The following is a 144179-nucleotide window of genomic DNA, read 5'->3' on the forward strand; positions in this document are numbered from 1 at the left end:
GTCATGCTACCATGGCTATAGAGTTTCTGGACTGGCTGGCTGGCACCCAGTCAGCTTATAGCTTGGGCAGAATAAGCCCAAATCTATTCACATCCCTCTGTGAAAATGCGTTGAATGCATTGGAAGTGATGTGTCTCCACTCGCATCCCCATAATAAAACATCAAATTTAAAGAAAATGTTCTTGTGGTATTTGACTTTGATTTCACTGTCTCTCTAACAATTTTGCTCCAGCATGGAAGATTAGGAAAAGTGGGAATTAAGAAGCAGGAGTTACAGTGATTTGGTGTACTGCATCTACTTTTGAGAATGTGGGTCTTATCTCTAAATGGGGAGAAATATTTCTTTCTTTGAAGCATCCATTTCCAATTGCCATGAGCAGAGTGACTGTTCACCAAACAACCATAAGAGCTTAAAAATGAAGATTGGAGAACTGCTGTAACACACTAAATAGATCTTCTGGTACTCTGTAGGATCACAGTAAGGCCCTGATCATTTTGTGGTCTACCCATTCATCAGCAGCCTGCACCCTGCAGTTAGGTATCTTGTCCATGTAAGGAAATATACAGGTATAGCACCTTTCAGAAGCAAATTAGTTTTTAGATGGGAAGGTAAAGATGACAAACTTTACCTGGAAAAGAGGAGGGTCAGGTCCCAGGAGAGCATTATGTATTTCCCCTGGCTGTTCCTGGCAGAAAGGTTGAATGTGCCATTTGAATAATTTGTTGGCTTCAGGAAACAGCTGATGTGAGGATATTTCTGCTGCAGTGAATTTGGTCACAAAGGAGAGGAACTTCAGGTCTTTACACACCAAGTTGAGCAACTTTTCTATTTCTCCTTAGGGGATGTCAAAGAGTTTTTCATCTGAATGATTTGTTTTTGATCCTAGAGTGCTTCAGTCTAGTCGGTTGATTTCAGGATTCAGGAGAGAAGGGAAAAACACTCTTTTAATGTTTCTGCTATTCCTTATACTTTTTCCATAGACATCCCCATTTCTGAATACAGGATACTGGGACAGGCATACCTTTACTGCTGTTTCTGTGTTCTTGTGTGCTTTTCAAGTCAAACTTCAGATGAACTATTTCAAAGGCCTTTTTTTTCTTGTTCATGAATTTTATGCACCTGAATTTGAAGGAGAACAAGATTCTATTTTAATCTTATTTATCTTACTCTTGAGTTTCTCTGGGTTGGTAACGTGTCAAAGGAAAGTTGTTTAGAAGATATCATTTTACAATTCAGTTGTGAGCATATTCATATAAAGTCACATTCTGCCCTTGTTTACACTCTGCAGCTCCAGTGATTTCACTGGGAATTTCATAGAGGAAATAAGGTCAGCTTCATCTCAAGTCCAATCCTACTGAACTTACTCAGGGAAAAAGCTCATGGATTTCCTACCACTAATACACAATGCAATAGAAGAAAACATATGCTCTTCTAAGTGACCATGGTAACTGGTACTTGGGTTTCCTAGGTGATTTTTTGGCAAGTGGCCAAAGGAGGAAACTGTAACAAAATAGGATACCAAACAGCAGAAAGCATTGACATTCCTGGCTATGAAGCAGGCTGTACTGAAGAGTCTGAAGTGACAAGCTGTAGAAACAATTATTTCAAACTCCTCACTTTAAAATTATAGTTAAGTGTGAAACACAAAGCAAGGCAAAGTTAAATAAATCTATGGTCCCAATTTCCTTCTGACATTAGTGAGCGTGATACGTTTCTTTTACTCTGTCTAGTGAATGATACCGATCTTATCCAATTAATATCTTAAGGCTTATATAAGCTAGTTTTGATAGAAAATAAAAGGCCAAAATGACACAGAGAATGAAAAAAGAAGTTGCTTAAAACTGACTTGTAGCTTGAAGTTAAGAAATTCTCACACACTGTAAATATACATATTTATACTTTAAATGCTTCATTGTAGTAAATAATGCTAAGTGTTTTTGTATTTCGGATTTTTCAAGGGATGTAAGATATGTTAAAAAAAGAACCAATCTCTCTTTCAAGTGCACTAGAGACACTGCAGAACGCATCAGTATTCCTTCTGGAGCTCCCAATCAGCACACACAGGAACCCCTCCTACCACATCTTTGAGGGGGTTTCAAGGTTCTCCTTAACAAAATCATTCCCTCCTGGAGCAAAAGTGAAATACAATGATAGATAATGTGGCAGAGTAGAGACAGAAGAACTGGGGGCAAAAAACTGCATTCCCTTTTGCAGAATAGAGGAAGAAGAATTCACACAATGATGTAGACATACGTTCTCTTCCAGCTCTCTGCAGCATTAAAAACTGACTGTCACAGAATGCTCTCCCACATCGTGAACTGTGGAGTCTACAAAAGTCTGCAGAGAACTGATGTGTACAGTAAGTACATGACCACAAACATGTACAGACATAGCATCTATCTAACAGTGGAACAACTCAGCAACAAGAATGTTACTGATCATTAGATTATGGATTGCTGTAAATTATGAAGACCAGCCACAGCAGCAGAACCACCCATGCTGACAGAAAAAAGAGTCTGATCCAGCAATAGCAGAAAGCTGTTTCCTTTCTACTGGAAGAGAAGGAGCCAAAGGAGTTTGAAGCCTCTCACTACAAAAAGACCACCTGCTGAACCTGTTGTGAGGAACTGCTGAGTATCAAAAACATAAACATTAATCAAACTGTTGCTAAGTGTTTACTTGTGCCTTTATATGCATGCTTTCAAGTATAAGTAAAGCTTTATAAAGCTTGATTGCCAGGTTTTTCAGTAAAGCCAGAAGGTCCTATTCTATCCCTGCAGGATACAGTTGTTCACAAGTTATTTTAAGATCCTGTTTCGTGGCCACAGGATAAAACCAAATTAGCCTTGAAAGTGCTGTGAAGTATTTTGAAATTAACTCTTCACGTATCTAATTGTGGAGTTGATTTCAGAATTCTTCTTTCTCCCTCCCTCTTCAACTTTTAATGGAAAATCTGTGCTGGCAACTGATAGGGGAGATGTACAGTAGCAGTAACTGAAAGTACTTTGTTACCACAAACACAGAGCCTTTCTGAAAGCACAGGGAGTGAATATTTGCTTATCGCTCAGGAAATGCAGTAAAAAAAAAGAACAATAGCTGCAGTGTGGGACACATCAGCCAGCATAATAAGAGGAGATGGTGGAGGGGAGAGGGGATGTAGCCTGCAACACCCAGGGAGTTTTACTGTATCATAATACCCCTTTCCGACCTTAGCATTTATAAATTCTCATATGCATATTTATCACAAAATAAGTTCTCTTTATATTCCTCTAGGAATATAGATCTCATTGTTAACATCGTGCAATGCAAACACTCAGTTATATGCTATGGCTGTATGTACTCTTCTTCTACGGCTGTGTGTACTCCTCTCCTTTACTTTCCCATCCAGATCGTGCCTGGACCTGGTAATGCTTCACTACATTACTCAAAATACTTCAGCAATCTGCATGAGGCTCAGGTCAATATCAGATGTAGCTCTTTACACATTCTCAAAGCACTAAGACAAAATCTATTTGCAGTCACATGTGTGGCCATACCTTCCCTATCGATTGAGTATGATGCCCTGATGTCTAGCTAATTCGAAGCAGCTTGGTAAATCCCCAGAGTAAAGGATACACCATGCAAAGGTAGTAGTACAGATTTGGAAAGCAGTAGTTGTGTTAGTGATGTACAGTACCTGAACTAATAAGCTAGTGCAGGTGTTTTTGCTTTCCATAGCATCTGCCTGTAGTCTACTGAACTGCAGGAGGGTAAGCTAGAGTAACTGAGAATATATTCTCTCTTGAAGAACAAACAAGATTTGCTAGAGCCTTTCCTGTAGATCTAGGGATATCCAGACAGATATGGAAAAAAAGATTTTTGTAAATGGAATTAAAATATCATAAAATTAATGCAGTATACTGCAAATGAAATGATTATATATTATTGTTCATACTTCACCTGAAAAAATAACAGCATTAGCTTCCTGAAATTCAAATATTTTGAATCATTTGATTCAAAAGTGATGATTTGTCCTGAAAAAATAAAATGATTTGAACACCAAGTCTATTATTCTAAGACACACATAGGCCATTACTTTTCCTAAGAGTTAAAAGATCTATGCTAAACATATCAGACAAAAAGATTGCCATGTTTATGTCCCAAACTAAGGACAGATAGTGAAAGGAGGTAAAATGAACACATAGGTAGGAGTCAGTAGAAGATTTGGCAGCACTTATGAGACTGCTACATAAAGTAATTATACACACCACTGGTCTGAGATCAATTATTTATATCCTCTTTTACATATTGCAACTCACATTTTATTGGCAATTGTTATTACCAATTCACTTCAATAGAGGGCAAAAGAGACTGAAGTTGTCATCTCAGACTGGAGGTTGCATGCAAGAGTGAGAATTAAGAAGTCTGGGAGGATTAAGTACAACTGGAAATATGACCAAAGTAAAACAAAATACTGGAGCTGTAGAAGGTCTGAGTAATTTAATTTCCCCTAATGCTTCACTGCTCTCCCTATCTGTGAAACATTCTGAAAAAAAAAATCAAAAGAACTTGGTGAAACAAAATGAATTTAAGAGTCTTTACACTAATTTTTTGCTAGACTTGAACAATATGTAAGCATGCAATTCACAGTACCAGGAAAAATATATGGCTTGGTGAACTGGAAGTATGTTCTCCTAAACCATCTTTTATTGACTTTTGGTGTAGTAAATTTCTGAATAATTTGACTTACTCATGGGAATTTCCTGTGGTGGATGAACATTTTATTTGTTTTTATTTCTCGATTTAATTTCTACAAGAGAACAGGGACTTTTCAGGCTCTCTAATATAGAATTTCAAACACTATTTTCTGTTACTATGTTTCACACTGTTCCAATGATATTTTAAAATTCACTTATAAATCACAAAGGTAAAATATCCCAGCAATTATTAAAAAGGTTTATGTTTTATGTAAGATGAAATAGCACACCTTGGACTCGATGAAAATTACTTCTTTCATTCTACATAAGAATGTAATTAAAAAGAACAATGCCTTCCCAGTTCTGCAGAGAATTCCACAATGGTGGACCAACTTCATTTTCATAGTCTTAAAGAATTCCTCCGGTAGTGGTATTTATCTCCTGTTATTCTTCACAATCTTTAGCATTAAAATGATTTGCTGTAATGGCCTTAATACAGTTTATTTCAATAACGGATATCTTTCTCACAAAACTCTTTCCATCCAAAATTTTTTAAGTACATTTAACCTACCACTCCTGCAAATTTGCTGACTCTCTGCTTTTCTGATGCTTGTGGTCTTTATTCTGCTATGACTATGGTTTAAGCCATATACATTTTGTACCTCAGCAGTTCAGAAGCATGGTGAAAGAGAAGATTTGGGTTCAAAATTATCATGACTAACAAGACAGTTGACTAAAGGAAGGAATGTAACAAAAACAATGGCAAAATTGCCCACTTAAGAGCAGAAAATCAAATTCAGAAATACAAAATGGAAAAAAGTCTGAGAAAGAACTGAACTGCAAAAATTAATACACAGTTTATTGCAGAATGCAACACAAATACAAATTGATAATGTTATACAGCTGCAAAAAAAGTAATTGTCATTCTGAGATTTGTGAGCAGGAGCATCATAGTCAAAACAGGACAGCAATCAACTTTTGGTGAGGATGCATTCTTACCTGGAATTCTGTATTTGCTGTTGGTCACCGCACCTTAAGAAAGGGTTAGGCAATGCAAGAAAGTGTACAGACTTGTAATAGAAATATTAAGTTTGTGGAAATGAACTATGAACGACTGTATCTGTGTAAGAACCAGAAGAAACAGCAGAAAAAAATGTGGAAAAAAATGTCCCATATTTATAGCCAGGAATACAATGCACAACAGTAAAACTGAAGAATGTTGCCTGTATCAAGCCCAGAAAGCCTGCACTCCAGTAAGACCAAAGCAGACTACTTGTCAGTAGAAGATTCTACAGTAACAGCATGAAAATGGGAACAAGGTTACAGCACATCACATACGCCATTCCTTTCACTCTAACAGGAAAACAAATGATAGCCATAAGAAATTCAAAGTGAGAAACAAATAGCAGTCAGGCTTGTCTAAAATTTATGGAGGAGGAAGTAAATAAAATTCTGACGCAAAAGAATCATGCCATAGTAACTTTTGACTTCTGAGGCATACAAAAAAAACTGTCAAAAAACAGTTTTTCATTGCAAATCAAGAAAAACCCAGCAGATGTGATGAAGACTCAATACCTGGTGTCTATCATCCTCTGTGTTGCACACAACTGATCCTGGACAGACCACTTGAACACGTCTTGGTTCTTGTGAAGATGTGAGGGTGAGAGCATGAATGAATGAAATCACTGAGAAAATGAGTAGGAGTGGGTAAATTTAGTCTACTTAGAGGTTTTGTAAAATGTGTCACCTTCTCCTTCCATAAGGTCTCATATTGAGTTTTGTTACACTCATTTCTTACACAGAAGAAAGCACATACAGTGATATATGCTGAAAGGCTGAAAGAATTGTGTTTGTTTAGTCTGAAAGAGAAAAGCTTTGGAGAAAACAATAGTTTTCCCTATGTAGTATGCTATTATTAAGACAACAACAATCAATTGTTTTTAATGGATACTGGGAGAAAGACAAGAAGAAATCTGCTTCAGCTACAGCAAAAATTATTTTGGCTGAGTCCTAGCAGGTGTGAAACCATGGAACAACTTTTACGGAATCTTCACCACAGATTTTAAAGAACATGACAAACAAGTATCGGCCAGTAACACTTTCTAAACATTCAAACCTATCTTAGTCCTAGGGGCTGGACTAGACTAGTGATTGACAATAAACCGTTGTTGTCTAGTGCCAGATTGTGCCAAAGGCATTGCGACTACAAGGCCCTGGGGCCAACACAAACCTGTGTCAGTTATAGGGTTGGTGCCCATGCCAAAGTTTTGTCATCACTGGAGTAAACAATCTCTTGATGTCTCTTCCTGACTTATGTTTTTATGGTTGCTATGAAACTCTTGCTTACTTTTCCACTGGCTGTATGGACTTCTGTTCTGTTTGTCACTAACAGAAATGTTAAAACAATTTTATTGTTTTTCTATTTCCTTTTCAATAAAGTTGAAAATAGCCATGTTTGAATTTGGGAAAAAAATTTTTCTTTAACTTTTTCATTTCAACTGACTTTTACAAAATCTATCTGCTGGTTGAAGGTTACATAACTGCATTTCTTTTAACAGAAGTTTTGTTATTATCCATTTGACAAAGAGATGGCAGCAGGGTGGTGCTGTTGCATTTTTCCTCTCCATTTGCTATTTTTTTATCTCTATTTTTCAGGAGTAACCAAACCAAGAGTCTGACGGTTTGGTACTTTGCCAAAAGTACACATGGAAATATTTTCATCAGGTATAAAAAGCAAATAGTCATACATTTTTGAAGAGTTTTATGGGCATTTAAGACATAGAATTCCCATTGTCTTTTCAGGTAGCTATGTAACTCTCCCGTAAGGTAATCTATGAAATCGAACATTCAGATACTGAGACCTGAAGGAAGCTTGCAAAATCTTTATGTTCTCTAATTGCTGGGAGAAATCTTGCAATGAGAGAGGAATTAAGAGGTAGATCCTATACCTATATTTTTAGTAAGATCAAGTTAAAAAGTCCATTTTGTATATAGGTTATCCTTGAAATACTCCTTTTGTATATATTTTAATTTACCTTGCAGCTTCTCAATTACATTTTCACTAATGAAATATGAAAATAGGAAGCATCTAAATAAGGGAACAATGATGTCCCTGGTGTGTATCAGACAGTCAGTAAATCTCATGTCACAGTTCTGAGACAAACTGTAAGTCTTCCGTAACAATCCCTACTTCTCTCTCATTATTTATGAAAGAAGATCTCACCATCAGGGCCCATTTTGAGGGGATAGGCCCACACAAAAGGAGGACAGCTGATTATTACATAATGCAGGTATAAAAACATGTGGTTACAACCATTTGCCGGATCATGTGGTGCCTGTAGCTGAGCCAGTCTGGTGTAAATGCTCCTGGCAAGGGGCTGCTTGTAATCTCACTCTGCAAAATTTAACAAGCAGTTCCAAAAATGAGAAAGGCATATGTTAAGACCTTTCAGAGGTAGACTGGCTGCATCACAGGTCAGCACACCGTATTTCAAACTTGGGATAAAAGAAAACATGTCTTACTATGTGGCACTTACTTATATTTGGTACACCCCTCCCTCCCCCCCCCCAGTATTGTTTTTCTTCTCCACTCCAGATCTGCGATGCTTTATCTGTTTGATGAGAAGAAAAATGCTCAGTATCAGATAGGGCTGATAATGCTAGCCTGCTAGTTTGCTAGGTCCTTGCATCAATAAGGTTGAGGGAGAAAGTTTCTATCCTGATGAATTCACTGATGTCCTTGCAGACTTTTTCCTTTTTTAAGTGATGTGTGTGAGGGTGTCTTTTCTATGTAGAGTTGCTCCAAAATTTCCCAGTTAAATGTCTTATTTTTTAGTGTTGCCAAAAAGTGCTTGCTTTTAGATTCATTGCAATTCTCAGCTTTTTGGTGGCTCTTACCCCCAGCTGCTTGTGAATATACACAACCATATTAGCAAACAAGACAAATTTATCTGACAAATGGTTTTTGGTTCAGCTTCTTGTTTGTATACTTCAAATATCCTGAGTACTGTGGGCTATAACGGTATCAGCGATTGCTTGGAGAAAAATAATAGATTGCATAGTGGAAATTTAATGCTTTATGCAGAAAAAAGAAGTTTATATTGTTCATCTCTCCTTTCCCTCAAAAGGATCTGCTTATTTCTTCGATCCAATCTCCCAGTCTTTCTCATCTAATGTTTACCACTTCACTTTAATTATTTCTAGTTCTTCCTGCTATTCAAGCTCAGCCCAATTCCTTTTGGGCTCCCAAAGCCCCAGCAGTCCTCTAGGTTTTTTTCAACTTCAGGAATTCTCTACTTTTCCCCTGGACCACTACATATAAGTAGATAGGTATATCGCTGAGCACTGCACCGTCCTTTTTGTAAGTATTTCTTCCCCCAAGAAATCTGTACGTAATGACAACTCTGCACCAAATCATCCTATTTTGTAATTGCTGGCTAAGATGGAGGTGAGGAAAACCTGTCTCACCCACAAAACAGTCAGTTGTTTTGAATACTTCAGTAAAGCTCTCGAGATGGACTCTTACCTTACTCAGTCCTTGCGCCTTCCTGCTCCAACTTCCGCCACCTTCTCCACAGAGCTGTGCCAGCACTTACTGACTCTTGCTACATACCTGGGTTCCGCGTGTTTAGAAGAATCTAGTGGTTGTGAGTTCTTCAACTTTTGGCTGCGTAATTTGACATATGTTAAGGAGATCTGACTTGATTTTCAGAAGAGGAACAAATAGAGAAAAAAAAACCCAAAACCCCGAAGAAATCTTTCTAAAATCTTTGCCATGGATTCTGTTAAGAAAAACTGTTCCCTGATTAGTCCCTTGCGTCGTTTATGATATGGTCATGAATATGAATTCTACAATGTGGTCAGCAGCAAAAAGGGAACAATGACCACAATGATTAACATCATGTTTTTCTTACTTTTTCCTTTTACTCATTTAGGTTGTTATTAATGAAGGAATAACAGTGTGTTGCTTTCTAATGGTCTCTGCCTTTTTCTGCCCCAGATCAATAAAAAAAGCAAGGCCATGTCCTCTCCCTGTTCTGACAGCTACAGGTGAATCACCGGGCAGACGGTGGCAGCGATGTTAAGGGCTGAAGGGTGTATTTGCCTCGAGTCGTTAATCACATCTAGGACGCATCTTTTCTGAAGTTAAGGCGCTTGAGGCAGGAGCTGTGCAACGCTCGCAGCGACGGGACCCGCACGCACAGGCCCCTTGGGAGGGCTCGGCAGCCGCCCCCGCCCAAGTCACGGCGCTGCCGGCCGGCCGGCCGCGGTGGGGGCACGGCGGCAGCCGCCCGCCGCCGAGCAGCGCCGCCGCCGCCGCGCCCTCCCGCCCCTTCCCCCCGTGGCGCCTGCCGGGAAGGTGGCGCTGGCCGCCCCGCCCGCCCCAACGGCCCCAACGGCCCCAACGGCCCGCCCCGCCCCGCCCCGCGGCCCCCCGCGCGCCGCGCCGCGCCGCGCCGCCCGCTCGCTGCGGGGCACGGACAGCTCGGTGCGGGCGGAAAGATGAACGTGGAGAACCAGGATGTGCTGCTGGATCTGGAGGAGGAGGAGGCGGCGGGGGAGGAGGAGGATGAGGATGGGGAGATCGGTGAGTGAGCGGGGAGCTGGACCGGGGCTCGGGGGGAAAGCACGGCGGCGCGGGGAGGGGGGGCGGGTTGGAGCCCGCCCTGGGGAGCGGACCTCCTTCTGCTACACCTCCGACCATCCTCCGGTGGAAGATACGGGATCCCCTCGTACTGGTGGTGTGCGCCAGGTGGGTTTTACTTCGCCCGTCCTGCCGGAGAGGAGCGCGCGGGATGGCGGCGAGCAGAAGCACCTGGCGGTAAGTACGAAGCCGGCGGTCGGCGGCGGCCGAGCGCGGGCACAGCCTCTTCCAAGGTGCCTCCTCGCTTTGGGAACGGAGAAAAACGCCCCGGGCGCCCGGCATCCCCCGAGCCTGAGGAAACCCCGCTGCCGGCCCCCGCTTCCCGGGACAGCCGCTCGCTCCCCCGTCGGCGAGAGCCGCGACGCCTGCACGCCGCAGCCAAGCACAGCAGAGGGAAAAATGACCCTCCCTCCCCCGACAAAAAAAGGACAAGAAAAGAAGCAATTTACCAAAGCGTAGAAAGACAGAAATTCTGCTGGGAAAAATGCATGCTGTGTCTGCCAGAAACGCAGAAAAAAAAAAAATGCCCAGAGTGTTTGAAGTTCAAAAAGAGCGCATGGTAGTCGCGTACCAGCAGCGAGCAGCCTAGGACAATTACTTTTGTGTTTACTGTGGGAATGCTAAATTATTTCCAGAAAACAGTCAGAAAGGGCTGGTTCTCAGATGGTTCAGACTGAAGAGATCTATTCATGTCAGTAAAGAGACAGTGGTTCACATCAGTGCAGGAGCTGTTTTCAACTGGAATACCCAAGATATTCTGAAGTCTTTTATTTCTGTTTATTTGCTAAAATGTAATAAAGCAGGAATGCAGGCTGTCCTTGCCTGACAAGCAAGTAGAAGATAAATTTGTATATATAAATTTCATAAAATAAATAGGCTTCCTGCTTATTATTTTTTACAAGGTTTTGAATAACTTTAGGGACAGGTACAGAATTTTGGTAATTTTTGAATATTAGGACTGAATTTCTGTACTTGTTAAAAAATCTAGTGACTGACTCTCTCTGATACTCCTGTTGCCTATAAACACTAATCCTTAATAATGACCACTATACTTTGCCTCCTTTATTCAGTTAGCTCAGTCCAAAAGCATATAAAGTTTGAGCCTCACCCAAGGTCTGTGGAAATCAGGGAATGTCTTTTCTCCAACATCACTAGCCTTTGTTTTAGATGCTGTGGGAGTATCCTTTGGTGTATAGTCCAAAGACAAATTCAATTTTCCATATGAAGTGAGACAGAGGAATTGTTTGATTCCTTTCCCCTAATTAAGGGGTGGATCAGCACTGAAACGTATTAATCACCACATGCCTTTTTCTTTCCATTCTTTACCCCAGAGATCAACTCAACTTTTTCCTACTCATGACTGTCTGTCAGATTTGGGGTTAGTTCCATTCCCAATGCCAGCTAACCATGAGCTGCATGTTGTGCTTGCAGGATACAGCAGTTTGGATCAACACTGTGGTAAAATTGGCTGAAAACTGAACAGTAATGGTTTCATAAGCTGTCATACAAATAAATTTTTCTGTACAGCTCTGTCATGTTTGCTATTCTGCCTTGCAGAATGCATGGGATAACAATCTCAAGGTTTTTAGATTAGCTATGGAGATAATTACAGGAGAACTAAGTTATTAATCTGAGAAGCTTGTAGGTCGTCCATTTGCCTCCAGTTTTATTGAACCACTTGCATCTACATTTTTACCAAGAAAGCTATCCCTGCTTCAGGAAATAAGTAGACTTCTTTCTTTCTTTCTTTCAGGCTTTTTCCAGTTCAATTCAAGATTAGTCCCAATCTCACATAGCTCCTCAGGAAGACATTATTATGGCATATCAAAATTGGTGGTCATGACACATAAAAGGAGTGCTCTGGCTTGCATTGGCGTATGATGACTTCTGGTTATCCATGCTGATGAGTAGCAAAGCAGTCATGTCAAAGGCAGACTTAGGCAGGAATTCAGAGAAAGAGCAGGACTCGCATAGAATTCTGTGATTCTGTGACTCAGGAGTCCAAATCCGCAGCAAAGCGCCATAACCACTGTGCCATACATAGCTTTGAAATTGATTGTTTCAGCCAGAGATTTTTTTTGAAGGAAGAATATCTTGTCTCCAAACTAGGGTTTTTAAACAAGTCAAAAGAAACATTTTTTCCAGTGCTTAACAATATGGAAAACTTATTTTGGAGTCAGACTGTTTTCGAGAGGATTGTTACAATCTGTTTCTGAGATAATCTAGTTGGGAGGCAGAAATCGTGGGAAGGACACTGTGCTGTGGTTGCTACAGGAGTTAAAATTCTCCAAACCTATTATTTTCTGCCTAGAAACTGTCAGACAGTTCCATAAACTGCAAAATTTTTCTTTCCCTGGTGCCAAACCTTATACTACATCTAAATTAGTTTGCTTGTGTGTTGGGATTTACAGAATATCTGACTGCTCTCTCCAAGAGAATTAACTTTTGAAGACAGTGTCAGAGGCATACTTCCATACTTCTTACTAATCATCATAAAATACTTTTCCTTGGGATATTATATTAGCGTCTTACTAACTCTTTTTTATCCTGGTTTTGTGCAGATGTAACTTCTAGTTGTTATCCTTGAACCTTGAGTGTGCAGCATCTTCTTGTCTTATGAAACTGCTGCAATAATTGCTGAAACCTCTTTTATAGATGACCGGTTTATAGACGTCTGTATGTTTAAGTTTTTCTTGTCATGTCATCCAGTTAATGTGCTGATGAGCAGTCCAGGTCTTCAGTATTTCATGCTATATTTTTCAAACCACATTTTTGCCAACAGCTAGTTCAATTGTTTCTGGCAATTTCTTACTTCATTTTCTATTCATTGACTATTCATGTCAGTAAAGAGACAGTGGTTTACATCAGTGCAGAAGCTGTTTTCAACTGGAATGCCCAAGATATTCTGAAGTCTTTTATTTCTGTTTATTTGCTAAAATGTAATAAAGCAGGAATGCAGGCTGTCCTTGCCTGACAAGCAAGTAGAATATAAATTGTTGTTTTGAAGACAGTTGTTTTCTTACTTTATTAACAATGATATTTTTGTATTTGTGGTCTATTTGCTTTGGCTTTCTGTCTGTTTCTGAATCCATCACCTAACCTTAGTCTTTAAATCCATCGTTCTGTAAGGTGGCAGGTCTGGCGCTGCTGCTGAGACAGGAAGCCCTACCCTCTTCCTATCTTGACTTGCCCATTCCCAGGCTTTACACCAAACCAAATGTTATGCATGGTGAACTGTTCCAGTTGGATTTTAGCTGGTGTATATCTCCAGTTTGATTCACTGCACAGCACACAACTGTGTGTGTCAGTATACAGGAAGAAGGGACATGATGGGAAGCAGGGCGGATATGGCAATGAACAGGCAGGCTAAGCAGGAGGATGGACTAGTTATTTCAGTGCTAGTTTATGCAAGTAAAATTATTTGTGGAATTGCAGCCTAAAATCATCTGTGGGATGGTATTCTTCTCCAGCCTCTTTTCTTCCAATTTTGTGTGGCTTGCTGTTCAATGGGCATCTTGCCCTAAGGTGTCACATTGTAATACAAATTGTGAAGAACAGACATAGCTATTCTTCACCTCATTACTTTTGCTTACTGTTTTCTTCTCTGCTTGTTTCCACATACTGAGTTTTATCACATTAACTGCTCAGAGCTTCTAACTGGTCCTACTAGCTTAATTAACTTGACTTGATTCTCATTTCACCTTGCCAATATTATTGATACCATATACTGTACTCCAAACTGAATGTACTGTATACTGGCAGTGTTGTACAGATCGCTCCAATATATACATTAAGGATTTTGTAAATGGTCAATTACATATAAAAATATTTAAAACAAGGGGAAAGAAGTCCAAATAGTTAAAATTCGTTGACTGAAAAATGTAGTTAACTTTATCCTGCAATTTATTAATTGTAATTTCCCCAACCACGGGATGTTCAAAATTGGTCTACTCAGCAGTAGGTGCAGGTATCTGATAACTTTCTACCATACAAGGAAATTGAATTTCTGAAAGAACAATACTCTTCCTTACATACTTTGTGATAAACATGACTTCCCCAGTCCACTCCTGTCATACCTGATTCTCTTTAATTTTTCTTTCTCTGATTCATAATGATAATAAAAATTATTGTGGCACATTTCAGTCATCTATTTTCCCGAAGAAGACTGTGGGATGGATATGTCTGATGCGCTGAGAATCAAAAATGTCTACTCCTCAATTCTGTGCTCAGTTAACTACACCATTCTAGTTAGTATGTGAAGACAAGCAACTTTGTATGCTAGAGTTTGATCTCTCTTTTTTGGTCTTAGTGTATACGTGCATTTAGCAGACAAAGAACGTAACTAAGTAAGAATGTAGACTCACTGTATTACTTACTCTGATTTACTATTGAGGCTGCAGGAAAATCTTCATCATGAACCAGGACTGTATGCAACCAAGCCATGTACAAATCCTGAATGGAAATACTAGCCTGTAATGATGCTCAGAATTTTAACTCTCTTTCATGCCTCCCTGTCCTTTCTCATATCTCTGTTACCTAATGGTTTACATACATTTCTTTCTCCCTTCTTACTTCAGTCATCTTACTTTCTGACTTTTTGTACTCATTTCACTTTCACTGAATCCAAACTACACAGGAGTAATAGTCTTGTTACTGAGTATGACTGTATTTGAACAGCTGTACACTGCTGGTACCACTCACTTTAATTGTGATTTAATGATTTTTTAATCATACATAATAGAAAAATCAAAATACACACAGTGAGAGTATAAATATTTAACTATAATATAATTACTATTTTATAGATATTTGTAATTCATAAACTCTGGAGGAGCTCATAACATTTTAAGAATTAGACAGGAATTTGGGAGAATTTGCAAGATTTTTCTCTTTTTAAAATTTTTTACCATAATGGAATTCCCAGTCCTCCATTAAAACTTCTTGTACTTTGAGAGTATTCTTTGTTCCTGCATGTAATATTTCAGACTTAACTGTACTGAGCTTGTGAGTTCAATTTACAGGTAAGTCTACAGTTCGTAGGACTGAATTGTTATTGGCCATTGTACTAACTTGTGTCATTTGTACAACTCTAACAGTAGTAATTTTCTATCTTCTCCTGGTTATTGATCAAGTGAATAATTTTGTCAGATATATATCACAGGTGATTCCTTAAAGTTTTATCTTTCTTTACAAATCCCACAAGTTCTTTTAAAGGGAAGACCACCCTATGAACCATTATGCTAAACATGCTAGATTCTAAAATTACTTTTCAAGCATTATCAATTTCAGAAAAAGAAAAGTCATCTAAAATTGGTATGTAGGAAACAATCAGGCTTGCATTATACAGTACAGAACTCCTGGCTAGTAGTTCCATAGTGTTACAGTTATTGAAAGTAATGCCATGAAAAAGTCATTATTACAAAGTCACAAAAAATGTTAACGCAGTACTATTAGTTTATTTGCAACTTATGAAGTATATCAAATTTAAGGTAGAGAGCTTGAATTTCAGGAGACTAGAGACATGAAAGGGCTGATCTGTGAATGGCGTAACAGAATTTGTGCCAGTCAGAGGGTCATATAATCCTTAGAGAGGATTCAAAGAGCAGTCTAGATGTTTTAAAGCATTGGAAGTATTTTTATTGTCAAGGGCAACAACAATCTCACTTTTTCATATTTTTACCTTACAGTGGTAATAGAGATCACCTGCCTGAAACAGAAATGTGAATGCATGTGAAAGCATATGCAGAACAAGTAAATGGGCTAGGTTTATTGTAATAGGTTTTAATTCTTCTATAACCTAAGAGATCATGAAAGCTGCTTGCCTGCAGAAAGAATCATCAGCCTAAAAATAATGAAAAATACAACTCTAACTTTTTGGTAATGCTCTTAACAAATTTTTTTGGTTGGAAAAAATCATGAGGTCCAAAAATCAGAAATCAGTCCCAAACAGTAGGCATATGTGGAAGTCACAATCTTACCTAATTTAGTAGTCTCAGATAGATTTACAAAATATTTGCTCAAATGTAACTTAAACAAGTTTTGATATTTCTGTTTGTGTATATGTTTATATATATGGAAAGAAGATGTCAGAAGTGAGATTTTACTATATATATATATATATATATTGCAAATAATGTTGTATGAATATAACATTTTTAAAGAAACTAATTCATCAAGTTTTCAAGATTAATTATAAGCTAGTCGGTTCACAGAAATGAAACACTTTTGGGGCCCAATCCAAAGGAGGATGTAGGCTCAAGAAAACGTTCATTAATAGGAAATGACAGATGCTGTTATATTAAATTAAGTCAGTTTTATAAACTATATTAACCATTAAAAAGCAAGTGATGAGAGTACATCATCCTGAACAGTAACAGCCTGATACAACATAAATGGATCTTTCAAAATTAATTAATTAATGAATAAAGTTTATTATTATAAGCATGGAAAATTCATCTAAGTTGTTATCATTTAAATCAACTCATCTTGGTGTTTCTTGGTACTTGTCATTTCCTAGAAAATGATGGGTCACATGCTGTCGCATTAAGGTCTAGTTTGCCACTAGACATGTGGCAAGCCTCAAGGGGGAACTGATACTAAAGTTGATGTTTTCTGCCACACTAAAAAAAACAACAGAAGGGTGATTTTGTATGAGAACAATTACCTTTCATAAATCAAATAGTCTTTGTAGTGCCGTCCAGCTTTTCCCTTATAAAAAAAATGGATTTTTTTTCTTTTATTGTTTGGTTTGTAGTTTGAGATGGTACATTCTGTATCCCTCTAAAAAAGTCAAATAAACATTAGCTTGAGCTTGGGATTAGCTGGGTTAGGTCAGAAAAGGGTTGTTCATTTTTATAGCATTAGGTAAAGGTAATGAAACTAAGCATGTTATGTGTGATATGAGAAGCACTTTGAAAAAAGGTGTTGCCGGTGTTAAGCATATAGAAACACTGCAGGTGAGTATTTAACAAGACAATGCATTTAATAGAGTGTAAATGTCAAGGAGAAGCATTGAAGAATGGCAGCTGGGCTTTGGGTTGTTTACTGTTCTTGTATTCAGAAAAAAAAAGTGGGAGCAGAAGTATTAAGCAGGTGCTGAACTCTCCAACTGAATGAATAGGAAAAGTCAACTTGCTTTTACTAGGCTGTCATTTCTGCTTTAGTGTACGTCTTTGGCATTATCCTTTCTAACAAATACAAAATGTTTATACAAAGATAGTATTGGTCTATACAAGAGATATATTACTAAACAGATATTTGTTTTAATTCTTAATATAAACTGAAAAAGCATTTCGCCAAGGCATATACCTAACAACTTGTAACTTTTAGTAGGTTTTTAATTCAAGTCCAAGCCTCACTGTGAATATAGATAGAACAGTTTTCCCACTGAATAGTGTTTATTCGTCTCCTGATTGGCTGACATAAAACCCCATAAGCACATTGTTAACTTTTTGTGCTAAGAGTTCAGATTTGATGAATCTGAAAGTTGAAATGAAAGCTGTAGGTTGTAATGTCAGAAACATGTCAAGCCAGCATCAATTGATTCGGCTACCAGAGAAGAATTTACCCCGCAGCCACCTTACAGTGGTGACTTAAGTGTTCATGGCGTTTAGGCCTTTTTATGCATTGGGGTGTATTAGCGGCAGCATGGTAGGAATACAAAGCTGTAAAGAACTACACAGTACTCTTGAAGTTCTTACTGCAGTGGTTTTCTGTGGGAAATGAAAACTGGCAGTCATACTAAATGTCATCAAACAATAGATTTTTTTGATAATAAAACTAAGAAAGCAAACATTTGAGTGTAGGATCGTTTGTTTTCTGTACCCTTCATCATGTACTCAAGTATCCCACATTTGTCTGTGCTTCTTGACAGGATGAGTATATTGATTGCTTCCTGGGGAATTATATGACCATCTGAAATATACTTTTGCTTTTTTCAACACTTACATGTAATTGTTTTCACCTGTTCAAAACTCTATGCATTTGGTGATAAGAACAGTAAGGATGATTTCCTGCATGGACTTCAGGAATGAGATCCAGAAGCACCACTAGAACTCATTAGAAAAACTCTCCTTCAGTTCAAGATGACCAGATTTCATCTTTGAGCAGTACTCACTCTTCGGCAGCATTCAGAATTACTCCCCAACCTCATTCTGTACATGTCAGGTACCTTCCCCAAAGCAGTCAAGAAGTGTGCTTAGGCCCCTTGCTTGTATGTACATGATTTAGAACATTGCCTGTGAGAAGATACCTTTCCTAAAGCAGTGGCTGGTTTATCATGGGTGGACTGCTGAGTGGTAAATGGCAGGGGAAAGAAAGAGCTCACTTTTTCATTAGTGTCGGGCAGTCTGGTACATGTTCTGTCGTGTAATACCATCAAATGGAAGCACTATCCCTTTTTCCCATTCATATGCTGCATATGTGTCAGGACAACTTCCTTTTCATAAAGGCCTTGTCAGTATAGATGGTCTCTGTCCTATGCAGCGGTTGAACTGTTGAAGGGTATAATATTGATGAATACGAAGTAGGCAGAGTCTAGTTGTTTTTGTTAATGGAAATAGCCATGTTAATATAATGTGTATGCTGTTTGTAAAAAGGAAAGATTCAGACTGGGAAGAATCAGCAAGACCAAATGGTTTTGGGAAGAGACCACATTTAAATATCTTTAATTAATATCAGATCCAGATTGGAAAATTAAGAAAACTATATTAAAACACAAATTGACTGAACTTTAAGCAGTGCAGTTACAAATCTACTGGAGCATAAACATTCTTCTTTAATTGATTTTATGCCTCATGTGGTAGAAATTGCAGCTTAGTTTCAAAATATTGTATAAAGGCTGAGTAAGATTGAACCCTTCAATTTAGCATTTACTTTAAATACTTTGCAGCTAAACCACTAATCAGCAATACACATTTGACATTACTGAAAATCAAAGTTTTGTAGTAACTGTCACCAATAGCAGTTTTTTTTCTTTTGCAATTTCTCTTCCTTTCAGTTTCCTGTGGAGAGATTTTCCCAATGCCATTAATCTGGTTAGTCAGGTTATTCAGCATTTTTTAGCTGTGATTTAACATTGGACATTACATATTTGCATAAGAGATGAATGAACTACTACTGCAGTCTTGTAGAAAACAGTCACCACCTCTTTTCTGTCCAATAGCTGTTTGAAAATGGTTGCTGTAGCAAACACATTATGTCTGATAACTTGAGTGTTTTATAGAGTGTTTCTGTCCAGTGGGCTTGTGGCTTGTGTAGATCTTTTGGAAATGCAGCTGACCATCAGGATGTCTACACAAAGATCTCAGTGCTTGCCCTCACTGCTGCAGCAGGGATCCATGGATAATTCCTCAACTATTACTGCTTTGGGAAGTTTCTGCCAGAAGAGGAAATCTTCACTGGGTGGAGAAGAGAAGGAAGAGTGAAAAGAGCAAAAAGCGGGAGCACTTCTGCTAGGAGGCACTGATTCTCCTGTGCTGTGGTGATACCAGAGCTAATGGCAGGAGAAGGGGATGTATTTTGTGACTTTCCAGTGGATGAAAAGAGATTATGGGTTCTTTGTGGGACAAATACAGGGAATGTCATCTGGATCAAGATGGAAAATATGAGAATCCACTATAAAATATTGTCAGTGTAGCAACCCTCCTGGAGATGCTAGGGTTTATTGCTATGATTATTGCTATGATTAGAGAGAGTCTGAAATTTGCACTGAAGAGCAGAACTTGGAGCAATGTAAAGACTCCTAGAGCACAGAGTGGGGTCTTGACTGAAGAGTCTGGTAAAATAAGGAGTACTGAAGAGATGGAAAGAAGTAGTTTTAAGTAAGGACATGAAAATATCCATTGAGACCTGGGTACATCCTTAAAAAAAAAAAAGAAAAGAAAAGAAAAAAAAGAAAGAAAGAAAAAAGGAAAGAATTGACAGTATTCATAGGAGTCAAACTGACCAATGTAACTATTCATCTATTTATCTGGTCAGGAGTTTATAAGCACTAGAACAATGACTCTTCCAATTCAGTTCATCAGGAAAATAAAGACGCAGCATGGGAATAAGGTGATAGAACTTTATGTGTAGTGAATTGAAATAATTGATCTGAGGCATTTTCATCCGTATTTTTAATATATAGTAAAAATCACATTGTGTCTGTAGGTAATTTATCCAGCAGAAAAAATAGACTATACCATAAATTATTTGCAAAAAATTTCTACTGCTCTGGGTTTGGCAGTGCAGTTAGAGATAACAACAGTTAACGAAACAAGACTAAGATGATGGTCCAGAGGGCTCTAATGTTGGCAGAGTTTTATTATTTTGTGTGTAATATTGCTAAAATTATGTATTCTCTCAATGTGTTACTTCTTAAGTTGACGAATGGAGTTTTTAAAGGCAATAATGAACAAAGATCAGGTCATACAGTGCACACTACCCTTCTAAATAGTGCTATCGACTAGAATAGGAATAGGATTATTTTTGTAAATGCTATTCATAGTAGAGGATGTAGAACTTGTCCCTAATGAAGGTAATATCTTTATTAAATCTTTCGTCATCTCAATATACTGATAAATTCTAGGAAAAATAATTAAATTCATATAATTATTCTGCTGTCTATAAAAGACAAGTAAGAATATGCACATAAGGACAGTTTATAAAATGATGGCTGTGCTTAAGACAATCAGCTCAGCAAATATCCCTACATTATATGGTAAGACTAAGACGTGTAATATAGTATTTAAGATAAAAAGTGAAGAAATTAATGTGACTTAAAGGCTAAATGAGTTAATGCTGTATTTGTTGTTGATGGTGTTTTTTTTACAAGTGCCTTACTGCTAATAAAGTGAGAGGAGAAAAAGTTTCAAGGATAATGCAGCCAAGCAGAGTTCCCAATGTTTTTGTAAGGTTATTGGTGTTTGCCAGAAAAGCAGAACTGTCTTTTAGACCTCTCATTCACAGAAGATGAAGTTTTTATGTAGAAGTTGATTATCTTGCGTGCTGTAGCCAATGGAAGGAAAATCTGAAGAGTTTTTAATTGCTAAAACTACAAAATATTTCTTGATTAGGAAACGAAAGTAGACAGTTTCCTTCTGAACTGTTAGATCCAACACTGGGAACAGGTACAGACATGAGCCTATGCACATACACACACAAGTAGCTCATAAACGTCTGTAGGTTCAGGCTTCAAACTTAATACTTTCATAGTCAAAGTAATTAAAAATATCTTTTGGGGACTCTCCTGTATACACATAACATAACAATTGAGTGTAGGAAATATTCTAAAGCAAACATTCAAAGAAACTCATTACAGAAATTCAAATATATCTCCTTTGAGACATGTAAATTTAGGAGCAATGGGCATAATTTTATGAACATATTTCCAACTAGTATTAGATAGCTCATTGATCCATGGGCATTAAAGTCTAAGTGAACAACCATTTGCAACTACAATTTTGTTGATTGTTTCAAATCCCCATGAGAAGGTTCCACAGCTGCCTGGAGGCTTGACATTGGTGATGAACACCATGGGCTCATCTTCGTTGCTAAAAAGCTGTGTTTGTAGCTCAGGGCAACTACTATGCATTGGCTTTCGTCCAGTAAAACACGCTGAAGGTAAGGTACACTAAGTTTCCATGTAATAGGGTAATAATTTTGTCAATATGCTTGGGACTGATGATGGCAAAAGCAGAAGTGCCTTGCCTTCTTTGGATTTCCTGCATAAGAACAGATGGTTTGGGTTGGTTGCTCTGAGGTAAAAAACATTTTAAGCAGTGAAGAAAACCCCTTCACATTCAAGAAGACAGTTGGACTTGCAGAAGTCTAGGTGCATTTGTGGAATGATGTACTTCAGCTCTGGAGCAGGTGAAGAAAACACCTCTTGACTGGAGGGTTAATTATGCTGTCCCCACTGAAGTGTAGGTCAGTCTTTCAGCAAATCCTTGTTCGGAAATACGATTGTTTATTAGACCAGGTTCTGGGCACCACTTTGATCTAGACAGGGAAGGTGGAGTGCTTGTACAAAAATGACAAGCAGCTTGTGCTGCTTCTTGTTTCTGTCCTTAAAATCTTGAACATATCCCAGTCCAGTCGGGGCCTGGTATGGCACATGCTTAGAATTTCTAAGGTTTTGTTTGTGTAAAATACAGGCCAGAAACAATAGCTTGATGATAAGGCAGGTTAAAAAGCCTTTCTTTTACATGTTCAGGTAGCTTTCTAATTCTTAGTGTGCTAATATAGGGAACTAAAGTCCACAAAAGTGAGAAAATATGTATTTGATATTAAAAAAATTGCTGGCAGTCTAATGAGCAAAGTTTACTTTCAGAGAAGTTGAAATGTGGAATTATATGTGTGGCTGGGGAATCAGCTTTGCCCTTTTTCTCTTTGCCTCTGAAACTGTATGAGGAGAATTTTACACCTTTTTTAACTGAACATCTGTTTACTTCATTTCATAATATGAAGGAAATGAAAGTGGCAATACATTTTTAAATGCATTTTTTCCTGTATCTGTGAACCCTCCTCTAACATGTTACCTTGATATGGGACAGTAAGAAGAGCCAAGCAAGGCAAATCCCAGCTAAAAATTTCAATCTCAAATTTATATTCCTGCTTTTTAGAATGTACATTGCTGTTGAAATCAGTGCATTATTCATTCGAAGCATAAACATTAGCTTTTCAGTTGTGAAAGTGTGGCTTGGAATTCAGCACTCCCTCCTCAAGTGTTCCTCAAGTGTGTGAAATTTTTATTTTTCATTAAGGGCTAAATTATGCCTTGCAGGCACGGCTCAGAGTTAAGGCCACCAGAGGCTCTCTGCCTGATGGAGACCTAAGTCTCCTGAATGGTTGTGTTTAAGAGTGGTTGGCACAACTAACACGGGTCACCTACTTGCTGTCTCTTTGGTGTCTGCTATGAGTCATCATCTCTTCCTGAGGCAAAGATTAATTGTTCTCCAGGAACTTTACTCCTTCTGCAAGTTCTCTCCTCCTCCTCCTCCATTCTGCCTCCCATGTTCCTGGATAGTGGTTAGGCAGATACTTCTGCAGTATGAAGAGAGAACAGTATCTACCATTTTCACTGCTGCAGCAGAGTATTTATGAGACTGATCTGTATGATGCAACATCTCCATCAACCTGTTGCTCTAAGGACTTCCAAGAAAACTAATAACTTGGTAGAATGGCTGAATGATAAATACCTCCAAAATGGAGTTTGCATTGCAAACTTAGAGGTATAAATATGTCACTATGAGTTCTGCTTTATAAATGCAGTTAGGCCTAAAAAACCTGCATGGAGTAAATGGATATTAATTTGTCTTTGGATTCTTCTGCTTGCATAACTTTGTTTGCAGTGTCTATCTCAAAGCTTGTGCAATTTTTCTGTGATTCATGAATGAACATATCCATACATCAAGCTCTTTATTCGTTAATTATGTACTTAGGATAATGTATAAACAGAAGATTTCCTTGATGGATTTACTGAATCCTAATTTGCTCACAGTTTCAAGAGATCTCCTTCGTGCTCTTCTGTAGCTCTGTAATTCATTGAAATCTTTGGAACTAAAAGAAGTTTGTTCTTCTTCAGCCAGAAGTAGCTGGAGTTGACACCAGAAGTAGGGGGTGAAATCCTCTGGCTTGTATGAGGTCAAATTGGATGATCTTGTGGTACTATGTTCTTGCCTTGGAATCTATGAGATGGATTCACACATTTCGGGTGGCCATTTTTATTCGCCTCCACACACACACAAAAGTAGAATCTGCAGTAAAACCACTCCTCTTAAAAATAAAACAGGACTCATTGTAGCCCATGTCAGGAAATTATGACTAGCCTCCTAAGTGTGTCATGCTTGCTTTTTGCCTACTGCCACAATGAGATGTACAAGCAGTCTTACCTAAACTTAAATGGAAAACAACTCTACTGAGGCTGCTTTGCTTTTTTCAGATGAAAACTGATTTTTTTTTAAGAATCCCAATAGAACTGATTTTGTGAAGAGGATTAGGACTGGGCCTCTCAGCATTAGTTACGGTTTTATGAAAATCTCCATAATGTTGAATGAAATGAGCAAACCCCATATAAGCCCTATGGTTGTTTCTATGTTACTGCTATCTATTATGCTCATAACATTATAAAATAGTTTAGTGAGGCTTCTAGATACCAAAGTAAAATGTCTTTCCATGCATTCCAAAGCAAAACTTGCATTTCCTCTTTTGTGAGGCTTTTTAAATTTTACAGAATTCTGCTGGGGTTTAGCTGAGGTAGTAGGAAAACAAGAGGATTTCTGTTTGCTTTTTTTTCTATTAATTATTCCGTTGTTTGGCTTTGTTATAGCTGGGTAGTATCTAGGATTCAAAGTCAGTCATTTTTATCAGCATCGTTACTGTGTACTCCTGACTTCTTTCCTTCTTAAATAAACCATCAAAATATGTATTGTCCATATTTGTATGGTACCTGCCAATGAAATGGAGATTTGTGTTTTTAAATTCACCTGCATTCTTTCCATACAACTTCCTACCTTGACCTTTCTCACTCTGAGATGGCTACTCTTCTAGAAAGGTGCACTAGTTGTTAGAGAAGTCTACAAATGGCACTTTATGCCACACTGTCATACACTAACTTTACTGAGTGTAAAGCTGCCTCCACTGTTCCAGCTTCGAACAACCTGTTCACAAGAGTGGCAGATCACCATGCTGAAATCTAAAGTATAACATTTTCCAGGGGATGATCCTACTGTATGTGTTGTTTAGAAGCACAAATCTTTAGGTGACATAATATCTAGATATTCAAGATGTTATTAACTTCATTGCAAACAGCAGCAAATGAATGTAGCATTTATCTCTAAGCTGTCTTGGCCACTGGTTTTACTTAGAGCACTCACAAAGCACTCACTCCCATTTGCAGCACTGTTGATGCTTTTCCTTAGGTGTCTCTGGCAAATGCCTTGGAGTGTGTGGTATTATGTGTGCCCATTATTTCTACTGTGCCAGCCCACCTCATGGAATGGAGGGAAAGCAAATCTTACTGGTCCTTGCTGTTTCCACAGCCAAAAAAGCATAACAAGTTGCAGGTTCAGAAGGTGTTGAGAGAAATTCAGGGATTAAAAAGACATCAAATGAATAAAAATACAAAAATACTGCTTCTCTCTGAGCATATACTGTGGATGTTTGACTATCTCCTTGCCCTCATCTGACACCTGGAACCCAGGGCTCCATTTGCTCTTGGGGACAAAGGACTGGCTAGATGGACCATTGAGATGACCCATAAAAACATTCTTGTGTTCTTATGTGCCCTTTTTATTCTTTGGCTCTTGTACAAAACCAGTGAACAGCCTTATAGCCAAAAGCAGAGCAAGAACATGGACAGAAGGCAGGTTGTAGGTCAAAGGCTCCTTTATAGTGTAAAGATGAGGTTTGAGAGGAGACAGGCTGTTCAGGAATAAAAGCCAGGAGCTAGTGCTAAGACCTGCAGCTAAATGACCACAGGCAAGTGGTGAATTCCCTTCTTACGTCTACTGGATAGGACAAAGCACTAATCAGGCTCACTAGCCAGTTCGCAGATGATTGCAGCCAAAGGTGCAGTCTGAAGGTGGCATTAACTTGGAAAGCTTGTAGTGTTCTCAGCTCTGTCTTTATACTATAGAGGTGCAATGTCTGATCTATGCGTTCAGATATCACCTAAAGCTGTTGGTTCTTTACCAGTGACTGAAGTGAGACAACCAGGATCTTCACTGTGGCATTCTCTCTTCAAGGGAATCCACTGCATTCTGCTGTCCTTGTTTTGTAAAAGGACTGTAATGACTGTTGTGATGCTTCCTCAACTTCCAGGTTCTCAAAGTCTGAGGAAAATGTTCATGATCACTCTGGAGTTTGCTCTTATTGCTTCCTATTTTCCAAATGTGTTTCTTGAGTTGGTATTTTAGTATGCATATGTTTATTTTTCTTTTGCTATACTATGGACTTTTCAATGTCAGGCAGTAAGAACTTGTTTTCCTATTAGGCTTCCCACATTAACATTCCTAGAAAGCTGTGTAAACACATACATCCTTCTTGTTGATGCCTCTTTCCACAGAAAATAATTTATATCTCTTGGTGTCTTCAAAGCCATAGCTGTTTAGCATGAACAGTCAGAACTCACCTAGCCATAGTTGCTGGGTGTCAAAAATTGAATTGTTAACAGCATCCAGATTTTTTTATTGATAGTGATTACAATAAGCTAAAACACAACATCGCTTTTCCATCATGATACTGAATTTCCATTAATTAGATTATTCTGTACTGATTTTTAAAACTTAATCAATTTGATATGCAAGTTGCTGAGGAAAAGTGCCCATAGCTATTAAGATTGCTTTTCTTACAATATACTTTCAAATTACTCATCAACAGTTCAGAGTGCTTCTATACATGAAGCACTAATCAAATTGTCTAATTAGGTGAAGTTCTAGACCATCAGCAAGGTTTTCTCATGCCAAATTGCCGTAATAATTGTTCCATCACTTCTGCTCAGGGGAATCTCTCCAGTGCTTCAGATATAATTTCATTTCTAAACTGACTGCATAATTAAATAATATCATATAGCCAGCAGTAATCTTTCTCCATATTTAAATGTAAATATTACTGGTTACCAACAGGAGCCATAGCATCCCTAATTGGCTGTGGATAATTACATATTACTTCTAAAAAATGTTAACATTAAGGTTGTGAAGTCAAGCACTTAGAAGTTGGGCAATGTCAGAATTAGCATTGCCCAGCCAACTTCCATTTTCATCCCATTTGTTTGCATGCATGAAGTTAGGTTTTAATTACAGAGTCATACTGTTCTTTTTTTCTCCTAAGTCCATTGCCTCGTTCATTAAGCTGGTAGTAACTGAAGATTTCTTTGTATCTTCCTCATTAAGAGTATGGCTCCAAGTCTTGTTTAACTCAGATTAACCAAACCTTGCATAGCATACGTTTTTATTTATTTTCTCTGTGTTTCTTTTACACTCTTACCATATCTGAATGCTATATCCAAATGGAAGTGAATGCTGAGTTGCCTAACTTCCCTTTTTAGAAAGAGATGAAGTTTCAGGAATCTAGATTCCAATGATAAGCCTGCAGGCTACTAAAGTGATAAGACTGTAAAACAGCGCTGAATGGGATATGTAAAGTCCAGGTGCTGAACTGAGAGCCCCAGTACCACCACCAGTAATACCACGTATCTGCTGCAGGTCCGCCTAAAATGAATGAATTTTCAAAAACCTCCGTACAATCAAGTATTAACACCATCCTGCTTTTATGGCTGATAAACACTTTGTTTCATGCAAAGTTGTCAAAGTGCTCACTAATCACAAATACTTTAGCAGTATTTCTTCTGAAATAAGAGCATTTCTATATCTTATTGTTCCAAGTACTGCGCCATACTTCTCCAGCTAACTGAGTGACTATTACCCCACTATAAAAATGCTTTTCCAGTCATAACACCCTGCGGAATTAGCTTGAAAACTTTGCCCTAGCAAGCTAGGCAAACTTTTTCAAGTAGCTTGATCAAGCATCACAGGGGAGTTATCTGCAGAAGCTGGGGCAGAGGCCATTTCTCCAAGGCTGTTCTCAAATTCTTTGACAACCTTTGACAATCCTTTTTCCTTTCAGTCTTCCTGCAGTCACTCTATCCTGTCTGTCTTCTTAGAGGGTCTAGACAGGCAAATCCACCTCCTTGACCAAACCTGGACTCATCCTCAGAGCAGACTCATCTTGTGTACAAAAGGAGGTAGGGTCCTGAAGAAAGAGAATAATAATCTGGGCTTTATAATGAAACATTATATCATTTGCTTTAAAATCCACCAGCATCTCCTGTGCTAGATCAAGTGCTATTGCTGTGCACCTTTTACCTTTTGTGTAGTAAGAACCATTTCTAGAAAGGGAAGATCAGGACTCAATCCCTTCCTTTGTCTCCTTTAAAATAAGCATCAGTAATGACAGGCAGTATCTGTATGTGTGTGATTTTGAAGTCGAAACCTTATTGATCTGTTGACACATTTGGCTATAATTTTCTCTTTTTAAAAAAATCCCTGAAAAACAGATTCTGCAATGTAGAGCAATATCAACCAAAGTGGAATTATTAAAGTTGGTAATTTAATTAGTTCAATTTCAGTCAGTCCTTAGCAAGTAGGCAATCTGTATCCAGTTTTAATCTTGTTTTGAATTTGTATTTAGAAGGATTTTCCATGAGAAAGAGATTTTCTTGTTAATTAGTGTAGCAACTAAGCCAGTAAAATTGCATTCTGTTTGATAATGATGTTGCAGACTGAGAGGGTACAGTATGGACTCTACGGAGCCTGGACACTGGTGACTCACAGGGAGCAATGCCTGCAGTGCATTACAGTTAATTAGGGAGGCTCCTGTTAACCAGCAGCTGCACAGGCATGGTTTTGGATTGTACTTTTGGGCCTGAATGTTTTGATTACTCCCAAATCCTGTTATATGTGCCTACCTCCTTTCTTTAATCCCATGGACACACATTCATTTAAGCAAATACATAGTTAAATGTACATTGATTTTTAATGTACTCAGATTTTAAATTTCTTGTTGAATGATTATTTCTTATTTACTAGGTAATAACTGTTTACTCTAAGTTTATTTTAAGATGCATTTGATTGGTAACTCTAAGTTTATTTTAAGATGCATTTGATTGGTAACTGGTTGGTAACTGGAGTTCAGTTAAGCACAGAGAAAAACACCACTCAAAAGTGTTTATTAATTACATTAAATATGCTGTATACATACGATGAAAGTGTATCAATAAAATGTATTCTGCATTTAAAATAATAAACAAGAGAAATACTAACTGTAGTTAATGGCATTGAGAGATTGGTTCTGGTCACTAAGGACTATACATTGTGTTTGGTTGCTGTTTGATACAATTTTGCTTAACACTGGGAATGTTTAGAACATCAACTTGCTCTTCCTCATCACTTTCTCAACCTTAAAAGAATTATTTTAAATAAAAGCTTTTTGTTTTTTGTTTTTTCTTTCCTGAACCTGCTAACAAAACTAAAGACCAGAGTAGTCTATAAGTAGGTGCTGAACTCAGTGACCCAGCTGATCTCTTCTGTCTTATATTCTAAAAGGGATTGAGGTAATTGTTTTTCTTAATCCTAGAAACTGAAAAAACTTACAATTTGTTTGGACAGTATGAATGACAGTGTTAGCACCACTGTAAAAACTGAAAGAAATAAAGATTCTTTTGTCAGTATTTAACAGTCTGACATAGTTTGAATTAACCTTGAGAAAGATTCATTTGATAGGCAATACTACAGCAGTTTTCTACCTGATTCTGTATATAATTAAAATGAAGCAGCCCTCAAATCAAAAATTTGAAAAGGACCATTTGTTGCATCATTTTAATATATTTAAATTACTTAGTAGATTATAAGAAGATATATATGGAGAAAAGTGCATTAATCTTGGCTTGGAATATGAGCCTGGATCAATCTGAAGCCTTTTGAATTTGCCAGTTTATTCCATTTTTGGAATATTTATTACATTTTGGAATATTCCATATTCAGAGTATTTCATACTCTGATAAAGCCAGATATTTACACGTATACATTCAGTATACAAACAGAAAATTAAAAAATGATGTTTATGACAGGCTAGGTATGTTAGTCAACGCATTCTAAAAACACATCTTTTTCTGTATCATTATATGATACGCCTTTTGATAAATGAAAGCTGACATAATGCATATTTGACAGCCTTTTCAGGTGAAGGTGGGTAAACTGTTTAGCCTCATAAAAAACTTTCAGAATAGTCTAATTAGCAGCTGAATTTCTGCACTGATATGCAGTCAACAGATGTTTTGTGTACAAGTGAGAGAAGAATATATGCGGTTAGGTTCTGGTGTTCATTACACCAGTGAAGTCCAGGAGCTAGCATTTGCATTTCAGTGGATTCCTCTCAATCCATAGAATTTTAGCTAAGCAGGCCCAGTGACTGTTTCATAAACTGAAGCTGGGGCAAAAACAGGTCTGATTGAAATTATTAGGATTTTTGCCATAAGTTTTGGCAAGTGTCCCACTTTCAGTGGAAAGTGATCTTTTGTCTGTTTGAACTCTGGACGTGTAAGTACTATGTGACAGTTTGGTTACTGAGCCTGTAAACCTTCTGACTCAATGCCTCTTAAGTGTTTAGACAGCACTATCAACAGAATAATTTCCCCTAAGTCTAATTTGTTATTTTTTAATTGTCTCTTAATTGCATATTCTTTTTCTTGAGAGCTACTTTGACACTGAGCTAGCTGTTTCAGGAAATGGGATTTTAGATTAGCAATATTCTTTGTATTGTATTACCAATTGAACATTCCTTCTGTTTAGAGTTAGTTATGAAAGAATATTTATTTTTGAATGCCATACCACATGTTCCCAATACTTTGTTTGCACAGCTGTAAGAAAAGATAACTTAATGGAAAGAACATATCTTTCAAACAGAAAAGAATCATCTTCCAAGACAGCCATTTTACTTCCTTTGTGATTCAGTAGTGTCTGTATAGCTTCATATTGGATATGCTTGTATGTATGAAATTAAAATCAACGCTTTTCTTATTATGTGGCATAGATTAGGTTTGGGTTTGAGAATACCTGCAGATTTGCTCTGTGTGGCTGCACAAAGACCATGATTTATTGACAGCTTGAAAAGCCATTTTGGCATTGCTAGTAGTCATCTGTTTCCTCTTGTACTGTAAGACTTTAGGGGACCCTAAGAAGAAAACAAGATTTTCACACTGAAAGCAGCTATATAGATCTTTTATAAACTATAAGTAATAGGTCATAAAATATCGTTTGTTAGAAAAGTAATTCAATTTCACTTTAAATACATAACTTGTTCACAAAGTGAAGAACATAGGTTTCAGTAGCTTATGTTCTTCAAATAAGATCTACAGATACAAAATAGAGCAAATAATTTAAACACACTTCAATAAAACCACTAAACTTAAAGGAATGAAACTATTAAGTACAAGCTTATTGTTTTTTGGTGGAATGAGGTGAAATATAATCTATGATTGTAATGGCTGGCCTTATGTGTAAATGGAAAAATTATTGTAGCTTGGAGAACGACTAGTCTGCGAAAGTCTCTTCAACCCAGACAGAGCCTTAACAATGGAAAAAATCTTGATAATAATATTGATACTTAGCAAGGAGTAAAGTAGAAAGATCACACTTAAATTTTGAAAGGATAATCCAAGGCATTCTTTTCTTTACTGTTTCTGCTTATTTATTTACTCTGAGAGGAGACAGAAATTAGATTTGAACATCTTCCTAGCTAAGGAGAATTTGATTTTTTTTTGGTTAAGATTATTTTTGTGATTTAATGAAGTTATTTTATGTGTGACCTGATATGTAAGAATCAAGTCCATCAAGAATGTTTTATATTTAAAGCTAATGTATTTAACAAGGGAAGTACATAGAAGAAGTTGCCTTGATTAATTTTGTTTAGACCTATGGATCTCATTGTCTCTTTCCTTGTTTGATTCATAAATTTTGAAAGGTAAAATATACATTCCTGCTTTTTAAACTCCCAATTAATATCTAGATCTGAGAGAACTCCCATAAATTCAGCTGAACATATGGAATAAACTACAATAAAGAAATATTCTGCACTAGCAAAAGAAGTTATAGCCATCAAGAATCTGCATATTGGGTCAACAGTTTCTATTTCCAGAAAAATTTTGCTTTTGCAGTGGTTTTACTTCACTTAAAATTTCAGGAAGTGTGTGGCTTGAATATTTATTACATTTAATTGAAATAATTAAAATAATTTGTGGTAAGATTAGCCATTAAAATGGGTTGTGATCAATTCTGACAGTTTAATAATAGATAAATTTAGAAAAAAATATATTTAAATCTGACGTAAATAGAAGAAGCAGTTGTTTTCTACTCTAACTAGTGTGTATTCAAATATTTGTTCATAGCCACAGAACTCATTGTAATGTTTATAATGATACTTTCACCCTTCTAGGCAAATGTAAAGATTTGGCAAAGCAAACTCTTTCTTCAGTGCAGAAGCTCCTTTGTAGTGTCAGTTCTCCCCCTTCTGATCTTCCAGGGTACTTAAAACAAGATATCGTAAATCTGTCACCCTCTTCTCCCCCCCAAAAGTCAGGAGAGAATTTTTGAACCAAGAGACAGAGGCCTGAACTTCTTGAGAAAACTGACTCCTGCATAAAGCCCCTCTTGGAATAGTGGCTTTACTTCCTGCGACGATTGATTGTCAGGGCCTACTCCAGCTCTTCAGATTTACCCACGTATTAATGGTACTCTCCCCTCATCATTAGTATTTCTACTGTTTTGATACAGTCAGTAGTTGCCTTTTCCTCATGTGGTACCCTGTCTTAGATTTATCAATAATCATCCTTTTTGAGAAGATGAATGTCTCTTAAATGTTAGTCCTATCCCAAACAGTCGTAGTCTTCATTTTGATGAAATACAGAGTAATTTGACCTGATTAGATGATGGGGTTCAGAGTAGTTTTTGTTCCTTTCAGGACCCAGTTCATATCCAAATATTTTACTTCATCCCTTCTTGTGGCTTCTGAGACCGTGTCTCAGAAGGTGGGAGGTGGGGTTTTGCTTGTTTGCCTCTCAGATGCCTGCATAGAAGTGACAGTATCATAAAACCAATCTGTGGCTGTCATGTCTGCTGAGTGCTGAGGAGACACTACCATAATGTTTATCTGTTTCCTAAGGAGCTGTATGATGCTGGATCGGCTCTAAGTAAGCAGTAGCATGGCAAAGCCTGCAGCTTTTGAATGTTACTGTTTATCCCAGCAGACAGGGAGAACCTAACTCAACCCAACAGTCTGAATCTCTTGGTGGAAAACCTGGTATGATCCTGTATGATCCAGTTAGTGCAGATTAGTTGATGACGTGCCCTAGCACTGCATTCCAGCTTACATTGCAACAACTTGTTTCTTGTAACCACACGCTAAACTTTTCTGCATAAAGAGGACAGACTGTAAGCAGCATGTGCATCCCACCAAGAGGCTAGACAGATATTCTTGGGCACATCAGTATTGTGCTTAAGAGAGCACAATGTTCCGTTGTAATTTATTTTTCCCCTGTAAGAAAAGGATTTAGGATTTATACTTTTAAAACTTCTGTGACAGCCTGTTGATACTCTCACTTACCAGATACTCTGAGGAAAGTGAGAGGTGATGTGACATTTATAACAAGGCAGCAATGCCTGAGGACTCTGGGGGATTCTAGACATCATCTCTTGGTTTTACATTCATGATTACTCACAAGGAATTCACTGCCAAGGCTGAGATCTTGTCCTTTACAATGGCTCACAGGGTTGTTGAGGGAAATGAAGTACCAAAGTACTATTTGGTGTTGTAAAAACCTTTTTTACTTCTCAGAATAATTCTGTGCCTGTTAGTTTGACTTATTTATGTGATTTACAAGCTTAAAGAATGCTGCTGCCCTTTTTCACCTTTGGTTATTTCCATTAGAGGAAATTCGATGATAGGTCTTTGGCACAGTAAGTTTGGCATCTTCAAGCATATTTGGCAGTGACTTTGCTTATAGAGCCAAGTCCAGTGGCCTTTTCAAATATCAGCTTATCCAATATCTTTGTGATTTTCTTCTCATTAATAGTTTTTTGGACAGCATCTTTCTTTCCATTTTTTTACGACCTTTTCCCCATTCTAAGCCTTTTTAATTGAACAGTCTCAGAAGAACTGCTTCATTCCCATTGCCTTTGCTTTAGGCAGTTGCTCCTATTTTTTTTTTATTCAAGCGCCAAGGAAAGGTTAATTCTCCTGGATATTTATTCCAAAGGGAGAGCAGCTTTTGTGTCTATCATTGTGCAATTTTCTCTCACCTCTGCCATAGCAATAGGTAGAAATTACTAGTAATAATGTTCCTGAAAGCCTATAAAATTGAATTATTCAATGGAAAGATCATTGAACAGCCAAAACCACTCACAGTCAACATCAATTAACTAATGCAAAGACTAGACAATTTACTTGGGTGCTCAAGGAATTTTAGGAGCTTTACTCAATCTAGCCAGAAATGTTGGCCAATCTGTGAGAAAACTAAACCTTTCCTAGGGTCATAAAGCAAACCACTGGTAGAGTTAACAGCAAGATTCAAGTCTCTTGGCCTGGCCAAAGAGACAAGAGGTACACAGTTTGTAAAGGAGAAGCGTGGGATGTGTAAAATCAGCCTAGCCTAAATTCTCCTGAGAATGCTTCTAGCTTCTGGTGGAGTTCAGATCCCACTGAGATATCCTTGTAAAGTAGTGTGCAGAGATTTAGCATTTACAGTTTATACAACAAACAGCATATTTTTTTGTAAGGACTAGACAAAAACTTGCTGCTATCACGAAGCAAGAACTTAAAATATATTAATACAATTCAAGGAAATTGGATTGAATGTTCTGATGAAAGCATATGTTACTAGGATTGCTTTAAGATAGAACTTGATGTCAATTAAAATCAGAACATGCCAGCACAATTCTAGTAGATTCCTTTGCTCGCTTATACTTTCTTTGGCTTACTTGACTGAGTTATTAAAACATAGGCATCTACGCTTGATGTGCTCTGACCCAAACATTAACAGAATTGAAATTGCTTCTGAAGAAGAAAAGATGAGGAAAAATATTATTTTAAAATGAAGTCTCAGTGCAACTGGGAGAACGCTATAGCCAGGCTTACACTCAGAGGAAACTGGGTCTGGAACAGACCTCAAGAGCTTGTCTAGGCCCTGTCTCTAAAGGCTTGCCGGGTTCAACTTGGTGTAGGTTGTTTCATCATGTTTCTTTAATCTGTACTGAAGAAACACTGGTACTGAAGACCTCACAGCCTCCCCAGATAGTCTGTCTTAATATTAGAAAGTTGTTTCTAATGTCCAACACAAAACTTTCGTGCTGCAATTTTCTTTCTTGCCCTCTCTATTTCAAACTGATCTTACTATAATGCTGGATGGGAGGTGGGAGAAATAAATAAGAAGAATTTGGGGATAGGAAAAAGCCTTGTGTGCAGCTTATTTTGTCAAAGCTGAGTTGTTGCAGGTACCATTTCTATCTCCACGAGACTGGAATTATTTCTTCCAGCTAAAAGCACAACTGTGCAAATTGGCATAGTTATCCTAGCAAAGCACTACTAGAACAAATCTGACTTAAGAGTACATTCAGGTAGTGTCAAGGCATTGTATTTAGTTTGAAGAGAGAAGTTCTGGGCTAATTTCCCAGAATAAGTGAGAGTTGCAGCTTCCTTTTGCACGAGTCCTTTAATTGTAATAAAAGTTCTGGGATTGTATTGGGCAATATTTAAAGTAAAAGGGCTTTAAGAGAATAAATATTGGTGAAATGATAAAATATTTATGACACGTTGTGGGGAAGACATGCTGGCGAGAGACACCGAGGCGGAGGCAAGTTCTACTCTTATATATGTATTTTTACAGAGGCTATTCCTGGCTAGCCTCAGATCATCAAGATTTGGGAGAATAGAAATTCCTACTATGAATGCCGTGCTTTCCCCATCTCCTCAGTTCTGGCTGAAGGGATTTCTCAGCAACACTATTGAGTGCTGTGTGATTACATATAGTGAGTACTTAACGAAGAGGCGATTGTAATGCATGATTCTTGTTCTTCAGTGGCTGACATAAGTCTTATTGTCTGGAGCTTCTACTCTCCACATCTGTTTGCTCCCTATAATGACATGCAGGGTTTCAGAGCAGAAGTTTGCATTTCAGAGCTTCACCCTGTCCGTTATATGTGGGCAGTAACATTCCCTCCTCTGTAGGTTTTCAGAAGCAATCTGTATCCAGACAGAGAATAAAGAATGCCCTAGGGAGTGTAAGGTCAGGTCCATTGCACTGACGTCAGGAATTTATATTTGTCCTTCTCACACTTGTCTGAATTGAGCCCATTAAAATATAATGATCTCCAGATAGGACAATCTAATGATAGCTGCTGATATATACCCATGTTTTCTGAGTCTGCATATTATGGATTCAGCATGTAATGTTTGTGTGCTGCACTACTACACACTTTCCTGCTCTTTCTTTTGAATGCTGGCAAATGTTTCTAAAAGATTTTAATGTTTTGAGATCTCACTGATTTTGATTATCCAGCTGGAACAACATGTAGTTTATGATTTAGATGTTTCTGAAGCTATGTTGATGGAAAAATTCATGGCATTGCTTTTGCCTCTTCCCTGGAGTATACACCACATATAGTGGTGAAGTATACACCACAATAGAGATCTGGAAACTGACAGCTCAGCATATGGACTAAAGTTCCTACCAAACTGTATTACATAGTATTTAAACAAGGGAATTTAGCAGATTAGAAATCATGAGCAGATTATGCTGGTTTGTAGAGAGAAATTTTGTTGTGTTCTGTCTTCAAGTGTTTTGACAGATCTTCAACTGGCATAAGTAAGCATCATCAATGAAACAAGGTCTTTTTGTAATTCTTGAGAATCTGGCCACATATCAGTGGAGTTTTTAAGCCAGAAAAAAGTTTTGGCATATCAGTGATGTTGGTCCTACTAATGTGTATAACAGGCATCTAACTATCCTTCTAAGAGTACTATCTATTTGATTAAAGAGTATTTTTGATAAATTGAGCTCTCCTTTCCAAGCAGCACTGGCATACATGCACCCTTTATATCCATGACCCTTTTCTTGATGCAGGACAGACTTGCCTGAAACTCCTTTCTATTTTAAGGGTCTAAAAATAACATCTGGAGTCTATCTACCTACCCTGCATGGCAGAAAGCAGTCTTCTCTCTTCAGCCACTTGTCTTCAGCCTCAGGATATTGTCTGTCCTTTTCTTAAGACTCAAAAAGATTTGTTAAGTGGCTGTAAGTATGAATTTATATGTTATCCAGTGCTTGATCTGATGGCCAGTTTTCCCAATACGTAGGAAGCTGTTAGACAGCTGTAGTAGGTAACGGTATCGGAGTAGCCAGCCTCACAAGATTACTTTTGTTTTTTTTAGTGGGAATCACTCTGGGGAAATGTGTGAGAAGTCACTGGGACACAGTGAACACATTGAACTTCCAGATGTGATATTAGGTTACATGCAAATCATTCGTATTATGTAGTGACTGTTATAGCGTCACTATCTATATCACACCCATTCGAGGATTTCCTGGTACTGTTGTTGCTTGACAGGTTCAGTCAGCATGAGCTAGGGTTATTTGTGCAGGTGGAGCCAGTTCTGGTACCCTTATTTATTGAAAACTAATACTAACTACCGCTAGACTGCAGATGAAGTTTTCTGAAATGCTGAACAACACAATGGGACGTTTTGAATCACTGTAGCTTTGTCTGTATGATTTCCAAGGTTGTCACCCTGGTGAAATGTGTGCTTTCCTCTCTTACCATCTGTTGACTATAACTGAATTCTGACACAAATACGCTTTTTCTGAAACACTGAACGAGTACAATAAAATGGCATAGCTCCAAACAATTAATTAAAAATCTTACCAGACAAAATATTAAAATGTTTTAATTTTGTATGTTTATTTTTAGTCTTGGAGTTGAACCAGGTGATAATTCCCACTTACGGAACTGTGCCAGATCAGCAAAACCTTCATACTCCAGAATGGGTGGGTATTTCTTTACTTTACCTATGACTACCTAGAATTGTTCCTAATACAGGTGTGCAACAATAGATAACTATTCCAAAAGAACATCATTCTCTTTGTATTTGAAATGTGTGCAGTTCATTTATGTTATTAAGTGTGAACTGCTGTATCTTTACATTCCTAAAGGTACTTGAAATCATTGACTCGGATGTGAACGTGTAGGCTGACACACTTTGGTGGGAATCCCTTTGGGGATATAGTTGAGAAGTCACTGGGATGCCAATACACATTGAACTTCTAGATATGGTGTTAGGCTACATGACCTCTATAAGCAGGTCGGTCTTACAGGAGGACAAAGCTTAAAGAAGGTGATTCAACAGTGTCAGACATTGCTTTTTGGAGCAATAAATTTTGAGCGCTAAAGAGCTTCTTGATGGTTTTCAAACACCGGAATCTATTGAAGAAATTGCAGTAACGTTGCCACCAAGGAATGAGAGTTGGAGTAGGTTGCTAGTCAGCTTTGTCCAAAATATCAAAATTTAAACTATCACCTGTTAACAAATAGCTGAAACACACTAAGCAGGTGTTTCTGTCATTTCTATCTACTAGATACTGGATGCCCTTTGGCTTGCATAAGGGAGATCTGTGTTGTGATTGTGGAGGTCCAGGTTCTGTGGATTTTTCTGTGTATATGGAAATTTATTGTTTTATTCATATATCTAGGAGAGCATATCATACAAGAAAAGAGCTAAAAAATTAAAAGATGCAAATGAAGCATTCAATTTCAGAGTCTGAATTAAGCCTGCCCTGTCTTGTATATAGATACTATGACTAGAGCTATGTAAGTAATTTATTTCTTGGCTTGGTCTCCAAACTGAAAGCTATTTTAATTCATATTAAACTGAAATTAGAAACAGAATCGTTAAAGAAAAGGCCAAAGAATTTCTGTAATGGTATGGAAAACATGTTGTTTCAAAACCAGTAGGAATGAAGAGGTAAATTACATTTTAACTACACCAAAGCTGTACACCAAAACCTTATGGGAATTGCTCTAGTAGCTTAGCTGGCAAAGTACTTTTCGTAGGTAGTACTTTTCATGTAGGTTTAGTTCCTCCTTTGTTGCAGGAAACAAATATTCTAGCTACCAGGAAGAGATTTTTTTTTCTGGGAGCTGAATACCCCAGCCTTATCTGAGCATGCCTTAGAATGTTTTGACATGGTGTTCTCCTTTTGATGCTACTTCAGTTTCCTGAAAAATATTTAAACATTTTTGGAGCATTAACTGGAATCAAGACCTTCTATTTACCAACTGAGTGCCATGACTAGGATGTTATAAAAACCTTAGACTCTCTTCGTGGTTCATTGAATTTTTTTTAATGTATTTATATGAGGTGGAATAGTATCCAAACAGCTAGAATATCATATATATTGTGATTAGAGCATTCTTTTCTGAGCAGTCTTATAGAATTATTTTTGTTTCTATTGAAAATTAACCTTCAAAATCAATTTTTTGGGGGGTTACTGGTTTTTACCAGCAGTTGTAATTTCTGCTTAGTTTTAACTGCCTCTTTCCTGTACTACTCTCTCCATGTCAAGTCCTTCTTCCCGTCGATACCTATTGCTGGACAGTTTCAGTGAGTCTGAGGAGCCAGAAAGACTGAATAAAACTGAGTTCTACTAAGTCTGTCTGTGAAAAGGATAGCATAAGAGCAAATCCGTTCAGGTGTAGCTAGAAATTGAAAATGAGTAGGGAAGTACTATGCCTGTTATCTAAACTTATGCTTTCCAGATTGTGCTTGCCAGCTGAAAATACTCTGTGAATTTGATTTGATTTTGCAAGTTTTCTTGGAGTAGCCAGAACTGTGAATAAACTATTGACTAATAAAAATTGCCCCATCCTTATTATGATGCTGTTTCCAATTACAGGATCACATGCTATGTTTGCCGCAGGATCCCTATCTTGTTCAGCACATGAGTTGGATGCTAATCTGTACAAAAATCCAGATTCTGTGAGGAAGGATGTTGCATGTAGTACTTTAGCAAGGTGTAAATGTGAGAGGAAATTATGGGAAAAGAATGAATGGTCTTATGACTGGCAAAACTGAATGCTCTCCTAGATAATTAGATTTTATCCCTGCTGCTGCTGCAAGATTTCTGAGAGGCTTGTTAAGTTATTTATGTCCAGGATTTATTTCCTGAATGTCAAAGGGAGCATCTGTGGCCTTGTTTGCGTTAGCTCAGAATAGTTACAAATAGATCTAAAAGTGAGTGTAATGCTCATTGAAGAGACAGAATTGCTAAGCACTCTAGAAGAAAATAAAAACAGTTTCCAGGTGTCTCAGTCTAGAACACCAAATTTGGGAGACGCTCAAGAGTACTTGGTATTTATCTATAGATGCCTCATGTGACCACTGGTGGAAACTGTCAAAAGAAAATCAGTATTTTAGGGGATTGGGCTATTTAGATCAAGTATAATGGGAAAATACAATGAATGAAGAAGATAATAAGGAGAAATCCCTAACTATTACAAGGAACGTGGAAATACAGCATATGGTTATGCAATTAAATCTTATATCATAAATAGTATGTATAAGGAAGACAAAATTGTATATATAATCTTAATTCGAACATTTTTTAGCTCTCAAGTAAGCATTTTGCAATCCTATATTGCAAATTGCTCTATAGGTAGATAGTTTGGATTTGAGTGCAACAGTGTTTCGAGATTCAGCATCTGTAGGGGAGATCTTTGCCAATAACTCCAGCTTGTGTATTAGGGCTGCCCCTCAAATGCAATTTCTGTACTGAGAAGGCTTCAGAAAATTTGGAAAGGGTGATTTTCCCAGCTTCTGCGTCCAAAAAAGGATGAGAGATGTTGAAAAGCAGATTTTCAGTGGAGTGCTATCCACCTTTATTTAAAAGTAAGTATGTTTGGTCTGTCTCTAATCAAGAGTAACTGGAATTCCTTGTGCAACCAACAGTTACACACAAACTAAAACAGGAAGTCAAGTGGGTGTCTAATCTAAAGTTAGCGCAGGGGACAAGGCATCCCAATGTCTGACCAGTTACCAACTGTTTTGTGCTGACAGAAAAATATGACTGTAATGACGCCCTGTATTTTTCTACTTTGTAAAAAAAACTTTAGTCTCGATTTATTTCCATTTACTAGATATCAAATATTTCTCTCTTTGCATGTTGAGGTATTGAAAAAAAATTCTTTTGATTCATGTTTGCTAATAATCTCATTGTTGCTAAAAACAGAACTAAAACAGTCCTGTGTTGTTATTAGCAAATATGAGTCATAAGGGGAAATGTTAAATGTGTAACAGTTTTATTGCCCTTTAAACACCAACATTAGCTTCTCATAGTATGCAGATAAATTTACATCTTCCAGAAGTAAATGCTTTGTTGGTTTTAATGTCAGAAAAGTTGTAGTGTGTATTGGTCACTTGGAATACAAAGTAATAAAGGTTCTTTTTATATATCTGTGATAATAATAAAAACTTTACATTTTGTTAATGTTTTCACCAGATGATCTCAAAGCACTTTGCAAATAATTATATTTCATGATATCCTTGTAATATCATTTATTAATTTTTAAATTACTGGATTTGAAGAGAAGACCTGTAGCAAGAAATAATTATGCTCCTAAACATCTGCTCTGGATTCATCTGCACAGAACATTTCCTATAGGAAATGGGAGTCCCCCTGCCCAAGATTTTCTCAGTGCTGATTTGAGGCTTTTTTGCAGGTGCTGTCAGCAGAGGGAATGCTACATCAGTAGTTGTCTGCGCTCTTGTTTCCTGGTCCTGATTTGATCTCTGGGCATGCTGCAGGAAGCTGAAAACTATATGAGGTTACACACAGGAGGTTTATCCCTCCAGTAATGATTACATTTGGCACTATTGACAATCACACCAAAAGCTCGTATGGACAAAGTAAAATACTTCTGTCCTCCCAGGTAGATGAGTCATCTTAGATAGAGATAGAGATAGATAAGAATTTCTTGCAGAAGCTCTCTTTATTTAAAAAAGTCATCTTACAATACTGTGTTTGTTCATGGTATAGTAAACAATAAAGAACTGCAATTCCTTTGCACACATTTTTCTTCATTCTTGTCTCTGTGTTGCCTTTTCCACTGTTATCCCCAGTGTATTTTAACATTATAATGCCCTGAGAAACCTGGGTAAGTGAAGACAGGTTTCTTTGTAACACAAGTTACAGTTACAACCATTTTTCTTTCCTAGAATAGGACATCACTGTTGCTGAAGGGAGTTTTTGGTTAGAGTAGTCTCCTTTCAGTTTCTCCTGCAGAGATTACATGTAGCCATGACTACAGGAACTGGCCCAGGGGTAAGACACAGCTACTCCCCTTAGATACTGAGATACCTCATTATAAGATATACCTGCAAAAGAATACACAGTAGTCGCCTTCCTGAGAAGCTCTGAGGTCATGGGGCTGAGTGTCAGTACTACTACTGTTTTTAGTACTGTTTTACTGCCAAACCAGTTACCTCAGCCTTTACACCACTATTTAGAGGGATAGGCTCATCCTCATTTCCCACTTGTCCCTGATCAAATTCCCATTCCATCCAGAGTGTTGGGAGAGCAGATGCTATTTGCTGATCACTACTTGTGCCAGATTAGAAAAGAACACAGGAAGCTCCTTATTAATTTATCACAGTGGCCAAATTGACCACTGTGGGACAGAGTTAGGTAGGATTAAGAGAAGATAGTTGAGCAGAGGTTTGTGCGCATGGCAGAGATCTGTTCAGGACTGTACAGAGACCTTCAGTGAGCTCAAGTATCAGAAGCAGTGTAATTGCGTCAATGCAATACTTGCCACCCTTGCTTCTCAGATCTGATAGAGTCCCACTATGTCTACATTAGCCAGTCGTAAGGACCAAAGGCATGGGTCTGTAAAACAATACAGTTAGTGCTGAGAACCTGATGTCTGCATCATACATGTTCCTGGGCGTTTTATTACAGCAGACTACCTCCAATCTCGTTCATTGGAATGAGTGTCCATTTGAGGCCAGACTGCAATGGATGTAGTTCTGGAGAGCATCTTCCAGTTAAGTTTCGCCCAAGAAGAGTGCAGCTTATGGACTGAGACCATTCTGCAGTGCAAACCAAAGCACTGGAGACATTAGAGAGGTTCACTTCAAAAATGTACCGTGGTCTGAATTAAAATGCACATGGCTGTGCTGCCTCCAGGCTAGCTCATATAGATGTACGCTAAGTGTTAAATTTCAGAAAATTTTATCCACAGTCTGGCCCTCCATTCCTTCAGATTCCTTCTGTTAATAATGCAGCTAATAGTTCCCTACCTTACAGTGGTCGGCAAGCAGTTGATTTTAAAACATTCAAAAGTTCAGTAGCACTACAGGGTATGTACTAAATACAATTACAATTCTACAGCTAATGTATTTTTTGTATTTATTAATTATGATAATCAATATTAACCTGCTATTCATTAGGGTATTATTATAACATTAGAAATCACAACCGGTTGTATGTATCAGTACTTAAAATGTGATTATGCTGAGGCTCAGAAAATTAGAAAGTGCAGTAAGTAGAGCCTATGTTTGTTTCTTCCAAAATGAAAAGGTATCAATGGATTTGTTCATTATCTTGGGTTATAATGTGCCACCCATATTTAAGCAAAATTAGGTATTGGAATTTCAGCCATATAAAATTCTGTGTGTATATATATATGTGTGCATTTCTATGATAATGTTTGTAACATTGTCAAATAGTATTACATACTTTAAAGAAAAACCCTTGTCTCAAAGGAATTATTAACTCCAGTTAATAATTGGGGGGAGGGTGTCCAGTTCTGTTCTCTCCTGCTAATTATGTTGAATAATATATGATTTTGTATTACAAACTATCCAATAGGGATTTTAAGATACACGACACATCTAAGTTATTGTGGCTGTTGGAAACTTAACTATTTCATTCCCTTTATCTTTTACTTCTCACATTTTAATTGAGCAACACTTAATGTTACATTAGAATTGATTTATGTGGATCTTGATGTTGATGTCTTAAGTATTCACAGTTAATGAGTCAATTTTTTATTGTTTTATTGATCTATAAAACATCTACTGACAAGTCAGTTGGACATTGCCTTAGTAATTAAAAACAATAGAGATTACATTTAAGAAACTGGCTTCATAAGTGTGAGCTTCTGCATAGCTGGAGTCATACAGTTCAGTAAAAATGAGTAATCTTTCAGCAATACATTATTATATATATGCATAGTTTCACAGGTATGTAAAAGTATATGAATATGGCAATATGCATATACTTGTGTGTAAACACCACACATAAATTCATGAATCAGAATGCTGATTAATGGACAGAGTCTGCGTGCTTGCTTATTGGCTATTCATTAATGCCAATTATCACAAAGGTACACACTGTTTTTTAAGCTTAAAGGAGACTGTCTTTAAAGGAAAATTATTTAGATAGTGAAGTCATGTAATTGTGGATGGGAAAAGTTTAATCTTAGGTTTCTTGTCTGATTGTCATTTATTTCCTTTCTCTCCTGTGCAAAGGTCCTGTAGACAAAATAGCTAAAAACTGTACAGAAAAATCCTTAAAGCTATTACAAATTTCAGACTTTCAAGTGCTTGAGTTTCATAACTAAAGTATCTCTCTTTAGACTCTTGTCTGGTTTATGCAGTGGTAACACTTCTCGTTATTCATGATCACAAGGTTTGGTCTCTGGGTTTCCAACATTGCAACACAGAGCAATTTTAGCCAAGATCAGAGATTGCTGGGATCCCAGAGAAGAGCAGTGGCTGTGGGGGTTGTGCTCTGTGTTCAGCTCTCTCCTCACTCTCTTTTGCTGCTACCCCAGCACCTTCCAGGCAGTCTCCAGACAGTGGCTGCTGCTGGTTGTTGGTGGTGAGGCCTCAGCATTAAATCTCTTTCTAGTCTGTCATTATGGCCATTATGTGCCACTGTGCTTGCGAAACGTAAGTCGGAGGAGGAAAATGGTGAGTTTTTTACCAGTTTATATCAGACTTCTGTCATCGACCTGGTTCATATCACGTTCCACCACAGTGATGCCCAAACTTAGTGCAATCCTGATGCAGTGCCACAAGTTTTCCTGAGACACAAGTATCTGTTTTACAAACACAGCTGATTCACCCACTGACCAGCCCTGAATGCAGCCCTGGAGCTAGGCAGAGGCATCAGCTCTCTGCTACAGTCAGGGCACAAAGTAGTGGCTTTGTGCGTAACAGGGTTTTCTGGAAATCACACTTTCCCTGACTGTGCCTCCTAAGCATGGGACATAATGCTCACACTCGGATAACCGAGTGGGACTCAGTTCCCAGATGAAGACATGTACAGGAATCCACTTGGGAGCTAAGTGTTAATTATCCTGTTAGTCTGAATAATCTGTAAATATTGGTTACTCCGTTAATCAGTTTATCATTTCTTGAGGATTTTAAAATAGAAATACTGGTGGAATTTTCAAGATAGAAATCCATTCTGACAGGGCTGTGCATATTACACTGAGCATTACTATAATCTTTTTATGAGTTCCAGTAAATGTAAAGAAAGTTTCAAAATACTGGCTGAGTTTGCTTCAGTGGGAAAACAAAAACTATTTCAAAACAAAGCCAGACCTAGCAGTTTGACACTTTCCTCCCACACAGAAGCAAGTCTACGTGAAATTGTCTTAACTGTGTTTGAACTGAGACTGTAAACGGTAGTAGCAGGGGCTGCATTTTAAACTGTGGCTAGTCCTCAATGGGAAGAAATCTTGTCAAGGTCAAGTTTGATGACTTAGTGGGACTCTTCCAGCTTTAGTTCTTATGAATTTAGGAATTCATATCTGTGGTTGCCTTTGGGTGACAGAAATACTCAATGTCATTGTTGTGCTCTGGTGGTGACATCTAAAAGTTTAAAGCATTTTCCCTAAAACTTTATAGTGTGCAGTCATATGTTGATTTGGTAACTCTGCTTAGGTACAGTTTCTGAATCCTAGACTGTTTCTGAAACTACTCTATGATACATCTGTATATCAGCCATAAGTCAGTATATATTTGTTTTTACTCAAAGATATATATATATATATATATATATATATATATATATGTATGTATGTATATTTATATCAGCAGCAATTTGTTGTCAGGTTTGTCACAAATGTCGCTCAGCAGAGGTACAAGTTGAACCACCTTCAGACAGTGAGATTCCAAAGAAAACCAGTCTAACCAAGAATCTCTTCAGACTTTCAAGCAACTAAGTTGCAAAACCTTTTATCAGCTGGTCATAGCCCTTGCACATGCAAAGTAAAAAATAATGAGTTTAAGCTCCCATGAGTTAATTTTAAAGATGGAATTTTCATTAGAATTAGGGGGAGGTACATCCTGGTCAGCAATTTTGGCTCAGCCAAAAACAATAACAAACTGGGTGGGGTTTGGAATAGGGAAAATTTGTTTTCAAAACAGACACAGGTTATTCCTAAGATCCTGTATGCTGCCTGGGACTGGGGTGCTCCTGACTGAAAGCTAACATTCCTGTCAGTTTATCACAGCTAGTGAAGACTAACCATTTCAGCCTGCAGTTAGGGAGTCTCTGATCCCGTAACTATATTTCCATGCACCTTCCTGTGAACCAGACATCCCAGATCCCAAAACTGCCCTCAACCTGTTTAGAAGCCCTTGTGTCACTCATGAAGTTGGCTCTACACTGACAAGGAAATTTCAGAGCTATGAAATCTGGAGACCTTTCCATGAACACAAAGGCACAGTATATTCTGGAGATTATTCTGGGTTATTTTGGCCTGAGTCCATCCACCCTAGGCCATTTTGCATGTCTAGCCATCTGGAAGTCAGGGTGCGATACATTTCTGTGTGCTAGTCTTACTATCTTTTGAGAACTTATGTTGTCTAATGCAATGCTGAGTCCTCTTTCAGTTACTTTTGATCTACCAATTTCAGTGGCACTACCCTCATTAACAGTACGTATGGATCTGGCCACTGCCTTAGAGGTTGGTACTAGTGCTGTTACATAACATGACAATCCTGATAACATTACAATTTAAATACTAAATAAAAGGAGGAGTTGTTACATGTGATAGTGCCCACAGAATATTCCTAGAAACTACAAAATCATTACTCAAGCATTCAGATTACCCTATCATCAATATGTCTATATTGTCACACATATGAAATAACACATTAAGATGTTATTAGTGGATATGACAATCTATCCTGCTTTCATCCAGGGACTAGATAATGGCTTATGATATATTAATCTTTCTGATTTTGGCATCTATTATAACATGATAGATGCATGACATATAGCAATGTTCTTTGGTTGCTGAGATTTTGCTAATAAAAGGAGAAATAAATCCACATAGGATGTGTTCCATTTTAAGAGTTCATCTGTAGCCTGCTGTGTTCTTAATTCTCCAGGCACTGATGTTTTTCAAAATTGTTGTGCATAAAGCTACTGCTTTTTTTCTTTTTAATTGTTGAGATGCTTAAACTTCTGGCAGGTAATGGGACAGATGGGAAGGCACAAATTCTGAAGCTCCCATCAGGAGATAAAATATCTTGTAGACAGAATATCTAACACTGTATCCATAACAGCATGCAAATTACTTGACAGATGCCTTATTCAGTAACAGTACTATATCCTAATGCTGCTCCCATTGCTAAAAGCTAATATGCCATTTTAAAAAAATAAAATCAGGTCAAAGTTCTGTTGTCCTTATGTCATACAGAGACCTGCCAAGCTTCTCTAAATACATTTTTTTCCGGTCATAGAACACAAGTTTAGTGCTAACTTTGTTGTCACTTTGAACTTCTTGTTATATATGTCCATAGGTATTGAATTTCTCTGTTATTGAAATACTCTGTTACAGGAAGCAAGTGATGAGCTAGCTAGTAAAGTTCTTCATATTAACCTGTTCTACCTGCCTTCCAGGCTGATTTTGATAATAAGCCTGACTCCTTGTTCTTCAGTGATGGGCAGCGAAGAATTGACTTTGTTTTGGTGTATGAAGATGAAAGCAAAAAAATGACTCACAAGAGGAGTGACCGTAAAAAGCAAAAGGTAAGTTGTTGTTAATACAATTCTGAATCATTTGTTTTATGTTAGAGCAGTGGGCAGAATGAGCACTGTCTGTTGGTGTACATTAGGTGTCCTTAGAACATGCTTGCAGGAGGGAACCCTTCAGGAAATGTAAGCCAAAAAATGCTTGTTTCAAGATCCCGGTAAGAATTAACCACCAGCTCCTTCAGATTAGGGCATTTTTTTTATGAATATAGTAATTAAATTAGGCCCCTACTGGACTTGAGAAATAAGGGTATTTGGAGAGCTTATGAAAGGAGGCAGTGCTCCAGGTGACAGTTCTGGATATAGCCACTGACATTCTGCCCACTAATATGCCTAAGTACTTCATGGGAGATGTAACTTTGTGTTGCTCTGCCACCAGAACTTCTCCAAGTACCACTTTTTCCCTTGCCACTTCAACAGCTTGGTCCTCCCTAGCAACCTTGCGGAAATTTCTGACTCAAGCCAGTGACTACTTGGTGCTTCTTGAACATGATGAACAGCAACAATCAGAGATTATTTTTGAATTATTTAAGTAGGTCTCACAGTGGGTTTCATCTATAATGGCTACTAGAGCCAGGAGAACAAGCTCAGCCCTGTCATCGAACTGTTTTAATCATGAACTGCGTGAGAGATGTTGGCTGGATTGTAGTCCTCTTGGAATCTGGGCTCTCCCACCCACTTCCTTCCTGTGATTCAGCAGTTCTCATGTTCCAGCAGCCTCTGGTGGAGATAAACAAAGATGGAGATATCATTGAAAGCAGCTCATATACAAATAATGATTTGCCACTAGGATGGGAAGAGTAGGAGTAAAAAAGCCTGCAAAATTCATTGATACTCGTTACACAGTGTTGTCGTTGGCATTGTCAGGGCAGCCATAAGGAACATTATTCGTAAAGTTTAAGAGAGTCCTGCAGTGGGTGATGTTACGTTACACATGATCATAGGATCAGCAATAACAATGAATCAAGAGGTAATTAGAAACAAAAAGCTGCCCCTTTGGAAACAATTGTTTTTTTCTATTACCATTTTACATTTACATTTGTATTATTTAGCTTTTGCCCAAATGTATTTAAAAATATAACAAGTGTCTTTTCCAAATAGTGATGGAGATTAAATGTAAGCAATGCATTAGTATTTTTAGTGCAGCATATTAATTAATTTAATTAATTAATTAAATTAATTAAAAGTGTTAGCACATTAGCCAGAACTAAACCATAAATGATTATACCAGCAGATTCTGTGTATTCTGCTATGTGCTTTCAGAAGAGGAGGTTACTTTCCAAGGCTTCAGTCCTCCAAAGATTCTCAGCCAAATTGAGTCTACTGGGGTACTGAAGAAGAGGAAATAGTCTATCTACATGTAACAAACATGAGAATGAGGTATATTAGACTATCATATAGACTAACATATGTAACATCGTATATTGGACTAATGATCAGATAAGGTGAAGACTGGCTGGGAAGCAGCTCTTCAGAAAAGGCCCTGATGGGATCCTGGCTATCCCAGTTGCCAGACTTGGCCATAAGGAAGGCCCACAGCATTATCTGAGTGACAGAGCACTGGAACAGGTTGCCCAGAGAGATTTTGGAGTCTCCTTCTCTGCAGATATTCAAAACTTGCCTGGATGCAACCCTCTCTAACATACTGCAGGTGAACCTGCTTGAGCAGGGAAGTTGGACTAGATGATTCCAGAGGTCCCTTTCAACCTTACCCATTCTGTGATTCTGTGGCCTGCAGGAACAGGGTCACTGCCAGTAGATCAAGGGAAGTGATTATTCCCCTTTACTCAGCACTCATTAGACAGCATCTAGAATACTGTCCCCAGTTTTGGGCCCCCCTAAAGCAAGAAAGTTGTTAATAAACTAGAGCACATTCAGTAGAGGGCCACTATAATCATTGGAGTGCTGGAACACTTGCCCTCTGAGGAGAACTGAGTGAGGCTGTTCAGCCTGGAGAAGAGAAGGATTAGGGTGTACCTGACAGCAGTTCCCCAGATAAGAAGGAGGTAATCAGGAAGAGGAACCCAGGTGTGTGGCAGAAATACAAAACACAACATGCATAAACTGAAACAAGAAGTTCAGACTGGATATAAGGACAAACGTTTTCCCCATAAGGACAGTCAGACATTGGAACAGTTTGCCCAGAAATGTTATGCAGTCTTCATCATTGAACGTTTTCAAGACCTGACTGGATCTTGAAGCCCTGAGCAGCTTGGTCTGACCCTGCTTGGAGCAGGAGGTTGGGCTAGAGACCTACCTCCTGAAGTCCCTTCCAGCTTGAATTATCGTGTGATCCTATGAGCCTGAGGTGCAGCAGACATATCCAAGGTGATGGTTAGTCTTTTTATGACTGAGTCTTTCCGTATGAGTTTTTTTTTTGTCTATATGTGTTATCTTTCTGTAAAACCAAAGACTGTTTTCAGTTGCCTAGCAACTCTGCCATTACCAGTCTTTGAGATCCTAAGGGATAACATAGTTATGTCAGAAGAAACCTAGTTACAGAGACTAATAGCAGTTTTCAGAGCCAGGATTTCCATGAACAAGGAGAATCTGAAGCCTTAGAGTCCTGTGGAAGGTACGGGCAAGACTTTTGACTTATAATGCTGAAAAAGCAGTAGAAAGCATAGAAACTAGGATAAAGAAGTTGCAGAGTTATGGAGAATCTTCCAGGACAAGAACAGTGAATACAAGAATGATGACACTGAACTGGAGAACTAATGAAAAAATCCAAAGTTGTTCATGAAACAGACAAAATATTGCAGAAATGGAAGGGAAGGTACTAGAGGACACTGAAAGATGAAGGAAGGAAGAAGAGAGCAATGAAGAAAGGATTTTACTCAATGAGTCTTTTGTGCAGTGACATGAGCTGAAGTAAGTCATCTGATCTACAGTTCAGAAATACTGACTTTCTCTTCCTAATACTTCACACAGAGATGTCATCAATTTAGAAATGCATTTTCTTTATCTGTTAGTCAAGAAACAATCCTCTAAAGACTTGAATATAAACAGTTTTCTACCTTTCTAGGATGGGATAGGTGCAGGTCAGCTCTAAGCACACAGGTACTTTAGTAACCTTAAAAACAGAGAGCGTTAGTCTCACTGAGATCAATAGTGGTTGCACCTAAAAGAAACCATGTGTGCTGCATATCTTCATACCCTAAGTAAATGCTGCACAGACATTGACAGCATTGCTAACATCTTTCTTCCTGAACTTCCTTCAAAGCAAGATGCAGGATTCTGCCTTGGGACCTGCCTAACACTTGCAGTAGAAGTGAAGGGAGAGAGACTGAGAAGAAACAAAATATAAATGCAAATGGAATATTTGAAGAGAAGAAACAAAACACATATACTGTATGTCTGAAGTAGAAAGGAAGATCACGTTTATGGTGCAGTTTTTCAGCCTGGAAAATACTAACAGAAGGTATACTATATATATAGAAGAATACAAATAGAAGGTACAGTGATAGAATTAACATTTTGGCCTATCAAAATTCTCAGAAAGGTGTGGAGGTGCTGCTGCCCAAGATTCATAAAGAATACTAGTACTTGCATAATATCTTATTGATGCCTTGTATTTACTGACATTATTGTTTATTTGGTTATATTTTCTTTTGGTACAAATGGACTTCTACTCTTGTGATGACATACAAGGTACCAGTGTGAGGAATACTGTCATTTACAATCAGCTTTAAGTACCGAACAGTTCATTGTCTGTCCCTGATCAATGATGAACTAAAATGCTAAATTTCATAAACAGTATCTTGTGTAATTCAAGCTGAAGGCTGAAAATGTGCCTTGCTCATACTATTCTTTCTTTGACTCTCATGACCAGTTTTATAGAGCTGTTATCCAAAGGTTTATTGTTCACAGAACTTTCAAACTCCATCTTATTAAAAGGTAACAGATCCAGTGAAATCTGTTCTCTTAGGGTGAAATCTTCACCTCACTGAGGTCAACAGCAATGTTTCCACTGATTTCAAATTGGCCAAAAGCAATTTCACAGCTCTGTGAGATGTAGGGACCCTGAAATGTGGTCACTGGAGCAAATTCTATCTGACTTACACTCTACTCCACCTGATTGCATGGCATGTAGGTTAGAGCAGAATTTAAATTGTTAGTAGGCATCAGAAGTAAAAACTTTGGGGTGCTTCACTTGGCAGTCCTTTTGTATGATATAATGAGAATGGAGGAGCCCCCAGATTATGGGAATGATTTGAAAATCAGACCTCAAGCTAGGTATCCAATTTATTGGGTTCAGAAAAATGGGGCACAGAACCATATATTCTCCTGCAACAAGAGAACTATCCAGGCCTAGAGTATTGTTGTATTTAATTTGAATGACTTTCTGTCCTTGTTCAGTAGAATTGTATGAATGTAACTGAGAAACTGGCCCAATGTTAGCTTGTATTAATTAGTAGCATTCTTGAGAGAATGGCTCAGAGGAAAGAATGAAATAAAATATCTAGAAATATGTGGTTGATTCAGAAAAAGGAACAAAAATCTGGGTTTCTGAAGCGCTTGGAAGTTTTCATTGCTGTTTTGCTACCCTCATTTTCATGTACTTTCTAAATCTGCTTTAAAGAAGCCAAAGCCAAAGGACTGAAATCACATCCTCATGGAAGTGTCTAACATAATTTACAGACTCAAAATTTAGCAGATAAGGTTCATGTAGAAAACTCAAGTAGAACTTCAAAACTTTTAAAGTTGTTACACAATCAATTTTGCAAGCACTAACAAAAAACAAAACTCTGTCAGAAGCAGATTCCAGAAATTGTCATGTGCAGCACTTGCAAACAAATTCCAAAACAGGGGTGCAGCTTTGTCTGAAATTCAAGTTCTTGCCCAAAGCATGCTTTTAAACCTCATAACTTATGTAACCCATTTATCAGGATAGATTACTGTCAGGATAGAAATTAAATATCACCAGTCTTTCATAAAATGCTCCAAAATGCCAGTTTTATGTGTTGGAATTCTCAGGTGCCTCATTCTTGAAAGCTAAAGGGTCACCAGAAAAAACAGAAAGATAAATTCAAAACAAATCAATGCAGAATGTCATTCTAGTCCATCTGCCTCTGCACATCAGAAATAAACTGAAAGATTGTCAATTATTTAAGTAGGAGTTCGAGCAGAACCTTCATTGCTAGCCATTAAGTAAAGTACTTTGCAGAAATACAGTTTTAAAAATTAAAAAACTAGGGTTCTCAGAAAATTCTACATACTCATTAACTTTTTAAAGTACCATTTTACAGAGAACCTTAGCAAGGCCAGAGAAGTTACCTTCACAAGCAAACAATGAGCAGTTCTTACTACTAGACTTGTTTAGTTTAGATAGCCTACAAACGAAAAGCTTCAACAACTTTTAACAAACTGGCTGTACTTCTTCCATTGTTTAGAATGTGTCACACTTGTGGAGAAAGAACAATATTTGTGTTTATAGAAAAAATGATATCTCAGTGCCATTTTATGCTGTAATTTGACACAATAAAGGATGACAGGCTCTATATAGTAGTGGTGTGCCCAGCTGACCTACCCAGGAAGTTTGATAACAAAGGTGAACAAGACCTTTGAAACTGGGAGGAGGGTGACCACACCTGCTCTGAGCTCTGCAGGACAGGTTAGTTTTGAAGCAGGAAAACACTAAAATAAAATCTCTGTTCCTGAGGTAACCCCAAACCGTGCTCCATGTTTGCCAACAGATGGAAGGAAGGAAGGATGGAAGGACAGATGGAAGGACAGAGTTATCTAAATTTAGGGCATGCATTCATGTGGCCCAAAATGGGTCTTTCCAAACACAGTGATTAAAAGCCACTATTGAGAGTAGAGTTAGGCTGCAGTATTGCCAATTTTGTGTGGTCATGAATCAGGTTTCAAAAAAACACTATGGTGGTGTAAAATCAGAAGGTATCTCAAAATATATATATTTGGAGGTCTTTGCACTTACTCTTTTATTTCAGAGTCTTCCTAGCATATTTTGCTTCGCATTTTTATGATTATCTCCAAACATAAAGGAAAGAAGTTTACATTAAAAACATAACAATAGCAGCAGAGCCTCTCAGTCGATCAGCTTCTTGATGCGGACAGCTTGGGCTTCCGGAGGAGCCTCCAGTGCCACCAAAGAAACTCAGAGTTGACAACCAATATTGATAGTGGTCCTCTCTACTTCTTTTAACTGATTGCTGTGGGGGTTTCTTTGAGTCCAGTGTTCTCTCTCTGACCATCTGTGATTTATCTGTTGATTCTCAGATCAACCGATCAGGCAGGGCTATTCAAACACTCTTCTCCTTGTTGGGATTGTTCCCCCTGAAGCCACACTGAAATTTTTGTAGGGAACTTTTCTCTTTGCCCAAAGAAACCAAGTGAAGATATGAGTTAACGTTCTTCTATCACTGTAATCAAAGCAAGTTCTCTCTGCCATTTACAAAACATGGAGAAAAACCTCATAGTGTTCTGTTTCCTATTTCCAGGCTCACAAACTTGTTAGCCTGTTCAGCCTGGCAAGAGAATGATCAGATATTGAAAGCATTAAGGGGGAGAAGCAGCTCCCAAGAGTTAGCCCTTTTACATGCCTTTAATATTTCATATTTATCTATACTCTGCTTTCACTTTCTTAAGACTGTATGTGATTATGTATCTCATAGTATATTATTTTATTGGCTAGCCATTCAGTCATCAAAATCTATGTCAGCTTTACATCCAAACTTTACCGTGTTTACATTACTACTACAACTTAGCTTTGCAGGTAGCCTAGCAAAATGCCGGACACTGAAATAAGCTTGGAACAATTTCCATATTCAGACCTAATAAGCTATCATATTATTATGCTGTATTCCCTAGTCAACACAAAACCACTATAGATTCCTCTGGGTAAAAGTCTAGCTGCTCCAAGATCGTCTTACACATAATTCAATCATTTATATAAAATAGGAAAACCTCTAATTAGCAAAAGTTCCCATGGGCTTTGTTTCTCACTGCTTGCATTAATGCATTATTGGAAACTTTATATTGTCAACACTCCTATAAAATTTTGAGGGCAAAGTTAATTTGGTGAGCTCCTTGGCATAATGAATTATTGAAGCAATCTGAATGGTAATATATTTTTTTAAAGAAATTAAGCATACATATAACTCAGAATCACCCTCTATCTATCTTTGTGTTATTTAGGAAGAAATAAAATGGTTATTTGGCCCTATGCCTTTTTTATTTCCTGAAACACAGCAGGACTCTAGATCATGAGTCAGTATTGTTCATCTTTCAAAGAACAACATGAACACGAAAGGTGCAAAAAGGTAGGGTTAAATTAATAATTTTCAGCATGGCAAAAGAGGTAATAGTGGAGGGAAAAAAAAAAGAAAACACCTGTGTTGTTTAGTGCCTTTATTAATGATGTGGTAAGGGGAGTGAGTTACGATGTTATAAAAATTGCAGAGGAAATAGTTATGTAGGTTACCCAAGAGCCAAGATGACTCTAAAGCTTTAGCTTTGAGAGGGAATGAAGAGCACAATTACCTATGAAATGCTGACAAATGCAAGGAAATACATTGTTGCAAGGAAGAATCTCATTCACTCTAAGTTAGCATTCTCAGGATAAGGAAGAGACTGTAATAAAAAGGTAGGAAATGCAAAACAGATAAAAGAAATACCTTTTAACAAAATATGAGATTAGTCCATTTAGACCATTACTATATACAGATGCAACTGTTGAGAACAGTATAAAAGGGATGGAATCTTCATATGATTATTCAGTATCATAATTAATTCCAACAGAGTTTTAGAATATATTTTTTCCTGCTTCAGGGTCTTCTATCAACATTAAAGATCTGGATGAAACTTATGTGGAGACAAAATTCTAAACATTTTTGATCCTTTTGCTGAAGTCTCTGATATTTGTGCCCCCCCTAGAGACAGGCTAGTCGATGGGTGGACCTTGGTCTGATTCTGCAGGCCGGTTTTTGTGTCCGTATCAAAGTTTCTAAGACTTTACCTAAAGAGTCATTAGTTGAATTTCTACCAAAGATATTGAGTTTGGGGAAGACTTTTCTTTGGTTGAGGAGGATAGGATTAGAGACCTTCTGGGCAGGCTAGACATCCACAAATCTCTGGGCCTGGATGGGATGCACCCACGGGTACTGAGGGAGCTGGCGGATGTTGTTGCCAGGCCGCTCTCCATCATCTTTGAAAGGTCCTGCAGAACTGGAGAGGTGCTTGAGGACTGGAAGAAAGCCAATGTCACTCCAGTCTTCAGGAAGGGCAAGAAGGAGGACCCAGACAATTATAGACCGGTCAGCCTCACCTCCATCCCTGGAAAGGTGATGGAGCAGCTCATCCTGGATGTCATCCCCAGGCATATGGAGCAAAAGAAGGTGATCAAGGGTAACCAGCGTGGATTCACCAAGGGGAAATCCTGCTTAACCAGTCTGATAGCCTTCTGTGATGGAATGACTGGCTGGGTAGATGAGGGAAGAGCAGTGGACATTGTGTACCTTGACTTCAGCAAGGCTTTTGACACTGTCTCCCATAACATCCTCCTAGAAAAGCTCAGGAAGTGTGGGTTAGATGAGTGGACAGTGAGGTGGACTGAGAACTGTCTGAAAGGCAGAGCTCAGAGGGTTGTTGTCCGTGGTGCAGAGTCTAGTTGGAGGCTTGTGGCTAGTGGCGTCCCCCAGGGCTCAGTACTGGGTTCCATCCTGTTCAACTTCTTCATCAATGACCTGGATGAGGGGACAGAGTGCCTCCTCAGCAAGTTTGCTGATGATACCAAGCTGGGAGGAGTGGCTGGTACACCTGAGGGCTGTGCTGCCATTCAGAGAGACCTGGACAGGCTGGAGAGCTGGACGGAGAGGAACCTCCTGAGGTTCAACAAGGGCAAGTGCAGAGTCCTGCACCTAGGGAAAAATAATGCTAGGCACCGGGACAAGCTGGGGGCTGACCTTCTGGAGAGCAGCTCTGCAGAGAAGGACCTGGGAGTGCTGGTGGATGACAAGTTGACCATGAGCCAGCAATGTGCCCTTGTGCCAAGAAATCCACTGGTATCCTGGGCTGCATTAGGAAGACTGTTGCAGGTTGAGGGAGGTGATTCTGCCCCTCTACTCAGCCCTGGGGAGGCCTCATCTCGAATGCTGTGTCCAGTTCTGGGCTCCCCAGTACCAGAGAGACATGGAGCTACTGGAGAGAGTCCAGCGTAGGGCTACGAGGATGACCAGAGGGCTGGAGCACCTGCCCTATGAGGAACGGCTGCAAGAGCTGGGCCTCTTCAGCCTGGGGAAGAGAAGACTGAGAGGGGATCTTATCAATGTGTAAAAGTACCTGAAGGGAGGGTGTCAAGGGGACAGGGACAAACTCTTTTCAGTTGTGACAGGACAAGAGGCAATGGGCAGAAATTGAAGCACAGGAAGTTCCGCCTGACCATGAGGGGGAATTTCTTCGCTGTTAGAGTGACGGAGCACTGGCACAGGTTGCCCAGAGAGGTTGTGGAGTCTCCTCCTCTGGAGATACTCAAGGCCCACCTGGATGCAACCCTGTCTACCATGCTGTAGGTGACGCTGCTGAGCAGGGAGGTTGGACTAGATGATCTCCAGAGATTCCTCCCAACCTTACTGATTCTATGATTTTATGGTCCTTCGCAGTAACAACAGGACTGGATCTTAAGCACAGAGGTTTTTCTGACTGCAGACAACCATGCTACAGAAACCACTGGCACACTCTTATTTGAAAAAATCAAAGTTCCTTTAGTGGTCCGCTTAGAATCCTTTAGGTAGAGGAAAATATAAACTAGAAAAATTTTCCAGTGGCTGAGAACAGTCTGACAATAAGGAAATAGTGATAACCAAGTCTCTGTGAGAACAGTGCTAAATAGAACCTAGCTGGGTTTAATGATAAAGCAGTGAGTCCCCCTGAGTTGCTATTTGCTCCTGGCAAACTACTCACAGAAGCCTCTCCTCTGCCTCTGCTGCCTACAGGTGCCCCCTCTTTCCCATATTAATATTCTGATGTACAGTCTTGTGGCTAGGGAGGGCTGGCCACCCTTGACTTAGATGAACAAATAGCTCAGTGGGTAACTACCTGACTGCAACTAACTTTTAAGTTGGATTACTCCACATCAATTTTCAAAATTTCTTAGAAATGTTCTATACTTGGTATTTTGTAGGAGAGGGGCTCTTTTTGGGGAGGGGAGAGTTGTGTGAGTAGAGATTGTAAAAGAGAAGGAAATTCAGGATCACAAAGACATTTCAGACTTTTTGTAACTGACTAACCACCTAGTGCTGTCTGGCACCATTAAGTGAAATTAGAATGATTTATGAATTACATCTTTCTTGAGGGAAACTTGTTATTCTCTTCTGGGGACACTGAGTGCTCCTAGAACAGCATCATTGATCTTAAAAGTGTTACAGCTGTCAGCGTCTTCCTTTGGGGTTGCCCATCCATGTACTAAAATGTAGGGGGATACTGCAGTTTGAATCATTGTGTAGGCTTGTGTGAGTACTCTGAAAGAAGAATACAGTTGCAAGCTGCTGGGAGGAAAGTGAATATTGATTTTCCTGGAAAGTCCTTGAGATGAAGAGTATTTTCTAAAGGGCAAATTAATGGGAAGAGGGAGGCTGCCCTCAGAGGTTCAGTTAGTGGCTAAAGGAGAAGAAGATCTCAAGTTTCAAGTATAATTGTCACAAAGCCAAAATTTGGAGCTTGCCTTTACCTCTGTAATGTGCCATAAACTGAACTAGCTGTGAGTCTCCCCCATCTTGTAATCCAAGAGAGTGAAGTCTCTTCTGCAGTGGCATTTGAGGACATTACTGCTTATTGGACAGAAACAAAAATTGATCTAGATTATTAGTTAGGAATGTATGCATTGCCACAGCAGCTGCCAAGTGGGCTTTACAGATAATGACTTAATGATTTTTAATTTTGGGAAGCAATTCTGTTCTTCTGTGCATACATGTTTGTGAAATGCATGTTGGAAAAGACATTTTATAATTTTCATCCCTTTTAACAGAGGAAGAGACAAGTTTATGAATCCAATCTGATAAACAATGGCTTGCAGCTTGAAGCCACAAGATCAGTGAGTACCGTTCTCTTTGTGTGGGTGGCTGTGTCTGAGAGTAGCTGGCTCAAACGAATAAGGAAACGGGATGTATGAATTTACTGTAACTTTTTTCTCCCCTCAGTATAGAGTAACAGGAAAGGCTCACCCTTTTTCTGTCAATAAATGTCTCCGTGGTCTCATGTGAGATCCTTTAAACTTTGTGCCTCTTTCTTCCTTTACAAAATGAAACATGTGGAGTGTGAAGATTATATAGTTCATGTTTACTCAGCACTTGGAAGATAAAAAATTACTAGCTACATTCTAAGGACAGGTTTTCCCCTTACATCTTGCTATATAGGAAGTGTAAATAAGCCAGTGGGTGTTGAGGGTGCAATTTCCCTACCAAAAAAGCACTACAAGGCCCCTGTAAGTGACCCAGCTCCTCATGAGGCCTGGCACAGTCCAAGTAGTTGTAACCATCATGCTTGATATATTTGGGGCTACAATGTAGGCTGCAGGCAGTTCAAGAGAGCTTTTATAGTGTACAACAGCTGCTGGAATTGCCAACTGTTGCCCTGAGGGTTACTCAGACCCCACAGTAGTTCAGAATTCAGATAGAACAAAAATGGCATAAAGCGACTTTTCCTTCCTTTCCTGCAAGACTGCAGCTTTAGGGCTGAGTCTCCTGGGAGATGTACAAGAAAATCTGTTCTAGTGTGTATTTGTTACTATTTGATAAGTTAGTGGGCTCTGGAACAGGAGTCATTTTGCCCCTTTCTCCCAGATTGGACTTGAAATCCATGACCTCATGGTACTAATTAGATTTCTGTAGTGAGAGCTGTTGTTGTACATCCAAGGATGCAGTCTGGCTCTTCAGATTCATAACAAAGCTGAAAGGCTAACATGGATCTGTTGCTATGCTTGTATTTTGCATTTTTCAGTAATTCTGCAACACTTACGACTGTAAAGCTTTGGAAACTGGAAATTTCTTCAGTCTAGATCAGAGATAATCTGACAGACATTCCTGAGCCAATGAACTGCGTAATGTAATTTCTTGTGACTGAGACTCACAGATTCAGGGAGTCAATGGGAGCAGGAGATCTACAAGTGCTGTGCAGACCGGAGCCAGTAGCGACTCCCAGAGTTCCCACTGCAGGCTGCTGCTAGGTTGGGCACACAGCTGGGAACAAATGTGCCCAGTGCAGTCTTTCTCAGAAGTCTTCGCTTCCCTTTCCCCATTCTCCATGCAAAATTCCAGAATCACCCACTGCAGCAAAGCCTTTTTCCATCAATAACATAACCCTGGAGTTGCAGTTGAACTGCTGGGGAGAGTCACTTACAGCTCCAAAGCCAAAGCTTGGCCAGCCAGTCCAGGTGTATAAACACTCCTAATTAATCCATAAAGGGTAAGCTTTGTTAAACTTAAATTGCTTTGTAAAGTAGTTTGCAGAGATGTTAGCATTAAAGGAACATTTAGCAGTCTTTTTTTTTTCATGCTGTTCTCTCCTGAATATTTTCACCTTATGTCAGTGTCTTTACAGAAACTAATGATATACTTGCTAAGATGGACAAAGAATGCAGCCTTTAATGGGTCACCTATGAGCTTTAAAGAGGCAGAAAAATCTGAGTAGTTTTAAAGGTGGTATGAAAAATTCCTTACTTTCATTTTCTTATACACATATATTTTTAATATTCTTTCATTTTAGATTTTGGATGAAAAACTTATTTTTGTAAAAGTGCATGCACCTTGGGAAGTGCTGTGCACATACGCTGAGGTTATGCACATCAAATTGCCTCTGCAGCCTGATGACCTAAAAACCCGAGATTCAGCTTTCAACTGGTTTTGTAGACTGTTCAGAGTAGATGAAAATATCATCAAACCTGAGCAAGAGTTTTTCACTGCACCTTTTGAAAAGGAACATTTGTCCAACTTTTATATTCAAGACAAAGACACATTTTTCAATCCTGCAACTAGAAGTCGAATTGTAAGTACATAGGGTATTTCTAACCTTTAATCTTGAAAATAAAAGATTATTGTAATTAGATCAGTGCAATTACCTTTTTGAAAGCATCCTGAAGTACTAGAAATATGTGGGAAGCAATAGTTCTGTGTCATTTATGGAACAAGCTGGACAATCTAGAAGGAAGGCATTCCGTAACTTTTTCATTTCATTCCACCTGAATACGAGCTAAGATTTAAAAGAAAGATTTGAATGGTTCATATGCCTTCTACAATTAATTTTGTCTATGCTGTTAGCCCTTTTTTAACTCAATTATATATTGAAGCGGATATCATTTTGTATAATTACTTGCAGGTTGCAAGAGACACCAAGCATTTTGTATGTTTCAGGTTCATTTTATCCTGTCCCGTGTGGAATATGCAACAAAAAACAATGTAAAAAAGTTTGGCATTAACAAATTATTGGATGCTGGAATCTACAAAGCGGCATTTCCCCTTCATGATGTAAGTCCAGTGCTTGTAATAGTTATCTAGTTAGAAACAGACGTATGGAGCTTGAGAGAATATTTGTTTTTTGTTTTTTTTGTTTTGTATAGCAGAAGATACGAGCACCTTTGATATTGCCCTACTTATTAGTATTCAAATTTTCAATATTAAAATTCCTATCAAATATGAGAGATTTAGAATACAAATCTCATTTTAGACTATGTTACAGTCTTACAGAATGAGGTACATTTTCACAGTTTCCAAACATTGGCACCCATCTGCAGTAAAACTCACTCTTTTGCAGGAAGGCTCTGTGGGACCAGTACAGCACTTCAGTAGATGATGTCAGAGTCATGGAGATATACTTAAGAGATGTGAATTTATCCTTGAAACAAAAAGAAATCCAGCTTTTGTAGCTACATTCCTGAGATAACCTTTCTATTTTTAAGGTATATCATTTAAGGAACCAAACTATATTAAAATCGTTTTCCATATAAAGGATAGTAATAACACAGAAAAAGCAAATAAGGAAGAAAAAAACCAGATTTCAGAGTATTTGACTAAGGGAAAGCTCAGTGTGAGGGTGCAAATGAGACACATTAAGCACAGACTTAGATCTGATTTTATATCTTTGCACTCACACATCTCCTCCCCCATCAGAACCACTGTTTTGAATCTAAAGTGTGTTCTGTTGAAAAGAGATTAAGAAAATGGGAGATCAGGAATGGTAACTACTTGAGATACTTGGACTCAACATAAAATATTCAGGGGGCCTCCAAAGACTTCAAGAAAAGATTTAAGTCAAAATTAAGATAAATCATGCTTCTTGTGAGTAACCCAAAACTTTATAGGACAGAATAAATAAAATTCATGAGTATCTGTTACTATGTTTTTTTTTAAAGATTTAAAACCTGCCTTGCTGGCTATATCTGTCACAGCATGGGGAATATGAGCTCAGTGTGCCTGATAATTAATGATTGTCTTTTCATACAATTAAAAAAAATGTATTGCAGCTTCTCTAAAAACCAAAAGTAGCCAATAGATTTCTACAAATGTCACTTTTCTTGTTGCACCACAGATTGAGAATGGAAAATTCCATCAGATAAAATAGGTTTTCTTGAAATAGGTTTTCAAGAAACCTAGTAAAAAACACATGCATTATCTGCATGTGGATTCTCTTTTAAATTTAAAACAGAGGCTAGAATCCCTGGATTTATCCTCCAGACTTTCCAGTCTTCGTTCCAATACAATATTGTCCTGAAGCAAAGCATTGTTGCGTGTTAGAGCTACTTAAAATCCATTTTAATTTAGTTAGAATGTATCCTTTTCTATTTCTGTTCCTCAGTGTCAAGGCACTGACACGTGCTTAGATTTAAGTTCATGATTAGTGTCTATTATTTTTGGCTTTCGTATGTAAAGATAAATGCTTGCCTCTTCGTTGCCTTTCTGACAACCTTCTGTCTTGAATTCTGACATGCTCGCAGAGCTGCCCTCCTGCTCCTTTCTCGGTCTTGCACTGAGACTGGGCAAAAAGGCTATTCCAGACCCTCATAACATAGGGTTTGGAGAGATGACAATTGATCCATGCTGGTTAGGTTAAATGTATTTTCTTCCTATACTCTTTCTATTTTGCAGTCTAGTTTCAGGCACCCGTCTACTGATCCTGACTGTCCAAGTGAACGGTATCTTCTCTACAAAGAATGGGCTCACCCTAAAAACGTTTTCAAACTGCAACCCCTGGATTTTATCAGGTTGGTGTGACTAGGACTAGTCTAATGCAGAAGGACCTAGGAGCTTGCATAACAGGTCTAGTTTTGGTGATGTCAAGAAGATGCATCTCAGTTCCAAGGGCAGATACCTACACCTGTAGCAGGCCATGCATGGGAGCATACTTTGAGCTTGATTTTATGACAAAGCAGTTCATGAAAAAGCAACCAGTTAAAATTTTTCATTGCAAAGAATCATCTTTCTCTCTCCTTTTTTTCCCCTTGTTGTCCTCTTGTATAAGCATAAAAGTGGCAACAGAAATACCTAGAAATTACCAGCTATAACACTTCTGCAATCCTAAAGCTCAAACAAGAGGAATATGACAATGAGAGCTGGCACAAAAAGTTTGAAATGAAGAGCTATTTGAAACAGAAATGTGAATTTACTTGCATTTCAGAAGAAACCTTTCCCTTCCACAGGAAATATTATGGAGAGAAAATTGGAATCTATTTTGCTTGGCTGGGCTTTTACACTAATATGCTGATCGTGGCTGCAGTTGTAGGAGTTGGCTGTTTTCTGTATGGATGCCTGACAAAGGACAACTGCACATGGAGGTAACTAATCAAGCCTGTTTTAATATTGCACATAATTTTGGTCAGTCCCCTACTATACGGAGTTTGCAAGACATTGCATAATAAAGTCATATGCAAAATGAAAGAGCCTGAGCTCTTTCCATTCTGACAACAGTCATGGATTTGAAGGTAAAGGCATAAAAGAGGAATGTCCAGGAATCATTACAATGATAGGCATTTGAGAGTTTGCTATTTCATCATTGTCTTCATACTTTGCACTAGGTTCACTACACCTGGCATAGAATTACAAAGAAAAGAGTGAAAATCAGTGATCAGTACAAATTGCTGTAACATATCCTTTTTAGTAGTAATCCTTAAGGAATGTATCCAGAGACCCTGATAGAAACTCCAAAATTGCTTTTCCATAGTTTGAGAGAAGTGAACACGAAGAACAACAGCACAGCGGGCTTCAGCTGCCCAGGATACACTGGGAAGAGAGACTGGCATAGTCATAACGCGGATTCCCTTTTTAGAGCATGACAGATTTCAAAGAAAAAACACCTAGGTCACTGAGCAATGTTCTCTACAGGCTATCACATCTTACAGCCCCCCTCAAGAAGGATGTTTCTCCTTATTAAACATGATGAAGGGCTGTTCTAGAGCTCCACTCCTGTGTTGACTGGAGCCAAACTGATTCATGACTAATTTATACCTACTTAGTCTTATTTCAGTATTATCATTTAGACAAATAGTTCATCTCTCTACCTGGTGTTTACCTAGCTGATGTAGAGAACAAGCACATCACCGTACAACCTCTACTGTGCTAGATTACATAACCTAGTTATGCCAAGCCAAGCTGTTTTGCCATCTCTTAGGAGACGGTTTTGCCATTCCCCTAATCACCGTGCCACTCCTCCCTGTCCATTTTGATCCTCTTTAGAAGACCACAGAGAGACTAGGTAGCTGTTTTATGTCTGTTGCTGTTCTATGTTCTGGTAGGCAGTGTTCCTCTCCATTCCCATCAGACCTGCTATTATAGCTGGTAACAGCATGCAGGGGTGGGTTTCCTATTGAGGAATGTGAGATGATCTAAGATCTTTGAAGAGCTGTTTTATTTTTAGTACAAACAGTTTTAAGAATTACCACCAAGTGTATGGGGTGGAAATTATTTCCCTCAATGGCATCCATTTTTGAGATGAGGGCTAAGACTGGAAATAGGGGGTGTGGAGGGAGGGGGGGGGGGAATTCTTGAGAGCAGATCACTACTAAATTATTTCTCAGTTCCCTGAGATTAGTGCACTAACTTCACATGTGAAAAAGGACTTCAAAGGTTAGCATTGGTGAGTAACTGACTAGTTTTCTTTTTAGCCAAGAAGTATGTGATCCTAACATAGGAGGTAATATCATAATGTGCCCTCAATGTGATAAAGTATGTACCTACTGGAACCTCACCATCACTTGTGAATCGTCCAAGGTAACTACATACACAGCTTATAGACATGTTATTGAACTTCAGTTGCACTTTCTCTAGTACCTACCACATCAAAAACATTGTTGTTTCTCCACTAGTGTCCTGCATGATTAGTAAAACTGTCCAAATAGTTGGGCTTTTTGGTGCAGGGACTGAAATTTGAAAAGTAAGAACAACAATAATAATAATTGCTTCAGTTTAATCTAAAATTAAAAGAAAAAGAGGATTTTTTTTTCAAATAGCCCCCAAATATTTGATACTGGGTGAAACATAAATTTTGTTTGATACAAAATGAAACATTCTGGCTTCATTTTGGGGTATTTCCTTCCTTTTGGAAAAAAAGTTCAATTATTAAAATCTGGATTTAGACTTAAACAATTTTGCTTAGAAATTTTGTTTAAAAAACGTTTTGACACAACTAAATTTTCATGCCTCCCTCCCCAAACAAATTAACTGAATCTGTGCCTTGAATTTCATCTGAGTTGTCAAGAAGGAGATGGAGAGACTGATGTTAGCCATGACAGAAGGCATGCCAGGCTCCTGCTCAGAATTTCTGTCTAGCAGAATCTGTCTTTCTTTCTCCATTAATTTATCTCAGTAGGCTAGTGTTAGCCTTTGGTCATTCCTTTCCATAAACTCAATCACTCCAAAACTGCAATTTTTCAGCTACCGATGAAAAATATTTTGCCTAGCTTTAATGAATCATGTTCCTTCAGCCCACTTAAGATAAAGGGTAGAAAAAAACAAGAATATAGAAAAAATGGTATGATGAAAGAAAAAGCAAATTGTGATAACAGAGGAATCCATCAAGATATGTTTTTACTAAATAGCTTGATTTGTTGTCGTCTGACTCATGTCAGATACCAGATGTGTTCACTGCCTTTTTGTGGCTGTATTAAAAATACCTAACCAAGGACTGAGCTCCCAGACTAGGAAGCACTAATTTTTCCTTTTCCTATGCAACAGATGGAAAGGAGTTTGAAATATACCATTTTACTATCCTCTTTCTGCTATTTGGCATATACATTTAATGCTATTTTTTACACTTAATTTCTATAATTTGCTGAAGTGTCTTGTACATTGAGTGAAAGTGAGGAAACACTGTCAGTAAAGATTGTTTATTAAACTAGAAGAGAGCTAGAACCCATGATTTTCAATAAGGAACTTCTGTTCTTGGTCAATGTAGAAGAAAACACTGGGCCGTTACATTTTAAGACTTTTTTTCTTTTCGTTTTTTTACAGAAACTCTGTATATTTGATAGCTTTGGAACACTGGTGTTTGCAGTATTTATGGGAATATGGGGTAAGTAATTTTCAACAACTGTGGTTTGTCATCTAATTTTGGCCAAGCCTAAAACATCGGCCAAGAAAACATAGAAAATTCACAACTACTTCATTTTCTACTAATCAGCAATTCACCAACAGTTAATTCAGTAGAAGACATACACATTCACAATAACTCTTTTTAGGATCATAAGAAAGCAACAAAAATTAGAACTTAAAGGACTAGGTGAGAACGTTGCTCCTCAGTGTTTATTTTATTTCATCTGACTTGGAGAAAAGTAGGAGAGAAGCGATTAGAGCTTCCTCATATTCTTCCAGCAGGATCCACACGCTTAAATATCACTTGGCAAAGGAGCTGTTTTGCTCCAAAGAGTCTTGGAGCTGTTTGTGCCTACTAACAGCTGTGTGACTGTGCAAGGCAGTGGAAAAATACAGTCATTTATTATATTTTCCAGTAATTTTTTCCTCCTGTCTTCATTTAGGAAACTGATCTGGTAAAAATGCAGTAATTATAAGCACTAGAGATATCTTGTAGCGGAGAAAATGTGTATGAAACCAGGATGTTTCCTCTGAGTGAAACCACTTAATACTGGATTCAAGGGATTATGCAAAGTTTAATTTTTGCAGAAAAAGTTTTGTTTGTTCATACTAGGAACTATGATAACTGGCTTTCACTGCACTGTCTTATCCAAAAATCACCAAAAATAAGTTGTATGTTAGGTCTGTATATAGGGTACTGTAGAGAAAATAACTGATACAAAATTTTGAATTGTATGTAGGCTAAAAATATTTAAATTGCTTTTGTTTTTTGTAAAACACATGGTATTTTGATCTTCCTGTAATAGCTTAGTGTGCTTTAAAGTAACTATAAGGAATTATTAGTTGAAATTTTTCATTTTTAAAAGCTTCTTTCAAAATATGTACTAAAATCAACAAGCCAGCAGGAAACTCTCTAAAAAAAATAGAACAGCTTGTAATGTATACTTATAATGTAATCTTCTTCTGTCATCTGAATAGTTAATTTATTTGTAATTTGCTTTTTAATTAAAAATTGTGTTTCCTGTTTTGAAGAACAGTTCCAAGAGCAGTAATTACAAAGTTAAGCTGCATGATTATAGCGATGGCTGCAAGGTCTATTAGTATTCTCATCATAAGTCCACTATATAAAGAGGTGAATTGTATTACACTAATTCAGTCGAAATTGTACTGAATCCAAATGACCCATGGTCCTGGTGCAATTTCAACTGTAATTTTCATCCAGCTCTAATACTTTTGTAGACCTACTCGTCCAAAATAATTTAAGGACTGTTAGACTTTTGGATAGTTTATCACATCCTTATCATCAATAAACTTTTTAATAATTGTAGATTTTGTACAATATTCCCTTCAGAAATCTCAAAGCATTATAAAACATCAGTGAATCTGTTCTCAGGAATTAACCCTGAATGTAACCCTGTACATAGATCAGAGCCTCTGCCAGTTCTACCGGAATGGCATGGCTAAATTGGCAAAGCTCCTGAACAAGAGGTAGCTTTCACTTCATTTGCTGCCATCACTGGATCCCCTCCCCAGACAAGATCAATTAAACAAAGAAATGTTATCTAGCAGAGGCATTTATTTTGCTGTCTTTGATGATACAGCTTAAGAGGCAGAGCTACCTAGGCCATATCTCAGGGGCAGTGTTGAGTGATGTGCTGAAGGGAGCAATGCAGATTCCTATGTGAGATGGAATTAGCACTTGAATCTCCTGATTCTGGAACATCATTTGTTTCCACTGCTAAAAGAAAAGTTTCAAATAAAAGGAGAATGTTAAATGCAACAGCATCTCCTTCTCTACTCTGAAAGATGCAATACAGCTGCGAGGTTGTTTTAGCTATCAGGAGAGATTTTCTGATGTGAGAGCTGCCCTTACATTATGTGCCCTTCTGCTGTTAGCACAGAAGCTATCACAGAAGGATGCCCTGCGCTTTAGGACTCTGCAAAGCATTTTGCAGATGGAACAGATCATTATAATACTGTTTCCTGTGATTTGGGCAGAGGCCCCAACCAGCAGTTAGAGATTCATGGAAGAGCTTAATCTCCTTGCTCTGCAAGCAGAGGCAGATGTGATCCTTTGGCCTGCTCCTTAGAGTGGTCTTTGTGCTTCCCAGCATGAAGCAGCAGAGAAATGCCTGTGAAAGAGACTCGGAAGAACCAGGGGAGGAGGATTTCCTGAGGTTTTGCCTGTATGCAGATGCCAAGGTCACCTCACAGCCCAGTCCGCAGAGTTTTCTGGTTTTTAAATGCTTTGGTTTGGGATTTATTGACCACACCTGATTCTGGAAATAACCTTTAGTATTTGGACTTGTAACTGCATGCCATCGATGTTCCATCATTCAGGATGAGGGGCTGAATTAATAAAAAAAGAGTCACTTTTAGGGTCAATTACTCCCAGATGATGGGAGTGCAGTGAAGAGATACTAACTCCTCCTGGAGGCAATGCTGCAGAGTCACACCACTCAATCTACAGGGGCACTGTCTCCAGCAGTAAAGCATCCTAGTGGACTGGGGAATGTAATACTGACACCATGATCCTCAGCTCCTTTCAACTTTCTCAGGTGGGTCTTCGATTGCCTCTGCTGCCGGATCTACCTGTGTCATGTCTCAGGCCAAGCTACTGAGTTTGACTGAATTGATAACTATCCAACATCACTCAGGCATTCGTGTATGTGGTTTCCTCTTGCTCTCAGTTCTAGGAACACAGCTCAGGGAAACTGCTGGCCCAGCCCAGAAACCAGGGTTTCTTAGCCCCTGCACCTCATCATGGAAAAAGAGACAGTCCCTTCAGATTTATGCTACCAGAGGAGGAAGAACAGCTATGTTTAAGGAGCTCCACCTGAGCTAGCATCTTTTGCTCTAATAGTCTTGAAACTGATAATTTGTCCACAAAAAATTCAGGTTGAATGAACGTGAGTTTCTCCTGTGGTAATTCTCAACATACTGAGTTTCTCTTTCCTAGACGTTCTGCACTCTCCAGCATTTTGTCTTCACCCAACAAACTGCTTTCTTATGCATCCTATGATGAACTTTTTCAAAAAACAGTCTATAATGTAAAATCTAAACTGTTCATGTTCTGTCCTTATCCAGAGAATTAATCTTTTACATATTTTTTAGCATATGTCTACAAAATCATTTATCCCCAGATTTCTCTCATTAAAGCATGTACTATATCCAAAGCAATAATTAGGTAAACAAGTACATCCAGTTATTTTCTCCCTCATAAACACTTGGCACCATCCCACAATCCAAAAAGGGTTTTATTCCATGTTGGTGGAAACTATATAGAAAACTGATAAGTCACATGTTATAGCCCAGGGGGTCAAGCAATGTCCGAGTGCTCAGATGATATTGCTGACTTTGTTTATCTTTTGGATAGTTACCTTGTTTTTGGAGTTTTGGAAGCGAAGGCAGGCAGAACTGGAGTATGAATGGGACACAGTTGAGTACTTAGAGCAGGAAGAACAAGTTCGCCCAGAATATGAAGCACAATGCACTCATGTTGTAATGAATGAAATCACACAGGTAAGGAATATTTTGATAACTGGTCATAGCTACTGTAATAGACTTGTTTTGAAAGGATGCTATGAAAATGGTGAATCTGGAGCTGTTTAAATCAACAGTGCTTCAAAGAGAGCTGATCAGCTGGCCTGAAAATGCTGAACTCCTTGAGGCTCCTCTGGCATAAATGAGCAGAAGTTGGCATTGTAGCTGACCCAGGAGACTAGCTCTACCTTACTGAATCCCCCAAGTAATGATGCTGTGTTACTTCCAGAGGCCAGGATCACAGAGCTTGTGCTGCCTTTGTCTAAGAATACATCAGAAAAACAAGGTGGAATGGAGAAAAAGATGTTACATTATACATAATGTTGAGACTTTTTTTTTAACCAGGGCTATTTCTGTTTGAAAGATGTATAAATAGGTATTGTTGCCATGTGCGTGCGTGCGTGTGGATGCAATTACAATTAATAACAGCAAACTCACAGGTACAAAGATAATTCTCATTTCAATGAAATAAGATTCATATTTATGAGGATCTTAGTTTAGATTTCTATTTATTATACATTTTTATGTAGCTTTAGCTGCTTCTGTGGCTCACTCCAGCTCAGCTTAACTTTTTTATTATTCTATGTTAATGTGTCACTCTAGCATTTATCTGATCATTTGCATTGTATCCATATTCCGTCCACATGATACTAATGTTTGTTAGAGGGCATTTGAAAAGTTTCAGAATTAACTGGCATAGCTGAAACTATCCTGTATCTTGTACTATAGAAATCCTGGTTCTATTTAAAAGCTTATGAAGCTATGCTACTTTTAGTATGTAAAGTCAAAGCTAGAAGGTTCCTTTCAGACAGTTCAAATAATGAAGAATGTGCTAAAATGTGAAGGCTTTGCTCTTCAGAGATAAAATTCAGTGATATTTTACAACACCGTATTGAGGCAGGCATTTTTCCTGAGAGATATGTCCCAAGGGGATAAACTGAGAAATGCAGAGGCCAGGTCCCAAAATTTCAATGCCTGCTCATTTTCACTGAGGAAGTTTGAAAGCCAAGGATCTTGCATCCCGTGATTGGCCAAGAAGAATGGGTCCATTCAAAAGGACAATGCACCCTATCATAGCTGAAGTCAGTAAGAGATGAGGATGCTCAGCCTCTCTGGAAGAATTTTTGTCTTAGAATGGGCACCAGAACTGACGCACTGAATCAGGAAAGACTTTTTTGAAATCATGGGTCAGTGTGAGTTTCAGGGTGACGAAGCAGGAAAGGAAACAGAAGTAGGGAGCTGCTCTCAGTCTCATAAAATGTTACTTGGAGCACACAAAAAAATATGAAAAAAAAAGGTTGAATGTAGGCTTAATCTCTTTCAAAATCTTTTGCAGCAAGAAGAACATGTGCCGTACACTGCCTGTGGAAAATGCATTCGTATGACTTTCTGTACAAGTGCAGTCTTATTCTGGGTAAAGTTCTTCTCTTAATCTTTCGTGTCATTAATTCAGTTCTTTAGGAAATGTCTAAAAAAACGTTCCTCCTAAACTTTACCAAAGATAACAAAGGAATAGGTTTAGCTAGATTTCAATCTGATGCTTAATCCAAGCCCGTAAAATAGGCACCCACATGGACAAGGTAGTTGTAGTCACCAGATACTCATTAGGATATGCAAGAGAAACCCTAGTCAATAGAAAATTTGTAACAAAATATTCTGTAGCTGCAGCTAGTGAGTGATGCTTGAAAATGTGGTCCATTGGCTTCTCCCTCATTATTTTAAGATAAATGCCTTTGGTTGTGGGGGGAGTAGGGAACAGCCTTTGTTTTACACAGTCTTCTCACTGCCAGTTTCTGTCCTACTTGTTCGAGCTGTTTGGTTCAAAATCATGTCTCACACTACTGATAGTCTTTCAGGTTTTTTGTTTCACTTAAAAGAGCAAAAGCTGGGAGCTCTTTAACCTTCCAGTGTTGCTGTTTTAATTTAAAACTAAAACTGAAGGAAGTCCAGTCATCCATGAAACAATATGTAACATGGTGAGCAGGCCCAAAGAGGCTGCCTTGAAAAGCTCTGCATTTTACTATGCGGCATGTTCTCCTACTCTGTAGCACAAATAGGAGCTGGAAAAGAACTCATCCTAGATAATAGGAGATGATGACAGAAATGAGCCCAGGAGGGGGTTCACAGAGTTAACGCATCCGAAGCACAACAAAAATAATACTGTTTGGCTGCTGGACTTAAATAAGCAGAACTTCAGGCTAAAGGAAAGAGATTGGGTCTGGTTTTACCATTTATGTTACTGTACTCTCTTACTGTGCATAGGGTGTGGAGGGTGGAGGGTGGTGGAGTCATGACAGTTGGGAGATAGTAAAAAAAAGAATCTTGGTTTTGAGGAATTTAATCTGAATAACAGCTAGACACTAGCAAGAAATAAAAACAGAAGCAGAGATGATAAGCAATATGCGATGCATGGAACATGATTACAGCTCTTGCAGATCACATGATTTGGCTTAAAATTTGCATGCTTCACTGAGGGGCCCATAGTCCATGACATTATCATTTGAAAGAGAAGACACAGCCCCTGTCATCACTGCAGACCTGCTAGTGCATTTGCCATCCTGCCAATTGCCCAGTGTCGAAGGAGGGAGATTCCTTCCTAACTCCTGGAAACATCACATGCCTTGAGGCATAAGACTTGATTACCTTTCTCATCTTAGCTAGCATAGCTGCAAACCTTGATATTAATCATAAAACAGACTATCTCTTTTCTTTCCTACGGATTGACTATGCTGCACAAAAAGTACTTTTATGGATTCTATCTTATTAGAGGATCCTCCTGCACTCATGTGATAGAATAAAAGGCACATTATCTGTTTGCTTTTGCCTATTGTGAAATGTATTTCAAACTTGCTGTCTTTCCCAGTGGTTCAACATTAACACATTTCTTATATTCTTTTGGCAGATTCTTTTGATTATTGCTTCAGTCATTGGAGTCATTGTCTACAGACTCTCGGTTTTCCTGGTGTTTTCTGCAACATTGTCAAAGCACATTACTGGAACGCAAGCAATCCGCAAGTACTTGACTCCACAAACAGCTACTTCAGTAACTGCTTCAGTCATCAGCTTTATAATCATTATGATTCTGAATATCATCTATGAGAAAGTGGCAATCATGATTACTGACTTCGGTATGCCTCTGTTGTACCTCAAATAGAAACTTTATCTAAAATAATGAGAATAATAGTATTTAGTATAGTATATAGTATAATAAGAACTCCAGTAAATGAATAGCTGTACCACATACTTCAGAATTTTCCCACCAAATCATGCACTGCCATCTAGAACTTTTCAAATATCCATTTTCTCAGTACCGAAGAAATATGATATTCAGCTTTTTGCCTTAAAACTCCTTGTATAGCCAGCATGAAAGATCAATTGTTTACAATTTTGTGCTTGTGAAGCAGACAAAGCAAAGAGAATTACTGTAATAACCAAGCTTTATGATCAGTAACGCATAACAGATTCAATTACATTTGTTTTTGTTTATAGGGAGAATAGCTATTTTCTTGTAAATAAATGAAATAACATCATTGTTCCAAAGCTAGATACCATCCTCTTGTTATTAAATAAATAAACACTCACAAATATTATTATTCTTTAGATCCAGGCCATCAACATTATAGTAGCTATTTTATTTCAGATGGGTAAAGTAGTGTGGTGTTTTAATATTGTTTCATTTTCATCAGTTCAAAGTGTTACATTTGAGTCTTTCTTGAGTGTGCTGGATTTGGAAGATTTTTTTCCTTGAGTTATCAGAATTTCTGCTTGCTATTTTACTTTAGTGTCAAAGAACCAATTCTTTCCTTTTTATAACCCAGAATTTTAGAATTAGCATAATGGCTACAGTATACATGGAGATTGTGTGCAATCTAATTTATAATGCTCTCAATCATATTAAGGAATACAAGGCATACACATACTTTTCTGACTGAGATTCCAAAGCAGCTTATAGGTAGTAACCTACTTGTAGGTTGCAGTTTTACAAAAAAATTTTTTTTATTAACTACAGAGCTTCCAAGGACACAGACTAATTACGAAAACAGTCTGACTACAAAGATGTTCTTATTCCAGTTTGTCAACTACTATTCGTCGTGCTTCTACATAGCCTTCTTTAAGGGTAAATTTGTAGGTTACCCTGGAAATCCAGTTTATTGGTTGGGAAAGTATCGCAATGAGGAGGTAAGAATGTATCCAAGTGTTTAAGCATCAGGAGGCATGAGTCCATGTCTTCTTCTGTAGTAACGAGGGTATAATAAGAATGTGTAACGTAGTGCTACGTATTTCATGTAAGGGTTCAAAAAGTGACTGCCCCCCCCCCAGGCCACATGCATCTTATAGGAGTCCCTAATATAAATGGGATTTATACAAGACCAGTTGGATTAAGAAATGTGTTTTGTAGACCCAGACAATCTTACTTTCCTATGTCCCAGCCATCTCTAAGTAGCTAGAGAGGAATGGGAGAGCATCCCAGCTCTGGTCTTGCAAAGCCTCTGTGTTCTGCTGGTTGTTCCTTGCATGATAACAGCACAGTACAAAGCTGCATGTCTTTGCCTACTGTTTCATTCCTTCAGTGGTGTCCTGTCAACTTGAACAGCAATCATATATGGTCTGGAATTGGCTCTCATCTAATTTATGAAAAAGACTATAAATAGTCTTCTTGTATTGCTTAAAGAAATGTTATCATAATACATCAGGAATTCATTATTTTAAATGCTTCAGTCGTGCCTGAAAAGTTTTCCAACTTCCAATTTTTATATTCTCCCAACCTTTAGTGTGATCCAGGTGGATGTCTCCTTGAACTCACAACTCAGCTTGCCATCATTGTAGGAGGTAAAGCAATCTGGAATAACATCCAAGAAGTACTTCTTCCGTAAGTTCATATTACTAAGTGTTCTACTTTTTCATATTTAAAGGGTGAGATGCTGCTTTTACTTGCTATATGCAGGTATTAGGTCATTAATTCTGATAGGAGCATATTGTATTCCAAAAGAATAAGAATAGTTTTTCAGGGCCTTTTTAGACAATTTGGGTATCCTTAATCTGGTAATTCTGAGCTCGTGTCTCTGTCATTCCATTGATTTTAATTCTAAATGGAAGTGTTTTCCTCCTCTACAAATCAAGTTCAATGTGTTTCAGGCTGGATACTTAAAACATGAGACAATAAAAAGTCTGAGAATGTTAAACTAAATACTGTTGCTTGATATTGACTTGAATGACTTGTTATACATTGGGCTTTTTAAAATCATGCATTATTTACTTATTTAACTCATTTTACAATCATATTGATATTCATAGTTCCTATATATTCCTTTTTAGTGATGCAGATCTCTGGAAGATCATGTTTTAATGTAAACAGTAAGGAAAGTATTAACAATGAATGCCCTCCGTGTAACTTAGATGAAGATGCTAGCCAGTACTCTGTGTGCCTACTCTGGTGACTTGTTCTTTATTTTATGATAATCAGTGACTAGTTATCACTTGGAGTTGGAAACTCACAGTTGCTCACCCCTGCTGGATGCCATAGCATCACATTCCCTCAGCTGTGGTTCTTCTGAGCCCAAAAATTGTGCCCTTTGCTGCATGGTGATGCCACTTCAAGGTGTGACCCAAATACTGTACAACCTTGAGGCTATAGAGTGCTTGGCTGAGATATGGGTTCCTCCACCCCCAAATACTCTGTATATGCAGCTAGTTACAGGAGAGAACTGTGAAGCCATCCTTCTTTTCAACATCCATAAGCTGGGGAAGGCTTCCCAAGACTTGGCATGCTTTCGTCAGCCATAGACAACTGACTTCTCCCATTCTGTGTACAAGAAATATGGTCATCTAACTGGCATTCTGAATTCCCTTCTTGAGATGGCAAATAACATTTAGGTGCTGAAATGCGAAGTATCACTTCCAGATCTGGTTTTTGACTGATCTGTCATTCTGCATATCTGCAACTACAAGTATTTGGTTTTGTCCTTCTTGATGGACATTTCTCCCCCTTGACTCTTTTTTTTTTTCTATTTGAAAGTGGTCCTTTGATTGCTCAAAGTAGCTACACCCAATTCATCACTTTTCTTAAAATTCATTTTCAATTTTCTTAAATTCTCATTCAAGCCTTTCAGATCAGGAGGAATTAATCTTTCTAACCACAGGCCTCCATTTGATTTGATTTGCTTGAACTTTTTATGTGGTTATTCATCTGCACAACATGAGAATAAATTACTGCCATTCCAATATGCTGTCCTTTTACACTCTTATTTATGGTTAAAAATAACTGCATTCAGGATAAAGCAACAGAAAATCATACTCATGTTTGAAGGACTTTTTCAGTAATTAGGAATTCGGAAGTCACTGTTCAAAACTATAACGGCACAAAACGCAAATTTTTCCATTTACTGAACTTTTGAGGTTATTTTACCAATGCTAATGGTCTTTTTCTCCCTGGCTGATAGTTGGATTAAGAATCTAATTGGAAGATATTGTGCAGCTGCTAGATCAGAAAAAATTGTTCCACGTTGGGAACATGACTACCACCTGCAGCCCATTGGAAAACTTGGATTGTTTTATGAGTACCTTGAAATGGGTAAGTAGCAGTTTAGTTCTGCTTAGTCCAGAACCTGTGCTGGATGCAAGTATGCTTTGAAGAAAATGTTCATACAAGCAATGCTTAATAAGCTTATAGACAGAGGAGACATGAATGTTTTAGCAATGTGAAGCAAGTTTTGAAAAGCCATTATAAAGAGCTTTGCTAGTTAGTTTTACTAGCTTGTATTAAGCAACAAAGCTTCAATTCAATTTATAATTAAAAGACACAGCAAGTGATTGTACAAGGAGGTGCATTCTTGCTTCTTTTACCCCATCTTTTGAAAAATGTATCCAGAAGCCAGAACACTACCATCTTCTCTAATGCAACAGCAGATTTCTGTATCAGGCTAGTGGAGATTTACAATTACTTACTTGTTGCTGTTTTCTTGAGGGCTGGCAAAACTCAGTTTTGTCACCACTAGCCATTCTGTAATAGAATTGTAAGCACACTTGTTGCAGCGCCTGAAAACAATAACATGATTCAGGCTTTCGAATGTAGCACTGAGATAATCATTAAATTTCCAAATCTAAATGATGAAAAAACATAAGAAAGAAATGGATGTTTAAATACTCAGAAGAGTTCCTTTTGATGAGTTCTGGCTTTTAACATTTTCCTCTTCCCTCCATCTGGCAGTTTTTTTCAGTCTTTTCTTTCTCAATACTTTTCACTGTCTTTCCAAATATTATTGTATTATGCTGCTCATAAGTCTTCACAACATAAATGGTCTGAAGGTAAGATTTGCTAGGAACTTAACCACTCATCTTTGTTGCCCTTTCGCATAGTTCAATATATATGTATTCCCATATATGCTTATCTCAGGTAAATTAAAACCTCATCAATGTATGTAACCTCTCCCTTTGACAGTTATACAGTTCGGATTTGTCACTCTGTTTGTGGCATCATTCCCACTGGCTCCTCTTCTGGCTCTTATTAACAATATGTTGGAAATCCGACTGGATGCTTGGAAGATGACAACCCAGTTCAGACGCATAGTTCCACAGAAGGCACAAGACATAGGAGCATGGCAGCCGATCATGCAAGGAATAGCCATTTTGGCTGTAGTTACTAATGTAAGTATTGTGTCAACAATTCTGAAAGGTAAAATGCCTCCACTGCAAGTATTACATCCAAATGTGGGAGTGCTGTGTGTATCAATGCATATCATGCCAAGGTGACTACAGGTGAAGCATTTAAACTATCCTTAATAAATTATGAGCTTCAGCCCCATAAGACTTTAGCCCCTGTGAATTAAGCTCCTCATTACTTCTCTGATGTTTTGGAAACAGAACATAGTTACTGTCTAAAATATTACATCTAATTAGAAGAAATGCTGTTTAGAGTTACTAGAGTTTTCAGAAAAATCTGTGTTACAAATGAAGACGAAAGAGCATCTTTCCTAAAAATATAGAACATAATACAGAGATATTTTTGGAGCGTCTACAAGTAAATGCATGATTTTTTTTAAAAAAAATGTTGTAATTAAATTATTAAGGATGGTTGTTTCTAATTCCTACAATTATTATGGTCATGTCTTCTTAGTTAAGTTTGGCTTTAAGCAATTTTGCATTTAAAGTAGCAGTTCAATTTCTTTCCTTTATATTAAAAAATATAATATATACTCGAAATTACAGCACCTACCTTTTGGTAGGTGGAACAGAATGAATTTTTTTCTGAGAATTTTCAAATGAATCCATTATTTAGTTGGTGCTAAATTTATTTTGGGGGGAAATAGTACTATTGGATTTTACTACTGTAAATTTCTTGATTACTTATTCTTATGTAGCAGCTAATATATATTATCTTTCGAGAGTTTCCACTGCTTCCCTTTCTTAAAAGAGCAGTGACCGCTGTTCTCCTCTGCAGTAACAGTAAAGCCTGCCCATACTTAATGTGCCCTTTTCAACACTGTCACCATTTTTGCTGTTATCACTGAGTTTAGGAATTCATTTTGACACAGTAAAAGATAGTCACTTCTTCCAAAAGCTACTCCTTGCAGTAGCAGTACCATATTGCGCTCACTTAGGAGTTCCTGGTGAAACCAGTTAAGTCAGAAGATGGGGTTCATCTTAGCCTAAATTTTCACAGGAATCTGGCTGTTTTGAGAATGATGGAATTGGCTAAGAGACAGAATTAAGCATTCAACTACAGTTAATAACCTGCTAGTTAGGAGACTTATTTCAAGTAAAGGAGCCGTTCAAATTCAAACCAGGACATGAGCTTACATTCCTGTATCTCAGATACCTTCTATAATCACTAAATGCTTGGCTGGTCTGGAGTCTCAACTACAGTATTTCTGATTTTCAGAAGTAATGAAACAGATATGTATACCCTTTTTTTCCCCACACCCAGATGAGTTTTCCTGCATATTGCTCTCTCTTTTATTTTCTATTCTGAAAAGTCTTTGTTTTGCCTTTGGAAGGGTAGGAATATTTTCAAAGAACAGAATGATGAGATTCCATGACCTGAGTGGCTGTTGAGCTGCCGTCTTCTCAGTGGCTTGATTTTGTTACTATTGAGGTTGGGCTGGTGACCATATTGAAATGAGTCCAGAGTGGATTTCATTGAAGAAGAATAGTTTATATGTTAGTCTCTGCTATTGATATGTTTTCAGGTATTCGGTGGCCTCCCGAAATGGCCATTATTCTTTTTCAGAATTTTATTTCACATAATATCTGTTCAATAGCTATGGTAAATATGGATGGCCTGTAAAGAGGGGATTTGGGAGAACATAAAGGCAGAGAAGTAAGCGGAGGGAGAAATGTTAAAAGAAAAAAGGGAACTTGGGGAATGAAATTATGCAAGAGAATCTGGGAGGCAGACAACAACCTAGAGCATGTGCTCTAGCTGTTTTTGCACTGCTCTGCTGAGGCAAATCGGTCATAAATTCAGCTGTTTCACGAGCATGTGGAAAAGCCAAGGCCTACTAGTAAATCTGGTGTTAAACTTTGAAATAAAATGATGCAATTTTGGTAACACATCTTCAGATTGTTAGAAATATCAGATGACAACAGACATATTCTTTGGCTTTTTTGTTTTAGTGCATGCATAAAAAATTGTTGATGATAACTGTCCCTGCAAATTAGCAGATAGAGCAAATTCACAGTATTGTGGGAGGGAATTTGTGTCTCAGGTGGAAGGTATTTGTGTCTCTGCTTTCAGTTCTACAGAAAAATGACCCAACAGTAGTTTCAGATATCTGTCACTATCAGTTGACAGCCCAGTTGAGGCTAATCAGAGATTTACAACTTTAAGAAGCTTAATTGACTCCAAATTCATATTTCTCCCTATGTAATTACGTACTTCCACCCCTCAAGTGACATTGCTGAACACATGGAGTCCATGATGTGGAAAAGTAGATTTACATCTTGGTTTTACTCTTTCCTTGTCCTTCTTGACAAGAACTGCTTCTCCATGTTTGTATGACTGTTAAGAGCAGGCATGTTTCTTCTAGTGTAGCCCTGTTTGGAGAGCTCACATACTAGGTAGAGTTAATCTTAGTATAAATGCCTTAGACTTGATTGATTTTTTTCTTAGTACTCAGAAACTGTGTCTGTTCTTTTCTATGTGACTGTTACAGCTGATTAGCAATTACATTTTTGTATACTATATCCTCTTCACCTTCATATATTGTCTTTGAACACCTACTAGGTTGCTAGTAACTTTTGCATAAAGCTATCAGTTCTGAGACTTGCTGCTTAGGCACTGGACCTGCTATTGCATGATACCAGTGTATCAGATATCTGTTGTTGACTTGAAGACTGATTTTAATTTATTAGAGTATAAATGGAAAACTGTGCTAAGTGTAGGTTAGGAAGGAGAGAATACTCTTTATTTGTTTGCACTTCTCCAGTGCAATATTCTAAAATTCAGCCCACAATTCAGGAGGAAAAAAAGCTTTTCCTTTGAGCGGATGCTGTAGAATCAGCTTTCCTATTTCTGCCCTTGTAGCTCTTTGGGAGACATCTGGAGATCATTCCGAGAGAGGGAGAGAAGGAGACAGAGTTCAGATTTATGATTATGAGAGACCTGGGGCCTTGCAAAAAATTCAGTAAGAACAACCATTAAGTTGTGTAAATACTGTATTCCAATGTCTTTTTAAAAATGATACATAGAAAAAGAGGCAAATTCATTTGGTCTGAAGGGAGACCAATGATTTTTTTTTTTTTTTTTTTTTGCCTTACTGTTTAGTTGCTATTAGGTCATCTGTGATCTGCCTGGATGCAAACCTTATGGGCTAATGAACAGTAGGAAATTATACTTAACTAAAACTTTTTTTCTTTTACTTAAGTTAAAAATAGAGTAATTTAGGTGTGACATATTTTCCCTGCAACTACAAGACACAGTAATATCATATATTTCTTGTCAGCCAAAACCACCTACTCCACATGTAAATATAAGCAACACATACTTTTGACTTCATTGCACACTAGTGTGTAATGCTTAAAAACAGTTTTTAAAAGTGCATGCCACCTACATTTGATTTAAGACGGAGTACACAACAAAAAAAATCCTTTTTTATGTACTTACTTACCCATGAAAATTTTAAGCAAGTTTATTGTAGTCTTAGACTGCCTCCCTTTTCTTTCTCACTAGCGAAATTAATGTTCTCTCAACTGAACTGAAACCTAACAGTCTTCTGGGGAGCCAAAGGCAGATTTTAGACCACAATCTCATGCTTAAGTAGTGTTTCTGCAACTTCTGTCTTATGTTAACTAGAGTTTTGCTTGTCAGGTGTTCAAAGTAAGCCAGCTTGAAAGGTAAGACATTGTTCAACATTTGGTAGCAGTGCTACTTGAGGTGGAATAGGTCTTGCCCCCTTTTCAACATCTTCCATCTCTTCCCCTTTTCTCCTTGCTGCTGTCTCTTGGTCTGTACTGGCACAAGCGCTTTTACAAGCACGTGGTGAACCAGACAGGAGAGGGATCCAGCTGAGTTTCCCAGCCAGATCAGTGCTGTGATCTGATCCCCTACACAGCTACCTGAACACTTGAGCCAGCACGGGGCATAAGTGTTCTACTAGGGGAAGAAGACAGGAGGGATGGTGGCTGTTTAAGCTGGCACTGCCACCAAAGTGTTTTTTGGGGAACAATCAAGAGATGTCTGCAGATATCTTCCCCCTTTATCCTGCCTTCTCTCCCCTTTTTTATAGCCATTACAAATACCTCTTCAAGTTGGGGCTTTCCTTCTAGAAATCCTGCACCAATGTGAATGATTTTTGCCTCATCCCATAAAAACAGAGAAATATAGCCTGCAGCAAGTGCAGACTGGCATGAATGGGAATAAAATACAGATATGCACGAGCTCTTAAGTTCTTCTAATTCCTGTTGCTGATTACTGATTCTTAACTTTGCCTCTTCCTCTGTCACACACCTTTCCTATTGCTTCTGCTTCCTTCCCTGTAATCCCATTAGCTTCCAACTTCACACTCTTCCATTTCTCTGCCTTGGTTAAGGAGTGTATTGGATTAAACATAATTAACCTGTCTTCCAGAATAGGATGTTTTGGGCAGTTCATGAGTTTAAAAAAGACTTCTTAGGGTAAACTCACAGACCAGATTTCCCAACTAGTTTGTGACAGGCAGACTGAGTAGGACAGGGACTCTCTTGGGAGCAAGATAATAACAAGTGGTCATGTCATATGTAAAACAGGACTATGCACCTATTACTGAGATAGAAAATTTTTATTGGCATCAAGAACAGTTTCTACATATACTGATACGGAAACTTATGAGGCAGCACCTGCCAAGACAAATTTGGGCTGGCTATCACTTCAGAAAGAGGGAGATGTTTCTAGGGTCAGAGATGGATCAACTATTTAAATAATTTATCTTATTCTTTTGCTCAAACTTTAGGATTCTGGGTAAGATTTAGTTCACTATTACTCTTCTGTCATTTTCCATAAGATTCATCAGGCAGGATTTCTCTAAGTATACCACAGCACATCTGATAGGCAACATGTTTGCTGAAGGTTACCTTACAGGAGTGTCAGGTGAGTTGGTTACTGACCTACATGGAATGTTCATGAGGAAAAAAGCGTATTATAGTAGAACTTTTTAAAAGCATGCAGTATAGCTAGTGTAATTTAAAAACTATACAAAGTACACATTTCAAAAAGATTGTTTTATGCCTGTAAGTGACTGCATGCTCATTTACAGACAGATTCACTGGCTAGAAAAGCATGTATTTTCTTTTTTTAGCTCAGTGTGGCTAATTTTGAAATATTAAACGTGGAAAAGCTATGCATATTAAGGCTTACCTCTTAAATGCTACTCTGCTTTTGTCTTCTTTTTCTGAAATGCAGGCCATGATAATTGCTTTTACATCTGACATGATTCCTCGTCTGGTTTATTACTGGTCCTTTTCAGTCCCTCCTTATGGGAATCACAGCACTTACACAATGAAAGGCTATATAAACAATACACTCTCTGTCTTCAATATATCAGACTTCAAAAATGAAAGCAAGCCATCTCCTCCTTGGTTGGGGAACCAAACAACATGCAGGCAAGTGTCAAATAACCATTCTTTTCCAATGACAAGAGCAGTAAATACCACTCAGTACTATCTAAATAACCCAATTCTGTTAAAATATCTGGTAAGAAATGTTAAAACACAGTAAAAGGCAGAATAATTTGAATAGCAGAATTGAGTAGCAGTCTGTACCATAAATCTATGTTAGTCAGAAAATATTTATGTCATTTTATTTTCACTGTAATTGATACAGTTTTCAAAAAAACTCTCTAAAAGTGATTTAATCCATTATTAACACAGTGACAATAAAAGGCATTTCAGCCAAATATAGCTCATTCTGCAGATAGAAAGTTTACCCTTAGCTTACCCTTACCCTTTAGCTGTAGTTATATGCAGCTAAGTGTTCCAAGATGCGTTAAGCAGGGACATATCTTGCTCCATCCTCTGGCCATAGTGCATTACTGCAGAGATTCCCAAAAGTAGTTCCTGACTTTCCTACATTGTCTTCAGATACCGTGATTTCCGCTACCCTCCTGGTCACCAGCATCAGTATGAGCATAACATATATTACTGGCATGTCATTGCAGCCAAGCTGGCTTTCATCATTGTCATGGAGGTAAGTGCATGGAGTTTTCAGCTTTAGTTAATTAGATTCCTCTTCATTCAGAAACTCCTTCGAAGACATTCTGTCCAGGAGCCCTATCAGAGCTTTTAGTTGGCAATATCAGCTAGCATAGATAGGATCTTAGGAGGTGTAAGTTAAGTGTAGCATTATTAGAAAAAAAAAAGTCTATGTAAAGTCATGACATCAGCTGAGGGTTGCCTCACATTTGCAATTTTTTTCTCAAGAACTGTAAAATGATTTTGAGTACCAAAAATATTTTTATATATTCTTAGAGGAAGTTTTTGCACATGCTCATGAATACACATACATAATGCATGTGCAATGACAGAGTGAACTGTGTAAAGACCAAGAGAGGTGAGTCTTTAGATGAGCCAGCTCTGGTTAAAAAGCAATTGCTCCCTTCTGTACAGCTGGAATCTGAGCTTATAGAAAGATGGGAGTCAGTTCAAGATCAAGGGAAAAGAATACTAGGTAAAATACTGAATTATAAAATGTATTCAGGGCCTTATCCAGAGGCTACCGAAGTCATCAGAAACACCTAAATTTTTAGAGCAGAATTCTGATAGTAAAGAATGCTTATAGTCCCAGAGTCATTTGAACAAACCTGAAAAGGTTTTAAAAGAAGCTGTCGTCATATATTTCCATAGTATGAGGAAAAAGGAAAACACTGGGTACTAGGGTTCCCCCAAAGCAAGCAGAGAAATCAATGTTAAAATCAGGATTAGAAAATCAGAAATTTTTGCGTATTGGTCTATTCTACACTATTAATTCTTGTGATTTTTCTATTCATTAGTCATTTCTGCTTTTTAGTAGCTAGATACTGGTACTGGACTTAGAGTCTTAAGAGATAATGTGACATTTCATCTATAATGATAATAATAATAATAATGGACTATTCAGCCTGACTGACATTTTTTCATTTTCACCTTCCCCAGCATGTCATATATTTTGTGAAGTTTATAATTTCATACGCAATACCGGATATATCACAAAAGACCAAGAGCAAGGTCAAACGAGAGAAATACCTAACGCAGAAGCTCTTGCATGAAAATGATCTTAAAGTTGTGAAAAAAACCATGGGGAAAATAGCTGACAAAATTTTCAAAGGAAAATTTCAAATAGATAGCCCTTTCCGACCTAAAGCTGAATAAGTACTTTTTTATATGAAATAACAGTATTTAGCCAGCTTATACCTATCCACACATTACCAACAGCTAATCAAACACTTTGGATTAATATCCATTACTAAACACTATTTCTTGCAACTATCCCCTGCACATTTCCCTATTTCCATTGGCAAATGCAGCCACTGAGACTCAGTGAAGAATTTTCTTTTTTTGAAAAAACAGCTTTAATATGACATCCTTTTCTAACATGTTAGGATAAATATTATTTATCATCTTGAGAAGATGCAGATTAATTCTGATACACATAGAGTACTTTCCACGTCAATTAAGGATTGGCCATTTGATCTGTTGTAGAACTTGACTAAAACTTTAAGAACCAGAATCGTTTTCTGTAAGACTAACATCACTTCCTGTGAAGGAGTTTTGATCACACGATAAAGCAAACACCTCAAGTATAAAATGAAGAGGAAAAGCCATAATATGAAGGAAAATACAACTCAAAACCATGTTCTAAGCTATTACAATTGATATGCTAAGCGCTGTTGTGTGCTGCACTGAATTAGATATGCAGACTGGAACTTAAATAAGATATTTCAATTAATCATGGACTTGGATCCTAAGAAGCAGCAAGACTGGAAGCCCATCCTGTTCATCAATCTCTATATAAACAGGAGAATTGCCTCTGAAATCAATGCATACAAACTGACTTCATAGCACTCTGAGCAAGCAGAAAATCAAGTATTTTGTCTTTCCCTAGTCAATGTACTTTCATTAGTTCACGTGACCATTCTGTTCCGAACGAATGTAGTCTTGAAGGTCTCTAATCTGTAACAGTGGTAAGTTTTAAAATTCTTTCCATGTACTAAATCAATATTTGTAGAGGGCTCTCTTTTGCATTTCTCCCACACCAGAAGCACTGTTCACTTCCCAGGTAGATTTTCAATGTGCAAAGAATGTGCAGCTGGACCTGTTGTGATACAGTGGTGTACGCTGAATTGAATTTGGGCATGACCACGAATCTATTGAAACTTCAGACTGGAATAAACAAATTACTTAACATGCCTTAACTGTGTCATGAAACTGTAAATAACTGAGAGGATGTTAGAGACGTGGATAAATTTACTAGAGCCATCAGTCATCTCCTTGATGATTTTGTTCATTACAAAGTATGTATGTAGAGCTCTACTTTGAGTCTGCATCAATGATCTTCCAGATTATTAACTTGCTTTGTCTTTCAATGGTTATAATGGACCAATTCCTACAAATCCTGAAAACAAAAATCATGTTAAAAAAAGCAAAAGTATGTCTGTATTCTGTAAACCTGGTGATTACTGTTGGTTTTGTAATTTTGTACTCTTAAACTTAATTCATATACAGAATTGTTAGGCAGATTATTCATGCAGCTATTTACGTATTATGAAGTTTGTAGAAACTAAGTAGCATTGATAAGATGTACTTTTTTTTCATTAGTAATCAGAAAGAATCAAACATTTGACTTTTTTAAAAAAGTTCAAAATAATGCTGTGTACCACAAGCCTGTCCTTTGAAATGACGTTCAAGCCTGAATAGGTATAATATGGCATGAGTTCTCTTTGTATTCATGATACACCAGCTTTCATTCAGCAAAACTTCGCAAAATGATTGCATGGAATAACATGAGAGGTACAAAAATGAAGCTAAAGCTGGAAGATGAAAAAAAAAAGGAGACTCAAAGGTTCAGGAGAACACTTGCATTAGAGACAGAATGAAAAGCGGGATAGACTGTAACTATAAATGATTGTCAACTAGAGCAGTGCTAGAACCAGCACTTCTTTTCACAGGAAATTCTACTCTCTGCCATTTGTTTCGGTTTCCAGTCAGAATCATAACAAGTCTTTAAAATTCCCAAGAATCAAATATAAATTTGGCAGATAGTTAGACAAACACTCCTAGCTTTCTAAACAAGACATAATTTCTTATCAAATATATCACCTCAGTACTAACTTGACCTTTTCAGAACAAAATACCAAACTTCTTTTTAAAACAAAATCTTGTCCAAAAGACCATCTCATGGAACAATTAATTTAAGTAGTCAAGATTTTCTTGTGCAAAATGAGTTCTATTAGAAAGTCCAATCAGCTCCATGCAAACTTGGGGCTTTTGATTTTAGCATTGTACTGCCACTTCTCCTGTTGCAGTAGTACTCAGCTAGGAGATTTCATTTTCCTATCAGTGATCACAATGCCAAAGTGCCTTACACATCCTTTCAGGTGCAGTGTTGAAAGGCTGGGGCAGGCAAGGAGGTGTATTGTGATAAAGGCAAAAAAACCCACCAAAACCAGCAACAGCACAGAATGGACCATCTCAGGTAATTCTTTGGTCTTAAAGAAAGACTAAGTGCCCTCTTTGGCAAATAAAGAGACTGGGAAACAAAGGAATTAAGTGCCTTGCTTGGGGTCACGCCAAATAGTGTGAATGTAACAAAGCTTAAGACTGATTTTAAGGAGTGTCTGATTTTCTGTACCTTTTTGGTTCCTGCAGCCTCTCTCTTTGTCTCTTTCTATGTCCGTTGACAGCATGTCCTGAAGAGGGTGTTGGTCATCAGAAAACATATTCTTAGCTTTAAAAGATTGTTTTTTTAAAAAAAAAAATCATTACATCACTAAAGCATGAATTTGTCTGAACTGAGATCCTCCTGTAATAAAATCCCAATCACCTTTAGGTTTATGTCTACATTAGCATTTTTGTTCAGATCGAGAGTGTGTTTTTAAAATAGTCTTCCACTATCACAGCCTGGTCTCAGAGCACAAAAACACATTCGTTTCAGCTGAAACTAAACCAGAAGCTATATTTTAGATGTGCACATAATTGTCTTCGACAGCCAACAGGCATTTAGTCCACAGGTCTAAACCAGAGCTAGTCTGAAGAGAGCAGTGAGTACTGGGTGGGCATCAGCTCCATCGACTTCTTGCTCTAGTGATTTGATTCTAATGTGCAATGCTACTTGCTAATGTAGCTGTAACCTTTAATTTCAGAAAGCATTATATCACACAGCACGGTTCTGAATGAGAGAGAAAAGAGCAAAACTACCAGAGTGCCTAGTGACTGCAATTTTAGCGGTTTGATGTCTTAAGCTGTGCAATTTATGTAGCTCTACCTCCAGCTGCTAAGATGTGAGTTGCCTGTACACAGTGAGTTCTCCTCAGGTTCATCACGATAAAATGCTTTGGGGCAGAAGCCAACATAAGAGTATTTGTAACTTTTTTTGGAAACTAGGTCACTTTAAGAAAATTTGAAGATCTGCCTGAAGGGAAAATTAACATTTGCTTGAAACTATGAGTCAGTTTTACATGTTTTAGACTTTATATGTGGGCCAAACATGTATGTGTATATGTCTGTTGAAGTCAGCTAGTGACTGTTTCACTGCCTTAGAGTAAAATAAGAGCAACGTAAATTGCACAACATTGCCCCTGTTTTAAATTCTATGTATGTTGATAAAAATCAGAGTGTAAGAATGTATAGTTCGTATTTTCTTCTAAGAATGTTTGCTATTAATTTCAAATTAAATTTTTTATATTTATTGCCATTAAATAAAGTTTATTTTAAAATAATAATATATTTGATGTTCATTAGCATTGTTTGTTTTTAGATGAACAATACTGCTGCTGCCAAATGCCACATTTAAATTCTTGTAACATCAGTACTAATTTCCATATTCTTTTTCAATTTTTTGCCATTAAACTGTATTATTGCTACTCAATTTATCTCCTCTTCCGTTTTTTTTCTGCATCCTCTAGATGGAAGTCATTCCTTTCAACATCAAGTTAATGACAAAGGCAGGAGGGACCATTACGTTCTCCTACAAATAAACAGTTTAGTTTTTTATACCCTTCCACACCTATCATGATAAGGCATGCATTATGTTTCAGTTGTGATCTGTTTCTTCATCTGGATCCAGTCTGAAAGATACTCCCACCTCCTGGCAGTCCAGCTTTTGTGTTCTTTCTCAAGGGATGCAGCCCAAGCAGCAAGCATGTATTGCAGCACATTATGCCTGTCCCCCACCGGGGAGGTTAAGAGCTTCACTTTGACTTAACAGAAGTGACTGGCAGAATGCAACTAAATCTTATTTTCAAATCACTCTGCCTGTCTTGTCCTATCATCCATCCATCCAGTCATCAATTCTCTCCTACTCTTACTTTCACTCTTCCTTTCTACTTTGAGGAATCCCCTTTCCAAGGCTTAGAGAACAGTGAGGTTTGAAAGCAATTTTAAACAGAGGCCTTCTTTGTGTTGGCTTTATTCCTTTGGGATTCCCAAGACTTGTTTTAAGCTCTGGTAGTTTTACCAGAAGACAGATAATGTTACCACTTCCTCTATGATGTTTTCCGCTGACCTAGGTCTATGTGTCATAAAAGTGCCCATATCTAATCTATACTACTGCTTTTGCAGAGGCACTTCCCACAGTGGCACACACGCATTGATTTGGCTTTAGCTGGAGTGAGGACAACTGCAACTTCATGATGATGATGGGAGCTGTTTTCCTCCCATCCAAGTAGGAGGATATAGTACTATCACAGGCCATATCTCCATCAAGAAGGGTGTAGTTTTAAATCCTTACTGATATCTCTAAAACCTCTCATAGAACAAGTTTTAATATTTTGCTACTTAATATACAAATAACCAAAGTAGCATATTTCTTATTTTGTTGTTGCCTGCTTATTTTTTATTCTTTCTGCCAAAGTGGAAGAATTGCTCTTCTTTATGTGCCACATCAAAACAAGCTATATTGTATTGCCTCTGGTACATCCTACCCATTCATTTCACTCTGCTTGTTCAGCAAAGGTGTCCCCTAAGAGAGTTTCACCATTTATCCCAGGTCTGGCTTTTTCTCTGCCCAGGTATTGGTTCCAATCCAGTAAATAAGCTGGCATTTCCAACGCAGGGAAGCAGGGCTGGGGGCTGCAAGCTTTACTTTTATTTGCATTTGTATGGACCTCAACCATGGATAAGTAACAGGTATACAAAGCATTGAAAAGATAGGTATGCAGTCAGTCCCAGATAACCTTAACTTCCACATGCTTAGGGGCAATATTTGACTCATGAGAAAATAATATATCTTAATAGCCTGCTAATTGTACTGCGTTCTTTCCAGGAAAGTTGAAGAAATAGGATTTTATTTACAAGCTGGAAGTGTATCACAACAAGAGTCTTTTAAAGTTTTTCTGCAACGTTTATTACATTATCTGACACAATTATCCTTTAAAAGCAATGCTGATCTCCAGTATTAACATTGAATTTTATCAGTCAGCAATGATGCAAAAAAATTAAATCACTTATCTTGTTTTTTGAACCTATTCATTAATTTTCTAATTATTCCAAGCAGTCCTAGCTCTGTAACAATATAGGGTTACACAAGCGTATGGGTGAACACATATCGTTACCATCCTTCAAAAGCACATGCACACACACACGCACATCTCACAACGCAAGATGCTCTTTTCCAGTAAAGAAGAAAGTCTTCCATCCAGTTGTATCAAGATGCATTTCTCTATATAAAGACAGGATATGGGAATCTCCTAAATGCAAGAGAAAGCAAACAACATGCAGACCCTGGACAGTATCTCCCCGAGTCCACAGTGCAGCAAGCGTGGGCCAGGCCGCCAGAAAAGCGAGAGTTCAGAGGAAAAAAAAATACTGAAAAGGAAACCGAACTCAGATTCCTAAACTGTACAAGCTGAAGGAACTTGCAATCAGCTGTGATAACTGCGAATACAGTATTTTATTTTCAACGTGCCCAGTCAGCACCCTTGTAAGCCTCTCGCTTCGCGGCTCCTGGGTGGACGCGGCCACCGCAAACAGGCGCCACTGCTGCCGCGGCCACCCCCGACTCCCACGCTGCCTCCCCGTTCTCCGGCGCCCGGTTCAGCTCCTGTTACAGCCGCCGTCTGCTCCTTCACACAGTCGTTTTTGAAACCAGTCCGGCTGCTCCGAGCGAACAGAATTACTCTTAAGCGCCCACGACCAAGACACTGCAAGATCTTTGTTTGCTTTTACCCCGTTCTCCACCAGAAGCTGGAAAGCCAGGGACAAGCCAGGGGACAGCGGTTCCCTTTGCATAACGGCGCTGAAACCTTCCTACCGCGTCTGCTGTTAATTAGCATCGACTCACGGAGGGCTGGGCGAGGCGACCGCCGCTTCGCCCCTCGCGGGGCGCGGGGCTTCTTCCACGCTGGCCGTTCCACCTGTTGCAGCTCGCAGCAGTTCTCCTTTAGAGACCCCTCGGCGCGGGCACGCGGTGAAGCACGTTGCATAACGTACCGCTGCTTCCACACGCCGCCACAAATAAATAAATAAATTTAATTAAATTAAAGCTTTAACTGGGGGGCATAAATCTAAAAAATAACCTGAACAGATCTCCTTCCATGCTGGTCTGCTCCCATACTTTTTCCCCAACGGTCTACAAGAGGAAAAAGGTTTTGCAGCCCCCCCAAGAAGAGCCATTCAGAAATCCTTTCTTACCGCGCAGCCAAAGCAATGACGGCCCAGCAGAGCAAACACCTTGTCGAAGACCCTCAGTGCTCCAGGACTTGGGCTCTCCTTGGGGCTTGAGACCAAGTAATGGAAACAGGTTTTGCTCCCGAGCAAAGGATAAGGGCTGCGCTGGCTCCCCGACGGCCCTCAGCAGCCCCAGAGCCACCGAAGCTGTGCGCCGCTCGCTGCAGGATCACCCTTACGTCCCGTTTCAGCCTTAAACGAATTGCCAAATTATTGGATAAGGCGATACCGCAGCAAACCACATACCAGACTTCACGCCGCTGTATGATTAGGATGTTGCACAGCTGAAAATCAGTGGCACGTAAAGTGCAACCCACCTCTCAAATTCTTCCAAGCAACGGGGGCGACACAGACGTGCCGTAGAGCCGCAGCCCAGAGTTTAAAGCGAGCTGAGCCCCCGCGCACCCCCTCCATCAGGCCCGGCGGGAAGCAAGCAGGAAACCACGCGCTTTTTTTAACCTCCTCAGTTTTATCCAGGATCACTGAGCCCAGCCGGCTCCTCACCGGCCAGGCCGTTCCCTCTGCAGCGCAGCGCGGTGGGGGCCCGGCCGAGCCATCGCCACCCTCCCGCGGGACCCCCCGCGTGGCCCCTGCTTTGCCTGTGAAATTTTTAAAGCGGTCAATTTATCAGTATTGGATTTAATGGAGCTTAGATTAAACACTACGTTTATCGTTGAGCGAGAGCTGGAGCAGAGCCACGTTAGCAGTGCTCACCAGGTTGTCCTCCTTCCCCCCCTGCAAGCAGCCGGCCCAGGCACAGCGCTCCCTTTTTTCAGGTTTCCCTTTACAGTCTGAGCTAAATTCTCCAGAAGAGACAAGTTTGCTAAAAATTTAAATAGACTTTTTTTAGTAAAGAAAGAAAATCTTGCAATAACTAGGCAGGGCATTCCCCGTGGTTCTCTTTCCGTTTTTGTTACGGTAGTTCCCAGCCATGGAGGTCAGCGGCTGCTCCTAAAGGATGATTCCTGTGCTGGAGGGCAAGGGATGGTGTGTGGACCCAGACAAGAGAGAGCCGTCAGCACGACAGGCGATGGGCTCTCCTGCATCCATCGTCTCCACCCAGGAAAGCTGGATAAGCACAACCAAAAGCTCACTTTGACCCTAAAGTGGATTTTTTTCCCCCCTCTTCAGATTCAGGGTTGTGCACATGACCTAATAAACATATTTTATTTTGCCTTGTTTTTTAAAAAAATCAGGACCACATATTTCACCCACTTCTAAATCCCAGAATGGCAACAATTCCTAAGTATTTACTTGCTCCCGGTGTTTCTAGTTTTCACTGGGTCTTGCAAAGGAAGAGGCCACCTGCATTTGCAGCTTGCAGTTGAGAGTCGTAACAGCACGAGGGCAGCTCTACTCCTCTGGCCCACACTGATAGGCTCGCACGAGCTGGACATCCCAAAGCAGCAGCACACACGTAAAAATCCTGCACCATCAAATCTAAGTCCCAAATCTGGCCCGCATCAGCCCTAACCGTAAGCCTAGACACACACTGCTTTTTATCTCATGACCCTTGTTTGCTTTATCTTTCCACTGTGACAGGAATTTCAGCTCTCTAAATACAAACATTCTCATTTGGTCCATCCATAATTAACCACCATTAGCTTGCTTTCATTTCACAAATTAATCTCATAGTTCAACAAGTACAAAATCCCACAAATTGAGGCATCATTCAATGCACCTTTTTTCACTTATTACTGTTGTCTGACCTTAAACAGGATTTTGACTTGCAAGGTCAGGGTGTCCTGTACATAAAATTTTTTGATTATCCAGTACTGGAAGGGTTAGAAAGTTACAACTACATAGTTTGAAGAAGAAATTTACTTCTCAAGAATCTCAAGCATTCAGTTCATAGGACTCCTTAAAACCAAGTTGCCTAATAATTTATCCTGAGCCATTTACCTAATTTTCCAGTGGAAACATTATATTTGTTCAGTTTGTAAAACTGTTAAAGACAAGATAAGACTAATCAAATCTATTCAACAAGACCAACTGCAGCAGCCTAAGGTACATCACTGCTTTCTTGATGCAGACAAAAAGCTTTCCAAAGAGGATATCTCATGTTCAATGCAGCCAAGTGTCATGAACCCCCACACACCTTTTTTCTAGAAGAAACACTGCGGTTTCTGGCACTCTCCATTTCCATCTTCCTAATCAACTGGTCATTTCCATGAAGAGAAAGTTCTCCAAGAGACTCTGGAAATATATTTTGCAGAGCAGCCAAAAAGCCATCTTTGCTTCCATCTTCTCCAAGTGCCGGTTAATGCCGTGGATGGTTTTGAATTTGAGGGACGTGAAGAATGCAGGGCTGTGCTGCCCTCTAGGTCAAAAGCTAGCAGCTCTATTAAGCCGTGGTGGAACAGGACATTGGCATGGATTTTTATTTTCATGAAAGAAAAAGTGCACTCAACCCTTTTAAATAAAGAAAATAATCACAATTATTACTGGCCTGAGCATATCTTAAAAATATAAACAAAGCAACATTTACATGCATTTCTAAACTAATCATAACTAAAGAAAAACAGTTGTTTCACAACCAAACACACCAATGACCTGGTGAGCGGTGAACAGTTGTATGCCTTGGCCTTCGGTCATTAAGGACCTTCTCTCTAAAGCAACACAGAAATATGCAGTACACTTTTTTTTTAAACTTTTATTGTAAAAATTATGGTACTAAATGTCTTAAACTAATGTCTGGGAAAACAAATTTCTCTTCAAGACTGATGCGTATCTCGATGCAGGTGGAAGCCAAAGCAAACGTGGCACGGCCTCTGTGGCCGGTTCTCCAGGCGTGTCGGTGCGCACCGCTTGCGTTTTGTGCATTCCTGGAGCTGGCAGATGGTGCAACAACTACTTAAAAGCACAATGAGAAAAAATAGGCAGTGAGAGCAGCGGGAGAGGCAGGCCAGAGGGCCGAGTTTCACCTAAATCAGCATGATAATCACATTTCTTTGTAGAACATTGTCCTTAACAGAGGTTGTTCTTAGCCTGATCCTTAATAAAGGGGATAATAGCTGATGAGAACAACAGTCACCGGAGATATTTCTAGTCAGCTTTTGTTCGTGTACTTGGCCAGTTTATGTGCAGCCTAAGGGTATAAATAGAGAGACTATAGAGGGAATTAACAGACTTTCTTTGCAGCAGGGCTCATGTGCCAGAGCGATGACTCCATCAGCACCGGTTCCCCTGAGAGGTTTGTCTCACTGCAGCAGGCAGCAGGCGCTTGCCGAGGCTCCCTCTTCCCCTCCGAAGAGGAGCTCGGCTTCGCCTTCACCCCTCAGAGCAATTGCAAAGCTGAAAGCTCGGGGTTTACCCAGCCGCTCCGGTAAGGCCAGACCCATTTTTCACCTCCCATTTGCGGACCAACCCCAGGGGCAGGTTTTCTGTGGGGACTTCACTCCCCTTCAAGTGTCACAGCAGAGTCACTTGTAACTTTGTAACACTGAATTTTATTCGATGAGTAAGAAGTTAATGGTGACTTTGTCCTTTCGATGATGTACGGTAAGAAGGGAACATGTACAACATCTCCTAGGCATTGTCACCCCAACACCAAGAGACAGAGGATGGGACAACTGGGGTGTAAAAAACTGGCCTCACCTCCCCAAGTTTTGGACCTCTGGAGCATAGACATTGATATCTGAGCAAGTGACCTGGGATCCCTTGGTAAGTATCAGAGAAAAAACAGGTACTTTTCAGGTGTGATCCCTCTGGTCATCTTAATCCCCATCAGGATGTGGTGAATCACATCTAGAGGCCAGCAGGAACCAGCTCACTCGTCTGTACGTAGCCAGATGAGGTTGCAGTTCAACTCCAGTCTATCACACACAAGCAATTTAATCTATTGAGCCCCCAGCATAACACACTCCCATTTTTCTAAAAAACCCCACAATCTCATCTTTGCAAAGCTTTTCAAAAATGTGGCATTCCCTTTTGAACGGCAGGTCTCAGAAAAACGCAGGTGTCACAAGAGCAACAGAGGTGGCCTGAAAAGCCAGTGACTCCCCTTGGAGCCAGCAGCAAGAAGAGGATATCTGTCACCGCAGGGGCGGTGGTACATGCTCGCTGCATGCTAGGCACATCACAGGATCCAGCGAGATGCCTGTGCATGTGTTTAAACATGATCACAGGTTTAAACTCCTCTTTGGATCAGCTCCATCTCCCCAGCCCGTAGAAGGAGCTCTTACCGTCTACAGCTGACAGCATTTCCAGAGTTGCGTCATTAACCGATTTGAAAAACGGACTATTTTGACTTTGACCACTCGTGTGGCGTGCGAAGTCTCACTGGCATGCCGTAAGCAGCTGTGTGATCCATGCTGATGTGCCCAGCGCTAAATTCAAACAGTTAGAAACAACAGTATGACTTACAGGGCAGTAATGTATCCTGGGCGTGCTGTGCAACACCAGGACGGAGGCCGAGAGCCATCTGAACAGCTAAGTGTGAATTACTGCACCGTAACTCAAAGTCAAGTGGTATCTTTTATTAATCATTTGTGGAGCTGCGTATTATTAACACATGCCGAAGCAGCTGTCTCTGTCTCCGGCGGAGTCTGCTTTTGTGAGCGATCTGGGGGATGCCAAGGAGATGAAGAAGCAAAAGCAAAAGCCGTCTTCATGAACAGCGAGGCAGAGGGCTGCAGAAGTAGGTCACAACACCTCGCAGTAGGTAGACGGGTCCTTCTTTCATTAGTCTATTTTTAAACGCACAGGACCAGATCCTTAGCCAACATAAAGACGCGTCCGCTGACTTATATGTAGCCAAACATATTGATGCCCCTTGAAAAATCTGGCCTGGGCTTATTTAGATGTAAAGAAATGAACCCCCCCCCAAAGCAACTATAAGCCCCCAAAACATTTCAAGTGCGCAGTGACACAAATCAGGACGTGCAATGTACTGGAATAACCGTAAAACTTGAATATTCTTCAAGACACAGAGCCAAAGTGCTTTTACTGCTGCACAACGAATACGTTGCAGAGTGGAGCTGTCTCTACGTATTTGTAAAACAGACATCGCCTTTCGCTCTCTGGTTCGTGTTCTTTGCTTACCGACACATTAGAGCTGCCCTCTAGGACTTCTTCCACTCGAGGACTGAATCCCTGAGCCACTCTGGAAGATTAAAAAGCACTCTTGGCTTTACTGAAATCAGTTCCTCCTATTTAAACACATAATTAATTTTATGGCAGGCATTTCCCGGCATTTTTTTCTTTTCCATCTATTTACAGGGCCTGCTGTTTGCAGTGCTTTCCAATACAGCAAGACCTGCGTGCTTAATCTGCTGACGTTTGTACATCAATTACTCTGCAAAAAGGTAACTTTCAGGAATGAATTATCAATCTCTGAGCTACCTTTCAACTCAAACTAAAAAAAAAAAAGAAAAAAAATGCTCTTTTTTAATAGAGCTGAATAGGGAACATTTTCCTTCTCTAGAGAATTTTTATGTTGTCAGTGCATTTTATATTCCATAACTAGACAAATCCTAGATCTTGGAAAGTTTTCCACAAACAGGTTTAAAAGCCTGGAAGAGGCTGGAGTAAAGGATTTTCACCTGGGGCTTGGGGTAAGCAGGCTGTGGTCCCTACGCCAGTGAGCGATCAGCTAAAACGACGATAGGAAACGATACCGTCAGCAGACGTTCAGAGATGCTGTCCCAACTCCCTTCCACCCCACAGAGCCCCTGAGCACTTTTGGGACCTCCTTCTGCGGCGCTGGGGACCCCCCGAGATGCACCCAGATGCTCACCCACCGCAGGGGAGGGAGCGAGGGAAAGTCCTTCCTGCCCCTCGCTGCCCTCCTCCTCTTCCTCCTCTGCCTCCCAGCCTGGACCAGAAACTCCCTCCTTTAGCTAAGAATCTTTTTGCAAGGATTTGTGCATTTTTATAGGAAAAAAAAAATGAAAAAAAAAGAAAGTCCTTTGCATGGGCAAATTTAACTTAGATTAGCCAACTCCTTGATGAAAATAAGGGTCAAAAAAAATGTCACCAGGTAAGACATTTACTCCCCTAGAAATGTATGAATGAACAAATGTATGCCTAGATTGATTTATGGATCTTACAGTGAGAAATAGAGAATTGATATAATTCTGGAAAGCCCTAAGACTAAAGTATTGCTGCTAAAATGCATATAAATCTATAGCATAGAGCAGTTAGTGCCCAAAGTGTAGCTTTTTATTGCTTTATCATATGATGTGACTGAAATCTATAGTAAAAATACAGATTTTAGTGACTCTCTCCCACTAGTGATGTTAAAATACGATTCAAAATCATTTATATTCTGAAAGATGATACTGGCCAGGACTGAGGGTTATAAGTGTCAAAGAGACTGTATTTTAAGACTGTTTTCATTTCCCTTTAAGCTGATTTTCTGGGCTTTACCTCTGTCAGGAAGTGTTTTGAGGTTTTATTCTTGCTGTTTCAGGAAAACCTGATCAGTACTTTATATAATGTGTGTGTATACATACATACATCTATATATATGTATATATATAGATGTGGAAAAAGTACCATCAGCTTTGTAGTGATTAATAAGAAAGCTGCTTTTGAGAGTCACACCTGTTAACCTCAGTGTTTAGACAAATTTGTACTTAAGGTATCTAAGTGTTTTGGGATCTGCAGCTTTGTTTTGCACCAGATGTGACTGAACACATTTTTCAGGATTATAAATCTGCAAAAAAAGCACAGTAGACAAAGAATCGTGCCATTTTTCTGAAAACTTGAGTGCTTACTACACTTACAGACCTACACGATATTTTCTGACGTATATTTCACATTTGTTACTGGTGCCCTTCTTAAGTTGGGAAGAAAATGAGGCGGGAGATACTGCACTGAGCGAAGCACCAAGCTGCGATGCTTTTTGGAGCCTGGAGTTGCTTTCAAAGCGACTTTACTCGGTGCGACCCCAGGACGAGTGCAAGCACTGGCAGCACCCTGGGGGGCCCGTACGTGGTGGGGGGCCGCGCTCGGGTCCCCCCCCTCGCCGTGGCTTCGGCCAGGTCCCGGGGCGTTCGCGGGGCCGGGGAAGCTGAGGGTCAGGTGTGGAAAAATCCTCCAGCGCAGCCAAGGTGTCATCTGCCCGCAGAGGGAGCGCCCCCCTATCACCTGTGTAGTAACGAATATGCAGATTTTACAGGGGCTTGTTCTAATTTTTGCGAGTCACCCAGCTGTGAGCACTGCCATCCTTTTTCCAAACTGAAAATCAGGAGTGATGAGAGACTTGGTTTTTCTCGCCCACCTCTGTGAGCCATTTCTTCTGAAACATCTCCCCAGGTCTAGTAAATGGTAATTTAATGGGCTGTTTCCTCCAATAACCACCTTTTAGTGGCTAAATGCAATACAATTTACCTGTCTGATGGATTAGGAGAGCAATTCCTCTTGGTGTGACTCAAAGCCCACAGGTCACATACCACTTGGCTGTTCATTTAAAGGTGCAGGATGGGGTTTCACTGCCTTTCCGAAGGACGGGGTGAGCAGGAGCAAGGCAGCAACAAAATTGGGTTTTTTCTATATTCACCTACTTATCTGTTGCACTTCTGATTTTGGGTGCTCCCTTTTTGCCTACGTATCTCAGTGAATTTAGCCGCCACCCCCATCTCCCGTTTCTTCTTCCCTTTAGCTCAAGTGACAAGCAGCTTTGACGAAGTTCAGAATTGCCTGCACGCCAGAGGCAAACCTGCTGCCAGCCATCGACGCTTTCCAGAATAACCCGCTGCTAGGGACAGCAGCCCGGCTTCTGCTCTTGGTTGCACAGGGTAAGCAAGGAAAATACTCAACGCTAAGGGCCTTCCTGCCTCTATTAATAGTGAGCAGGCACAAGCCTGCCCACGCTTCAGCAATTGCGCTCTCACAGTCCTCGAAGCCGCGAGAAGGTAGTCTTAAAGGTGCCCAGATGAGCATTCGTAAAGGCAATAAGGAAATTGTTTAGGCAGCTTTAATTCTGCCCGTTCGGCTATATGTCATTGTAAAATGCAGCATGTCCTGAAAATGGCTTGCAAAATAAAGTTTCTAATGGACTTTATTAAAAACTAACGGTTGCTAGTCTTTCAGCTGAGCACTGCACAGTCTGGAATAGTTATAAAGACAAGAGAATTCCCCAACTAAGGCAGCACGAGTTTTATTATAAATTGCAATACGCTGCCATGCTATGTGAGTTGCGTTAAATTATTTTTTCTATATTTAACCTATCAGTTGCTCCTTTTCTTCTTTACATGGAACATTCTCCTGTGCAAAATCATTAAAAGCCTGTTGACTTGAAAAGGCAAATCGCTTTGAATGTTAATACAATACAAATACATATTGTTACACTTGTCTTCATTCTTTTATTTTGGCCAGACACATTTCTTGAGAAGGGCTGGTTTCACAAGAGTGTTAAATAGCTGTCGCTCCTCAGTTCCAGCGATGCAGGGCAGTTTTCTAATACTATTAGAAAAATAATTTGCCAGAAATCTCTGCACATTAACCTTTGCATCCAATTTCTGAAGGGTGGCTTAAGAGTGTTTCAAGTTAGGAAAATCCTACACAATATGAAGAGGATTATGATATGTTCTCTATCATTTTCCTACTCAAGATCACTTGAAACAATTTTGCTCTGTCTGAAAGCGAGTTATTTTATATTGCAATAGAACAAACATGGAAGGCAACAGCTTAATAGATATGAGCTAGAGGTTAGGATGGAAGATTCTTAATTATAGATTTAAAAGATATGTATGTATAGATAAGGCTAAATTTTGAAAGTTTACCTCAAAAAATATCACAGTTGCTGCATGGCACTATTACCGTTGCTCTTGACTTTGCAAATGATATTTTACTTCCTCCTCTATACTAAAATTTCCAGAACTGGCACCTTGGTATTTGGGGTCTAAATAAGCATTCCTCCACTAATTCACTACAAAGTTTACGTGCTTCTTGCATGCCTTTGGATACACAAGCCAGCTGTTTTCGTCTGGATGTCAGAATCATGCGATTCCTTTACATAGTCTTCTATCCTGCTCTCATTTGTTTCCACATACACACTCAGTTTTCAGATGAGCATCCCAAAATGCAACCCCCCCCCCCCCACACACACACATAATCTGGGGTACCTATGACTGCCTTGGCTCCCCAGAGGGAATTACCTACACGGAGTTAGGATGCGCAAAGGCCTCGGGGCACGCAAAGGGAAGCGGCCACAGAGGTAGATACAAACCACACAAACCCCAGCTTTACAACTGGCATCTTTCCCCAAATCCCACCGAACGACTGCACAAACCATGCCCAATGCAATGACACTGACTGGATCAGAAAAATGAGGAAAAAAATAGAATAAATAGCAAAAAATACAGTAAAAGGAATGGAAAAAAAAAAAAAAAAAAGCACATTCCCATCCGACTCCAGCTGCTCCTCTTTGGGCTTCGGGAAATGTCCCAGTTTGTGCAAGGAGCTCACCTGCAAGCACCAGAGCCAGGCTGAAGCGGCCGGGGAGTCCTTGAGGCTGGGCCTTTTGGTATCAAAAATGAAGACTCTCTGCAGAAGGAAACCAGGGAGTCCCTTACTCACCTACAAGCTGTTCTTTTTTGGGGAGGTTGCTGTTATTTGTTTGAAGTAATAAGCGTGGTAAAAAGCCCTGCATCTAGGGCTCCTTACTACATACTTAAGCAAAAATAGTTTTTAAAAGCTATTAACCTCAGCTAGGGAGTACAGGGGCTAGTTTGGTAGTTTTCCTTCCTTTGCATGCTTATAAATTTGGGATTGCTTTGAAAAACTAAATGACACTTCAAAACACAGGAGATTTAAGGATAAGATTGCCATTAGCAGCTGTTAACAGGAATTATCTATGTAAATCCCTTCATATTAAGACAAGGATAAACTTACGAAATTGAAAGACTCTCTAAGAAAAAAAAAAAAAAAAAAAAAAAGAAGTTAAAAAGAGAAACCCCACAGAATCAGACCTCCCAGCTCACGCTGAAGGCGAGGGGCAAGCGAGCAAGGTGTGCTGCTGCCACCGTGCCCGGGTTGGAGCCGAGGTGGCACCTGCCCTTCGGACCTTCTCATTCTCCACATTACCCTGCTGCGCCCTGGAGCCCTTGCTGAGGGAGATGGCTCTACTGCAAGGCAAGAGCCAGAGCACCCACCCCGGAGTGAGTGGTGGTGAGGTCTGGCTGGCTGCAGATCTCCGTACCCGGTGAGCTACCTGCCCTGCACAAGGCTTGGAGGTGGCCCGTGCCATCCCTCCTGTCACGGCTGGGCAACAGCCACCGGGAAATCCATCGAAAATGCACACTGAAATTAAACTGTGATAAAAGGTGCTCATTCTGACCCGCTTTCATCCCTTTTTTCATACGGCCCGCTGGTTAAACACGCACGCCGCGTCCTGCCACAGCTTCTGGCAGGGAACACCTGCCTCCTTGGTAAGTGAGCGGCAATTCAGGGAAGGGAAGCTTTCCTTCAGCAGTGAAGCAGCCAAATGCAGGTCTCCTGCTCCTGCATAAGGTTTCCTATTTTCCAGCAGAGCGTTATAATCCTGCTGTATGAAACAGGGTACTCCTTTCCTAACCACGCAAGAGTGGGTCCCAACATGGTTCCTGGAAAGAAAGCAGTGCCCACTTGGCATGAGATTGTTAATCAATGAATTAATTATCCAAATCACTTAGTCAAATTAAAGCAACTTACTGCATGCTGTGGAAACACTGGCCCAGAAGCTGGACCTTGGCCTCTGTCAGTCGAGTGCCCCAGCCCCTGGGCTACAGTCAGTCTGCTCCCAGTTGTATGCGCTCTTTTGGGAGCGATGCATGCTGAAAGTGGACAAAATTCACCTGGGAAAGCTGCAACTTGTCACCCGCCTCATCAGCTGCCTGCTTATCACAGAAGACAGCTATTTTAAATTCCCTCAGGCAACAGGGAAAAAAAAATGAAGTTGAGTGTCTTGCAGGTAAAAGTAGCACCCAACAGTGACTGGTTCTGGTTGTCCTCCCAGCAGACAACCAGCTTTTTTTTTGGCATGATGTTTTTTTGCCCACATAGTGAGTCAAATCCATTCAACAGAGCCCAAGGCAAACACCAGAGGTGAAGGTGGAGGTGGGATTGGCAGGATACAGAGACCACACATTCATTTTGTGAAAGCAGCAAGCTGCTGGATTAGTTCAAAACATACCATGTAATTTTAGTTTATTTCTCTCATGGCTTTCAAACCTTGATGACCTCAGCGTTACTGTAGCCCCTAACTGACTGGATAATGTCAGACCTGGTGGCCTTCTCTGCCATCAGGATGGATGGCCAGAGGTGTAATGAAGAAAGGAAGAAGTTCAGAAGAGCACAGGAGGACCTCTAAAAAAAAAGCATCGAGCCCTCTCTAAAATAAAATGATTTGCAAAAGCTTCTATTCCAGACAATGCATTGCTGTTCTTTGGATTCAGAAGAGGAGCTATCAAGAGAGAAGGTATTAATGAGGGAGTCAAGGTAGCCATATGGAGCCACAGAGCACAGGAGCTGCCGAGTCCATCCCACCCTAACAGTGGACAGCCTGTCAACGTTGGATGTTATGGGATTTCTTGCATTAAGCAGGTGTGATGTCATGTGCCACCTTAAGATTACTCCTTAGCCTCAATTACTGTAAGCTGTTGAAAACATGAAAACATATCTGTTAGCAATAGCAAAGAACAGATTTACTGGACCAGGCTGGGAGAGCAGTAGCCCTCTGATCACCATCACCCTGTGGGACACCCAGCTTGACTCACACAATGGAGAAACAGCTGTGCAGGCTCCTCCTCTGTCCTCCTTACCCTGAAGGGCTGCACCCAGCTTTGCTAGCAACTCTTACAGTGCAGGAGAGTCTGGTGGCAAAGTGCAGTCTCTTTAGATGTTAGTCACTTCCCGGCTCCGTGGAGATGACTACCGCTGGACGTTTGTGTGTCATGTAGAAAAGTAACCTTTTCTACTGGCTTGGAATTTGTGTCCCTCTACTTTCTGTGACCACTGTGATCATCCCTATCTTTGTGGATAGGACAACTGCTGCTCCTGCCCCACCTTCTTTATGCTGATGGTTTTCAGCCTTTTTTATCCTAAAATGTAAAGGGAGCCCAAGGGAGAAAGCAAGACTGTGCTGTCAGCAAGAGGGGAGAGAGGCAGGTATCATGAGGTTAATTTGACTGCATTGTCTTGGACCTCCATGGGTCCTTTAGGGAATTGCAAGGGCTGCATGAACGAGTCCTTCTAGACTACTCATTATTTTGTCTCCTTTTTCATGTCTCCTTTTTTATTTGTCTCATTTCTAAGGGAAACAACTCCAACCTTATCTCTTCCTTGATATGAGAGTTTTCCTCTGTTCCAGTCATGTTTGTCACCCTTTCCTGAACCCTTTCTAGTTCTCCTGTTATTACTTTGAACAAAGATGGATGGAACAGCAGAAGCAAAAGCAGTTCTCCAGCAGCATGACTTGTGAACTGCAGAAAAACAGGTCAAGGCTAACCTGAACTCTGGAGCAACTCTAGTGAGGTCGGTGGAGTTACCTCAAGAATGAATGCACTCCCCTTCCGTTAGTTAAGTTTCCAGCCAAATTCAGCTTCCTTCGTATTGCTTAGGCTGTGAAAAATAACTGTTGCTGAGAATGGGTGGTTCATAGTGAGTGAAACTGAAATAATATCAAACATATTTCAGAAGGAAATATATGTATATGTTCAAGCTGTGCTGAATATTTTAGCAAAATCATGACTAAACCTGTCTGTACATGCTTGTAACACCTGACCAGAGAAATGATCTGGCCTTCTGAGACTCTTGTTTTGATCACTCTCAAATTAAGTGACAAGAAACCTTCTATAAAATAATTGGGGGGTCTGCATTTTGTCCCCATACCTTCTGTCATACAGGGCTGTTAAACAGGGTCTGGATCTTCTCATTCTCTACACAAAGATATTTTCTTATTTTTGTTTCTCTAAATCCTTCGTTTTGATGCATCAGTCCATACCATAAATTAATAATACACCACTCAGGATATGCTGCTTTTCACTTTCATTTAATATTCCCTTATGTTTGTATTATGCACAAGAATAAATAAGAGACCTTGATTTTCTATAACATGTATTATTTTGTGCCTCTGCCACTCCATATCCACTCTATTCATACACTTACTTTTTTATCTGCTTTCTGAATTAAGCAGCTGTGGTCCCTCCATCTCTCTTTATACAGGAGGTTTTCCAGGCTCTTAGATGCTGTCTGTTGGTGTGGCAAGATTCCCCTTTGTCCAGCTACTCTGTAACATAAAAGAAACCTGATGCAATGCAACTAACCTCCATTCAGGTATAACAATGACTTATCTTTGTGTAAATTCTTGGGCTTTAGCGACTTTCAGTCAGGCATATCAATTTGTATCAGTATCTTGACTGGTCCATCCTACCTACCACCCTGTAGCCCTTACAGTGTTTGATTTAATCCCGTGGCAGCTGACTAGCTATTGTAGCCCTGCTCAGGTGCTAGGATGCTTTTTATCCATCTGTTAGGAAAACTATAGAGAAGAAGTAATAATGATCAGATGAAGTGAGCTGAGCAGTGCTACATAGCCAGACAGTGGTGGAATAGCTCTTTTGCTTAACTTAAGGTAACACCTCCAGGACTAAGGCTTGCAAGAGCTTTCCTCAGACAGATATTTTCTATTTCATGGTGATTATTATTGAGATACATCATACAGTATAGTGATACGCATTTTGAAGACATTTATAGAGTCAATATTAATAGATGAATAACTACCAAAAGGCAAAATAGATAGCTAGTGATATGCATGTCAGTGATGAACTCAGAAAGGATTCCACAGTCTTGAATTTCCTCAATATGAACCAAACAAAAAGTTCAGAGTAACTCAGTCTCGTGGAACAGACCCAGGTTTCACAACCCCTTGTAGGCAGCCAACTTTCTAACTGCAGCAACAGCCTCACCCAGCAAGCACCCGCTCCCTCCCCTACCTCCATCACCCACTGCCGGTACATCGTCACCCTTCCTGACTGTGGGGCTGGGGTGGGCTGGACCCTCGCTTACTGCTCAGAGGGCTGTGCTCCTTCCCTGCCAGGGAAGAGAGCAAGGGCTGCTCAGAAACAGCCTGCTGGCTGCCAGCTGGGCGACGCCGAATAAAATCGTGCCATGAATATCTGTGCAAGATTTGCAGCCATACCGGACGAAAGGGATATTCACGAATCCCCATTTTAAATCCCCTTCCGTGAAAAAAAAAATCTGTCCCCTTGAAATTTCTTTCAATACTTGCAAACCCACCAATTTTTTATCGTATAAATAGGAGCATTTAGTGAGAAAATAGGGACATGATTTTAACTCCATCGAAATACATTTGATAGAGAGAGTTTTTAGGAGAAAAAAGAATCGGAAAGATTCACCGCTTTTAAAGAACAGTTAAAATCCTTCTTTCATTACAGCAAGACATAGGAGGAATAGCTTTGATCCCTCAATATTATCAGAGCAAAGGCAGTTAATACCTGCTTCTAGAGTAGCAGCATTAGCTTTTGTATGAAATTCTTTAAATGAATTCTAGGGCCATTAGAGTCAACTGTAAAACTCCACTAACCAGAATTTCCCCATCAAAAGATCAGTGCACAGAAGGCTTTAGATGTTGCAACAGCGAGTCTGAACTTTGGCACTTCTGTCCGGCTTCACCCCACTAACTTCAGGAACCTTAGCTGAGAACATAATCTTGTTAGTCTCCTCTAAAATCAAAGGAAAACTCCAGAGAATAACTTAGGCTGACTGTTACAAGGGATGAGCCCAAAACCTTGGCACCCACTGAAATGCATGGCTCTGAGTTACGCACGTAGGCTCCCTGTTGAATACAGGGAGACATCTACGTGCCTCTGAATGGGGCCAAAAATATCACCAGAAAGAAAGGGGAACCCCTCAGGTAGCCAGCACTCAGGGGCTGGGGCATGAAAGCCGCTTCTCCCTGAGACCCAGGAAGCCACCGAAGTTATCTTCTTGCTTTCTTTGCTGTCTAGTAGAAACAAGGATGCCCACTGGGGTCTGTGGGCCCTTGACTCCATTCCCTTCTCTGCCCGAGGCAATTTTAACCTAGATCTTGTTGTGGCCACCAGAATATTACTGGATAGAGCTCTCACAGTTTCTCCTGATGAAATTGTTCCAGGTTTTATGAAATGATTAAGTGTCTGTTGGGCTAGCAAGCCAGAATGTCACTCTCTAATCACAGAATTGGTAAGGTTGGAAGGGACTTCTGGAGATCATCTAGTCCAACCTCCCTGCTCAAGCAGGGTCACCTAGAACATGTTAGACAGGATTGCATCAAGACAAGGTTTGATTATCTCCAGAGAAGGGGACTCCACAACCTCTCTAGGCAACCTGTTCCAGCACTAATCTAGTCACTTGGAGTAGGAGTGGAGGGTGACTGCATCCCAGTGTCTGCTCCCATGATCATTCACATATTTGCTATGAAACATTAATCAGAGATGAAATTAGAACCTTCATTTAATTGACAAAACAGTTGTGGTTAGGGGAGATCTGAGAATGCCCGGTTGTTCACAGCAATGAGCTGCTGTCTGTCATGTTCATAACCTATCATTCAAGAAATTAAGGAATTTCCTGGCAGAAACAGAGGTAACCAGACACTTAATAACCTTCCAGGGACAGATAGCAGCAGAGACAAGATTTAAAGTATTTAGATAATGGTCAAATTCCCCATATGCATGTAGGATATGCTGGATCCTGCTGCTTCTGGCTCTCTCCATAACATGAATCTTATGGGGGACTTCAGAGACTGCAAAGAAAGAGGATACCTTAGACAGATTTGGTCCTGTTCCTTCCCCCATATGCAAATGGAGACATATGTGTAGCCTGTTGCCGTAAATAATTCTGAATTATACAAACACCTATGTCATTTTTGAATGACTAAAGAAATGAATTGGCCTGCTATCTACATGCTACTCACCACAGAGTACTAGTGTAGCATGTTTGCCAAATAAAATAAATAAATATGGCTTTACCTAATGGTCTGAGAAATAAAGCTTACAATGAACAGACCTGTTTGAAAAATATAAATATACTACTAGGAGACAAAAGTGTGCCATCTGTGAGGTTATTATTTAAGGTTGTAAAGAGGCTAGACAAAATAATATGAGGACCACCACTAAAGGGAATGGGAAATCATGTATTTTAATCAGGGAAACAGCCAAAGAACAATGAAATATCAACATAAAACAATGAAGAAAAATGAGCAGAATAAAAAAAATCAGCAACACAAGAAACAAAAAATATGGAAAAGGAGAAGAGTCATCAAGGTTATCAGCTGAAAAAAAGACGTCTCTGAAATGCATGTTTTTTTGTGCACTAGAAATGAGCAGTATTCTGTTCATTTACTTGTACTGTTTTTTTCTTATTACAGAGCACTATAAAACGCTTTTGCAGAATATAAAGCTTATTTTGCAAAGCTCTCATAGAAACTATACACACACACGCACACACTAATTATGCTTATAAATATGTTTTATATTAAGATAACTCATTCCTTAACTTCACAGTGAAAACGGAAATAATGTAGCTTTCAATAATAAAGAGGAGAATCAGATTCAGGTTAATGAGAACATTTGTCTGATTAACCTCCTCTGTAGTCAATGACTCGTAATGGTCCATCAGTCATCCATGCCTAAGTAGCATTGCCAAATGAATTCAACCCATGCCCAAACATGTATTTATAGAAGCAATCATAAGCCACTAAATAAAATCTGGAATCACCTGCTAGTCAATGATCATCAGGAAAGCCATGCTTAGCACATTCAGACACCTAAAGATGTGGCTTACACCACCAATTTGTTAGTGTTAACATTCTCACTGGTATTAAATATCAAGCTGTAAATTGAAACACATCAGGAAAAAAGGTCATGAGCAATAAAAAATCCCTGAAGATTTTGACTGGTTAATGGAAATGATTCAGCATAGTAGTGACTGAAAGATAATAGTGCTTAGCAATTGTCAAATAACGGTCCTGCCTGTAAAATTTTGGTCTTAATCCAGTTAGCAGTGAAAATGTAGCCATATTATTAAAACCCATTGTGCTCTGGGTTGAGGGAAGAGGGGCTGCAGTCTGAGAAGTCAAAGTGAGGAGACCTCATTCGCTCTGTTAAGGCTGTGGTTAAATTGTCCTTATGTAGCAGCATGGGGAAGTTAGTTCTGCTTTTCTAGTATCTGTTCTAAAGATAAATACAGGCTTTCATTTTCCAAAGCTACCAAGTAAATACCTAGAATTCCATTAACTCTTCTTTAAAAAACAAAACAAAACAAAATCACAGTGTACAGGTGGAACCCAGATGTTGGTCTATAGTCTTGCAGTTACTCAATGGAGTCATTGTGGGAGAAGAAATGTAAGACCACTGGGGATTTTTGTTGCCATGCTTGAGGGCATAAATCAGGCATTAACTGGCAGAAGTTAAGAAGAACGACTCCTGTGGGTGGGTTGCTACAGAATATTTTTCATAGTATTTGTTGAACCTTTCATTGAAACATATGGTACTGACCACTGTGCAAGAAATGGTAATGGACTCATTAGACTAGTAGTCTGCTAAACTATGGCAATTCTTCTGTTGCTGTGATGATAGTTAATCTAGGTAGGACAATTCATCATCAATAATTTGTTAGAGAACTGTTATTTTTTTCCCTTTATTATCTGTCACAGACAAAGGTCTAAACTTTCAAATATGGCTATTACTCCAAATTACTTGTGATTACCTCTGTGAAAAAAATCACAAAGAGTAGCATGTCCATTAAGATCAAAAATTTGAGAATGTGCACTGTATTAATAGGCTATATGTTGCTTCAGGTTCCTATCTGCAAATAAATATCAAAGCACAAATTGAAAATATTGAATATTACAAATGAATGTATGATGAAAAACTAACTTTTGAAACAAAGCGGAACATAATTTATGCCTTTGTGCACATCTGTGAAACAAAATTGTTAAAAAATCAAATGCTTATACAACTGAATTGTAATATGTGTTCAATTTCAAATGCCTTATATTCAGCCCTGAAAGACTTCTTGTCCAAATTCTGCTCTGATTTTGCTTTTCTGCAAGCTAAGTCAATGGACAGAGCCTGCCTCACCACCCCCCAGGACCTTGCTCTCTAGAAGCAGACTTTGGTCTTCAATTAAAGTGATACACGCAGGTCATCTATAGCCCAACGGTTCCACCAGGGTACTGAGGGAAGCATTTGGCCTGCAACTTGTTTCTTCGGCACCACTTTCTTAATTATATTTTGCTAATTATGTTATTGACCTTCCTCTGAGGAAGTTCCTCTCTTGTGAGAACAGTATTAACTCAATTAATTTAAAAATGGAAGGTGCTTTTTTCATGGAACAGAGAACAGGCTAAAAAAAGGCATAGAAAGGAATACTATCAGAGCACAAATATATGTGCTGCATATATTCAGCCATTTCTGACTAATGGAAATTATTCTCATTATTGAAAGTATAGATTTATGAGCAGAAATGGGTGAACTATCCTTTTCCCATAATAATCAAGAAGGAATATGTGTCTAATATAGGTCATTGGTTCACTTAATCCAACCTATTGCAAACAGAATATTGTTCTTTTGTTACACAAAAAAGAAAGAAAATTACTTGTTCAATATAAACAACATACAAGACAAACTGCTAGGAGGCTGGTAAAGAATAAGTTCTGGTAAGTTGAAAGTAAAACCATAGGATGCAGATCAGAAAAACATTTTGAGGGACAACTGGCTGAAGGCATGAAAACTGGCTAATGGTAGCCAAACCTTCCTCAAATGCACTGGAAGCAGGAAGCTTCCCAGGTAATCGATAAGGCCTGAGGGGCTTTCAGAAAGAGAAAAGGTAAATAGACCTTGGATTCATTAAGGAGGATATCAGGGAGATGCCCATATCACAGGCTTTCCTGGTAAGAAGAAAATAGAGGGAATGTCTCAAATCTAGTAGCAGATTTAGAACAGATCAATAAAAGAGGTAGTAATTAACTGACTGGACCATGTAATATTTTCCCAGGGCTGTCAAAGAACTGCTAAGTGTAGTGGGCAATTTACTATTTAAAAGGTGCTAAGGGAAAGAAAAAGTAAATGTGATCCCGCTTTTGGAGAAGAAAATTAGAAAGGGTCCAGTGATCTACAGAGAAGCAATTCTGACTTTATTCCAGGTAAACTGGGAAATTTGTAACAAAGCATAGAACTAAGAGACATACAGATAATTGTGATACAATAGGAAAATACTACTATGACTTCTGTAGGGAGAAAATCTTGCCTCACAAATCTGTTAAACTCCTTTGAAAGAGCCAGTGAGAATACAGATAGTGGTGGTGTTACTGACACTGGATACTTCTGTTTCCAAAAAGGTTTTGACAAGATCTCTCCCTAAAGGTTTTTAAGTAAACACAGCTCTCAGAGCCAGGCAAAAAGAAAGGGTAGAAATAAAAAAATGCTTTTCAAAATAAAAGGAGATTTCCAGTGGAGTCCCACCAGCAGCTGCATGGAGCTATCTGCTCCATTTACCCATAAATCACGTGCAGAAGAGTGAATAGCCACGTGGCAGAGTTTGTTGATGATACAAAATAGTTTAGGGCAATGTAAACAGAAGCTGGCTGCAAAGTGTCACAGAAACATATCACAGTATACAACACGTGGGATTCATCTTACCTAACTTCGGACATCTACAGCACAGCTGTTAGAGAAACTGGGAATCACCAGAGGCTCCTTTTGTACTCAGTGGAGAGAAACAGGCACTTTTAAGGCTGATTCCTCTGATCTGTTTTAGATAATCCACATCAGAATTTGATGAATCACAACACTCAAAACGCCTCTTTCTCTCCACCGCCTCTAAAGGGAGCACACTGTGACTAGCTCAGATGCCGTTTGTCTACATTTAGTCTGATGAACCTGCTCTGAGTATGTAGGCAGTAAAATAGGAAATGAAATTCAGTGTCAATAAATGTAAAGTAATGAATATGGAGGGAAACAACCTTAACTATCTGTATATAATTTAATGGGTTTTAAATTGGCTATTACCATTCAGAAAAGAGAACTAAGAGTCTCTGCTGATAGGTCTATGAAGATCTCAGTTCACTGTTCAACAGCAGTGAGAAAGACACATAACTTGATCAAATTATCAGTAAAGAGATTAAAAAACCTAGAATATAAATGAAATGATGCCACTGCATAGATGGTAATGCATCTAACTCTATCTTATTGTGGACTGTTCTAGTCCCATCATTTCAGAAAACATGGTGAAAAAGGTAAAAGTGTAGGAGAAGTACAAGGGATTCAGAGAGCTCATGGAAACATAAAGCTTGTGAGAATGCCCTGAGTAATGGAGACAATTCAAATAAACATTTGATTTCTCAAACCTTTCTTAATCCTCTAACAGCATAGAGGCTAAGTAGAAAGACAGCGTATTCACCAAGCTGCCAACTTCGAGTCACAGGAAAGCGTGTTCCATCACTTTAGTTGGATTACCAAGAGTTGCCTCTAGCAGAAGGCCAGTGAGCAATCTCCCGAGGCTTCCCTTAACTTATTAAGTTTAAAAGGGTCCAATTAATACGCAATAAAAGGGAAAATTGTGACATGGGGCAGGAAACACTGAAACACTGCAGTGCAAAGCAGGAGATCTAACAGATTTATCACAACTGTAATTTTTTCAAGCAAGTGACCTCAGAAAAAGCTTTCAAGACTAAATTATATATGTTTACACTCAGTATATAATATGCACTATACAGCTATATAATATCTCAAAATTGTCTGAATACAGGGATTTGGGAAAACGTCAAACATGCTGATCGAAGATAGATTCTTAAGAGCTGCCAAACTGCAAATCCAATAACATACAACAGAAAATTGTAAATTCGCAGTTTCTACCTTGAAGAATTTCCAAACACAGAGATAAGACTGTGAGAAATGGCAGACAAAAAAATTTAAAAAACACAAATCTTCCTCCATGTCCTTCACAATGGATATATGACAGCTCAGCTCAGTGCAGGAAAAGAAAAAAAAATAAAAGTAGAAGTTTATAATTGCAGCATTATAAAGCGTTTAGAAATGCAGAAAGCCATAATCTGTGCTGCTTGTGGGGGGGGAGGAAGAGGGGGAGAGCTAACTCTGTAATCAACAGGCCTGCACTAATTTGGGGTTAAACAGTGCATTTAAAGCACAAGCTCAGTGGGGTTTGGAGAGATGCAGAGGAAGTCATCCGTCTTGCTGGGAAGATGCACAGGCTCCATATTCCTCACAGAGCCCCTTGCCTGCCTCGGTGTTCGCTGTGGGGAGCGGAGAGGTGGGGGGCGGCAGCGGGTACCCACGCCGCGTCCCCCCTCCCTCATCCCCAGGCCCCGCCGCTCCGCTGACATTGAAACCTTCTGGCACATAGGTGGGAATTTGCCCAGCTCCTCCGTGGGGACATAAAGCAAGACGTCTCTGCATCTGTTTTTGGTCTCTCCCTTGTTCAAAACTCACGTCAGATGATCTAAACCGTTATGTTTAATAGCTTATTTAATAAAATATTGATTTTTTTTTCCTCGTGCGTTAGGAAATAAGATCTTCAAGCACTTTGATGAAGTACCGTAGTTTTCTCAAACTCTTTAAAAGGTCTAGCTGAAATTCTAAATCCTAAACTGAATGTTTCCTATTAAATTATGCCCATATTTCCAACAAGTCCTATAAAAATGTCCTATAAGTATGTCCACCAAGATAGCCAATGAAGGAGAACACCACAACTTTTCCTATTTCTCCGGAGACAGAGATCCATCTACAATTACACATGGAAAAATGACTGGGTGTGTTTTGAGAAGAATCCCTTCCCCCTAAAAGATGGAAGAGTAAAGAAATAAAATTTCTAATAGTTATTTGCTAACTAAAATCAAATAAAATTGAAACTAAGTGCTATGCATGTCCTGAAGAACCAAAAATGTAGCACATGTAATTTGGACAGTATAAGGTAAGCATAATTGGATAGTTTATGAAAGAAATGTGTACTTTTTTGCTTCTGATTAATGATTTATAAACTTAGTATTAGAGATGAATATGTACAAACTCAGGCATGTAAGTTAGATAAATTTGATTGATCTGCCTCTAAAATAAAAATTTTGAAAACAGAAACCATCAGTATTTTTGAACCATGAAGAATAAGCTAATCTATAGAGTTCTGAAACACAAAATAAATAAAGACCTTAAGTTATAATACAAATATGGAAGAAACATATGGTTATAGAGAAAAGGTTTCAAAATATTCATGGTATTCTTATAAGCATTCATTATAGTGTAGTTAAAATGCAATCATATTAAAAACTAAGCACAAAATGTGTTCATTAAAACAGGAATTGTAACTACAGACAGACAAATTCTGAAATAAAGTATTGGCATCTGAAACACTGGCTATGCAAAATACATTTTAAATATGTCTCTAAAAATTCTTTCACTATTAACTTTGTAATTTAGTGTTTCACATAAAAGTTTATTTTAAATCTTTTCCCGAGAATTCCTAATCTTTGCCACTGTAATCCCCTGGAAAAAAAAGGGGGGGGAATTTTTTTTTCCTGAAAACTTCTGGAATTTTTCTCTATTATCTCTACCTAAAGTGTCAAACAGACTGAGCTACCGAAGATACGCTGGAAGCGTTTCTGAAGTGATATCTTCAGTTTGCACAATGAAAAGCATACGGCTGTGTCATGCTTTAACCAGCTTTGACACTTCTATCGCTCGAGCAGAAATAAATGGACCCTCGGCTAGAAGAGCTTGTGATCTTCACTCATCTTTAAACTTTGTTTAAAGTTGAGATAAACATGACTTTGGTGCACATAATTGAAATCATTTTAAAGTGTACTCTACACACCAATGCCAGCTTAAATTAGTGGAGGATCTAGTCAGAAATATTTTCTAAAACATTCACAAACCTTACCCAGATTGCCTGCCTGCATATTTTCAGCATGCTCTGTAAGAGATTGTACCGAAGAAAGTCATAGGTAAATGCCACTACTATCTCCTTTATGTTGTCTGCATTGGCAAAACTAATCCTTTACGTTCTTCTCCCTTTAACTTTACACATATCAAGGTCTGCAGATAATAGCAGAGAAATCTGGAGAGATAAGAGAAGAAAGTCTAGCACACTAGGGTACTAAACAAAATGAAACAAATGTGCTAAATAGTTAAACCAAAGGAAAGTGAAAAGTCTCCAAAATATTGACACTACTGCCAGAGGAAATACTCATTGGCTTTGAAGAGTACCTTCAGGCTATTCCTTTTAACATGGTCTGAAAATAATTAGGAAAAAAAAACTATACATCTACATGGTGTTATAGCAACTGAGCTGCTAGAAGACAGAAGGCTTTACTCATGGTGGAGAAAAGATGGGTGTTAACTTACTTTATTAAATTATTTCACAACTCAAATTCATAACTGAAAGAAAAGTTCATTAGATATAAAATATAATGGACAAGAGAAAACTTCTCTAGATCTTCCAGAAGTTAGACTAAAGCCATACTTCATCAAGAAAAGAAACAATAATCCTTTTTTGTTTCCCCTTTCTGTTTCAAACTTGACTGGCAAAAATGAGGAAGAGAAAAGACATGGCTCTCCCAGCTGTATTTAAAATAATGTCTTTGGTTGGTGGTTCTTGCGTTTGCAGGAGAGAGGAGGAGAGTAAGGCGAAGATGTTCATTTTGTAAGCTTGCCTTTTGTTAACAAACTAGGACCACTAACATATTTGCGTCTCAGGGAATGGCTTACTTCAGGGGTAACTCTGATATGGATCTGAACTGAATGATCAGAGTTACCCCCGAAGCAAGCCATTCCCTGAGACGCAAAAAGTCCCATGTCATCTGTTCCATGCTGAAACTCCACGTTCAACAGTAAGAAGTAATTTCCTGGCACTCATTTATAAGAGTACTGCAGCTAAGGCTGGTAGGCAAAATCCCTAAAATTCCACTGGCGCAGCTCAAGGATAATATTTTATGGCAGATATATGTTCTGCAGGAGAACAGATTCAGAGGAGGAGTCAGGGCCGACCCCAGCATGGTGAAGGCCCTGCTCCCTGCCCCACGCTGCATGCTGAGGCCAAAGGCTGAGGCACGAAGGACACAGATCCAGCTCCTGAGGGCAGGGGCAGTCAGGACGGAGAGCGTGGCACCTCTTGGGTATGGTGCCCCGTAGCAGCAAATGCCAGTGTGCGCTGTGCCCTAGGGTTAAACATGCCAGGAGCTTTCTGATGCCCAGGTTAGCGGGGGTAAGTGGGGCAGGGGGGATATAGAAGCAGAGAGATCTTCCCTTTCAGCATCCCTGTGCTACCTCTCACCCCTAAACTTTCTTTTCCTTCTCCAGACCCTCCCATGTGAATTCCTGAGTTGCAGGGATGACCTCCACAGGGCAATCACCTTGACATGGGATGCAGAGAGCCCTCTGGATATTTAAAGCTTAGTGGTGATCTTGGTGAAGGCCAGTGCTGACATTTCTCCCAGTCCCATTTCCAAATGCAGCATCAGTGTCCCTCCTCTCTTTCCAGCTGATAAAATATAGCTGCTGCAAAATGCTAGCTAACCACATTTAGCAAATGGAGATAATAACATAAAAATGAAACTATACTTACTAAAGAAACCTATTTTCCAAAATACAGACTTTGGCTAGAGACTGTATTTTGCTTAAGAGTCTGCCAGATCTGTGGACTGTCTTGTAAACAGTTCTCAAATCCTTGCTTGTGAGTGAAACACATGGGAAAGGGATAAGAGACAGATGGACATATGAAATGTATCCTGAGGAAACTTCAGAAGAAAAGAAAAAGCCTGTGAGCTGCTTTGATGGAGGCTTATGAGAACCGTGTATGGTAGAAAGAAGGTGAACAGGAAATTATTGTTCATTTGTTTCTCATTACACAGGAACTAGGGGGCAGCCAATGATATCACTAGACAGTATGTTTAAAACAACTGAAAGGTTGTTTTACTACTCAAATAACACATAGTTTGATTGTGTAATTTATTGTTAGAGGATGCCAAAGTTATAAATTAACTCCAAAAGAAATTAGATGAGTTTGTAAAGGATGGGATCATCAGGACTATTTAGCACAATGGCCTAGGTGCAAGCTGCAGCTGTCAGTCCCAAACTACTAACTACTGGAAGAAGACATGGTGCTCGAGGTACCAGATGGTGTTCCAGACAGCATCCTTAACCTGTCTTCTTTAAAATGCTCGAATGCTAGGCGTCCTGTTTCATCACTGTAAGATTCAGCATTATGTGACAGAGCATTGGTTTGATCTGATTTGTTTGTTCTTACATTCCAGAAAACAACAAATAGATCTTTCTGGGTTCTTTCTGACCTTCCAATAGCTGTAAATGTTGTGCAATATGCTAGAGTTTAAAGTGGTCTGTTTCTCTAGTCCATTCCTTCCACTCTGTTTCTTTTAAAGAAAATAAAAAGATTTCTTTTTTTCTTTCTTTTATGTATATACAATAGGCTTGTGGTCAAACTCAGAGATGGCTTGAAATACAGAGAATGGTTTATTGAATGCTAACTTGTAAACCATCCTCGTATTTTATCACTTCAATCACTATTTTTAGTGTTTTGCCACGCAGTAAAGGATAAATTCTTGATTCAGGTACTGGGTGGGCCATCCACAGTGGTGCTTTCCAGGATCTGCTGTTTATTGACAAGAAAGAACTGGTTGGGGACGTGAGAGTCAATGGCAGCCTGGGCCACGGTGATTGCACAACAGTGGAATTCAAGATCTGAAGGGGAGTGAGGAAAGAGCACAACAGAGCACAGACCCTGGGCTCCAGGTGAGCAGACCGAGGCTTATTCAGGGTTTAATTGGCAGGTAGGATCCTGTGGGGCAGCTCTGAAAGGGCAAAGGAGCTCAGGAAAGCTGGCAAGCCTTTAAGGGCAGCATCCTCCAAGCACGAGAATGGTTCATCTTAATATCCAGGAAGACAGGTGGACATACGAGGAGACCAGCTTGGCTAAGCAGGAAACTCATGGCACAGCTCCAAGGCAAAAAGGCAGCATACAGGAGGGAAAGCAGGGACAGGCTACAAAGGAGGAGCTTAGAAACATTGCCCAAGCAATGATATCAGGAAAGCCAAAGCTCAGCTGGAACTGAGACTTGCAAGGGATGTCAAGGACAACAAGAAGAGCTTCAGGCACTACCTCAATGATAAAACGCTAAACAAGGAAAATGAGGGCCTGTTGCTGAATGGGATCAGTCAACTGGGACAGTGGACACAGATAAGTGTGAGGTACTCAGTGATTTCTTTGCCTTAGTCTTCACTAACAAGGTCTCCAGGGTTCAAGAAGGAGAAAAACCAGCAGAGTGTGAGGGTCAAATGAGTAACTTGCAAAAGCTTTCCTGATGTGTCCATGGGACTAGATCAGCTGCATCCAAGCATGCTGAGAGAACTGGCTGATGTCCTTGCAAGGCCAGTCTTTGGAATATCATGGGAATTATTGTGGGTCCCTAAGAGCTGAGGAAAGTTAAATGTTGCAGCCTACAAAAAAGCAAAAAGGTCAGTCCAAGGAAATCTAGGCCTGTTAGCCTCAGGTTGGTCCCTGGGGAAATCATGGAGTAAGTCCTCTTGGGGCACATTTCTGGGCACATAAAGGAGAAAAAAATGATTGGGAACAGTCAGCATGGATTTACCAAGGGTGAAGTATACCTGACTTTGCCTTTTGTGATTTGTGGATGAGGAGAGAGCAATGAATGTCACTTACCTTGACTTTAGCAAGGTTTTTGATACTGTCGCTCACTGTGTTCTCATATTCAAGTTTGGACATTACAGTCTGGATAGATGTGCAGCCAGATGGGTAAAAAACTGATTAGGCCATCGAGCTTGGAGAATAGTGGTTATGGGTTCTACCTGGTAACAAGTGTCCTGTTTGATATCTTTATTAATGACTGGAGGAGGTGATGAAGGGCAGTCTCATCGAATTTGACAATGAAACCAAATTTAGGGGACCAGTTGATACATGGGAGGGCAGGGCCACCATCCAGGTGAGTGAACCTAGACAAGCTGGAGGAATGGACCAACAGGAACTTTGTGAAATTCAAGGAGGAAAGCACCATGCTGCTCCAGGAAGGAAGAGCACCCTGCAGTAGCATTACCTGGGGACGCATAGCTGGGGATTGACTTTGCCAAGAAGGCCCTGGAGGCCCTGGGGGCAGCGAGTGGAGAACAGGTCAGTAGTGAGCCCTGACAGGGAGGAAGGCCCACAGTGTCCTGGGCTGCATTAGCAGGTGCACAGCCAGGAGATCATGAGAGGAGATTATCCCCCATTTCTCTGCATTTGTTAGACCACGTCTAGCTACTGTTTCCCGTTTTGGGTCTCCCAGTATAAGAAAGACATGGATAAGCTGGAGCAAGTTCAGCAAAGGACCACCAAACTGCTCAGAGGCTGGAACATTTGGCCTGAGGGAGAAGCTGAGGGGCCAGAGCTTGTTAAGCCTGAGAAAAGGCAATTTCTCAATGGCCCCTGCAGGAGCCTTCCTGTTAGCAGATAGAGATATTATCAAAAAGACAGAGCCAGCCTCTTCAGTGGTGCATAGTGGGAGGATGAGAGACAGTAGGCACTAATTGAAACAAGAGATGTTCACATTCAATGTAAGGAAACACTTTTTTTCCCATGAGGACAGTCAGGCAATGGAGCAGATTGCCCAGGAAGGTTGTGCAGTCTTCATTCTTGCAGGTTTTCAAGACTCAGCTGCATAAAGCCCTGAGCAAGGTGGTCTGACCTTGGAGGTGACCCTGCTTTGGGCAGGAGGTTGGACTAGAAACCTCCCGAGATCCCTTCCATCCTGAATTATCCTATGATTCTATGAAACTCTGATTCTACTACATTAGTGACACTACCACTTTTCCCTCAGTTTTCATTATTTTTTTCTGTCCTTGTGACTTTAGATTAATCACTTCAGTTTTTCAAAGTAATACATTTGATGTGTATTTTTGTCTGAATGGTGATTACTTTTACTGTCCTGACTTTTGAACTATCAATCTTGAAGCCCTGCTATGTAGCATTGCCAATGTCAAGTTTAATTGCTGTGTCCGCTTACAGTAGTGCTCCCTGTTGCTGAAGTCTACTAGCTAAGGTAGGAGGCACTGTCCTCTGCCTTTGTAGAACAAGGCAGAGATCCAGCAACTCCAGCTCCAGGTCCAGCATGGAGTACTGCTCCAGCACCTGGAACCTGATGCTTGTAGACACCTCTTGCAACTGTTGGCTTTTCCAGTTCTGTGGGGAGACACTTACAGCACATAGTCAGGGACTACCCACCACAATGACCCTTTCCAGGAAGCTTTAGGGGACAGCAGGACTTTTTGTTAATACAGATTGGGAGTGTGTGCTGACTTTCCAGCTCTGCTGAGGGTCCTGTGCCCTGTAGGGGGGAAAGATGCTTCTTTGGTGAGAGTTTTACCTGCCTATGCTCGAGAACTATGCTGTCCTTAGTTGGTCAGCCTCACCCTGGATGAAATGCATACGTGAATTGTGTTTCAACTTCTGAACACCTGTTTTTCTCAAACAGGGAAACAAGTAAGCCATAGGTTATTCATAGACTGAAAGTGAATTCCTTTTCCTGTCATACTGCTCTGGTAATTTTATTTATTTGAATTACATGAAAATAAGAGCAATTAGATTCTAGACTATTATTCATTTCATTTATTTCAAATGCCCATTTCCCTTCTTCTTTATAGGGCAATAACAGCACATGTTTTTATCAAGCAGCTCTTAAGAACTGGAATTCACAGAATACAAAATAGTATTTTCTCTTTACATTTTTCCCCACTTCTCAGAAGGCTGTGCAGTACCCATGTCATGCAGTACCTGCTTTGCTTCCTTTCATAGTCTTAGAGCTCTGTGCATGGGACTAGTTCCCAAAACACACAATTCCTTGGCGAACAGACAAGGGGCTGTGGTGTCACAGATGCAGATTGTTAGCACAGTTCTCTGAATCCTCAAGGTTTGTGACCACGTATATTTTGACTGATGTTTTCCTGTTGTATCAAGCAACCTGTTAAAGGATGAAATCAGTTACATGGAAGGCTCTGTCTACTTGCGTGAGAAATAAGTTGTAAGGATCCAAGAATTTCCTGGTCATTCAGTGCACCAAAAACTAATGTTTGCTGCAGAATTACATTTCCAATCTTAATTCTGTTTTATTTTTTTAAGATTTTTTTTTAATATTATGGTTTGGGATCTCCTAGGAAAAGAGAAAACCTCAGCAGCACAAGCCAGCTATGAAAGAGACGTCTTTCTCCCAGCGGGTGCCGTGTCCCAGCGGATCTGCAGGTACAACACTCCCCGAGCCAGGACTGCAGGGCAGCATGGGGCAGCGTCCCTGCGCGGGGCCATGTGCAGCCTGCTGCCCCGGTAACCCTGCAAACCCTCCTTCCACATGGACTTATCTTCTTGATGAAGCAAAAGGTCAAGGACCTCTGTTCCACTCTCATGTGCAGTATGAACAAGTGTTTTGTCACCAGATAGCCTGGAGAAGTGGTTTGTAGAGCTTCTCCTCCGCAGTCCTGTGGACCCGCACTTCTGTGCTTTTCCATAATGATTATTTGACATATGATTTGACAGAGCTGCCCAGTTTGGTGACCCTAAAGTAGTCTCCTGAACACCAGAAAGACAAGGCTTACTAAGCACAGCCAGGCTTTACAGAAATCTTAACAAAAAGCTATCTTCAAAGAGAAGGATGGTGGAAAAATGTCAACAAATATATTTAATTTTTAACTTTGCTTGTATGCAATTCTTCCTGGGCTGGAGGAGGATGGGAAGGAAGATTATTGCAAGATGTTTTAATAAATTGTCTTGAAATTAAAGATTGCTGCCGTGGAATTTAATACTATTCTCTTGGGTTCCATGGGGGTCTCATACATAGGGAAAAGCTACTGTACATTTTTCCATAGAAAATCTGAATTTATTTAGGTGAGCGTATGAAGAAAATTCCAATTCTGCTCAGTTACAAACATTTTTCATTTTAGAAGAGAAAAAATTATGATGATCCTTGTTACCTGTTATTTACAGTACCTGCTTCACAGTGAACGCGGTTCATCCCCATACAGCCCATCGCACGAGGCCCGTGGGACACTCATGGGCAGTCTGGACCATAGCGCAAGTTTCCGAAATGAGATCCACACTTGGAAGAGGACCGTTTTACGGACATGAATTTGCCCACTGTGTTCCCTTCACCTTTTCCCTCAGCTTTTTTGGTGGGGCCAAAGGATGTTTTTCAGTTTGTTTATTTTCTGTGGCTTCCTGCTTGTCCATGGCTTGCTGTGACTTCTTGTATTATAGCTATAGTTTGTGGGATTTCCAGGTGGTCCCTCGTCCAAGTACTAGACAGGCTCCACTGTTTATCTCTTATGGGGAAGTCTAGAAAAGCCTAAATATGGTAACATTATGCTAGCAAAGCACAAAGTAATTTTAATTATGTTACTTGGTTTGGACTTTGTTTACGGTAACCACAGGAGAAAGTAACTTTCTTAGGGAGAAATTCTAGTCCAGTTGAACTCATTAAGCATTATTTGCACTGGTGAGTTTGGGGGAAATTCCGTAATGCTTCCTTTTCTACAGCATAGGATAGATCTTTTGTGTGCTACCAAGACCAGAATTACGATGTGTGCTGTACGAGATTTCTAAATGCATAAAACTCACAATTTTTGTATTTTTTCCTTTGTTTTTTAATTCAATAAAATGGGGCTATGGTATTTTGGACACCAGTCCAATCCAATTATCTTCACTATTTAATAAAACTCAGCACCACTTAGCCTTTTAAAATGATAGCAGTTTATTCATGGCTCCTTTTATGCTCCTGATATTAAAGTGCTTGTAGCCTCTCTTTTCAAACAGTTTTTCATAGCAAAATGAAAACAACTTTAGATATGTTTTAGGCATCAACCAAGGGGTACCCAAGGGGTGCAATTATCACTTACTATATAAAAATAAAAAGAGAAAGTGTTGCAGCAAAAGTATCCTGAGATCAACAAGGATTCCAGAATGATTACTTTAAATTTACTTTTTGTTTTTCCCTAAATAATGTGATGTTATCTTTCTGCATAGGTTCTATTCTTTCCTTTGAAGGCGTGACTAGTAAATACGAGATATCTTGGACCAAGAGGGATTTAAAAAGTCGAATGATTCAAGATATCTGCCGTTAACAAATAATTTCTAATAAAACCAGATAATACGTCCAGTAGTGCACAAGGCACATAATGGTAATCCCTGCCACAAGGCTCTTAAAATCTGTAATTCTACTCCTACATGAGCGCCAGGTACACGGAGCCTTCAGCCCACATGGCACTGATTAAACCATCTGAAAATAAATAATACAGTCAAGATGATGGAGGAAAACCAGCTGAGACACTAGCACTTGCTGACAGTGCCTTTGTACATCAGAAACCACTATAAATTTTCCTATCACTGTTCATCCGTATCTTCTTCAAATAAGTCATTCTGTAAATTATTGCACAATTCCTTGCTGAGAAGGACGCAGGACGTGAGGGAGCTGCAGTATTTGCAGCACTGCTGTGTTTCCTAATGTAGCCTCACTACAGCTGATCACAAGACTTTTCACCTACCTTAGATCTGGAAGAATAGATTTACATAGGAAAGCCAAAGGCCTAAAATCAGCTTTCATGCCAATGTAAGCCGTGAATAACTACATTAGAGTCAATGTATTCAGCCAGGAGAGTTTAGATAAGTTCAGCCCAAACAACTCTTAATATTCCAGTCTCAGAATGCCTGATGAATCATTGCCGTATTGATTTTAGATTGGACACAGGTTTTGAACTGACAAATTGTTGATCGGTTAATGGATATTCTTTTTCCTTTACAGTTTGCTTCATGTTAAGAGTTGGAGAAAAGTTCAGGACTGATTGTATGCTACTATTTTATAAAGGTAACATGGGCTACAGAAAACTTTAGATGGGTAAGTGCGCTGTGACCCCAGTTCGGACCCTCTCTATTCCCCACGGTTTGAAAGTGCAGTGAAACTTCAGAAAGCACACACACTGAAAAAATATTAAAAGGTGTCTAGTGAGTTAGGTTAGACAGAACAAACTCAGTTTCAGCAGTTGCCAAAGAGAAGGCTCAGGGGAGACAAGATCACAGAATATAAACACTTTCAAAGGAAGAGGATTATTTGCATTACTAGAAAATAACAAAACAAAAAGTAGTGTGCAAAGTGCAGTGCAGTAATTAAGCACTGAACGGAGGAGCATGGTGCCAACAAGGAAGAGGTCAAGAGGGAAGAAAGAGGCCAGGGGAAGGGAAGACTTAACCATTTGGAGAAAGAGATGATTAAAAATATAATTAATTCAGTGTTTGGGAAGCTGTGAGATTAGGAGGTGGTGAGAGCAATATCTTTTCCCTCTCTGGGGAAGAGTTCTTGAGCCTGTTCCTGCAAACTAGCCACAATGGTAAAACCTCATTGTCTTCCGTTATGTCCTTTATGTGCAGATTAGTTGTTCAGGAAGAGCCCAGATCCAGAATCAGGGCCGTCATGTACCATGCAGGGTCTTCAACTTCATGCGAGCCTGCATCTCTTGACCCACCCTGATGGGGAGAACCGTTCATGGTCCAATACAGCATCACACTCACCTCACGCAGACAGGGGTGCAGGAGCTCTTAATTCTGTCTCTAACTTGCCACCTCTGCTTTGATAATGCTTAAGAATCATCTAAAATGTCATCACGTGAGAAATTAATTTAAGTTCACCAATATGTAAAGTAGAGATGCACAAGAAATGGGTGTTAGAGCACACAGTGATCTGCCCAAAGTCTTAAAGAAAATGGGACACCTGATTCCTAGCACATCTTTCTGATAAACTAAAGAAATAATCTGACCCAAGATCCAGAGTAAAAAAAAATAACAAGAACTGTCCCCCTGGCAACTCAAGCTAGGGACCAATATAGTAGCTGGAGTAGGAAGGAAACGCTGGACTCCGTATTCATGGGAGTTCACCTACTACATGGCTTGATCTCTTTAATTAACCTACAAATACAACTTGTTATCCAAGGAAGGAACTATGGGAAGCAAAAAATAAGCCCCTTCTGGCACCCGGGGCCCCCAAGGCTGAGCAAGGGACACTGCTACCCAGCAAGGCACTTACAGGGCTTCAAATCCCACAGCCCAGCTTCTGCTGTGGAAATCTCTTCAGTCCATTCACAAAACGGGCTGCTTGTCTGGGAAGCTGTGATAGAATCGCTTCCTTTTAACTTCCCACTCTTTTGTGAAAGCTAAAGGTTTTTTAACGTGTGCTACATAATAGTATTTGATTAACCAGAGCAAAGCTAGTCGTCCGCTGTTTTTAATATCTTAGAACATTTTAAGATTCAATCCAATGCTTTTCCCTTTATGGAGAAAGCTAGATATGCAAAAATGAATCTCTATTAAAAAAAATTGAAAAGAGGGAAGCAAGTGTTCAAACAAATAATAGAGATGGACAAATCATTACATTTTAAGACAAAGAAGGATGTCTAAATTAGTTGATAATACAGAACGACAGTCACAAATAGTCACATGCCTGCAAATACAGTATATCCTTTCCTCCTCGAAGCAACGTCAAAGGTGAAGACACGTTCATTTTCAAAAACTTTTTCACCTAAAAAGTATTGCTTATGCTTACTGGAAAATGGCTGTGGTCAAACAACAAGACACCTTGAGAATATCAAGAGTCGAACTTGGGTTCAAAAAAAAGGATTATGTATTTTTGATACAACATTAATAAAAATGTTATTTTAGGAGATTTTTCTGTTAAGTCATTTGTTCTAAAACAGACGTAAGTTTAAAATATTGATGTGAATTAAAATATTTACCTTTTGTACTTGTATGTTGACAAATAAAACAGAAAACATCAGAAGATGGCAAATTACCATGCTCAGAAACTATTTCTAGAAGAGCAATGCCTGATTAGTCTGCAGTTCAATCCAGTAAACAGAGGGCAACCAATTCTAGAAATAATATTGAGTTTTATGTCAGTAAAAATTAGCAGGATGAGATCTTTACTGTCTCAGTTGTTTTCAGATTAATTGGAATACATAACAAAAGTAATTACACTCTGATATGTTGGTGCATGTCTGCGTGTTTCCTGGAAGGAGTCCAGGAAGTTGTCTATCTATAACTGACTTAGGGAATAGTGTTTTGTCGTTGGAAATTGTTTCTTAAGAGCAATACATTACAACAATACATTTTTACAAATAGTACGTCCGTTGATTTTCACTTAACTGTTTTTCTTTTCTGTGCCATAAAAAGATATTACTAAGAATAAATTACTGAAAAAAACGTGTTTACCAAAAATAGAGTCCATCTTGAAGCTAACAGTGAAAATTGGCCTAAAATTCAACATGCCTGTATATATTACAGACTGTGCATGAACAAATCATGTTACATTAATGGAAACCTTTCTTTATAGGGGGCAAAACAGCTTGTGCTAAGTCAGAGCAATAACTTACTAAAGTCAAGAGAGCAAGTCATCTTTTTTTTTCCCAGAATGGAGCAAAGTTAATAAAGGGGAAAAACAGTTTAACAGAAAAATGGTATAAAAGCAGATTTTAAGACTGAGCGAAATCAGGGCATGATGTGGTGATGAGACTAGCTCTTTACAGCCTTTCGGGCCTTCAAGCAGAATATCGACTTCTTTCCACACTGTCCCTTTAAAAAAATAATGCAAGATACAGGACAAAAATCAAGGACTGGGAGGCTCCAGCCCGTGGATACATACTTGGGCGCTGGAAGGCTCAGGCAGTGGATAGGGCTATTTGCAGCCCGGCGTTCGGTGACCGGAGCAAAGAGCAGGTCCCTTCCCTCCAAACCACCCTTTACTCACTTGTACTGTGGGGCAAGCCAGCGTGCAGGATGTGGAAGACCCTGAACCAGTGTGTCCTCCTTGTTGTGTTATAGGTCACCTGTCACAGCAAGTTTTTACTAAAAATGTGAGCTCTGCCCCTCCTGCTCACATCATAAAATCTGAGTTTCAGCCCTTCGCTGGCCCCTGGGTGCAGGGTAGAGGCCACGTGGTGGGAAAGACCAGGAGCTTAGAAACTGTGCTGGGTTTGGCATTGCCTATGGACTTGGTCAATGCACATCTGGGCTCAAAATGCTGCTTGTTCCGCTTTCTGCAACACCCCAAAGGCTGAACTTCCTCGGCCTAAGGGTGCAGCTGTGTTGGCCTTGGTAGCTATTCCCTGAATAAATCTCCTCATGGCTTGAGATGATCATTTGCAACATTTATTCTGAGTTTGCTATTTTTATAATAGCTATCCTATTTTTTTTCATCTGCTCCTCGTATCTTTATTCAGGCTCTTAGTCAGACTAAGAGCCTGACTTTATACATATAAGTCAGAAAATAGTGATGGACATGTTTTCTGTGATAACTTCTGTCTTATTTTTTGACCACAGTTCAGATGAAGTAAAATTTTTAAAAATGCACAAAAATAGCATGTTAAATTTGTTCCCTCTGGTAAATAAAATGATCTTTTATCTGCTGTCTACACGGGAAAAACCTTAAGTTGATAAGACTTTGCACTCTGAACTATTTTTTCTACAAAAGAAATATTAATTGGAGTTAGCAAACTGAGAGATCGTTTCTGGTGATCCTGGGCCTGATTTTCAAAGGTATTTGGTGCCTAATAATGCAGGCCACTATCTTCTGGGAATTCAGAAGTACTGCAGGAGGCTAGCTGCTTTCTTTCCATTAAAAGGAGTGAGAATAAGACGCCAAGGAACTTCTGAAAAGCAGTTATCTGCATTCATCCATACAAGAATATCTTTGTAAATATGGCCAGATATTCTTTAGATTTCAGATTCAGTCAACATTGCTCTTGTCCATTTGTTTTTTTTTTTTTGTTTGTTTGTTTGTTTGTTTGTTTTTGTGTGTGTGTGTGTGTGTCAACTGGAAGATAAAGAATTTTTTTTCTGCTATTCTAACTCAATTTCTCAGCTCCAGATGAAGTAACCCAAGAGAAGAAAAGACACTATTTGCATCTCATTGCTAAAACTTCCACCAGAAGTAATTCAGAAAAACTTCTTCTGTACTGCAGAAACTGAAAATTTTCCTAAGCTAAACAAGGAAAAACAGAGATTTACACAATGCAATATATAGTATTAGAATAAAATGATTTCACTCAGGGTGATCGTACACCAAGATGATACAGAAGTTACTTTTCCCATTGGAAAAAAAGCACTTTTCAACTCATGGACATCTGAGAAAAGCTCATTCTTGTAGCATATTCCTTAATTTTAATAGCTATAGTAAATATAGGCCTTATAACAGGCTGTCATTGTCTTAAGTTTAAATGATATTTTTATATAAAAGTGTATTGATTTTAAATCAAAGCTTCCAATTTTAAAGAAAAGAAAGGATGATTTTTTAAAGTTGATAAACATCAACAGAAAATCTGAAGTTTATTTGCTTGATGTTGAGCACAATCTTGAAAAAATCTTTTAATCATGTGTGCTAATATCCACAAATCTGGAATACATCCAGTGATACATTGTCCTGACTATATGACATTATGCACCAGACCCCAATAATCAATGGAATCTATACCATGTATCTATGCCACAGCAGCAATAAACCTTCAACAGCAGCTCTTATTTTTGTAGGCATTAAAGGACATGACAACAGAAGCAGCTACTTAGCCAACTATGGAAAGAAGGAAAATGCTCAGGTAGCAAACGTTGGTGATTTTGAGGAATGTGTGTCTTTTATTACTTAGCTCGGCACAACAAAAGCCACAGACGATCAGCTGCTTATCGGCTCTGCAGGTAGAAACGCAGAAGGTGGAGCACAGCCCACGGGCTGCTGGGTTTTATGAAGGGAGTGGGACGAGCAGAAGCGGTGGGCACCCCACCACCTTCAACCACTGCTCCAGCCCCTCGGCCCATTTCTCCTCCTTCTGCAGGAGAGGACGTGGTGTTAACAAGGGGTGCGCGAATTTGAGCAGACCAGAGTCAGTACTGTCATAGGTGCTCCAACACAACTTGAAATACATCTAGATTTTACAATTTTTCAGAGTGCTTCTATTGTCCTAAGCTTGTTTTAATGTCTTGCCTAAGATTTTATCGCTCTCTTCATATACAAATACCGATTATAAGGGCCATTTTGTCCATTCCAGTTATAAATCTGAGGAGCAGCTAGCATTTCTAAGACATAAGCATCCAGATACACAAGCTACCTAATATCATTTAGATAATGTGTTGGGGCTGAACAAAAGTGATAATAAACTAATGCGGATTCATTATATAGATTCAATATTAGGTTCTGAATTCTAGATAATCTGTTTCAATTTAGAGTGGATGTGGTCTTGCTACGAAAAATAGCTATCTTAAAAGTTGTTCCTTTGGGCTAAAAGAGTTGTTTGAATTCTTAAAGATTACTGAAATACAGTGAAAAGTCCTCTAATGAGGGGAAAAAGAGAAAATGAGAAAAATAAAAAGGAGATTTTGTTTTAACATGCAAGTTACTTTTTGGTATCCTCGAATAAGAGCCTTGTTACCACCTCATTTTGGATTGCTCATTGGTAAAACATCCCTCAGGCTGGGAGCTATCGTAGGTTTGTCATGTCCAATCATTTTTGTGCTATCGTAACAAACTGGCTTTTTCATTTTACCACGACACATACAGTCAAAGGATGAATGTGCTCACAGCACAGATCTGTTTTCTCCAACACACCAGTGTAATCTCCCCAGTCACAGGAGTTCACTGGCTTGTCTCTACAAAGTGCAAAGGGAAAGACCTATATTTGCTGCTTCTTTTCCCACATCCCCTCCCAAATACACACACCAACTAGTCTGATAATACCTCAGTGTATAATAATGTCCTTCATGCTGTATTTTCCAGCTTCTCTTGCCAGGTTTCCTAACAGCAGGTTGTAATTGGAATCTGACTGTGAAATAAACAGGTACAAAATGACTGACAATTCCCAAAGATGTAAAAATACATACATTTTTAGCCTCATGCTGTTAAAAGATTTCCTGGACTGATTCTACAAAGTATTGTCTTTACCTGAAGCTGAAGAAACACTTCAAAAGACTGGATCCTTTGGGGTTTTTAGCACATTTGACCAGAATTAGAAGCTTATAAAATAAGTTGTGGTATGGATGCACTTGGGATTTCTTTAAACAAAGCTAAAGAAACAGCATTTGCACCATAATTACCTAATGCTCCTCCTATGCTCTCTTTATAAATTATTTGCCCTAACATTTTTTTATTTGAGGATAGGACTGCTGTTAATATAATATTATAGCCTGCAGCTTTCTCACATCAGGCTCACACAAATAAAAAAAAAAAACAAAACAACGATGTGTTACTGTAAATACCTTACACCAATTCTATAACTCAAAGTTATCAACTATTCCAACTACATATGACGAAGTAAGAAAAATAACTTCATTTGCTATTCCTATTTGTTCAAGAGATATAAATAAGCTGAAAGATTTTGTAATAGACACTATGTACATTATACATATATAGCACTTGTACTTGTTTTATTATTATATGTTTCTGTACATGTTTTCAGTTGTATGGTCTTTGTACACATACTATAGACTAAAGCTGCTCAACCTCTTTATCTGCATGTTTCATTTCAACAGATAAGAATTCCTGGGTCACACCAGAGACTGGGACTCTTGGGGGAATTAGGGGCAGAGGTGATTTACAGCTCCCAAATTGAGAAAAGCAATTACAGACTGAATGATTAAGGCTTTTTGTAGTCAGTGCTGCCAAACACTTCCCATTAGAAGCCCTTCATTTCAGCTGTTCATAACTCTTCCAAAATTTAACTGTTGGGGCTGAAATTTTCCATGCCTGGTTTCCAAAAGAATGTCAGCATAAATTGTCCAGTTGTTTCCAATAATAATGTCAGAAGAAAATACATTATTTGCCAATCATACTATTTACCGGTGATTATTGCAACAGTTTTGTCAATAATCTCTGGCAGGAGGATGACGTGAGGCACAGAAGTGAAATCTAGCATTGCGTGATGGATATGCCTTTTGTTGAGCGTCTATGTGTATGAAGGGCTATAATGCTCAAATGTAGCCAAGTTATAAATAATTGAGAAAAAATCTGATTGCATATGCTTAGTAGAAGTTGATAAATAGCGTTTCCAAAGATTCTGCCCATGCTAAGTGTATCTTCTTTCTGACCCCAGGAAAAAAGAGGCTAAAGAAAGACTTCCCCTGTAATTACTGTTCCCAGATGTGCCGGTGTGGGAACTCCAGACAAAGGCAAGGTTGAGGCTATGGAAGATGGGTGAGCAGATCTAAAGGCCTCCTATGGCACAAAAGAGGGGAAGGGGGGAATCGGTCTCCTTTCAAGTCATTTTAACTAGTTAACCTCACAAAACTATCCCCTCCCCCCCAAAGCCCCAACCCTTTTTACCAACTGCTCACTGCATTAGTAGGGAATTCACAGGCAAAAGAGAGGCCAAATTTCAGAAGGTAAATGACCCAGCACCCTAGGCTGGTCTGAGCTTCTCTGGTTTTTCAATGGAAATCCTTGAAGGTTTTCAGCAAGTGGATTGTTGTGAAACTCACTACTAAAATCTTGAAAATCATCAAGGCACTAGAAAACAATTTCCTATCTAATTCTAGGTGGAACGCACGCAGTACTTGAGAAAAAGAACTGCAGGGAAATAGAGACTGGTTTCATAGTTTAGACAGCCAAATACTGCCTTGGAGAACTGAATCCTGCTCCTGCGTGACAGAGGTGCGGTGTTAGGTTGGGCAGGTCACTTAAAACTTCCCGCTCTTAGGCTTTCTGCATTTTCTAGGTTCTCGAATGAAGACTTGGCATTTGTCCTGCAGGAGTGCTGAGCGCTCACATCGGTGAGGCTGTACTGTGAACAACGCGCCCCATAATGCTACAGAGTCTGAGGAGTGGTTATTTATGATTTTCTTGTTCAGTGTCCAAAGCTTACGGTTACGTTCATTATTTATATCTCTCTGCTTTAGCTTATCATCTGAAAAACTGGGCTAGTAATATCTTCTTTGCATCAAAGTAGTACGACAATAAGCTCAATATGGTTTGTGAAACATTCAGGTACTCTAATGATGAAAGTGAAAGAAATGGTCGTAAGGAAACAAATAACTGCATTAGAGCAGGCTTGCACAATGTGAAATAAATAAGGCATTGGCCACTCGCTGAACACAAGGATAAAATCAAATATTGAATTAATTAATGGACTATCTATATGAAGCATGTTTCTATGCCAAGTGTCTGACTTTAAAGAGTGTCAGCAGATGAGGTCCATCAGCAAGAGCAGAAAATTGGATATGTTCTCATAATTAAAGACTGATCACACTGCACAAACCCAAAGAAAGCAAGCTAAAATTGCACAGATTAAAACCAAGAAATACCAGAAGTAAGGTTAACTGTTTGAACTTCAAAGCCTTGTGTCCTTTTAACATTTCTTTTAGTATATAATGTGAACACCTGCAAATAATAGCCATATGCAGGATGGCTGCACTGAAAACTATAAACTTATGGCTTTGAATGCTGATATGCTTTCGTGGATAAAGACCATCATTTAGACCATGTGATTTTATAATAGGTAGACATAATTTATTTACTCTTGAAACCTAGAGGAGACAAGAGCAAGATTAACTTCACAACCCCTACTGAAACCAGGGCTTTAATGTAAAGAAATGTAAACAAAACTTGGAATGACGGCAGTGACTCGTTTTCAGGTCTTCCATGATAACTTTCTGGGGCTGATGTGCTTTAGCGCTGAAAAAAATCCAATGGCAAACAGTGAAATTCCCTTTGTGAAGCAACTTCGCAGCCCAGTTCCTCTCCTTAACCACCCACGCCGTGAATGCAGGGTGATGCCAAAAAGCAGCTCAGGCAGTCGCTTTGGTTTGTCTAGTCCGGTAAATAAGAGGGCCTGAGATGACCCATACTAAATTGTTCCAGTGTTTCCCAGAGTAGTTTTGACCTGTGCCAGTTAGTCCTTTTCCAAGAAATGCACCTCTTGGAGGCCAACGGGTGCCCAGGACAATTCCTACCAGACAGTACGGACAAGGCAAGCTCTGCCTCCACCCTGTGCAGCCCCTCAAAGCTGCCCTGGTAGGTTTTGCCCTCCGGACCTCTCTACATGCCCCATGCCACAGCCCAGGGAGGGGGCCAGGCAAACCTCCAGCCTCACTGTGCAGAAAAACTGCTGTAATGAGCTGCGACACAGCCCCCAGGTCATTTCACACACTGCGACCTCCAAAAAGCAACTGCAAAATAGCTGGGTGTTAAGGTCATAGTGATAATGCATGGGATCGAGGAGATCCCTGGGGCCAAAGGCTTTGCAGGATGGACATGGGCAGCCTGTGTCCTGTGGCCACAGGGCCCAAGGGCCTCTCTGGTCTCCTTTCATTTAGCAGCACATATGTAACCCGTGGGACCTGTCGTGTCCGAGGGGCCAAACTACTCTGCTGAAAGCTTTCCAGTTCCTCTCCTCCAGCTCATGTCTCTTACACAGCATGCTGGCACCTTTGGGGGCTCTGCTCCTGCCTTCTCCGCAGCTCAAACTGTCAGTAATTGATTCTGGATACAAGTCTTGAAGGATTTCATCTTTCTTACCATCGCAGCCTTCAACAGAAAGGGGGTTTCTGGTAGCTTTGCCTGTCTCGAGTTGCCTGTAATCAGAAGATTCCCAGGACACTACGCACCTCATCATGTCTCTCCTTGAAGGGCCTGTTCTTGGAACAAGTATCTGGAATCCCCACTTGAGAAATTAACCCTGTGATTTGCGAGAAGAAGATTTCATACACGTCTGCTATACTTTTTTGAAAAATTTCGTTACTATCCTTTACCATAAAGTTTTATATAAGTTCTGTGCTGTGTGGATGATATTTCTGCACTACATTGGGCTCTGGACAATGCCTTATGCACATCATAAACCCTCCTAATATGTGGATGTGCAGGATAATTTGGTTATCTCAGAAACTGTGGTATAGTTTGGCCTTGCTAGTAAGGTGAACAGACACTTATAATTGTTAAGAAAATTAGGCTACAGTGTATATTTCTGACTTCAAAACAGAAAATGAGTATTAACCAACACACTATGTTTTTACGTTGCTTAGGGTTTTATTTTTTCCTCAAGATCTCCAAAGAACCTTTTGGATACTAAACTCGTCATCATAATTGATTTTAATATAACAATTACATCTTTCTTCTCCTCTTCTGGATAACATTCACTGAAGAAATATAAACATGCTGAAAAAGAAACAAAAATTTGTACCAGTGACAAGAAATGCACTCTAAGTTTTGAAGAGGCAATGAATTAATATTTTTAATTTGCTAATACAATAAAATATTTCTGATTTTTTCAAGTAATAGATATGCAATGATTTTTCATTGAGATCGCTATATTTATTAAGTATAACAAGTTACTCATTAGATTGCTCTACTGCTATGTCTGACGTCCCAGAAATGTGCAATCAGCCTTGATTACTGAAAGCCAGTCCGCAAGGTACTAACCAATTCCATTTTCATTTCAGTGGAAGACAAGCATGTTTGCATCCCTTAAGAATAAGTACATGAAAGAGCAAGCTCTAAATTAGCTGAGAAAAAGCTACATGTCGAATTTTACATTTGTTTTTAATGAGAAAAGTTATTTCCAACAGAAATAAAGCTGCAATGCCAACAAAGCATTTGGCCCACTGCTTCCAAAACTTCTTGTAGTTTCTGAGAAATCTCCCATACAGAGATAGACTCATTTGTTGTACACTGTCCAATTTTCCTTTTTTTCTTAAGTTTCTTTAAAAGTGGTCTAAGCACTTGCAACAACACTGTAAAGTATTTTATTGCAGGGATAATATCCACAGCCAACTAATGTAATTCTATCCTCTATGCATTCATTGACATATTTATCAGCAAACCGAAGAGAACTGTTAATCACAATGCTGAAGTGATATGTTAAAAAAAGATCTGTTATACATGAGTTCTTAGTAGAATTCTAATCACTCTGTAAAGAAAAAAAAAATCACATAGTAATACAGCAAAGATATTTGTTTTCTCTTTGGCTTTCTTACTCCAGCTGAAAAGTGTTTTTCTTCTGTGAATGTCTACATACTTGATCAGCATGGGTTATCTGAGCTTCAGATCTATACACCTCTCCCCTGTTGTGAGTACCACTGTTTCCTCAGTTCTGTAAGAAACAGAGTTTCAACACCAGGATTTTCTGAAATAGAGATAATCAACAGCTTGTACTTGGCAGCCTCAGGGTCTAATGAGTGGCCAGAGCTGGATCACCAACCTCACCGTTGAGCTGCACTGGCAGAAATAGCGTAGGGAAGGGCCACCAGCGGCGAGGGAAGAGAGCATTCAGCTGTCACTATTGCTAGAGAGTGAATCTCTGCGTCAGAGTGGATAACCAAGTATTTTGTCAAAAGTTCAGATTCAAGGGGGCTGGATTTTATTAGAGTAATAAGTTATGAATGTCACGGGAGAGAAGAATGACCTTTTATTTATCCCTGCTGCAAACAAGACTTCTGCAATTCTTTGAGTATTTGCATTGCTCAAAGCATATTCCTATGAAAACAGGTTTTTGTACTTTCCAGCTATTTTTTAAAATCTAAATCCCCCTAAAGTTTGGCATCTTGAATAGCCAGTGTTTCAGCAGTCATGCTCTGAGCCATGGAAAGCAGACTTTGGTACAGGTCTTCCCTGTGCTATATACAATACCTTAACTCATTCTGTGTTATAACTAAACTCCTTTTGAGAGCCAACAGTGACAAACATTTTCTACAAAAATGTCTATATTTGAAAAAAAAAATTACCTTTTTAATCCCACTATCTTTTTCAAGAACATGTTTAGCACAGACTTTCAAACCATATATTTAATTCCTTGTATTTCAGTTTCTTAATCCTTGTCTTAAAATTCATCAAATCAAGAATATCTATTGACCCAGAGACAAAAATTACTAGCTCCCTAGTGCTCTGTTTGCTTATCACTGGTTGCTCTATTTTTCCAACTCACTTATCAGAGAAAGTTATTGAAAATTGGAGAGTAAATAAAATCTGTTAAGGCTGACTTAGACAAGTTAGTTGATCGTATCATATGTGCTGTCTATCTTACTGACCTGTTAGTTCCCACAAGGTGAAGGATATATCCTAACTGTGGGAAAAAATGGATTATTCCTGCTGCACTCATTCATATAGTCTGCAAATCTGCCATCTACCATGACTAAAAGGTGGGATGAGCCGTGCCATTTCACAGGCAGCGTAAGAAAAATTGCATTGAAATTTAATCATTGTAATCACTGTAATTATCTAGCTCTATAGCAGCATTGGGGAAGCGGTCAATACGTTCGTTTACCTTTCGAAAAGAGCGGCAGACGCTGGCATGAAGTAAGGATGGCACCAGTTGTGCCCTACGTTTTGTTTTGTGCTTCTGGTGGTACCTGCGTGACACTGTTACCTGCCACTCAAGGCACAGAAACCAAACGCTCTCTAATGCAAGATTTACAGCCGTTACGAGCGTAAGCTGCTCTCCTGGCTTCCAGTGCTCCGTTAGCAAAGACAAGATTAAGAACGGGTTTGTTATGAATTGAGAGGTAATTGCCAACACTCAACCGCCATTCCCTAAATTTCTGTAGAATATAATGCGCAATTTCTCTCTGCAGTGACATCCTGGTTTAGATAATTTCAGAACCATTTTGTCTGCTGGAATACGTATGTGCTGTGTACACCTTTACTCAATCAGAAGACAGCTAATTTCTTAGCTGTGCCAATTATGTCAGCACAAAACATAACATGTTTATGCTTGTTCTTGTCAGCCAGCTTAAGAAAGTAGCTCCCTTTGACTTACTATATCGCCTAGTTTCTGATGTTTTGTTGAGGACTACCTAATGATCAGCTGCTAAATTTCTGTAGAGCTGTGTGTGCGGTTACTTACAGCTACTGCATGTATACTCCACAGAGGGGCAGGGTGCTGTTTATTACAGCCCGTACGTAACCAAACTGCAGAGTAAGCTATAATAGTATCAGTGCTTAATATCTACTCACTATTCCACACACCTGTGATTACATGCATTGACGTGCAGCATGAATCACATAATGACGGGTTACATCTGTGATACGCTATCATATAGGCACGGCACAACAGTGGTGTAAGGGTAAAAATACAGGTACACTTTAAAGGGATTTTTATGGAAGCAATTATATGCTATAGCTGCCCACCATAACTGAGGAGTGAGCTTCTTGCCCCAGGAGATCCTCTCACTCATATATTCTTAAGATAGAAAATGAAGTTTCCTTTGGAGCAATGAGGTTGGATTAGTAACTGTATGAAGCTCATTAGAACATAAAGGAAATAAAATGAATTTTAAGAGAGAGAGAGTGCACCAGCTACTTCTAAAGAGTCAAGGGACAGAAGGAAAAGGTTAGATACCTTTTGCAGATGGAATAGTGAATTCAAAATTTGGATCAACAGTGAGCAAAAACACACACAAAAAAAATTAGAAATGATAAAAGGCCTGAGATAAGCTAAAAGTCTCTAGTGGCATCAGGGCAGCCTGACCACATTGCTTCTAAGCCTTGATTTTGGTCCTGCTTTAGCATGCTTCCCTGGCATCTTTGGAATAGGTCTAAAGTTCTAGTATGAAGGTGCATGTGTCAGTAAACTCATAGTTCTACTTTAGTAAGATCATTTTTATCACTTTTATTACTATTTTTATCCAACAGGATGGAAATTCAATATTGTTGTTATTTGCAGTGATGAATGCTCTCCTGCTTAGAAACCAAGTTTCCTGAGAAGGTCAGGCCCTGCTCTCTACCCGCTGAGCAGAGCCATGCAGGCAAGGTCCCCTCGTGGAGATGCACCACTGGCCAGCAGAAGAGGTTTTTCTATGAAAATGGCAACATCTCTCCTCCCAGAGAAATTATTTTGTGTCCATGGAGACATCTTATTACCATCAATGTACTGGGGCATGGGGGCTGGTAGTGTCTTCAGGGGCAACTGAAACTTTAGAGCCCCAAGAGCAAAGGGGAAACAGTTTGTCTCTCTCTGCCTTGCAGAGATCTGGGGATTTGGGGTTTTGCTTTTTATGAGGGAGATGAAGACAGGAAGATCAGATAGACAGGAAAAGCAGATAATCTAGGAATTTCAACAATTAAACTGTCTTCAAAACTAGTTCTCCTACTGAGATGAAAGGAGCAGTTCACACATGGCCCAGCTGTGGCTTCATCAGTGCAGCTGTAGACTTAGGTTTCCTCTCCACCAGGGATTTTATCATCTACATCTTCTCAAACTCAGTATAACTTTAGATAAACACAGCTTCATGTTTAAGTAGTATCTACATGATTTAAAGTTTTATTTCTTCCAGAAGTCACATTTCTTCCAGACACGGTACTTCTGCTCCTTTAAAAAACTTCTCCTAAACAGTCTCCACGCAGGTACCAAAATGTGACCTCGGGAGAATGTGGCAGACGTTCACAAGATTGGAAGTGCCCCAAAGGTGTGGTTTTTCTAAACGGTGTAAGAATCAGAGGGGGGACGGGGAGGACACGTACGCACCCCTAAGTGGTGGCGTTCTGTCCCCTTGCTCCACAGGCTGCAAACCCACAGTCTAGCTCAGCAAAAGAGTCTGAGATGTTGGCAAGTGGAAGCTGTAACCAAGTTACTGGATTCTAGTTTGGGGGTGAAAAAACGACTAAAAAACCCCCAAAGAACTAACAGTGAAAGCTATTGAAATGCATATGTTCACAGGTAAGATTTCTGTTTTTTTTTTTTTTTTTTTTTTTTGTTCTTATTGGCATACATTCACCTTTTATGTTGTCACTGTATCATTTGATGCATTTTTCCTTCTGTGCTTACTTTTAGTTGCCATAGGAACTTTCTTACTCTGTGTCAGCTGATGCAGTTATTTAATACTATTAATTGTACAAAAGGATGTTGATTCTGGTACTCTAGATGCTGAAAAAAAAGCCTTAGGAAGACAGAACACACAGTTCAGTTTACTCAGTCATTTATTCATTTATTTCTATCAACAGTTAATTCGAAAAGCTATATACTATAATAACAGCTGTTATCACATCAGTGTAATCTGAAGTAGATCTAGTCTTTTTTTTTTTTTTTTTGCTCTGTTTCCTTCCTGCTACCAGAAATATATTCATTTGAAATAGTATCTTTTGTCTGTTTAGTTTGTAGATTTATTCTTCTTCACTCCCTATATATCCTGTTCTATTTTTTTTCTGAAAGAAAAAGTCTGACGTTAAAATAAATGGAAGTGAAAAGAAATTTTGATATCATATAAAAAAATAGTCTCTGGAAAAATTCTGAGATTTGAGGGGAGTTTTCTTGTCAAAGCCCACTTCCTTTTCTCTTAAATATAATATGTTATTTTGAAAATGATGATTTTTTTCTATTAAATCTGTTGTGTGATCAGAAAGCAGTAAAGAATGATCAGAACTGGCTGAGAAGTACCATAGCTTCTTTTATTCATATCAACTTTAGAATTCCCAGAATTTTTCCCATGAACTGATTATATATTTGGAGAAAAGACATGATCAACATCTAAATTTGCATTTGAATTAGTGTTATATGGCAATACCAATGTAAAGTTAACTCCAGCCATTCTTCAGAAAAAATTAGAAAAACTGCAGTAATGTAGACTTCATGGAATGTACATATTTCACCCCCTTTATAAAAAACATACTCCTTTTGCCATTTCATATCACTGCTTTTCAGGAAATTGAGGAAACCTGATAGCTTGGAATAAAGAAAGCATCAAATAAAGTAACATTTCATAACGGCAGAAAATAATGCCCTCAGTGTGACTTAAATTATGCAGACTTCACCTACATTTTAGTTCATCTCTTCATTGACTTCCAGGGCCTTTGAATTAGTCCCACTGAAGGCAATGCCCGGAGCAGCAGGACAGTCACCGCTCCGACTTCGGTCTACTGGAAGGATTAATCCTAGGCCAAGTAGTTCTGCAAACAGCTGCGCTCGTTTTCCTTGGGCCTCAGTAAGTGCAGACAGGATGTATCTGCAATGGCACACGCTTTTATTATTTTAACAAAAGCCGAATGTATTGAACACCTATCTTTCCATCTGAACAAGAAAAAATGAAAGTTTTAGGAATGGGATGTTTATTCTTTTAACTGTTTTGTTCTTTTAGAAAGGGTTTTAAAAAGCAGTTTCTTCGAAAAGGAAGATGTACGTGCACATGGAAGTAGCTTTCATTAGAGCTATTCTTAGACAAGATAATCATGCAGCTTACTCTAGGACTGTTTGGGAGAATCAAAGACTTTGGATATTATTTTATGTATCTAGAAATTGAAATTTAAAACTGACTACAGAAAAGCTTTCTTAACTAGAATTTATCTGTAATGCCTTTTCCAAAAATGAGTCTCCTATTTAAAACATTTTATAAATAAGTTATTGCCCCCATAACTGGTAATTTTCTATTTCTTTTCAGCAATATGCTGCAATGTGATCTATATTGAAATCCTGGAGTGTTAATTTATCAGTACAACCAGACTGAAGTTGAGAATAAATCCCAGCTCAATTTAATTGATACGCAGCGAAACTTATCATATCAGATTTAATTTCAGGGAAATACAGAGGTAACGTAGCCCAGGACGCAGCTTCCCTGACAAAACTGTGGCACGAGATCAGGGAAGCAGCAGTTCGGGCGGGCAGACCACCCGCGGAGCAGCCGAAGAGGACGTTTGGTTTCCGTGCCCTTTTCACGTGGTCGATCAGGTCAGTGGACGCAGAGAGAAGGGCAAGGATGCCGCGGGGCCCTGGGCACAAGGGAGAGCTTGGTGGCACTGCAGCGAGGCCACCTCGAGCTGTCGGAGCTGGGTGGTCGTGATCGGCGCGCCCACCGCAGCCGCGTCCCCGTGGGAAGGGAAGGAAGGAAAGCCAAAGGGAGCCAGGTTCACTGAGCGAAAGCAGCGGGAGAAAGGCGAGCTGGAGAGCAGGCCACGTAAGGTGGAAGGACACAGAGCAGAAGACCAAAATCAGCGCGGCGGCACGGGCGAAGGACTGCAGTCTGCCTGCCTTGCCCCGAGGTTCGCACTGAGAACGTGGTTGGTTTTCCCCACGGAGCAAGCAGTGACTTTGTAAGACTCAGCGATGGATAAAACGACTTATGAGAACCACCCTGCTAAGACCGAGACTCTAATAGGATTGTGCGGACATCTGAGGATCCTGTCGTACTTACCGGAGTACGAGAATCAACACCATCCTCTCTCAGACATACAAATGAAAGGCGGTTATGTAGTGTCCATCCGTTTTTTGGTCAACAGACAGTAAATACTTGCTCTCCACATGTCCCCTCTGGGGTTTCAGTTGCTCTTAGCTGCCAGGCAGCAGCAGGATTCTTCCTAGCCTACAGCTTCCACAGATGATCATTTTGGTCGTTGGAGACCCAGAGGAGGCCTCCCCACTCCTGCTACCTCTTTCATTAAGACAGCACGACGGCTTTGTTTATAGAACATTGATACCAGTATGGCTCAGGGGATAAAAAATTAATAGCTGCTATCCAGCAGAGGGAGCACAATAACGAAAAATCCCTTCGGCCGTAAGGTGAAGGACTTTTCCTATTAAAATCCACAATATTTGGCAACCTGACTTTACAGCTTTCACATCTGGGATGGGAAAGATAGAATTTAAATAAAAATAGAGAGGCAGCAGAGAAGGCTATCCGGCAAATGGAAGTTACAAAATAATTGATTTCCTGTTATTATCATTGATAATACGGCAAATGTAACTTACTGCTGGAAAAATAAAGGTTTAATAAGAAAGGATAAAGGATAAAAATCTTAGGAAGAGTAATAACATTTTAAAAAGCTGATTTTAATATAAATAGAGCTGGCTGCTCTGGTTAAAAGATTCAAGTGCTGCTTTCAGTTTGACTGTGCACTTCCTCTTGTTTTTAATGAAGGCATATATCACAGAAATAACTGATGTACTCATTCATTCGGTCGATGTGTAATTTTTAGAGTCCAGTATGACAAAAATCTTACTAGACATGTTCTCTGTTCTGTGACTGTTACACTTGCTAATCTAATCCCGCTCAAATAATTGTGAATTAAGAAAAAAAAAAAAAAGAAACAAGAACTAAATACCTGTAAGAAATGGTCATATAACCCAGAAAGAGTTCTTCACATTTTGACGTGACTTACATGAACTACAGTCATTAAAGAAACAAATCTAATAGTTTAAAACTAGAGCCATCTTAAGTGCAGGCATATCTCAGGGTGCCTTTCATTAATGTAGTTATACCACAAGATGTTTTAATTAGGACATCTAAATTCTAAGCTCTGCCACTGACTGTTATTTGACCTTTGGCAATTCACAGTCTTTCTAAGAGAGTTTCTGTTATCTTTGTAATGAAAATCATATTGATTTCACAGCTGGGAAGGGTGTAACAGTACCTTTGCCTGCTGGTAGAAAGTACTGTTGAAATAAAAACATAATTTTAAAAGGAAAGCGAGAAGAAAGTCCTGGATGTTCTGATCTGAAACGCTAACTACACCTAGCTTTAGGAGCGTGGAATATATTTTGCCTAACTTGTAACTGTTTTCTAAACAAAAAGCAAAGTTTGATGAAGACTGATTAGTATTTTTCTGTCACGCAGATGGAAAGTTTCCCCCACGAGCTGGCTTAACAACTGAAACAAAACCTCCGTACTGCTGAACACCGACGATGCCCACATCGCATTAGCAGGCTGCTAACTTCGTTGTAAAATGTCCAAAAGAAATGAGGTTTATGCAGTTTCATTACCTATTCACCCGATGGTCCCCCACCCCTCCACCTTTTCCTCCGTAATTTTTCAACCTGTTGGACAATTTCCACCAAACTGGGCAGAATAATGGAAGTCTCAGAGGTATTACAGCGTTTTGACCACCAGATTTGGCTTGAGCTCACTAAAGTTTAACAAACAGTTATTACTTTTGCTAGTCTCCACTTTGACTAGTCATACTAAAAATAACTCTGAAAACAGACTGAAAGCAAGACATTTCTAGAAGTTTCTTATCCCTGTTATAGACAGCATCTTTACCCCAACAGGACAAGACAACAGAACAGACAAAGTAACGTGTTGTTTAGGTAACAGGTTTACTCTAACAACAGAAAGCAAAGGTAACATCTTGGGAAAAGGTCTGAAGAATTACTTCTTAAACATACCAAAACTCAAACTGTTTAGCTTATATATTTGTGTATTTCACAGCACTTCAAGAAGATCTTATTCCATTAGTTAAACATGATTTTTTTTATTTTCACGTAACACTATATTAGTAATGTATATAAAGGTCACAAAAATTGAAAATATGTTATTAAATCCCTTTAGAATTATGATGACTTAACAAAATTGTCATAGTCAAAACCAAATAACCTCATAAATGTCTTATTAGGAGTTTCTTATTGTCACCATCAATGCATTCTCATGATCCTCTAAAAATATTTAAGTCCAACAAATTAACTCATCACAAGGTTTTATTGCCATTCCTCCAATTAACAAACACCTTTCCCTGGGCCAGGACAAATTCTTATTACTTCATGACAACCAACCAAATTTCGAGTACAGGTAGGCTTGTTACAGGCCAACACTTTTTTATATATATGGTTGCCACCATCAATAATAGGTTGGAATACAAGTTACCTTTTTGATGTTTTTTTATGTAAAAATTGTATTTGAGGTAGAAAATAGAGAATCAAACAGCCTTTGGCCTTGCTACCTATCAAGCAAGGTTAAAATTGCATTTCCCCATGACTGTGAAAATGAAGCACACCAGTGCAGCTCATTAATGGTGCTTTGCAGAAGTTTCCATATCTGCATGTGAGTTTGCACCAGTGCAGGACATCAGACGAGGTAGAGCCAGACAACACACTACAAAGCCCTGAGCTGCTCGAAAAGGCCTACGCTCACTTTTGAAATTTGTCATTTTAATGCACATACGGTGGAATAATTGCTACACAAACACATCAATGATAATGCACATTGTAGACATAAAAAGTTTATTTTAAATCTTAGTCTTTTTAAACATCCAGCCTTAAAGTTACTATTCTCATACTCAAGATTTGATTAAAATTTAAAGACTTTAACTGTGAGGAATTAAGCCATTCAATCCAATTTTCTTTAAAATTTGCCTGTTACTTTTGTAAGTCTCATTAAGGTTCATGTAAATATGCATCACATATAATCAGACAAAGATATCATGTAGCATATCTAAGTATATTAGAGTTGTATTTTTAGAACACAATTTTATGTTATTATTTAATAAACCTGAAAAGATCCCAAGGGACAAAATTAAGCCCACATTTACACTGCAAAAGTCTTCTTACATACCTATGTTATTTAAGGCACATGTGGGAGGTAGGAGAAATCAAGAGCCCTAGTGTACATACCGTGCTGACACGACGGCTCTCCTGGGAGGGTGCTTCTGCGTGAGTGGGGTGGGTGAGGTACTTTCGCCAAATTCGTGTCATGTTGAGAGGTGGTGTAACTTCCTCCAAGATTTATTGTTTTTTCTTCTCACAGCAAGCACAGCATCTCCACTAGGAGTCTCTGCTGACACAGCCATTCCGGCACCGGTGCAACATGCAGCTCCGGGCTGCAGAGCAGCCCCAACACTCATCCTCAAATCTCAGCTCTGCATTTCCTGGAGTGCCTGGGTTCTGCACTTCCCAGGATTTTGCACCATGACCAGCACTCAGGTATCTCGGTCCTTTCCACTTTAACCATCTTTGTCAGCATTTCCTGTGCAGGAAACTTTCTTTCCTTGCAGAACTCACAGGACCTGTCTCAGCAGCATAAAAAAATGCATATTAAAAAGAGAATATAAAACTGTATCTTGGCATTCCAATTGATTCAGTTTCAATGGGTATAGTAGCAGTCACTTAAAAAATCTTTTACT

The 144179-nt window shown here is 39.2% G+C and overlaps 1 protein-coding gene and 1 long non-coding RNA gene across 3 annotated transcripts; one reads left to right on the forward strand and one right to left on the reverse strand.

Moving 5' to 3' along the window:
* Nucleotides 1-439: 439 nt before the first annotated feature.
* Nucleotides 440-9597, reverse strand: LOC134135745 (uncharacterized). Its single transcript, XR_009957345.1, has 3 exons — nt 9203-9597; nt 1023-1120; nt 440-898 (listed from the first exon to the last, which is right to left on the reverse strand). It is a non-coding gene; the product is annotated as an uncharacterized LOC134135745 (long non-coding RNA).
* Nucleotides 9598-10125: 528 nt separating this feature from the next.
* Nucleotides 10126-88565, forward strand: ANO6 (anoctamin 6). Of its 2 annotated transcripts, none has more exons than XM_062583831.1 (20): nt 10126-10264; nt 37816-37892; nt 47823-47951; nt 58942-59007; nt 60678-60956; nt 61322-61435; nt 63053-63168; nt 63604-63738; nt 65065-65170; nt 66410-66470; nt 69867-70012; nt 71370-71447; nt 72936-73161; nt 74043-74212; nt 74806-74903; nt 76474-76604; nt 77472-77677; nt 82908-83107; nt 83585-83690; nt 85181-88565. In XM_062583831.1, the coding sequence occupies exons 1-20, from the start codon at nt 10180-10182 to the stop codon at nt 85262-85264; spliced, it is 2613 nt and encodes an 870-aa protein (XP_062439815.1). In that variant the 5' UTR covers nt 10126-10179; the 3' UTR covers nt 85265-88565. The 2 variants fall into 2 exon arrangements, with proteins under 2 accessions (XP_062439815.1, XP_062439808.1); XM_062583824.1 differs by having other exon boundaries at nt 84635-85273.
* Nucleotides 88566-144179: the final 55614 nt, after the last annotated feature.

Source organism: Rhea pennata, chromosome 1 (assembly GCF_028389875.1).
Source record: "Rhea pennata isolate bPtePen1 chromosome 1, bPtePen1.pri, whole genome shotgun sequence".
In the NCBI taxonomy this organism is placed as follows: Eukaryota; Metazoa; Chordata; class Aves; order Rheiformes; family Rheidae; genus Rhea; species Rhea pennata.

What these genes read in the sequence shown, in the direction of transcription:
- ANO6 (XM_062583824.1), top strand. Translation starts at nt 10,180, where the DNA reads ATGAACGTGGAGAACCAGGATGTGCTGCTGGATCTGGAGGAGGAGGAG. An exon ending in GGATGAGGATGGGGAGATCG is followed by an intron (nt 10,265 to 37,815) that starts GTGAGTGAGCGG and finishes GTTTATTTTTAG; the next exon opens with TCTTGGAGTTGAACCAGGTG. An exon ending in TCACTTGTGAATCGTCCAAG is followed by an intron (nt 65,171 to 66,409) that starts GTAACTACATAC and finishes GTTTTTTTACAG; the next exon opens with AAACTCTGTATATTTGATAG.